At 45.3% G+C, this 108901-nt stretch overlaps 2 protein-coding genes across 2 annotated transcripts; both read right to left on the reverse strand.

The window, feature by feature from the left end:
* Window positions 1-12413: 12413 nt before the first annotated feature.
* LOC308651028 (kinesin-like protein KIF19) lies at window positions 12414-59486 on the reverse strand. The gene is made up of 20 exons (XM_081297679.1): window positions 59382-59486; window positions 58262-58342; window positions 53994-54104; window positions 51918-52005; window positions 50893-51029; window positions 50524-50649; window positions 49641-49835; window positions 46487-46639; window positions 45755-45877; window positions 42504-42651; window positions 37448-37625; window positions 35992-36172; window positions 33075-33345; window positions 30756-30877; window positions 27966-28090; window positions 24816-24924; window positions 22633-23025; window positions 21711-21858; window positions 16954-17061; window positions 12414-15166 (listed from the first exon to the last, which is right to left on the reverse strand). The coding sequence occupies exons 1-20, from the start codon at window positions 59466-59468 to the stop codon at window positions 15066-15068; spliced, it is 2985 nt and encodes a 994-aa protein (XP_081153805.1). The 5' UTR covers window positions 59469-59486; the 3' UTR covers window positions 12414-15065.
* A 2242-nt stretch (window positions 59487-61728) lies between these two features.
* Window positions 61729-86129, reverse strand: EIF3B (eukaryotic translation initiation factor 3 subunit B). The gene is made up of 19 exons (XM_081298410.1): window positions 85589-86129; window positions 80045-80237; window positions 77759-77878; window positions 77387-77444; window positions 76951-77079; window positions 76176-76333; window positions 73525-73656; window positions 73377-73443; window positions 72910-72956; window positions 71414-71624; window positions 69079-69151; window positions 67192-67314; window positions 66322-66400; window positions 65562-65700; window positions 64167-64292; window positions 63587-63664; window positions 63057-63165; window positions 62772-62890; window positions 61729-62225 (listed from the first exon to the last, which is right to left on the reverse strand). Exons 1-18 carry the CDS (start codon window positions 86049-86051, stop codon window positions 62787-62789), a joined length of 2409 nt encoding a protein of 802 aa, XP_081154536.1. The 5' UTR covers window positions 86052-86129; the 3' UTR covers window positions 61729-62225; window positions 62772-62786.
* Window positions 86130-108901: the final 22772 nt, after the last annotated feature.

The raw sequence follows: 108901 nt of genomic DNA on the forward strand, positions 1-108901 counted from the left end.
GATCCTCCAGCCCAAGTAGCGGAATTAATTACAGCAAGATCTGAAAAATATGTCCAATAAGTTCCTCCTGTCACCCTACATACTTGACAACCTACAATGGCCAACATTGCCATAAACACAGTAGCTGGTGTCATAGGGGTCCCTTGACTCTCAACCACATTTTGAGCTTCGATTGTCAACTTTTTTTTTTAAAGAATTTCTTTTTTGACTGGGGATGTGGCTCAAGCGGTAGCATGCTCGACTGGCATGCGTGCGGCCCGGGTTCGATCCTCAGCACCACATACAAAGAATTTCTTCGGAGAAGGAGAGACCACACGAGACTAGCTCCATGCAATGGCAAGGGGGATTTATTAGGGATCCGTTCCAGCGCGCTGGGGCTCCGTGCTCACTCAAAAAGGGAGAGCAGCCCAGAGCCCAGAGCAGAGGTCAAGTAGAGCTTAAGTACACTTTTTGGAGAGGGTGGGGGGCTTTGCATACATCAGAACAAATCATCATGAGGCGCGGGAAAATTGAACAACAACTCTGATACATGATTAGTCCATTCATTGGCGGGAACGGGCTGGGCAGGGGTGATTGGTCACTTCTAAACTGGGTACACATTCAAACTGATTGGTTCGGGCCCTGTGACAAACTGCACAGGGCCCTAGGCTGAATGGCCAGTAGGGCGTTGTCTTAACTATCTCAGGAATCTGGGTGTAACAGAGGAACTTAATAATACCTAATCTTTTACATTTTAATTCAAGCTTTCCAGCTTAGAAACTTTACCCTTTCAGACCCAATACCTTTATTTTGTTTATTTACTTTTTATTTTTTGCTGAGGATCCAACCCAGGGCCTCACACAAGCTAGGCGAGTGCTCCACCACGGAGCCACAACCCCAGCCCAATCATCAACTTCTCCATCTGATCCCAAGTTGGGGGATTTGCACTTAGAGTGCCTTTTGCTGGTTACTTATTTCTCTCGGTTTTTTCTTTTCTTCTGAGATTTTGGAGGCGGCTGTTGTTGTAGTACCACTGTTTCTGGCGCGATCCTCAATCTTTTGAACTGGGGGTCCAGTCTGGCTATTGGATCCATGTTGATGATGCACTGCTCTTTCAGGTATCCAAATCTGCTTCTCAGCACCTTCTGGAAAAATAAAAGCATAACCTCTTCCCTACATCATTACTGGATCTGGCTCATTCCATGATCCTGACTGTAAATCTATCTGCCATACCATTCCTGCTGAACAAACTAGAGACTTGATAGCTCTCAGCTGCACTGTGACCCTCCTCATCACAGTTTAAGAAATTTAAGCCAGCATACACTGCTGGTGGGACTGCAAATTGGTGCGACCACTATGGAAAGCAGTATGGAGATACCTCAGAAAACTTGGAATGGAACCACCATTTGACCTCGCTGTCTCACTCCTCAGTTTATACTCAAAGGACTTAAAATCAGCATACTACAGTGATGAAGCCACATCAATGTTTATAGCAGCTAATCACAATAACTATACTATAACCAACCTAGACGCCCTTCAACCCAATGAATGGATAAAGAAAATGTGGTACATATACACAATGGAATATTACTCAGCCTTAAAGAATAATGAAATTATGGCATTTGCAGGTAAATAGATGGAACAAGAAAATGGCATGCTAAGTTAAATAAGCCAATCCCCCAAAATCAAAAGCTAAATGTTTTCTCTGATGGGGGTGGCGGGGTAGGAAAGAATGAAGGAACTTTGTATAGAGGGGAGTGAGGGGAGGAGTGGGGATGTGGGGATGGGAAGGACAATAGAATGAGACAATCATTATTACCCTACGTACATGTATGATTACACAACTGGAGTGACTCTGTACCATGTTCAGCCAGAGGAATGAGAAATTGTGCTCCATTCATGTACAAGATGTCAAAATGCATTCTACTGTCAGGTACAACTAATTAAAACAAAATTTTAAAAGATTACAAAAAAGGGAAAGAAAACAAAATTTAAGCCAGGCGCAGTGGTACATGCTTGTAATCCCAGTGGCTCAGGAGGCTGAGGCAGGAGGATCATGAGTTCAAAGCAAGGCGCTAAGCAACTCAGTGAGACCCTGTCTATAAATAAAATACAAAATAGGGCTGGGGATGTGACTTAGTGGTCAAGTGCCCCTGAGTTCAATTCCCTGTATTCTCTCCCACACACACACACCCCAAAAAGAAATTTGAAGTAAAACAAGCATATGATATAATCGATTCTGCAGAGATGGATAATGCCTCTCTCCCACTTTTTGTTCTTAAAATTGAATTTTTAACATTTTACTAGCTCATTTTACTATTGCTCATTCTTGAGCACTGTATAGGATTCTTGTCTTACGAATAATTTGATAAGAAACATAAAAGTGTTGAAAAGAAGAACTGGTATAAGCTGGACCATTATCAGTTTTTAATTCCTGAGCTTTGGCCATGACAGCAAAAGTGGTCAGACGATCCCTCATAGCATGTTTACACTTTCTCCAGTTTGTGCTGTAGCAAAAATAAAATAAAAATAGGTGTCAATAGACACCTGTACCCATTGTTTTCTTCCAAACCCTTGTACCTGGGTAACATCCATCTGCCAAATATGATTTAGTTTTAGGCTCCGAGGATTTACTCTGGTTGATCAGACCAGGAGATGAATAACACATTGAGGGCATTGTTAAATATGGTCTGAGCCTGTTCCCTAGTGAGATGAAATTCTTTGTGCAAACTAGAAGCATTTTGGTGATAGAGGACACCCAATGCTTGAGCAAAGGAATAAAGTGACACACATTTTATTGATGTAACAAGATGATCTATAACATTGTTACCTTCTACTAAAGGTCCTAAAAGACCTGAATGAGCTTGAATATGACCAATTAAACATGGATAACATGGATGTGGTGGTGTATACCTGTAATCCCAGTAACTTGGGAGGCTGAGGCAGGAAGATCATGAGTTCAAAGCCAGCCTCAGCAACGGTGAGGTGCTAAGCAACTCAGTGAGACCCTGTCTCTAAATAAAATACAAAATAGGGCTGGGGATGTGGCTCAGTGGCTGAGTGTCCCCTGAGTTCAATCCCTGGTAACCTACCCCCCCCCAAAAAAAATGGATAACATCATTGTTGCATAGTATTTTGTAAAAAGCTGAAATAATTCCTCAGAGTTAGTATGCCCAATAGTGGCTGTTTCAATTTCTTGAGTTGCCCCTACTACATAAGCACTGTCACTGTAAATATCAATAGATTCTGATGAAAAGTGTTGTAGGGCAAAAATTATAGCTTGTATTTCAGCACATTGTGCAGAGGAGAAAATTGTCAGACTCTTTTTTGTTATAAAATCCAGCCATCCCTGAACTGGACCCATCAGTAAAAACCATTCAAGCCTGAGAAATTGGTTTAGTACAAACAATTTTAGGGAAAACCAAAGTAGTCATAGAAGCAAACTGTAAAACTTTATCAGCAGGGTAATGACTATCTACTTGGCCAGAAAAATTAGCAAGTGCAATCTGCCTGCTTGTGGAATTTTGCCAAAACCAATCTTGTTTTGCGCAGTAATAAAAGGAACGACAATAAAAGACGGCTCCGGCCCTAAGAGCTGCTACTGTACTTGATATGGAGCTTTTGCAATTAATTGAGCAACTAAATCATGAAATGGCATTAAGGATTTAGGAAAAAAAATGTGGAGATGAAGCCATTCTATAATTCCTGTTTCTTGCCAAAGAACTCCTATAGGGGTATGAGTAGTAGGAAAAAAATAGTACTCGATAAGATCTATTTACTTAAAAAAATTTTTTTAGTTGTAGATGATGCATACCTTTATTTATTTATTTAATGTGGTGCTGAGGATCAAACCCAGTGCCTCACACGTGCTAGGTGAGCAGTCTACCACTAAACCACAACCCCAGTCCTGAGTAGATCTATTTAGATCAACCCTAGTAAGTTGGGCTACTTGAAAAGCAGATTTACACAAGTCAACACAGCTTTAGCTTCTGGAGTAAATTGCCAAGGAGAAGACGGAGATGGAGCTCCTTTAAGGATATTGAAAAATCAGGCCTCCACTCTGATGTAGTCAATTTTAAAGACAGATGTCACCAATGAATGTCACCTGGAAGTTTTCGGAAGTCATTGAGAGTCCATAAGGTGTCTATTCTAATTTGAAGCTGCTGGGGTTGAACTGTGTGCCCTTCGGACTTCCAAGATATTGAAATGGATCAGTCTTTTGAAACTGTTCTGGAATGATCAAAGAAGTGTGCAAGTCCATAAAGATTTCTTGGAGCACAAGCAATTCTGCCTGAGCTATTAAGATATCATCTATGTAATGGATCATATATTCGTTAGGATATTTTATACAAATGAAGGAAACAGCTTGATCTATAAAATGTCAGCACAAGGTAGAGCTGTTAGACGATCCCTGTGGTAATACTTTTTAGCAATAACATTTGACTCTTTAAAATTGACTGTAGGGACACTAAAAGCAAAATGCGTATAATCCTCCGGGTGCAAAGGTACTGTGAAAAAACAATTTTTTCGATCCAGTATAAATAAATGACCAGATAAAGGAATGGCAGTAGGTGATGGTAGTCCAGTGGTAGAGGACCCATAATTTCCATGGTTCTGTTACCTTCTCTAAGGTCCTGTAGTAGCGTCCATCTTCCATATATATACATTTTTCAATCACAAAAACAAGAGTATTCCAAGGACTAAAAGTAAGTTCAATATGATCAGCCTGAAGCTGTTCTTGTATTAATAGATGAGCTGCTTGGGAGCTTCTCGCCCATTAGGGACCATTGATGGACCCAACAGGGTCATCAGAAAGCCAGGTGATCCTAGCTGCTGTTTTCTGGATGCCTTGCTGCATTTTACCTCATCCTTTAGTAGACTCAAAACCTTGATTTAACATTTGAGAGGTGACCACTGAGTTGGAACTGAACAATAGGACACTCATCTCAGCTAGTATCTCTCTCTCCCGAAGATTAACAGGAAGATGATCAAGAACATGAAGCTTCCGGTTTTACCTTCAGAGTCCTCCCATTTAAGATGTTGAGCACTTTGTTGGGGCAGGGAAACTTGTCAGCAAAGGCCATATCTAGAGGCCAAGCCTTTGGCCAATGTTGCAGGGCAATGACAGAGACACCAGCCGGAGTATCTACCACACTTTGAAAAGATTTTCCATTTTAATTTTTTTAATTTGTTCTAATTAGTTATACATGATAGCAGAATGCATTTCAACTCATTGTACACAAATGGAGCACAACTTCTCATTCCATTTCAATCTAAGTTCTGGACGCTCCTGTTTAATCAGTTGTGACCAGTACACCTGAACAGGGGAGCCAAAATTTCTTTCTTTTCTAGGTTCAGGGGAAATAATTTTACTGGTTAACTTGTAGGGTAAAAGAACAATTTGTGCTATCCTAGTCTCAGGAAGAATTTGAACAATAGTATTGTTTGAGCCTTGACCTTAATTTCCCCTTGACAGTCAGGATCTATGACTCCTGGTAATACTTGAAATCCTTTCATGGTTAAACTACTTCTTCCCAAAATAAGTCCCATAACACTTTGTGGCAAGAGACCATATACTCCTGTAGGAATAGCCTGAGGTCAATATGACCCATCTCTGAGGTCATTATGAATCTGGAGGTAGGACAGAGGTCCAATCCTGTGCTTCCAGGATGGCACAGTAGAGGCCTCTGACTGGTTGCCATGGTATCAGTGCCCCCAAGGTTTGTTGGGGGTGAGGCTGGCCCCCTCAACAGTTTCCCTGTGGAGGAACTAAAGGATGTACACGTATATCCGTATTTGATCCACCTTTTTTTGGTGGGGGGTGGGTACCAGGATTGAATTCAGGGGCACTCGACTACTGAGCCACACCCAGCCCTACTTTATATTTTATTTTGAGACAGAGTCTCACTGAGTTTCTTAGTGCCTTGCTTTTGCTGAGGCTGGCTTTGAACTCACAATCCTCCTTCCTCAGTCTACTGAACCACTGGGATTACAGGCTTGTGCCACCACACCAGGCTGATCTATCTTCTTTTATCCAGTGATAACCTCGCTGACACTGAGGGCATTTCTCCTGTAGCTGGGGAGAGCCCTGCCTTCCACTAACCCATTACAGGAAAGGAGCGCTGTTTGCAATCACTGGCATAATGCCCAGACTTGCCGAAATTGAAACACAAGTCCCTTGAACTTATCTGTTTTTGGGTTTTTTTTTTTTTTTTTTTTTTTTTTTTGGATGAAAAACCTCTTTTAAGGCTGTGGCAAAAGCTGCCTCTTGAATATATGATGGCCCAATGTTTGCACATAAACAAAATCACTCACTGTACCCTTATTTTGATAAGGGTGCAATGCATCTTGGCAAGTCTTATTTGCATTTTCAAATGCCAATTGTTTTACCAGAATATTTCCAGCATCAGGATCTGCAACAATTCTACTTGTAGCCTGAAATGAGTGAGCCACAGAATCAGCATAGAGCTCATCAGGCCCCTGTCTTATTTTACTGATATCTGTTGTTTTTTTTCTCCTTTAGTTGGTAAACTTCTCCATGCTTTTATTGCATATATGTTTATTTGCGAATAAGACTGTAATGTATAACTTAGGTGATTTTGTACATTTTGAAAAGCTCCAGTTCCTGTTAACATTTCCACAGTCATGTTTATAGCATGTGTTGGATTTCAAGTTACTTGGTCTCTATCGGCTTCCACCCTGACTTCCACATGAGATAATCTCCTGGATTCAAACATGCCTTAGCCAGAGCTTGCCAATCATTTAGAGTCAGAGCCTCATTAGAGATATTTTCAAGCAAGCTAATAACAAATGGAAAAAATGGCCCAAAATGAGCTAGAAGCTGTTTTTAAGTCCTTGAAGGTTTTAAAAGGGATAGGCTTGTATATGTGTAGTATTTGTCCAGGATTATTAGGATCATGCCTTTTATTTTTTATTTATTTATTTTTTTAAAGAAAGAGGAGAGGGAGAGGGAGGGAGAGAGAGAGAGAGAATTTTTTTTAATATTTATTTTTTAGTTTTAGGCAGACACAACATCTTTGTTGGTATGTGGTGCTGAGGATCAAACCCGGGCCGCACGCATGCCAGGCGAGTGCGCTACCGCTTGAGCCACATCCCCAGCCCAGGATCATGCCTTTTAATGACAGGGAAAATTTGAAAGCCTGGTGTCTTCCCCAGCCTGTCTAGACTCTGGTGGGCTCAACTAAAATGGAAACAAATGCAACAATGGGGAAAGAGTTGATATTTTGCAGTGGGTGGGGGGTACTGGGACTGAAATCAGGGGCACTTGACCACTGCACCACATCCCCAGCCTATTTTGTATTTTATTTAGAGACAGAGTCTCACTGAGTTGCTTAGGGCCTCACCATTGTTGAGGCTGGCTTTTGCTGAGGCTGGCTTTGAACTCACAATCCTCCTGCCTCTGCCTCCTGAGCCGCTGGCTTGAAATTTTTGATTAGGCACCCACAGTAGAGGACGCAGAAGATTCATTAAAAATCACAGTAGCAGTGTGGGGTCCTGGCTCAGTAGTAGAGCACTTGCCTAGCACATGTGAGGCCCTGGGTTCGATCCTCAACACCACTTAAAAATAAATAAAATAAAGGTATTGTGTCTGTAACTAAAAAAAAAGTTTTTTAAGAGTTACAGTAACAAAGTAAGTTGTAGATGGACACAATACCTTTATTTTATTTGTATGTTTTTATGTGGTGCTGAGGATCCAACCCAGTGCCTCACACAGGCTAGGCAAGTGCTCTACCACTGAGCCACAACCCCAGCCCTTAATTCTTGCTCATATTGTAAGGGTAATGGTTTAACTGAGCTTATCCCTGAAGCCTCTAGAGAGGGAGGCCAGGGTGGATAACTTTAGAATAACTTTAGATAACTTTAGATAACTTTAGGGTGGAAATCAGCTCCCCTTCCACAGGCTGAGAGTACCATGAGGGACAGAAAGCTTGGGGAAGTAGTACTCAAGAACCAAAGTACAGAGCTGGGGTTGTGGCTCAGTGGTAGAGTAATTGCCTAGCATGTGTGAGGCACTGGGTTCAATTCTCAGCGCCACACATACATAAATTAAATAAAGGTTCATTGACAACTAAAAAATATATTCAAAAAAAAGAACTGAAGTATTCACACAGAATAATTGCAATGGATGAAATGTGTCAGCTGACCTTATGTTGAAACCTAATCTCAAAGTGATGATATTAGGAAGGTTAGGGTTAGGGTTAAAATTAGGATGTGGACTTTGGGAGGTGACCAAGTCAGGAGGGTGAACTAGTGCCCTCATAAAAGGAACCCCTGAGAACCCTCCTTCCCTATGTGAGGACACAGCCAGTAGTTAACACTTTGCAAGTCAGCAGCAGACCCTCATTAGATCCCAGATCTTGGATTTCCCAGCTTCTGGAACTAAAGAAAATAGCTTCCTGTTTATAAGCCAGCCAGTCTCGCGTTTTCTTATAGAGGTTGGATGGATTGAAACATGAATCTGTGCAAAAACATCAAAAGGATAAGCCAGTGGGGGATGCGAGTCTCAGCCTCTCTGAGGGATGGCTGGCTCTGTAGAAGGAGACCGAGAAGTCCTCAAACTGCTTGTGACTTGATGCCCATGTCACCAATATGGGAAGCTCATTCCCCACCAGTGGCCTACTGGCCACCCAGACTTCCGACCTCTCCTCTCCAGGAAACCCCGTGAGTGCTGTCTACCTCTCCTGCATGACTTTCTTCCCATGCTTCTCTCTGGGTCACACTGTCCACTCTGCTCCCACACATCCCTCTCTTGCAACAACATCTGTGACCAGCCACAGTAGGAAACATCAGGGACATTTCCAGTGGAGTGGCCTGGTGTGAGCCCATGGGGATGATGTCAGCTTCTATCTGAGTAAGAGGCTGCAGTCCCAGTGAGATCCATGCTGCTAGTGGCAGGGCAGGACAGCAATGACCACACAAAGAACAACCTCCTATTTTCCTACTCTCGAGACTGTGTGTGGGGTGGTTGAGGCAATCTGATGCTACAGATTCGGCCAAAAGACAAAGGTACTCAGAACATGGGTGCTACTAGTCCAGTTTTTGTTTGTATTAGTAACATGGATGAAAGGAAGACATCAAAAATTTTTTATTTAGAGATAAGTTCTCACTAAATTGCCCAGGCTGGCCTTGAACTGTGATCCTCCTGCCTCTGCCTCCTGGGTTGCTAGGATTGCAGGTGTTTGCCACCATGCCCCACAAGTTTGCAACTTTTTTGGGGTGGGGGAGTGGGTACTGGGGATTGAGCTCAGGGGTGCTTAACCACTGAGCCACATCCCCAGCTCAATTTTGTATTTTATTTAGAGACAGGGTCTCACTGAGTTGCTTAGTGCCTCCCATTGCTGAGGCTGGCTTTGAACTAGAGATCCTCCTGCCACAGCCTCCTGAGCTGCTAGGATTACAAGCCTGCGCCACGGTGCCTGACAAGTTTGCAATTTTTAATTCAGCTTAACCTTTCAAACTCAGAAACATCATAAACATCATTTGCCACTTGGACCCAGCAGATCCATGTAACATATGTTTGAAATCACTTCACAAATAGCTTACAGAAGCATGAATAAAGGGATACTAGAAAACGACTTTATTAGACATTTTAATGAGAATTTAAATATGACAAATCTCTTTGTATACACTTATAAAAATGAAAAACAATACATTCCTGCAACTGATTAAGCATTCCCTCTGCAAAAACCCTGCCTCACACTGTATGCTATGAGCAAATGTATTTATGACGTGGCCTGGGGGGGCGGTTACTGGCTTTTCTGCCTCCCCAGGTGATATAGGCTGAGTTGTTTATCCCATTCCCAACCCTAAATTCAGTACTAAAGCCATAACCACCCATACTTTAGAACGGGAGCATGTTTGGAGACAGGACTGCTATAGGTGTAAAGATGATGTCATACCAGAGAAGGGTGGACCCTGCTCTAATATGACTGATGTCCATGTGGGCCGAGGGCACAGCTGAGTGGAGTGCTTGCCTAGCATGTGCAAGGTCCTGGGTTTAATTCCCAGCACTAAATGATGACAATAAATAAGTAAATAAATAAACAGCCATGTGATGAGTCAGACATGCTCACAGGAAGATGCTGCCACCAGCCAAAGAGCCACCAGAGGCTGGAGAGGACCTGAGCAGACCCTCTCTGCCACCTTCGGAGGGAGCCTGCCTGGCCAACACCTGGACCTCAGAATGTGAGAGAATCAATCTCTCTTCTAGGCCACCCAGACTGCAGTCATTTGTGAGGGCAGCCCCAGGACCCCAATGACCACACAAAGGACATCCTCCTATTTTCCTACTCTTGAGACTGGTGGGAAAGGACACTGGGGTAGAAGATGGGATTTCTTCCCTGGTCTGTCCGTCCCTGGGAGGTGTCTATCCATCTCAGTTGCATGAGGAATCCTGTTCAGTGGAGTTCCCCAGTTCCTGGAAATGGCTGGTGCGGATCTCTGCTGTGGGGCAGGATGTACCCACTGCTGTGTGTGAGTTCTTGGGGGGCAAGCAGAAGCTCTGGCCCTCTCACAGCTTTGGCTGCCCTCCCCAGACCTGTCACGGTACAGGAGCCTCCAGCTGTCTTTGCAGGAGGTCTTACAGTTTATTTGTTTTCAGTACCAGAGATTGAACCCAGGGTGCTCGACTACTGAGCTACACCCCCAGCCTTTTTTAATTTTTATTTTGAGGGTCTTGATAAATTGTCTACACTGGTCTCAAACATGTGACCCTCCTGTCTTAGCCTCCCAATGGCTGGGATTACAGACATCTACCACCCACCCTGGCTCATGTTCTTGTTTTTTAAAAATTATATTTGTATGCTTAAAAATTGCTCATCAGGGCTGGTTGTGTTTGGTGCTAAAGTGCTTGCTTAGCATGTGTGAGGCTCTGGGTTCCATCCCCAGCAGCACAAAGAAAGGAAGGAAAACAAATTAGGAAAAAAAAATTACTCATTAGAGTGGAAGGCCTGCTACTTCTTTTGCACAGAGGGAAATTGAGGTTGCCAATTGGAAATCCTGGATTCATGCCTCATTGCATGATGAGTACTCTAAGGAGAATCTCTCTTATGCTTTTTCTACTGGGATAACAGGCTCCATCTTGCAGATGGAGGCCCAGGAAGGAGATGTGAGCTGGTATATGTCTTAGGTTATTTGATTCTGAAGTTCATATCACACCTGAAGCTATTTGACTTTGAAGCCTCCATATCACACTGCTTCACTGGGGCACACACCACCTCACTCCCTCCATGCTGTGGCCATAATAGACATTCTTAGGTCAATGTTAGCTGCCACATTTGCAGAACGGAGTTCCTGAATCTGGCTGGAAGTGAGAAAGAGCCTAAGGTCTCAGCCCAGTGAGTAATCAGATCTGTGGAAGTTTCTCATCCCTCTGCCATGGCCAAGGGACACAAAGAAAGGGCAAGGGCTAGAGTCTCAGGGGTCAAGAGGTCATGGGAAAATGCCCTAAAGAGAGTTCCAGGGAGACTTCATAAAGGCCCCACTTGGGTCCTGGATATTAGGTGTTTTCCACAGCCTGCCAGGCCCTAGCAGGGTGAAGATCACATGGGGCCACTGCCCACTAAGAGCAGACACCCAGGTCCTGACCGGGGAAGGCCAGAGCAGTGTCCCACTCAGGGCTGCAAGGCAGCCATCCCACAGCATATAGTCCTAAGAGCAGACCAGCGATCATCTGGTCACCCAGCAACTCCACTCCTGGAGCTCCAACCCAATACACAGTGTGGAGAGGGTTCTCATGCGCCCAACTATGGGCCTCACAGCTGCTCCATGGCTTCGGCCTTTCTGGAAACAACCCAAAGGGCATCAGCAAGAGACCAGAGAAGCAGATCATGACATTTAACCAGCAGTGTCACATAGCTACGAAAGAGAACAGCCATGAACCCTCAGGATGTGAAGGCTCTTACAGGAGCAAAGAAGGGGGGCCTTTCCATGTGATGAGGAGGGGAGGAACCGGCACTGCCCTGCAGAGACGGAGTCAGAGCAGAGCTCCCGAGGGCACATGCTCTCCACCTCCATCCTGGTGGGGACACACGTGATGGGCACACGTGAACTTCACTGTGTTTTCACAGTTTTCCTAGAATCAGAAAAGCACAGACATTGCCTGCTGGCCCAGTGCCGACTAGTTCGCACTGCCCTGAGACACGCTGGGGCCATGTCTGGGTGACATCTGGGGTGTCTCCTGCCACAGTCTGCCGGGGGGGGGGGGGCTTGCACAGCAGCTCTCATGCTGCATTGTTTGGTGGCCTTAGGAGAGAGGGAAGGAGACAGGGACGGGAGAGCACGGGGTTCTGCTCTCAGAGGGGCGGAGGCATGGCTCATCCTCACTGGATCCTGCTTCCTTTGCCTTGAGCAAGTCTCAAACCCATCTGAGCCTTAGCTTCTCACTTGTAAAAGAAAATTTGCTCCTCCTTCCCCACAGGCCTGGGGGGCGGGCTGCTAAATGAGACTGGGATTAGCTGATGGATGAGAAAGTGCTTTATGAGCCAAATGGTACAATTACTGCTTTTAAATAAGAGCTGTCTTGGGCCTGCCACTCCATACCCTGTGCAGCCACCAGGAGCCTCAGGCCATCCTCTCCCTGGGCACACAGCCCGCAGTGTGCCAGTTTCTCGCAGTTCACCTGTCATGGGCATCTCCTGAGTGGCCACTGTGCACCTGCCTGAGAGGGGGCTGTCCCATCCCCCAGTCAAGGTCTGAGCTTCGAGAAAGCACAAGATTGACTACTCCGGAGACAGATGGGTGACGAGGCGATAAATGTGCAATGACAGTTGCCACAGCTGAGGCACAGCGAATGCCTGTGCCGTAGCCAACCCTGTTCTCGCACTGTGTACCCGCGCATCCCTTCAACCACCCTGGAACCCTCCCAGGAGACATGACTGCAACCCCCATCAGGCAAGGTCAGGCCCCTGCAGAAGCCCAGGCAGGGAGGGTCATCTGTGGCAGAACAGAGCCTGCAGGTCAACTGGGCCATGGAAGGAGGAGCACCGGAGGGGGTGGGAAGGAACCCCACCTGAGGGACAAGCAGCTGAGGGTGCCTGAGTGCTGGTGGCAGGTGCCCAGGGGCCGTGGAAGGTCCTGCAGTCACCCCCAGGCTCTGCTAGAGGCCATGCCTGAGGCTGGGCTGAGAATGGAAGGGCAAGGAGGCAGTGTGGGAGGGCCGCCCCCCCCCCCAAGCTGAGCCAAGGGCATCCTCCATTTTTAGTAGCATGAGCCAACAATCACTTCGGAATACTGGATCCCTCTTTGGGCCTCAACTTTGCTATCTGCACCCTGGGGAGGGTGTTATAGACTGTTGGGTGACAACCCAGTGTCCATTTTCCCCTCCTAATCATGGAAACCTGGTTATATTGGGACAATGAACCCAGCTACAATTCCCAGAAGGCCTTGAAGAAGGGAGGGCCATGAGGGCACTGTGTTGGCCAGCGAGGCAGAGGCAGAGGTTGGCAGGTGGCCTTTCCTCCTTGGCCTGGGATGTGGATGTGCTGGCTGTAGCTCTACAAGTGACCCTGAGCCCTGGGCTTCCTCCTCCGTGGTTCCAATGACCTCACAGAACAGCTTGACACGATGCCACCTCCCTGCTTTTCCCTGAAAATAAACCCCACCTTGTCTAAGTCACTGTTGGGGGTTTTCTGTTTGGCAGCCAAACTCAGCCTCTGAGACCCAGGGGAGGCCGTGTGTCCTGCTCCTCAGACACTGCAGACCACACTCATGATTGCCGATTTGCCCCAGTACCACCTGGTCAGTTAAAGGGTGGATCCTTTTTTTCCTTTGAAGCAACTCACTCTTTAAGTTTAGACCTGATTAATGGACTCAAATGTCTTATGAGCCAGTTACATATTTTTCTAATATACATTATGATAAATATCCTTAAGATAAAAATATTTGTCCTTGACTTTCTTGAAGTCATTTCACACCACATCTCAGGAGGTACTTAGTGTCAGTATCAGGGCCACCAGGCCAAAGGGCCATGAGACCCAGGCCAGCCTCAGCTCAGAGATCTGGGACCAGGTAGAAAAATTGAAATCCTATACTCCAGGCGTGGCGCCTCCCTCTGAGTGAAGGGGTGGGTGTTGATGTGCCCCAGAGGTTGCAGAGAATTCCAGAAGGGCAGCCTGGCTTTGTGCAAGTCCCAAGCCTGTCTTCATTGACAGAGGGTGTCATGACGGGGAGGCCAGCCTGCACCACCAGCTGGAGTCTACACAGCGATTATGGGTATCCTACTTGGGCTAAGAGGCCAAATGCCACCCGTACCTCCTGTCCCTGAGGTGCTGATGCCAAAGTCCACAGAGCTCATCTCTGCTCCCGTCTTGGTCCTGCTCACCTCCTGGCTTAAGGAAGCTGGCCAACAAGAAGTGGCTCCCACCAACAGGGAGGTGTCTCTGACCCCCACAGCCTCCACACAGGAGTCCCAGAGTGCGAGGGGTGAAGGTGTGGATTTGAGAAAGCAAGTGCCAAACATGATCAGAGGATGCCGCGACTGTGTATCCATAGGATGGCGCTCAAGCTTTCTGTGTGCTTTTTTGATGAAAAAAATTACTAAAACTCATAAACCCCTTAGGCCTTCACCTTAATATAGGTTCCCATTTATGAGGGTTTGGGGTACAGCTTTCCTCTAAGTTATCGTGCTTCTGATAGCCTGCACACCTGGGAGAGACCAGGTCCACTCTGCAGGTTGGCTGAAGTTTGTGGGGATGGGGACAGATTCTTCCCCATGACCTACCAGTGGCTGCTTGGGCATCCTCTTCATCCTGGGCTGAGTGGTGTGCAGTGACCAGAGTGCTCCGAGACACAGGTCCTCCCAGAGACAACAACAGGATGTGGCGTGGTCCCAGGAACAGCATCTGCAACTGTGGCCACCCAAGAAAGGCCAGGGACCTCTGGGAAGGGTCCACAGTCAGGGCCCTGGTACTCCACAGGCAGCCCTCATTTGGAAGGTGAGATGGCCCCTGAATCTAGAGTAAGGGCTATCCCCAAAGTGTTCAGTGAGGGCCCTCTTTTCTCCAATCCAATTTTATGTTAAGGCCAAGCTCCTCTGGCCTCCCTGTGTGAGGCTCTGGCTCCACCATCTATTTGGGTCTTCTTGGCCTCTTGGCACTGCCACCCCGGAGCTTCCGAGGGTTGCTGGGGGGCAGTGGGCTGTGGTGTGGCCCTCCACTCTCTGTAGACCCTAGGTGAATGGGGAGACTTCAGTTTGTAGTCCAGGTAAACTCAAGTAAAGCAAGCACCCCAAGTTGGGGGGCCCACTACATGGAATGGCCGCTCTTCTCTGCTTCTGTAAGAGCCTGGGCACCTGCTGGTGTGGTGCCTCACCATGACCTAAGCCACTTCCCCAGGCAGCTCAACCCACAGGGCCCTTCCCCACTCCCCAGGCAGATCCACCCCTGAGCCCTCTGGGACTTTCTCCCGAACCCTCTATGTCTGCTGTGGTCTTGGCTGCTCCAGTACTCTCAGGACCCTCCCAGAGCCACAGTCTCCACATGTGGATGCACTCAACAGCTCTGGCCAGATGCAATTAGGAAAGGTGATGTTTATGGACCCTTCTCCATCCCTCACATTTAGAGACACACTGTTAAAAATCAGCATGCTCTGGCTTAGGAGTTCTGGTCCCACTGCTAAACACCATTGAGAGCCAAGAATCCTTAAAAGAATGGCATAATAATGACAAGTTCTTAATCAGTGACATGAGGAATGGGTTAAAGGTACCGCAGCAGGTACTAAGATCAAACAGAAGAAAGAGCCTCCTGCATGGGCCCAGATGGTCCCAGGTGGTGGTCCGTAAGCCCACTGATAATTGAACCTATCCTTCCTGATGGTCTGGTTGCAAGGTGATTCAGGGGGTGTCTTCCAGAAGGGGCCCAAGAACCAGGTGGTGTGCTCTGGTAATGTTCTGGACTGTGCTCTTCAATATAGCAGCCACTGGCCACATGCAGCTACTTAGCACCCAAAATGCAAAATTGAGATGTGCTGTACGTGCAAAACTCACATGGACTTCAGAGGACTTAGTGCCAAAATAAAGAATGTGAACTTTCTCATTATTACTTTTACATTGATTCTACATTGAGGTAAATAAAACACATTATTGGTTTCACCTGTACCTATGAGAACATTTGCAATTATATATGTGGCTTACCTCATACTTCTACAGGAAAGGGCAGTTCTACATTAAAAATTAAGCAATTATTTGTACATGTCTGAAGTTACAAGAAATAATAAAAGTTCTTTAAAAGAATTGGATGGGTCTATACACAGTGCATAGGAAATAGGCTTAGCTAGACTCCCACCTATCAATCAGGTACCTACGTCCTTCCCAGGTATCTCTCCAACCTCCAGATGTCTAGCTCCACATCACCAGGACTCTGCCCTGAGAGTCCCATCTCTTTATGTCCTGAGTGCACACCCCAGCTTACTGCCACATGCTGATTCACCTGATGTGGCTCTCCAACTTCAGCCCCTGCGCCCCATCAGAGGTGCTGCCAAACCTTCCCCTTTTCAGCCCAACTGTAACCCTCCCCTGCCATCAGCCTTCCTCCAGCCTTCCTGGCTGACCTGGGGCTGTGGCCTACAGTTCATTTGAAGCTGGGCAAATGTGTGAGAGGCAAGTGAAGTACAGCATCAGGGATGGGAGAGCTGCTGGGGCCAAGCCAGATCCTGCTGTCTCTTCTCTACCAGCAGAACAAGCTGAGCAATTGCAGACAAAAAGCCCAAGTTCAAATGCTGGTTCTCCTCTCACTCCCTAGTGACCTTCAGTCAAGTCTCTATCTTCTGTGAACATCAGGGTCCTGCAAACAAGGGCAATTATAGGGCCTACACAGAGGCGGTATGGCAAGAGTGGACTGAGTTGTGCACAGTGACCCTCCTGTCCTTACTTCTCCCTGTGGAGAGGACAGGAGAAACCTGGTAGCCAGTGGGGTGGGAGCTACAGGACTGGATGGTGGGGAGGAAGCAGACACTGACCTCGGATGTCCCTGGGCAGGAGGGGTGGCCTGCTTGGGCCTGTGCTGCTCTGCCACATGGCACTGGGGAAGGTGAAGCTGACTTCAGGCACGTGGAGTGTGTTCTCATCTGAACAAAGACAGGACGATATCATTATTAGCACTACCCAGTGATTCCTGGAAACCAAACTGAAGAATGGACAACACATACCAAGAACTCACCCCACGTCAGGCTCTGTGCCTAACCCCTCCTTGGGACTCCCCCCAGGGTTTGTTTTTCTATGTGAACTCCTGCACTCTGTCCTTCAAGAAGTCTCCCCAGCCCAGCTTTTTGTTCTTGTCTCTTCCCATCAGCAACTGTGTTTCCTTCTCCATCCCCTCTTGCTCTTGGCTGGTGGTTACATGGCAATGAAGAGGACTCGCTGGGTTTATTGCACATACTCAAATAGAAAAGGAAGCCAGGGGGTGGGCTGTGGGGAGAGAAGGGCATCTCTCCCTTCCATCCAGTTGGGTTCCCACTTCCTCAGGTCTCTGCCCAACATCACCCTTCAGAGAAGCCCCCTGAGTGTCCAAGCCCAAGTCGCGTTGTTCTACACTCTTCCTCCTTGTCTCACTCAGCTCTCGAAACTCATTGGGCCAAGGTGCCATCTGGGAGCCCAGCCTTCTGCAAACACTGTACATCTGTGATCTTCCAGCTCCCCAGGGGACCTGTGTGCAGTGAAGAGCTGTCTGGCCCCTGCCAAGAAGGGATACCTGGTCTGCCCCACCTCCTGCCAGCCCTTTCTGTACACCTGGAAACACAAGTACATTATTTCTTGAAGCATGGCAGCCAGGTGGAGAGAGGGGCACTGGGCACCAATCTTAACCATGCCATCAATACCTGATGTGACCCTAGAGATGTCACTTCTACTCTCCGGGCCTCAGTTTACCCACCTGAACCAGCTGGGCTACAGATCTTGAAGGACCATCCAGCTCTAATATGCGTTAACTTTTTGATCACAGAACCCCACAGCTGTAGAGCTGAGAACCCTGGCCCCACAGAGACTGTGTTGGCACCACTGAGCAGGGCATCGAGCCACTTCCTGGGGAGGACAGCAGGAATTCGGCCTGATCCTGGAGAAGCAGCCCCTTCCTGCCCACTGAGAGGGCCAGTGCAGACTACTCTTGCTTATCTGCAAAGTTGGTCTTCTTTTGTATGCAGATAGCATGAGATGATCTTAGGGAATTGCTCTTTGTTCTTCTATCTACCACACAGAAAGCTCTATTGTCAGGGAGCTCTTGAAATGAAATAAAATGGCATGATCTTGGGTTTTCTTGAGACATCCCCAGGAAATCAAACAACAAACAAACAAAAGTATATAGAGAGAAGAAACAAGTTGGGTGGTGGGTACATGGAGATTATTGTAATTATTCTCTCAGCTTCTGTCTATGTTTAGAAATTTCACAATAGACTGTTGGGGAAAGAAAGTGTAATTTTTGATCACATACAAACACATCCCCACAGGCTCATTTCTAGAGGAGATATGAATACCCACTCACCTCCTGTGGGCAGAGTAGGGGACTCTTCTGGGTCAGCAGTGCTAGGGGGCATGTCTATGTGGTACTTACTGTGGCTGCACCAGGCTGAGCCGTTACACATAATTGCACAGGCATTTCTAAGTCCCTGATCCAGAAAGGGGCTATCATGGACACTCCCTGGCGTGACTGGAGCCTGGCACTGTGTACTGCCTGTCAGCTGGGAGTGCTGGGGAAGGCCAGCCCCATCCCTGACTCCCAGTTCCCACTCTAGGCCACTCTGTGTTCTCTGTGACTTTTCATTGTTTTAAGAGCACATAATGGGAAGGGGGCTACTCCTGAAAACAGAAAATCCCATAAAGAACATTTTGTTTTTAAAAGTGTTTCAAGTTTTGGGGGAAAAAATGGTACTACAAGCTGGGCATGGTGGCTCATGCCTGTAATCCCAGAGGCTCAGGAGGCAGAGGCAGGAGGATCTCAAGTTCAAGCCAACCTCAGCAACTTAATGAGACCCTAAGCAACTTAGCAAGACCTTGTCTCAAAATAAAAAATAAAAAGGTGAACTTGGTTCCTAAGTTGCATCCATGAGCCCAGGTATGCAAAAATATGTTAAGAAACATGAAAAACATCTAAACTCATCAGGGAAACAATTCTGTATAAATTTAATCTGCTTTCTTTGGTGGTTTGGTTATGGATTTAACAATCTGCATTTTGCTTGAATTGGGGGTCTGACATAGACATAGGGATACATGATGGGAGAGTTTGGGCTCATAGAAGGTGAGAATGAAGAGGACTTGGCTTCTCCCGGTCCTATTCTTCACTATGCATAGCTTATATAATGGAAACAGGAAAGCATCCTCTGAATATGCTCATTCTGCTCCTGTTCATGCCCAAAGTCACATGAGTATGTGACATGGTGGTTTCTATTAAAATCTTTGACTCACCTAAAGCTGGGGAAAAAAATAGCTTGATAGTTTTTTCCCCACAATTTGGTATCATTTTTATATATAATTCATTACCTGTTTTTTTAAATATTTATTTTTTAGGTGTAGATGGACACAACACAATGCCTTTATTTTTATGTGGTGCTGAGGATTGAACCTGGGTCCCACCTGTGCTAGATGAGTGCTCTACCGTTGAGCCACAATCCCAGCCCTCATTACCTGTTTTTTACAGAAACAATTAGTTGTATATAAAAATGTGTAGAGGAAGAATACAAGTTCAGTGTAGATAAAGGGGAATGACTGGAAGGAAGACTGGAAGGAAGAGGGATAGGAGTAGGAGAAACAGAGGAACAAATTGGACATAACTTTCTTATGTACCTATATGAATACACCACAGTGAATCTCACCATTATGTACATCCCTAAGAACTGGAATCCTAATTAGAATATCGATACATTTCATGCTTGTATAAACATATCAAAATAGATTCTACTGTGATACATGACTAAAAAGAATTTAAAAATCCCAAAGATATGTATATTCTAATATCAACTATGTATACTTTTTCCATGGATTAAGCTCATTGTGTCACTTATATTTTCTTTCCCTCCTCTTTTATTTTTTAAAAAAAATTTAATATTTATTTTTTAGCTTTCAGTGGACACAACATCTTTGTTTGTATGTGGTGCTGAGGATCAAACCCGGGCCGCACGCATGCCAGGCGAGCGCGATACCGCTTGAGCCACATCCCCAGCCCCTTTCCATCCTCTTTTAAAATAAATACTAAAAATATTTTTTAAAGGGAGGAACTGATGGTGTGGCTCATAGTTAAGTGCCTCTGAATTTAATCCCTGATACCCCCCCCAAAAAAATACACACACACACACACACACACACACACACACACACACACTGCTGATGACTTCATTCTGTCAATTTTGTCATCAGGATCAAACACTTCTGAAGTACCAAGCTGCATGTCTGTGGCAAGGTGGACAGTAAACCTGGCAATGTCTGTTTCTACTGTCCTTGAAATACCATCCATAACCCCCCAAATGTGCACACCCTCTGATCCAGAGACCACACCTTTATAAAGTAAAAACAAAAGGACATGGAACTGTGGTCATGAACTAGGAATCTGGAGCCAGTTCACCTGGTTTCAAGTCCCAACTCTGCCACTCCCAGCTGTGTGGACTTGAGCAAACTCCTCAACATCTCTGCTTCAGTTTACTCATCATATAACATGGAGGGGGCCATTCCTTACCCACAGGACTATTATGAGGATAAAGATGCACCCTGCATAGCATAGTGCCTGGTGCAGTGTGTGCTCAGTAAATGGGCACCATCATGTAATCCCCGGGTCAGCTGGTGCTCCCAGCCCCTTGGTGAGGAGGAGCTTGCTCTGCTTCCTTACAATCTTCTGTGGGTTGACACTTTGAACCACATCCTCAACCCTTCTTATTTTTTATTTTGAGACAGTCTCTTCTGTCTCAAACTTGCCATCTTCCTGCCTCAGGCATGCACCGCTGCCCCCAGCAAAATGTAGCATTTTTTAAAATACAGAACTAGCTGGGCACAGTAGGGCACACTTGTGGTTCCAGTGACTTGGGAAGCTGAGGTAGGAGGATCACAAGTTCAAGACCAGTCTCCATCCTTAGCAAGATCCTGTCTCAAAAATCAAAAAGGGCTGGGGATACACCTCGTGGTAGAGCCCCCTTGGGTTCAATCTCTAATGCTGCAAAAATAAATCAGTAAACAAAAATATAGAACTAGGCCATTGGTCATGAGTCATGGTACCCCCAAACTTGTACTGTATTCTCAAATACTTGGTCTTGACCTCTGCTGCAGGTCACCACTTTTGCGGTGGTGATGAATCACACACAGCCCTGACTTCCTGTAAGGGGAGGGGCTACTCACATCAATGGCAGAGACAGGATACTATTCTTGGTGACTACGACTGGGTGGTAGGGTTCATAAATGGTTCTTCTCATGTATAATTTTGATCTACGTAGCAAAATAAAGTTACTGTTTTTATCATAACACCCAAAGAACCACCCTCTGGCCTCACTAACTGGCCTTTAGGACAGGAGCACAGGCGCATATAGTTGGGGACTACACCCAATCTCAATCGCCATCTGGAGAGTCGGCAGGCTCAAGGAGAGCCCACGGCCCCATCTTCAGGAAGCCGGTGGCCCCAGCTCACTGGGACAGCTGATCCCAGGGCAGCCTATCATACTTTCTAAGGTGCTCATATGGAAGGAGGGACAGTGTCATAGGATAGAAAAAACTGACATGCTGTTTTCTGCCTTGGATGCCGTACCTGTGTGGAAACTGAGGCTGGGTTTTATCTTGGAGGCCACGGGGACAGCAGGGAGAAAGCTCTTTCCTGGCGACTTTGACTGCTGAAGGTGTGCTGGGGGCAGCTGGCTGTCCACCAGGTGCTCCACAGAGTGGGGCTGAAGTTTCTCCTGCAGGAAAGGTCACACAACAGGTGTGGTGTGGAGTGAGGAATGGGTGCTGAAGGGACAGCATGGCGAGGGGAGCACTGATTAAACAGCTACTGTGTGACAGACTGTTGTGAGCCTCTAGGTACAAAATGTGCAGAATTCCTACTAATCTCCTCAGTCCCCACTGAATGAATAAATGACCCTTTTCTAACAGTGAGTCCCCCTTTCCCCTTATAAAGTCCTCTAGCAGTGGGAATTTTCGTCTAAATCCAGGACAGTGGTCAGTTATGTGCGTCAACCTGTCTGGGCCATGGAGTGCTCAGATACTTGGCTAAACATTATTCTGGGGGTGTCTGGAAGAGTGCTTCTGGGTGAACATAACATCTGGATGAGAAAAGCAGATGGCCCTCCTAATGTGTTGGGCCACCTCTGATCACGTGAAGACCTCAGCAGAACACAAGGCAGGCCCTTCCCCAAATAAGAGATAGTTCCTCCAGCTGGGCCACTGACTTTTTCCCACCCTTAGCCTTGAATTGAGACTGACTCTCTGGGGCCTCCAGCTGCTGACTCAGCCTACAGATTTGGGGACTTTCCAGCCTCCATGATCACCTGAGCCAGTTCCTGGTAATAAGTCTCAATCTCTCTCTCAAATGGAACATGGACACATGTGGTTCAAGATCACATATGAGCTTGAAACTGGTGAGGGACAGGTGAGGAACTGGGGCCTCCCGTGTCCACCATGACTCAGTGTCCCTGACCTGCCCTCCTGTCCTCCTCCAGTGCCCTAGCACCTACCGAACGCACGCTCCAGGTAAGCGAGGGTGAGCGTTTCCTCCTGGACTTCCTGTCCATGGAATGGTCCCTGCATGGGCTGGCATGGGGCCAGCTCCTATCTGCCAGGGTGGGGTCAGGGGTGGTGCTGGGCTTCAGGTCTCTGGAATCCATGGTTGCCTCCTCTAGGAGGTGGCGGGAGGAGCGCCTGCTGTTGCCCTCCCAATCCTGTGCTTTGGAGCGTCGGCTGGCTGCAATGAGGGCAATGCTTTTGGTGCCCAGGGCCATCTCCTTGAGCACCTGGGTGCTCAGGGCTAGGCTGCCAGCCTCCCCTGCTGGCCACAGGGTGCCCAGCTCCAACCCAGCTGGGGGGTACACCTTGGACAGCAGGCTCTTCATATTCAGGGAGCTCGGCTTCTGTAGGAAGGCAATACCCACAGAGTGGTCAGAGGCCCAAGATGGGACTGTTGTCCCCAAGTGTCACTACTATCCCAGAGCAGACCCGGAGACAATGACTCCAGGTAGGTAGTTTATAAGGGGGAAAGATACTGGGGAGTAACATGGTTAAGGAGGGTGTGTGACCAGACAGTGCCACTCTGGTGATTGTGCTGAATGTGTGGGACATCCTGGAGTAAGACTGGCACTCAGGTGTGGGGTCCTGCCACCACAGGGAGGGGCTCCCAGGGTCACTGACCAAGAGTTCTCCAGGCAGGAGTTCCCCAGCACTTCTGCACTGCAGAGCAGCCCTGCAGCGCCCCATGGTGTCAGGGGATGGGGCGTCCTCACCATAGCGGGCAGCAGTGGGATGTGTTGGAGCCTGCTCATTCACTCTGTTCGTAGTCATAACGAACACTAATAGCTTTTACATAATTGCTCATGGGAAAAGACCAAAATCACTGACTTGCAGGGATTCTCCTTCACCAAGCCCACCCCCTGCAAGAGTCTCATATTTGCCATTCTGTCTCTCACTGTCTGCCCCTCCCCAACCCCTAGAGAAAGAGGAGACTTATTGCGTTCTGGGAGCAAAGTTAGGATGGTCTACACAATAAAGAGAAGCAGAGAAAATGGGAGAGAAGAAAGAAAATTCAAGCCATATAGCGAGAGGCTCAAAAATAGGAATCAGAAGGCAGTGAGAACGAGGAGGCACCAAGTATGTCAAGAGACATACAGGGAAAGGAGAGGCACTCACTGCTCCCTGAGTTGTTAGACTGCTTTTTCTTGAACTTGGCACCACAATAAGACCCTTACATTCACCATTTTACAGGTGAAGAAACAGCACAGAGTCGTGCAGTAACTTGTCTGAGGTCACAAAGCTAGCAAAGGATACAGTGCAATTTGAGCCCAGATCTGGCTGGTTCCTGAGCCCCAAAGTGCCCACACCCCAGGAAAGCTAAAAAGCAAGTTGGGAGGACACAGGAGCACATTGATGCTTTTAACTCCTTCATTCTTGTAATCCTTTCAAGCACCCCAGGGGGTAGGTGTGATCACCCCAACCTACTATGAGCAAAGGAAGATCCTGCAGAGCCACCACAGCCAGCCGCAGGGGGACAGAGCCAGTTACTTCCAGTACCTGTGTCTCATTTTCTTACTTTGTAAGCTGAGGAGAAAGATGGCCTCATTGCCAAGTGGGAGCAGCCAGCACTAGGGTGACAGGATGCCCCCAGTTCACATCTGCTCAGGACTTGGGGGGACTTTATGCAGAACTAGGATCTCTGCGGGTGTTCTTAGTTAAGGCTCTCTAGAGGAGGGCATCCTGGATTCAGGATGGGCTGTAATCTAGGGACTGCAGTCCTTACAGGAAGGGAAAGGCAGAGCCACAGGAAGATGTTGGGGAGATGGGGAGATGGGGCTATGTGGCTGCAGCCAGGAACCACCAGGAGCCACCAGGAAGGAAGGCTCCTCCGGGGCCTGGGCGGGAGCATGGCCTACCAGACACTTACCTTGGACTCTCAGCCTTCAGAACTCGAGAGGATGTAGCCCTGTGTTTGATGCTGGACATGAAGCAGCCTCAGGACACTGTCACAGGCTAACCTCTAGTGTTGCGCAGGCTACCATCCTGATGGTTGCAGGAGGATGGATGGCCCTCCATCTGGATGCCCCACCCATTGGCCCCTGGCCCTGTGCAGCTCTGGTTGAGGGTGTGAGGGTCTGCTGGGGAGTGGGGAGCCTCTGCACAGTCCAGGCCCCGCTGAGCACCGCACACCAACCTCGTGGATGGGAGGAGTCAGCAGCACTCGGAGGGACGGCGGAGGGAGGAGACAGTCTTGCTTTCCTGGCTTTTTCAATGGTGTGGCTTTTGATGACTTGTTACCATCACTGTGGATGAAGTGGAGGCACAAGTAGGACCATTGTGCCCTCTAATACATCCAGGGACCACCCTGAGCCTGAGCCTTGGCTTCTTCTCTGGCCGCAAGGCTGTGGCCCACACATGGGGGCAGAGTGGTGGTGTCATGCACCAGGGCACAGTGGTGGCTGTGGCCAGGTTTCTCTGGTAGAGGCCAAGCTGAGCTCATTCACCTGACATTATGCACTGGTCACCTACTGTAGCCATGCCTATCCCTAGGACCAGGCGCGCACCGTCCTTGGCAGACTAGGCCCTGTCCCACACACTGTCCAAGGACATACCACCCAATGGGCAAGCGGTTAGGATAATAAAAGAGTGAGCAGGTGAGCAGAAGACCCACCCACCTCAGGACAGGTGAGGCACAGTGAAGATATCTGCCTGCTGGGCCCCTCCTGATCCTGCACAGACCTTCATAGACCACTCCCTTGTCGTTAGTGACAGGGAGGTCTTGGTCACTCTGATAACCTGGCTCCTGGTAGGCCTGGCTACCAAACTTGTGGCCAGAAAGTTTGGGACTTTGGGCCAGTGGACTTCCAGTGAGGGAGAAGGTTAGAGATTGATTTTATTCACTTAGCCAAGGAGATATCGACCACACCCACAAATGAACCCCGGGGCTCTGAGGTTCCGGGTGGCTTCCTGGTGTGAAAGGTGAGGTTCAGGGCTGGCAGGGCCTGACTTCCAACACAGCTGGCATTCCGGCTGCACACTCACTCCTGCGCACATTGGACACTTAACTGTGCTCCTATGCACAGCTCAGAGGAAGCTCAGCCCAGACTCACCCCAGTCCTGGCTGCTCCCAGGTCTGGCTCTGGGGAAGGGAGGGGAAGCCCCTCCTCTCACTCACCAGATCTAGAGGAGCACTGCCTCTGAGCTGTTCTCAGAGCTTATTCAATGGGCCAAGGACCAAGTTCATGCCAGGTGTGGGCTAAGGACAGGAAGACAGCAGGACACAGGGGAGTAGACAGGTGTGTAGCCTGGACTGGGGCCCAGGGCACTGTGTTTGCATACACATACATACACTTGTGCACACGAACCCAATGCACCTTCATGACACAGATACAGGCACATGTGTGCACACGTGACACACATTGGGGATAAAAAAAATGACACTTTATGTGGAGGCCTCTGAGGCTTCCCGTCTTCTGCCACCATTCTTCCCTCAAGGCAAGCCATAGAAACCAGAATTCCTCTTCTCCAAGATGGGTCCCCAAAGCAGCCATGAAACATAAGAATGCTACTCTAACTCCCCTACCCCCACCAACACTCCCGCAATAAAGAAATTCTTCTGACCTTCCTGGCTTAACTGCAGATCATCAGGCCCTTATTACAGAAGGAATGCTGCAGAGTGGCCCGAAGAGCCTGCACAGACAGGCCTGGCTGGGCCACCCCTAAGTTCACTACCATCAACTCACACACTTCTTTTCCAAAAAAACTTCCAATTTTATGCTCAGACCTGAGCATAAAAATGGGGAGTTGGGGCTGGGGATGTGGCTCAAGCGGTAGCGCGCTCGCCTGGCATGCGTGCGGCCCGGGTTCGATCCTCAGCACCACATACCAACAAAGATGTTGTGTCTGCCGAGAACTAAAAAATAAATATTAAAAATTCTCTCTGTCTCTCTCCTCTCTCACTCTCTCTTTAAAAAAAAAAAAATTAAAAAAAAATGGGGAGTTCACCCTGGGTCTTTGGGTCTTCATTCTGAAGCCTCCAGTATTACATAAGACGATGATCAAGTAAATTTGTTATGCTGGCTGGGCACAGTGGCACACACCTATAATCCCAGTGACGTGGGAGGCTTAGGCAGGAGAATTGTAAGTTCAAGGCTAGTCTGGGTGACTTAAAATTTTGAAAGGGATGGGGAGGGGATTAAATTATGCTGTGTGCTTGTACAAATAAGTAAAAATGAATCCCATTATTATATATAATTATAATGTATCAATAAAAATTACCATTAAAAAATAAAAAATAAGGGGCTGGGGTTGTGGCTCAGTGGCAGAGTGCTTGCCTTGCATGTGTGAGGCACTGGGTTTGATCCTCAGCAACACATAAAAATGAATAAAGATATTGTGTCCATCTACAACTAAAAAAAAAAGAATAAAAAATTTAATTTAAAAAAAGGACTGAAAAGTATAGCTCAGTGGTAGAGCACTTGCTTGAGGCTTTAGGTTCAGTCTCCAATACCACTACATAAATAAATAAATAAATAAATTGGTTATGCGTGTCTCCTGTTAACCTGCTTTTGTTATAGAGTGTCAGCCATGATCATCAAGATGGAAAAGAGAGGGATTGTCCTCTTACTGTTCCCCCAAACATGCACACACCACTTACAGACACACATGTGCCCATGTACACAGGCACACTAACATTTGCACACAAACACATGTGTGTGCTCACATGGATGAATGTGTGTGTACACTTGTGAAGCTTGTGAACTCAAACAACTTCATGCACTCACAAATGCATAAACGTGCACATGCAGAGCGCACACTGCCACACCAACATGCTTGCATATGCCCATATACTGAAGGAACCAGGCCACCTCTGCCTGGAGCCCTGGGATTTTCATTGCCCAAAGGTGACAAAGGTAGACCTGGGCTTTCTATTGGAACTTCACAGCCTCCTGGTTTGAATAAACCAGCTGCAGAGGCGTTTGGGGTAAAATTTGGAGAAATCTGACAACAGGCAAGATATGAAATGACGTTCAAAAGCATCACTAATTTTGTTGAGAATAATTATTTACACTGTGGTTTTAGAGGGAACTGTACACTACTGTATCTAGTGGTAAAGTGTCCTGATATTTTTATTTATTTTATTTAAATGTTTAACCTAATAGCTATGCCATTCAGTGGTCATCTCCTAGGGCAATTTGTTATTCTTACAAGGATCTCTCAAGCAACAGAAGTTGGACACTCCAGGAAAGAGGAAGCACTGGCTCTGAAATCAGCCTCAGGCCACCTGCCAAACAAGAGCCTGGGATTCATAGCCTTGGTCTCCACCAGGCCAGATCTCACCTACCTGTCTCTCTCCAGTGGCATTGAGGGCAGCTCAACTTGGGGGCCCCTCGGAAAATCTTTCCTGTCCTCAGGCTGGTCTCGGCTGGGCTCCTCCGGCATGGGTGAGATATGCAGAATGGAGCCATCCTGGGACCAGACAGTTGCCGAGTGAGGCCGGCGGGGATGTGAGAAAGCCATGTTACCAAGCAGAGGGTTTCTGAGGGACATGGGAAGGTCCAGGTCTTCCCTGCCACTGCCATGCAGTGGGAGGCCAGTCATCTGCACAAAACCTGCACATGGGTATTTATAGCAACTCTTTTCATAATTGCCAAAATTTAAAAGCAACCAAGATGTCCCTCAGCAGGCAAATGGAAAAACAAACTTTGGAACAGCCAGATGATTGATGGATAGTTACTTAACACTTAATACAGTCAGTGGACTCCTTAACTCCTGCCCCCACCAAGGAGATCTCCCATATCAAATCCCCAGGGACCATCCCACCACTTCGACCCTGAGCAACAGTGGTATGCAAGGAGACACCTATGTGAGAAACCCTAAAAGTCTATAGGCCTGCAAAATGTTAAACAGATTTATTATGTGACCTGGAAATTCCAGTTTTGGGTCTATACCCAAAAGAATTGAAAGCAGGGACTCAAAAGAGACTTTGCTGCTGTGGCATTCTTGCCAAAATGCATCATCATGAGAATTAGCTCAATCAATCTACTCATGGAAAAACACCAGGCCAACACAGAACAGGGACATTCTGCAAAGTAATGGAGGAACAGTCTTCAAGTGTCAGACCTGGGAGAAGGAGAAAGACCAAGGAGCCATCCCAGACTGAGGGAGATTAGGGAGACATGACTGCTAAAGGAAAAGTGGATCCTGAGTTGGGTTACAGACCAGAAAAGGACATGAGTGTAGAAAAGCATTGCAGAAGATGCTCCTGTCACCCCACCACTTAAGAGACAACAGGGGCTTAGGCCAGGACACAAACAAGAGGAGCTCATGGTCCTTACTAAGGAATGCAAAATTCTATGGCCACTCTGGAGGACAGTTTATCACTTTCTTTTTTTGTTTTTGTAGTACTGAAAGTTAAACCCAGGGCATTCCACTTGCAAAGCAAGTCCTCTGCCACTGAGCTACATCCCCAGCCCAGTTTGTCAGCTTCTTACAGCTGTCTTCTCTTGCCACATGGTCCAGCAATCATGCTACTTGGGATTTACCCAAAGGCATTAGAAACTTACATCTGCACAAAACCTGCACATGGATATTTATAGCAACTCTTTTCATAATTGCCAAAATTTAAAAGCAACCAAGATGTCCCTCAGCAGGCAAATGGAAAAACAAACTTTGGAACAGCCAGATGATTGATGGATAGTTACTTAACACTTAAAAAAAAAGTGATCAAAGCATGAAAACACATGGAGGAAACATTAAATCCCTGTTACTAAGTAAAAGCAGCCACTCTGAAAAATCTGTTGTATGACTCCAACCATATAGTTTTGAAAAGGCAAAAAGTCAGAGGCAAACAACCAAAAGATTGGTGGTTGCCAGGATCTGGTGGGGAGGGAAGGATGAGCAAGGGAGCATAGACGATGCTCATGGCAGGGAGACTGCTGGACGATAATACCATGGCAGGCACTTGCCTTCTAAGTGTCCAAACCTACAGCATGACACTACAAATGGATTATACAGTAAACTGTGCCTCTGTTGATAATAATGTGTTGGCATGTCCACTGATTGTAGCGATGGACCACTGTGGTGCCGTGTGGGGTGTGGGTAACGGAGGTTCGTGTAGGGGTGAGGGAGATGGGAACTCTATGCTTTCTGTTCCACTTTGTTATAAACCCAAAACTTCTCTAAAAGAGAAAGTTTATTAAAAACAAAAGACAAAAACCAAAGTGAGACAGATGTCTGGAAAGGATGGGGAAGCAGGGCAGAGCAGAGGCTTTTCTCAAACAGGAAGCAGATATGCGAGGGGTAACTGAGCCCACAGACCCAGGAGAGCAGCCCAGCACCCTGACTCATCCTGCTCTCCATTGGAAAGCACAGACAGTGTACTGCCAGAGCCTGAGCAGGGGAAGGGGGTGGGGTGGGGAGTGCTTTGGCTGAGCCTTCCTCATGCCATGCATCGCCCACCCCAGCTAAGGTCTAGAAGTTTCTTCTTTCTTTCCTCTGGAGAGTTAAGTCCAGGGTCTATGGTCTGGGGACATCAGGCCTCCTTTATGGCATGTGAAGATCAGGTACGGCAGCATTCGTGCTCAATAGCCAATGCAGAGGCTACCTCGAAGCCCTCTCCCCTACAAGCTCACCAAGCCCATCCTGACAAGACACCCAGAGCAAAGAAAGACCTAACTCTTGAGATCTCACCACGGGCCCCAGAGGACACTTCTCTAGGTCATCAAGGCAATAAGGCCCTCTGCTCAAGGAAACTCAGGAGTCCCTGTTGGGCTTTGCCACTGGCAGAAATGCTGGTAATAGCCAAGGATTAGAGAGGTCCTAGGAGACAGAACAGAGTGGCCTGGTCCTGTGAGTGGACCTCCTCCACTATCTCTGGCCAAGCCATGTCCATCAGAGCCCAGGGAGGGCTGGCCTCATCCTGAAACCTGCCTGAATCCCCAGCCTGTGGCTCGGCCTGTCCTCCACCCTATTGCTCTGGCACTAGGCAGTTGGTCTACGGGTATTTCCAAATTTTCTCTTCTGTTTCATAGGGCCTGGCACAAACAGGCCCCAGTGCCACGGATGGGAGAGGCTGACTATGGCCTGAGCCTGGGGCGGGGGTGGTGGGGGATGACTGGCAAGCAGGACTCACGCGGAGGGGCCCAGACATCACTGAGTGCAGCAGCAGCAGGCGGTCCAGTGTGCCCTCGCTCTGCTCCTGGGAGTACAGCCGGTACTGCTTATCCAGAGACTCTGGAACCTGGATACCACTGTCTGAGGGAGCCAGGAAAGCAACATTAGAATGAGGAAGGACAACCCCTAGAACCAGGCAAAATGTCCACTACTTGTTACAAGACAGTATTGTGTACGGGAAATTTGAAGGCAAACACTCCAATCTGATAGAAGAGGCTTTTCTGTTACATTGTCTTTGCTTCTGTCTACTTTAAAAAAAATTGTTCTTGTCTTTGCAGTGCTGGATATTGAACCCAGGATCTTACATGCAGAGGAAGTGCTCCACCACTGAGCTACACCACCAATCCAAGTTTAAAATTTTTCTATTATGTTCATATATTGCCTTTCAGTCATAAAATATTGTTATTAACAATTCTTAAAAATACTTTTAGTTGTAGATGGACAGAGTACCTTTATTTTATGTATTAACTTTTATGTGATGCTGAGACTCGAACCCAGTACCACACACGTGCTAGGCAAGCGCTCTACCACTGAGCCACAATCGCAGCCCTATTATTAACAATTCTAAAGTACAAATAAAACTTAAGTTAAAAATTAAAGGACCTGGGGCTGGGGATGTGGCTCAGTGGTAGATTGCTTGCCTAGCCTGTGTGAGGCACCAGGTTCGATTCTCAGCACCACATAAAAATGAATAAATAAAAAAAAGTATTGTGTCCATCTACAACTAAAAAAAAAAAATTAAAAAAAAAAGAGTTAAAGGACCAGGGCTTGGAATTTAGTTCAGTTGGTAGAGTGCTTGCTTTGCAAGCACAAGGCCTTGGGTTCAATCCCCAGCACCACAAAAAAGAAAAAAAAAAAAAAGTTAAAAGACCACTCTTAGGGATCTACCCAAAAGAATTAAAAACATGTCTCAAAGAAAAACTCAAACACAAATTTTATTCACAATAGCCAAATGATAGACCCAACCCCCTTTCCCATAAACAGATGAATGGTGAACATAATGGTTAATTCACACATGGAATATGACTCAGTCATAAAAAGATTATGATGTTCAGGGTGCAGCAGTGCATGCCTGTGACCCCAGCTATGTAGGAGGCTAAAGCAGGAGGATCTCAAGTTCAAGGCCAGTCTGGGAAATTTTATGAGACCCTATCTCACAATTTAAAAGAGAAAATAAAAAGAGCAGGGGGTGCTGGAGTTATGTCTCGGTGGTAGAGCATTTGCCTAGAGTGTGTGAGGCACTGGGTTAGATTCTTAGCACTACATTAAGTAAATAAATGAATAAAATAAAAATATTGTGTCCAACTACAACTAAAAAAAAAAAGAGCAGGGGGTGTAGCTCAGTGGTAGAATGGCACTGTGTTCAGTCTCCAGTATCATGAAGAAAAACAAAGTTAAAGTAGGAAATTGCCAGGTGTGGTGTTGAACACCTGTAATTCCAGTGACACTGGAGGCTTGGGCAGGAAGATTGCAAGTTAAAGTCAGTCTGGGTAACTTAGCAAGACTGTGCCTCAAAAAAAATAAAAATAAAAATAAAAATAAAAAAGTGTTGGGGATATAACTCAGTGGCAGAGTGCTTGCCTAACAGGCATAAGGCCGTGGGTACCATCCCTAGCACTGCAAAAAAAAAAAAAAAAATACAGTTATTGCTCGACAAAATTAATTTCACTGCTTCTAGGCAAGGTGTTGAGTTATAGGGGACTTGCTATCTTTTTCAGAACATTCATTAATGCTGTTATAACTCATGCCTTTTTCTCATAATAAAGAAAATCATGTAATATCTCCCCAAAGGAAAACTATTATGCAATTTAGTGAGTGTTGACTGCAGGGACAAGATGACTATGGTATCTGCACACACTCAGGATGCTACACACTTGCACAAACATGTGAACAAGAGGAGACACAGGGGTGGGTATCAGAACACAAGATGTAGAAACATCTCAATTGGATGGTTAAGAAAGTGCAGGCATTTCTACAGATAAGGCGGTTCATTGTCCCCTTAAAGGGCAGTTTCAATAAAAAAAGAAGTCAATGAAAAAGAAGGTAAGGGCGTGTGGCATGCTCATGTGGGTGTCAAACCCCCATCCAAACGCTATCTCTTTGCACAGACCTCTAGAGAGCACACACAGGGAGTTGGCAGTGGCCAGGTTCCCAGAGGGGAAGGGAGGAGCTGCCTGCTGTCTCTGCTCTGCTGCCACTGGGGACTGCTGAGGTTTGGACCACAGGCATGGTTCCAGAAAACAACCATGATGAATAGCTCGTCCCAGAGGTGGCCTACCCTGCATCAACTGCCGCTGCTCCTGGATGACCTGCTCACAGAGCAGCCGGTGCTGGTGGTAGCGCTGGATCACAAAGTCCTTCTGGCACAGCAAGTTCTTCCAGTACAGGCTGTTGGCCTGCAGCTCCGTGTTCTCCACCTCTAGCTCGTGGGCCCTGCACAGCAGCCTCAGCACCTCCCGCTGGTCTTCACTGGTGACTTGCTCAGGCAGCAGCTTCTCCATCTGTGAGGCTTTCTGCTTGGCATGGGCCAGGCGTTGCTCCAGCCCGGCCTGAGGAAGACACTGAGGACTCAGGGAGGACATGGGACCCTGCCACCATGGCCGTTCATTCCTATGTGCCAAGGTCTACTGATCACGCTCAGGAGACACACAGTGGCAGGCTCTAGGATGTGCCACTGTCCCCTAGACTTTCTGTCCTCTACTTTCTGCATTCTGACACTTTGACACCTGGAGCCTCACTGATCCTGAAGTGGCAGCCCCTCTCAGCCTCGCCAACTTCTGAACAAGGCAAACGACTCATCCGCGAGTTCTCTCTATGGGACTCTCACACTCTGGGTTACATTCCACCTATCCTAATCTCCCCAGAGCTTGTACTAGACAACTAGGACAGCCCCTAGGCCCAAATTTTCTAGCCAGCCAATCCTAAACCTTACTAGCCTTCCTTGACTGTTTCTTCCTGCAGAAACCACAGTGAAGGCCTTGGCCATGTTGCTTTTCCTGCCTCTTAACCCACCCTGGTGCCCTCCATGTGGTCCTGCATGGCACAGCAAGCCCCTCTTCTTGGGAACCACGAGTAGCAAACTTTTTAATGGCAGTCGTCTCTTGATCCGTCATCCCCACTGAACCTCAAGTTTCCTATTGACACGTTGTGTTTTAGCTATAGCACCAGGGCTCACCACTCACCATGTGCCCACATGTTGCCTTGGGAAACAGAGATGCCCACTTTCACACTGTGGAGCAGCCCCTACATCTGTCGTATGATGGATGGTCCACAGCCAAGGTTCTGGGTCTCCCAAACCAAGCAGCACATGAGAGGAAGCAAGAAGGGCCGAGGCCCAGCTCCTCCACTATATGCCCACAGACTGCTGTCCCCCTTGTAGGAAATGGGCTGGAAGCCCTGTCAGAGTTCTCCAGAGAAACTGAACCCACAGAAGCCCCATACAGATATAGACGTATGTTGTGTACATGTCTATGCACATGTGTGTATATATACTAAAGTCAGCTGAGTGCATATGATAACCAGGCCTACAAAACACCTTCAGAGCAATGCCCAGTGTTTGATGGCATCACTGCATCCTATAGCCTGAGGGAATGCATCAAAGTAACCATCATACCTCACAATTCCATCCAGGCCCCCAGAGAGTAACAGTGGGCCAAGCCACCTGGTGAGCCCAGAATCAAGGTCCCCAGGAATGGGTCGGATGACAGTTTCCAAAGCACTGAGGAACTGCATCTGGCCACCTTCTTAATTGGGATCAACAGGGGACCACATTGGAGGAGTTGGCCCAGCTCCCCAGCTGCTCTCCTCCTACTGGGCATTACTCTTTCCCTGAAGACCTCCCTGACTCCCAGGCTACACTAACAGTCCCTCCCCTCCCTCACTTGCCCCTATTCCTGCATTGTTGCTGTGCTGCTGTACTGAACTGCCATGCCGTCTCCTCCCACTAGGTGTGAGCATAAATCATAGAATGTGTCTTGTTCATCTTTAGGTCCCTAGGGCCTGTCATTAACGGCACTTAAAACATTGATTTGAGTTTGATTAACTGTTAACTAAGTAGTCAAGTGACAGACTTATCATTTACAGACTCCATTGCATATCAATATTCATGCTTGTTCTTGAAGCCATGTTTTCTTATTGATGCATATTAGCAGCTCAGGCAGAAGCCATTTTTCTTATTTTTTAGAAGTTGGAAGAAATCCAACTTTGAATTTTGAAATGAAATTGCATGATCCCCATGCTGCAGTCAGATGTGGTAGTATCAAGTTCTTGGTTTGGTTCATAGCTTCTAAGTGAAATAAATCCTACCTGCTCGTAACAACATGATGTCATCAGACACTTTTTGCACTGTCTGAGAAGATACCTGCAAGCATTTACTAACGAGCTGCAACAGTACATGCTTCTGTGGAATCTCCAATATGCACCAGTTCAGCAATTTTCCTGAAGTGAGACTATTAGATAACCAGCTATTATATAAACAGCTCAAACGTGAAAAGACTTCCATCCCCGGAGAGGAACTTGAATGTGCCTTCCTTCTGATGGTGCCCCTGGTCCTTGCATGACATGCCCAAGACCAGAATCAGGGGAGGAATGAGCCAGATGCCCATGGAATCACTCTGCAAACTACAAAGTGTTCGCTCTGTATGGGGGTTATTGCAAAGGGAATGAGTGAGCTTTGCCATTCCAGGGTGTCCAGAGAAGGCGAGGCGGGCAGAGTCTCAGTGAAGCAGACACTGCCACTCCTGCCCCACTTTCACACACACAGGCTTCCTGCCCTGAGCTCCCCCTTCACTCCCTGGGGCAGCAAAACTCCTCAGGAGGGGGCAAAGGCATTGGGTCAGACCAGGTCAGATCCCAGCTCTGCTCCTTCAATTTACTCAATACATCTTTTTTTCTCCTGCTGTACCACTGAGCAACATCCCTAGTCACTTCTATTTTTATTTTGATATAGGGTTTCACTAAGTTGCTAAACTCAAACTTTCAATCCTCCTGCCTCAGCCTCCCAAATTGCTGAGAGTACAGGTGTGCGCCACCATGCCTGACTTAATTTATATCTGCACCTCAGTTTCTCATCTCAAAAATGATTGTGATTGACTTTATTCCATGGGATGAGCTGATGTTCACAAAGAGCCCACCCATCCATTGGTTCATAAGCACCATCCCAGTTACCATGAAAATGCTGCGTCTCTCTCCCTCACCTTGAGAGTCGCAGTTTTCCGCTGCTCAGCTAAAAGCAGGCTGACTTCCTCTCTGGCCAGAACCACTTCCTGCGGCTCCACAGACTCGCCCTCATCCCCATCAGCATCTGTAGGCTCCTCATCCTTCTCTGGGTCACCCTTGTCCCTGGTCACGTGGTGGTGGGTCTTCTCCCGTTCCCAGCTGTAGCATGGCAGAGGGGACAGAGTGCAAGCCACACCAGGGGCAGGGAGTCCTGTTGCCTCAGGTCCCAGAGCCTTTCTTGGCCCCAGCTGGCTACTTCACAGGTGTGGACATGAAAATGGAGCAGAATTGGATCTTCTGTATGATCTTTTCTCTACATATGATTTCCTCCCTGCTTGCCCAGGACTCCCTACAGCCACCTTGACCTTAAATGTGCCCCTGCTGAGCCTCAGTTTCCTCACTATAAAGCTGTATAATGGGGCTGGGGTTGTAGCTCAAAAGTAGAATTCTTGCCTAGCATGTGAGAGGCCCTGAATTCAATTCTCAGCACCACATATAAATGAATAAATAAAATAAAGATCCATCAGCAACTAAAAAAAATTTTTAAAAAGCTGGATGATGACAGCCTGCAGGTTCTGGGGCTCTGTGATGATAACTGTGACAACTCAGGGCTCTGTGCAAGGTGCCACATTAAATCTAAACAGGAGGATCCCATGGAAACTATGCAAGAAAGAAGGATAAAGGAAGTCAGGGCAGAAGATGTCTGGCCAGAGAAGGACAAGACTGTGAGCACATTTTTAAAATCTAGAATTCCTCTAATATAAGGCTTGTGCTGTTTGTGTCATTGAAAAAAAGAAAAGAAACAGAAAGGAAGGAGAATAAATATAGGTAGAACTGGAAGTAGAGGGTAAAGGAAAGAAATGAGTTTAAATCCCAGGGCTGTTTTAAATGACCCATAGTGGGTAGCTGTGTGTCCTAGTTTGTCCAGGGCAGTTGAGGGGATACCTCTTGTTCCAGTGTAATGGTAAATAGTGCCCCTTTTGCCCCCAAATGTGTCCTAGGGTAAATGATGGATGTCATGGTCAGTCTCTAATGTGGTCACTCTCCCCTCAGCAGGGATGGACAGGGAGCAAGTGTGCAATGGGAGAAAGAGCTGAGGCCCAGGAGAAGCGACACCATCTGCAAGCTGATAGCTCTCTAGGACTCTTCCAAAAATGGTGTTGATCCTTGCCAACCCTCAGGGATGACCCTGAATCACAGCTTATGAAAGAAAAAAGGGGTCTGGAAGTTTCTCTTACCTGGCTCTGCTTAGCCACTGGAGCAGAAGAGTAGGGGGTGAATGGGCAAAGGAGACTGACCTTGGCTGATATCCTTCTGGGGCAACACAGGCAGGAGAGGATGTATGGGGCTCCCACCAGTGGTCCCCACTACCTCAGGCGGGGACCCCTGCCCAGGAAAGACCGTGCAGGATACACAGCAGGCAGCCACACTCACTCTGCGATGGTCAGCAGGTGGCGAGACATGTCCATGTGCAGCTCGATGTTGGTGTTCTCCAGCTCCACCAGGCTGCGCCGCATCTCCATTTGCTCCTTGAAGGCCCCGATGAGTTGTGCCCGGATCTTATTCATCTGCAGGCGGCTGTCCTCCTCTGTAACGTGGGGGGTGATTGTGACTGCAGGCAGGAAGGGGGATGGCTGTAGAGGAGCAGTTTGGCTGAGCCAGGGTTGAACCCCATGCTCACCCACCATGGAGGGGAGTGATACATGTGTGGATGAATGGAAGATGGCTGGCTGGGTGGGTGGATGGATGGTTGCATGGATGAATACACATGTGTGTGGGTAGAAAGATGAGTAGGGCCTGGGCACAGTGGGCACCACCTGTAATCCCAGTAATTTGGGAGGCTGAGATAGGAGGATTACAGATTGGAAGTCAGCTTGGACACCTTAGTGAGGCCCTACGCAACTTAGCAAAATTCTGTCTCAAAATAAAAAAATAAAAAGGGCTGGGGATGTGACTCAGTGGTTAAATCCCCAGTATTCCTTGCAGGGAGTGGGCAGGGAGGAAGGAGGAGAGGAAGGAGGAGAAAAACGAGGAGAAGGAGGAGAAGGACTGGTAAGTAGGAGGGTGCATGGATGTGTAGATGGATAAATGGTTATTCTGATAGATAAATGGATAGATGACTTAGAAGGATTAAAACCCTCTCTCTATCTGGTTTCTGGTCAAGTGTTTGGCATTTGAGTCTCAGTAATTCAAAGAGGGGCAAGGTTGGGCTAGCCATTCTAGTCTAGACCTTATTTTCTCAGCAAAACCCTGCCAGATCCTCACTCTGCATCTGCCCCTTGCTCTGATAACACCCTGGCTTCTCCATCACAGTCCTCTACATGTCTGTAATTAGGTAGTATTTTGTAATAAATACTTCATAGCTATTTTCCTTCTAGACTGTGAGCTCCACAGAATAGGAGGAAACTTATGCTTTCTGTTTCAGAAATAGTTAACCAGTAATTAATCAATGGCTTTTTTTGGTTGTTGTTGCTTTTTGTTTTCTCACGTTGCTGGAGATTGAACCCAAGTCCTTATTCAGGCCCTGTGGTCTTCCCACAGGGTAGCTGTGCCCCAGTAGGTAGCTGCACTCTAATTTATGTAATTTGTTTCCTGTCCCCGTGACCTAAATATCAAGGAGTCTGAATTGATGAAATAAATCGTGATGTGTCCAGAGGAGTCACTACAACCATACCAGCAAGATTTGGGAGCACGGTACCCCAGATAACGCTCATGAAGTAATGTTCCAGAGTCAACACATCAGTGCCCCACAGCATAGCAGGACCTAAGGGGAACTTGTCATGACCTCAGGTCAGCAAGAGACCACCTTAGACCAACTCTAATAAATAAGAGCCAGCAGAGAAATTATCATGGTGTGACTCTCTGTTGACCACTGGCCCCAGAGCCCAAGCTTCTTGATAATTATCTAGCTTAGTGAATTCTCTGCAACATCACACTTCCTATTCTACTCACCCCCGAGTCCCTCTGGCCCTCAAAGTCTCACTGGCCCAGGGAATTTAGCCTGTCGTCAATTGCAGCATCCCTTCTTTGAGTTCCCTTCACCAGCTCTGCTGCTTCATCAGAATTCTCACCTTTCCAGAACAGATCTTCTGTTCTCAGGGTAGCTATGACCCACAAGCCCCAGAGTGCCCATCTCAGAGCTGGAATGAGCAAGCTGGGATGCCTCCTATGGAATGTGGTATTATGGAGGGTGGGATGGGATATCATGCAGACAGATGACCGCCAGATATGTGGCTGGGGAAGAAGCATGTAAAGAAAAGTAGCTATTAGCAGGACTTGGTGGCACACAACTGTAGTTCCAGCTACTTGGAGGCTGAGGCAGGAAGATAACTTGGGCCCTAGGGTTTAAGACTAGCCTGGACAACACAGCCAGATCCCATCTCAAAGGAAAAAACTTTAAAAATATACAGGAGGATTGTGTAGGTTGTATGCTAATATTATGTCATCTTACACAAAGGTCAGAACATCTGAGGACTTGTGTATTTAGGGGGACTGGAACCGATTCTCCTCAAATACAGAGCAATGATTGTATTCACATGAGCAATATGAGAACATATTTTTGTTGTTAAAATTTCAAATAACACATCAAGAGTCAAAAGACCCTCTTGATCATCTGATCACCTTCTCTTTCAGACCAGTCCCCTCCTCACCAATAACCATGGTTATCATGGTTCCACGTCTTTCCTCTGCACAGTTGTGACATGGGCGTGTCTATGAAGTTAAATGGTGTTTTGTGTTTGGCTTTGGGTGTTCATTTATAGCATCAGACGGTGGCCCTATTCCTTCCCATGCTTCTCCCCAGCTATGTGTCTGGGGGCCATCTGTCTGCACGATGCTCACCCTATCCTACGAAACAGGCACAGAGCATTCCATAGGAGGCCACCCCAGCATTCTCATTCTAGTCCTGAAAGATGGGTACTCTGGGGCTCGCTGGTCACAGCTTCCCTGAGCACAGAGGGCCTGTCCTCTCTGAAAGGCATGAAGGGGCTAACTGCTAGGTTTGTGCTCACCAGGGCTCCCAAAGACACACATTAACACACACTCTTGTGTTAATCCAATCTCATTTTACAATCCCAATAACAATGCTTAAGGCTATCTTTCCACACTTGATTTTACATTATTTTATATTATCTATTTAATAAATATTTCAGTTACCTGGCATTTTTTACAAAATATTTTTTGTTGTAAATGGGAAAAATCTTTTTATCTTATTTATTTATTTTTAGGTGGTGCTAAGGATTGAACCCAGTGCCTCACACATGGTAGGCAAGTGCTCTACCACTGAGCTATAGCTCCAGCCCATGTTACCTGACATGTTAATTTTAGCTGGTCTGAGAAGTGAAAAGTGAGAAGTGAAACTTATTTCCAACTTGCATCTCTGCTTTCTAGTGCATTTGAGAATCTTTCCATATGTTTACTGTCACTAAGAATTCTTCTATGAGCTAGGCATGGTGGTGCTTGCCTATAATCATAGTGGCTTAGGAGGCTAAAATAGGAGGATTGTGAGTTCAAAGCCAGCCTTAGCAGTGGTGAGGTGCTAAGCAACTCATTGAGACCTTGTCTCTCTAAATAAATTACAAAATAGGGCTGGGGATGTGGCTTAGTGGTCGAGTGCCCCTGAGTTCAATCCCTAGTATCAAAAAAAAACAAAACACCACCACCACCTACTTCTGGGGGGTGGGGCATGGGAGGATTAGATGAACTTTAGATAGGGCAAAGGGGAGGGGCGGGGAAGGGAGGGGTCATAGGGGTAGGAAAGATGTGAAATGAGATGGACATCATTACCCTAAGTACATATATAAAGACATGAATGGTGTGACTCTAATTTGTGTACAACCAGAGATATGAAAAACTGTGCTTTATATGTGTAACATGTAATACATTCTGCTGCCATACATAACAAATTAAAATAAAAAATAAAAAAATAAATTCTTATTATATAAATTGACAGTGCTTTGCTCCTTTTAAAAAATTGAGTCACTTATTCTTTTTTTAATATTTATTTATCAGCTTTTTAGGTGGACACAATATCTATATTTTATTTTTATGTGGTGCTGAGAATTGAACCCAGTGCCTAACGCATGCTAGGCGAGCACGCCACCACTTGAGCAACATCCCCAGCCCCCATTTACTCTTTTTTATTGATTTTAGAAGTTTTTTATACATTTTGGCAAGTCATACCTTCTTTTTTTAAAAAATACCTTTATTTTGTTTATTTATTTGTATGTGGTGCTGAGGATCGAACCCAGAGCCTCACATGTGCTAGGCAAGTGCTCTACAGCTGAGCCACAATCCCAGCCCTAAGACATACCTTCTTAACAGAGCAAAGAATATGTATGTACATACACATCTACTGAATTTGACTTTAATAGAAGTGTTTTTTTTTTTTTTTTTTTTTGTACTAGGGATTTAATCCAGGGGCACTCAATCACTGAGTTACATTCCCAGCCCTTTTTCTTTGAGACAGGGTCTCACTAATTTGGCCAGAGCCTCACTAAGTTGCTGAGTCTGGCCTGTAACTTGCAATCCTCCTGCTTCAACCTACTGAGTTGCTGGGATTACAGATGTATGCCACTGCACCCAGCTTTGATAAAAATATGCTTGAGTGTTCTTAACTTGCTGACAAGTTTTGTCATTTTTTAAAAATTTTTTAGGTGTAGATGGACATAATATCTTTATTTTATTTATTTATTTTTATGTGGTGCTGATTGAACCCAGTGTCTCACATGTGCTAGGCAAGTGCTCTACCACTGAGCCACAACCTCAGCCCCAAATTTTGTCATCTTAATGTCAAACTATGTTGTGCTTCCAGACTTAGGAGGAAACTAACTGAATGAAACTGACTTGTGGAGCACAGAGGACAGGGAAAACTGCCTTATAGGCATGGGGTGTCACTTTGGAATGATGGAAGTGCTTTGGAGGTGAGGCTGCATAAAATTGTGACTGGACTAAAAGCCAATGGATTGTTCACCTTAAAATGGTTGATTTTAAGTGATTCCACCTCAATAACATAATAGGCATCAGAAGCAACCATCAGGGAAGTTAGAAACTTAATGCCTTGACTTTGCATCTTTTTTGTAAATCTAAGAACTATTTCAAAATAAAATGATTATCTTTTAAAAAGCTGAATTAGAAGTTTAGAAAAATGAAAAGTTGAGAGAACAAAGAGAAAAGGAGAAGAAATGTTAAACAAAGAAAGAAAAACTGAAAAATTAGAGAAAAGCAGAAAATAATCCAATTCTATTTTACAGGAGCAGAAACTGAAGCTGGGGTTATGGGTTCCCAGTTAGGTAGCGTCTGAGTGGACAAAAGCCCACACCAGGGTCACTGAGTCACTCTTTGAATGAAGATGCTCATAGTGAACAAGGTACCACATGCTTAGGCTAGGAGAAGGAATGGGTCTGATGGTCAGGGATGCTGGCCACGGAACCATGGGTGGGGACAAAGCCACTGAGGCCAGCAGGAGGCATGAGGCCTACACTCATACTACCTTGTACATCTGGGACGCCAGATTCGCTTTTCTTCTTCTCTTGTTTCTCGATTTTTGATTTAAGGTGTTCGATCTCCCTGCGTAGGTCAGAGATGACATCTGTGTACTGTGCGATGCGGTAGGAGACATTCAATAGGTTGCGCTTGACCTAGTGGAAAGGACATGTGGCCTAGGTCAAAACTTCATGGGAGATGATGTATAAACATGCTTAATCTCACTCCAATAAGAATGGCAGCCATTATGAAGTCAAACAACAATAAATGCTGGTGAGGATGCTGGGAAAAAGGTACACTCATACATTGCTGGTGGGACTGCAAACTGGTGCAGCCAATTTGGAAAGCAGTATGGAGATTCCTTGGACAGCTGGGAATGGAACCACCATTTGACCCAGCTATTCCCCTTCTCAGACTATACCCAAAAGACCTAAGAAGAGCATACTATAGGGACACAGACACATCAATGTTTATAGCAGCACAATTCACAATAGCTAGAATGTGGAACCAACTTAGATGCCCTTCAATAGATGAATGGTTTCAAAAAATGTGGTATTTATACATAATGGAATATTACTCAGCACTAAAAAATAATAAAATAATGGCATTTGCAGGAAAATGGATGGCATTAGAGCAGATTATGCTAAATGAAGTTAGCCAATTCCTAAAAAACAAATGCCGAATGTCTTCTCTGATATAAGGGGGGTGACTCAAAATGGGATAGGGAGGAAGAGCATGAGAAGAAGACTACCACTAAATAGGGAAGAGAGGTGGGAGGGAAAAAGAGGGAGAAGGGGAGTTGCACAGAAGATGGAAGGAGAACCTCATTGTTATACAGAATACATATATGACATTGTAATGAGTAAAAGGAAAAAAAGTGTGTCACATTAGAGTGAATAGAGAGAAAGGATGGGAGAGGAGGGGAGGAGTAGGGAGGATAGGAAGGGCAGCAGAATAGAATAGACAATATGATTGATGTAAGTACATTCCATGTATGTATTATATATCAAAATGCATTCTACAGTCATGTATGACTAAAAACAAATAAATAAATAAATTTTTAAAAAAATGCTTAAGTTGTAATCTTTAAAGTAATATTCTCAGCCTTGAAAAGGAAGGAAATTCTGATCCGTGCTACCATATGGATGAGCCTTGAGGACGTTATGCTCAGCGAAATAAGCCAGTCACAAAAGGACAAATACTGTAGGATTCCACTTCTCTGAGGTCCCTAGAGCAGTCAAATCCACAGACAGAGAGCAGAATAGTGGGAGCCCAGCTGGGGAGGAGTGTCTAGTGGGCAGGGTTCCTGTTTCTGTGACAAAGTTCTTAGGTGCTTGTCTCTTGGGCTCAGCTTTCATGTCACCCCAAAAGACCTCACCTGAAAGCCCTCTTTGTTGAAGTTCCTTTAATTAAGTATTCTCTGTTACCTTTGCCATAGCAGCATGTGGGGAGCCACTCTGAATGATTCGTGCCTTCCATCCTGGAGCAGAGAAGCTTTGACTGGTCACTACATCTTGTAGTGACCTGGACATTCCCCTGGTCCAGGAAAGTTGAAGACGCGTCTTCAGATGTAGGTGTGTCGCCCCATGGATTGAGCTACACTCACCCATTCCTGTGTAATACTACCCCTTTGCCCTGTTTGGGACAGACTGTTTCATGGAAACACCCTTTGTGTGTCCCCTTCTCTTGCTCTGCCTTTGGTTGTGGCCTTCCTAGGTGATAGTTAACCTGCTGACAGCAGACATCTCAAAGCTAGACTCAACCCCCTGAAACTTGACCCCTTGCTTCATTTGCATGGCTTCTCCTCAATAAAAGGGTTCAGCATGAGCTTGCTTTCTCTCTTTTTGCAGACCCTTAAGATCAAAGGAGCCGTCACAAGACCCCAAAGAAAAAGGTATCTCTGTCTCCTGTGTGGTTATTTCATGCAGCTCAGTTCACCCGGAGTGACCCTGAGTTTTTGTCACGTTCCACGTTACATGTGCTTCAGTTGTCCAGTCTGTAAAATGGAGATAAAATAGGACACACCTCCTAGGGTTTCTGTGAGAATGGAGTAAATTAAACTACAGGGAGAGTTTACAGCCATGCCTGGCACATAGATAGAGGTGCCCATGGCCTAACCCAGAACATGTGAGTATGAACTTATTTGGGAAAATGGTCTTTTAGATATAATTGACCTCAAAATGAGAACATCCTCAATCAGGGTGGATCCTAAATCCAATGCCAATTGTCCTTTTAAAAGAAGCAGGTGTGGTGGTTCGTACCTATAATCCCAGCTACTCAGAGGCTGAGGCAGAACAATTGAAGTTTGAGGCCAGCCTGGGCAACTTAATGAGACTCTGTCTCAAAATGAAATAAAAAGGGCTTGAGGTGTAGCTCGATGGTAGAGCACTTTCCTGGCATGTGTAAGACCCTAGTTTTGATCCTCAGTACCACCAAGAAGAGAAAGAGAGGGAAGAGAGAAACAAAGAAAAGAGGGAAGGCCCCGTGAAAATGGAGAGAGATGGGGAGAGGCAGTCATAAGCCACAGGACTCCCAGAGCCTCTTGAAGCTGAAGGGGGAGGAGGATCCTCCCATAGAGCCTTCAGAGGCTCAGAAGGAACTGTCCACACCTTCATCTCTGACCTGTGAGAGACGAAGTCACCTAGTTTGTAGTAACTCATTGCTGCAGCCACAGGAAGCATGCAGATGTGGGTAGGTAAAGTCTCTACAAGGGTTGGCTGTTATTTCATCTCTCCACTGCAGAGACAATGGAAGTGGGCACAGAGGTCACTAGCCAGGGACAGCAGTGCAGAAAGAGACCCAAGCCATCTAGCTGCAGGGTCTGTGCATGACAGCCACCCCCAGCAGTGAGCATAAGTGTAAAATGTGGGAATGAATGAGCAAGTGAATGAATGAGTGAGTTAGCAAATGAGTGAGAAAATGGGTGGGGGAGCAAGTAATGAGTGAATGAGTAAATGAGTGAATGAATAAATGAACAAGAGAGTGAATGAATCAGTGAGTAAATGGACGAGTGAGTTCAAGAGTAAATGAATGTTCCTATGTACATATATGAACACACAACCAATGTGATTCCACATCATGTACAACCAGAAGAATGGGCATTTATACTCCATGTATGTATAATATGTCAAAATACATTCTACTGTCATACATAACTAATAAGAACAAATAAAACAACAACCACAAAAAAGGAGTAATGAATGAATGAGCAAGTGAGTGAGAGAGGGAGTGACTGAGTGAGCAAGCCAGGGACCTTACCCGTGTCTTGATGTTCTTTGCCCTGTAGGCATAAAGCAGTGTGGTCCGCGACTCCTCGAAGCTGGTGCTTGCTGGGCTGATGTGGGCAATCATTACTGTGCGGCTGTTCCCTCCCAGGGCATCCTGATTGGGTGGAAGCCACTGAGTTGGGGTGATGGGAGTCCCGTTCCCCTCTGGCCAGGGCAAAGCCTTCCCCTAGCCACCACCAGACCTGCCTGGACCAAATCCTGAAAAGGGCCAATGATGCTTGGGAATAAGGGGCTAGTGACTGCAGGATGAAGTGGGACCCATTCCAGGCCCACCTTGTCTTTTTTCCGCTCTGATGACAGCAGATTAGACCAAGAGATGAAATTTATAGGGACATTTATTTACTGCTTTGCCTATGTGTTTATTGGTACCCTGCCTTGCTGTAGAATAAAGTGACAGCATTCAGATCAGTAAAAAGAGGTATCTTCTCACATCATAGCCATCTGGGATGGGAGTAGCAGCCACAGGGAAGCAGTAGGCTCCTCATCACCAGGGGTTTGCAAATAAAGCTGGACTTTGCTGGGGGCAGGGAGTATATAGGGGACAAGTGACCAGGGTAGTTTCATGGTGTTCTCCTGCCTTCAGAGGTTCCTGGAAGGACCCTGATTATCAGGCCTGGGCATCACTCCTGACAGGTGACTTAATTCCTGAGAGACACGGTCACCCACTGAGGCCCACACAGCCTAGCCAGCCAGGAGCACTCACCTTCAACAGACGCGTGAGTTTGCTATCGCGGAAGTTCACGTACTGCACCCGGCTGCCGCCCTTCTCACTGAGCGCGTTAATGCAGTTACCCAGTGCTAGCAGTGAGCGGTTGATGTGTGCGCCCTCCTTCATCCTCTTGCCCCGGTTCTGGGTCTGTGCAAGAAGAGGCCAGGCTGAGCAGGTGGCTCTGGGCCCATTCATTCTTTCCACCTCCACTTCTCCATCCCCAGGGAGGGGACAAAGGCCTGGAGGCAAGGGAGTGAAACAGCCCCCATCCTGCCCTGGTCCTGGTGGGGTTGTTCTCTGAGAGCTCTTGGGGCTGGAAGACACCCTTGGCATCGTGCAGTGGAGTGGCACACAGCATTCCCAGTGATGCTGGGCTCTGACCCATGTGCAAAAGATGCTCATTGTTGGATGAGGTAAACACAGACAACAGAGACATCTGTCCAGAGAGACCCACTTTATATTAAAAATAGGTGTGTGGGGTTTTGCCTGGGAAGACCTGCTCCTACCCTGGCACTCTCTGGTCCTACAGGCCCCCTCCTTTGAGGGCTCCCACCCAGCTCTCTGAGAGGAGACCACAGCCCCAGCCTTCCATACTTTCCAATGCCATCTTCTTTGTTTTCTTCAAATCACTAGCTCTCTTGGAAACCATTCACTTTTCATGTGTTCAGTGTTTTTCACCTGATATTCCACAGAATACAAGTTCCACAAAGGCACCACCTGTCACTTGTTGGCCATGTGTCCCCAGAGCCCAGACATCTGCAGACCCCTAGACACAGCAGCATGCCAAATCAATGCATATGCAATAGCCCCGCACATACACTCTTAAGTCCAAGCTGCCTCAAGAAAGTGACTCCAAAACACAGTCACTGCAGGGAGGGATTTTTATTTTCCTCATTTTGCCTATCCATATTTTCCAAATTTCTTGCCCTTTATGTTTAAAATCAGAAAAAAAATTACTATTGCTTTCTTTTTAAGGGCAGGATTTTGGAGTCAACTGAAAGCATGGTTTGAGAATGACTGAAACTACTTATTGCTAACAAATCTCCCTGTCTGTGTTCCTATTCGCTCAAAGGGGCAGTGATGGTGATAATTTCACAGAATAGTGTATGGAAAGGCCTCCTGGAGCAGGTACCCAAGAGAGCAACAAATATAGCTGTTGTTCTCACTAAGCAGAAGCCAGTGCAGGGTAGGACTTGGGCTGCCAGCATGGCCTAGAGCCAGGGCAGCCACTTGTATCACATGTCTATGAAAGACCAGGGCATTTCTCAGACACCTTGTGCTGTCTTATGTGAGTGATTTTCTTTGTAAGAGCAGAGCAGACCCCAGAGACAGCACATCTAGGCCACCGAGTAAACACTAAAACACCAAAGCCAGAGAGGGACGGTGGCAAGCCCAAAGGCACACACTAATATAGAGCAAAGTGAGGGCAGGGATCCAGGACATGGACCCTTTAACTGGTACCTTCTCCCAGAGCCACATTCTGGGAAGGCCAGTCTGGTCCCCACTTTGCCTTCTAAGAACACAGCTGCCATCCTAGCTGCTGCCCAGAGCTCAGGGCTCTCCTCCACTGCATTCAGCATTGTATGTGATCTGTCTGTACTAACCATGCCTTCTATTTTCTGCATTCTGATGCTTCAACATCTGGGGCCTTGTTGACCCTGGGGGGACCATCCTCCCAGGGTTAATCAATTCCTAAAGCCAGTAAACTACTCACCTGAGAATTCATTTTTCACTTGCAAACTCACCAATCCATAGCTCATACCCCAACCACCACTGCTGTTGGCCCTCATTCTCTGGGCCACCATCCCCCTACCCTAGTCATCCAGGGCCAGGTACAGACAACTAGGGATGCCCCCACCCAGGTCCCAGAGCACCCTGGCATTGTTCAGACTGGCCAACCCTCTGTCTGCCTGTCCTGGTTCTGCTCACCTGTTCCTTCCTGGGGAACCACATCAAAGTCTCTGCTACAGTCCTGCTCCCACTTCCTCCTGAACCACCCAGTGCTTCCCTTTGTTCTCTGTCTGCTTCTCTTGGGAACTCTGACAAGCTTGGAATGGCAGTCATTCCTTGATTTGCTGGCCCCACTGTGCCTTACAATTTCTGTTAATACATTTTAAAAGAGTCTGACAGGGCCAGGCCCTGCTTTGCTTTAGCAACCTGGGGACCCAGGGAAGGGGTAGATATAGGGCAGTGATAGATCGCCATCCCAACATCCAGGGCATACAGTGCAAACCAAAGTGAGAAAAGAAGTGTCAAAGAAAGAATGGCACGGTTCGGGCCAGACTCTCCCAAGTTCAAAGCTTGGGTAACTTCTCATCACCTTTGTTCATGTCCAGGTCACATTGACTCCAGCCACAGCTCCACATTATGGCACAGGCACAATGTTGCCCACCTCAGTCCACATCAGGAGGGGCACATGGACTATGAACCTTAAGTGCCTGGTTAATTAGAGGGACATGGAGTGTCACTTGCTGATGACAATGATGCCCCACACAGCTCCATGAGCTCCTTCTCTGGCCTGGCCCTAGGCTAGAGCCTGCCCTTAAGCAATGCTCAGGCCACTGGACAAGAGCTAAGGAGCCTAGTGCCCTCACTTAGACAGGAAGAGCAAGGAAAAAGGAGCCTGGAACTTGGGGAGGGCACTGGGCTGGTGCCCTGCAGTGCCTGGAGCAGGACCTGTAGCCTCTTACACAAGTCACATACATTGTCCCCTCAGAGCCTCTCTGCCCCCACTGTTCCCTCTGCTGAAATGCTCTTCCTTGTACTTCACCCAGCTCCTCAGGACCTTTTTAGGCTCAGCCCTGAGACCCCATCACCTCTGGCTCCCACAGCCTCTTTGAGGACCCTGACTCTCAAAGACCTGCCTCCCTGGATGAAATTGCCCACAAGCAAATCCCAAGAGCTCCAAGTTCTCCAAGGGCAAGCACATGTATGGCTCATGCCCCCAAAGAGCCTGCAGCAAAGGAAGCCCCTGTATCTCTGGGCTCATTTCCCTCAACATTTAGCATGTGCTTCTTCTCCATCAGAAAGATGCACTAGGCACTGGAGACACAGCTAATCAGGGACAGACAAGGTTCCACCAGAAACTGGAAGGGGACAAGACACTAAGGAAGTGATCATAATGACATTTGAAAGGGTGGGCATGGACCTGGCATGCCCTTTCTGAGCCCGCCAGGTCCACCATAAAGAGCCTCCCAAGGCGCGATTCCTCTGCCAGGTCTGTGCTGCGGCTCTGCTGGTGCACAGTGACCTGCAACACAGCGTGGGAGCGGGATGACGTCTTGTTGGTGGCTGTGGGTTCCTGCGTGCGCTGCCGATTTCCTCTGGTGAGGAGCTGCATGATCTGAGGACAGAAGCAGGCAGGCGGTCAAGGACTGTCTGCATAGCCACACACCATTTCTAGAAACACCCAGAAAAGAGAAAAAGGATGGCCTCAGGGCTGGGATGCTTACAGCAGGAAGGCAGCACCTCACCCGTGGGAGCAATTCTGAACAACTAGTTAACAGGAGATGGCAGAATCCTGGCTCTGGCCACTGCCCATCCTGTCCTCTACCCCACCAGTGAACTACCTATCCCTTCTTCACACAGTCCAGAACAGCTCCACAACACTTTGTAGCATGGAACTCCAGGCAACAGTACAGATTTGCTGGAGTTGGCAGGTGTGCTAAAAACCCATCTGCTATGCTACGGAACTCAAGGCAGTAACCTCAGCTGAGCACCCTGATCATGATGCCCAGGGAGGATTAGCAGAGGCAGCAGATGGAGAGAGAGGATGGGGCTGAAGAAGTACTTGCAACCTGCCTTCATTAAGGGAGTCATCATTAGGGTCAGAATGGCAAATGGATTTGGACCTAAGCAAATTCTGATGCTGTGACTGCTGGGGCACCATGTTGAGAAGGACCCAGGTCAGCACCAGAGGCCAAGGAAAGCATGTGGGATCCATCAGTAATGTCTGCCCTGAGCACCTCAGCAGGTGGATGTTTGGCAGGAGAGGATGGTGGGCTCTGGTGTGTGGCTGCCGTCATCCTCACCTCTTGGGCATTGGAGGTGGAGACCTCTGTGATGCCTGCGATCTGGATGCTGCCCTTAGAATCTTCCCTCAAGTCCAGAAACCCTGAGGATGGGTTCAGAAGGTCCCGGATCACTTCATTATAAATCTGGGAGAAGAGAAACTTTGAAACAAAGTAGCTTTGGTGCAAAGAACTATAAAGACCTACACACCATGGAGGCTTGAACTGCCAGAAAACATCAACCCCAAGGACCAAGGCTTTTTATAGGCCAACCAGCATTTGGGGCAACACATAGAACTGGGGATTTCACACATACAGCTGTTTAATCTGGTGCCATCATGTCCATGGGGTAATGGAGATGGGGTAACGGGGACAGGTGGGCAGGCCCACCTCAAGATAAGATATAGACACGCTATAGTCCATGTTGTCCCGGGTCTTCTCGATGGCCTGGAAGAGGTCAGTGAGGGTCTGCAGGTAGATGCCAGGCTCCGCATCCATGCCCAGCATGGTATGGGTCTTCCCTGCACCTGAGGAGGGGTGGGAATTCCTGAGTGGGCTCAGACATGTTTTGTTTCTAATATTTATTTTAGTTGTTGATAGACCTTTATTTATTTTTAAATTTATATGCAGTGCTGAGAATCAAACCCATAACCTCACACATGCTAGTCAAGCACTCTGCCACTGAGCCACAACCCCAGGCCTAACATGTTGTTTTATTTTTTTAAACTATATTATTTATTTATTTATTATTTGTTTGTGGTGCTGAGGATCAAACCCAGGGCCTTGCACGTGCGAGGCAAGCACTCTATCATTGAGCCACAACCCCAGCCCCTGATACGTTGTTTTATAATAAAGAGAATTAACATTGCATTAGGTAAGGAGGTGCCTCCCTCTCAGGGATGCTTCAGTGTCTCCCTCATCTCTGCACATAAAGGTGAGGAAAAGATTGTTCTTTTCCTTCTAAAGCCTGGCACATGGTAGGGCTTGTTATGCATATTGAATGAATGAATGGAACAGATGCACACAGCATGACTTTGACCAAGGTGCTTCTTAGGACCTGTCTCCTTGTCTAAACAGTGGTAGGTCAGGGCCTGCCCAGCCCTAACCCTCTGTGGTTCTAGTTTCTAGGCATGAGAGGTAACTTAGCTTTGCAAATGCTTGTTGAACACAACTTGTAACTACAGAAAGTCTATGGGTTCTTGTGGGCAGCAAAGTGTAGGCTTGGGTGCAATTCCAGAATCCCCCCTGGTGACTGTATGACCTTGGGGAAGTTCCCCAAGCCCCCCTAAGCAGCATCTCATCTGTGGAAAAAGAATATTCTACCCACCCCTAGAGCTGCTGAAAGGCTGCAGGGTGCCCCCACACAGGGTCTGATGCTGTTAAGAGGGCCCACTGCCACCAGCCCTGCTTGGTACCTGAGGGGCCGTAGGCAAACACTGTTGCGTTGTATCCAGAGATAACGCCTTCCACTAAATGCTGGATGGTGGCACAGTACACGTCTTCCTGAAGACAGAAGATTAGTCAAAGGACAGTCCAGCCCAAGTCTGACCATCTGACTGCTTGGCGAGGACAGAACCTACAAATGTCTGCTCTCTCTGAATGTGCACAGTTAACACACAGGAGGGAGACTAGAGAGAAGCCTGGTGTTGGAAATGCCTGGGTACTAACCCCAGGCTGTCGCTGGGTAGTTTTTGGCCACTGCCTCCACCATGCCAAGCCTCATGGTGTGAGACAGTGCTGACCTCACAGGCTGGTTCTGAACGAGGATTAAATGAGAAGGTAGCAGGGACCTGCCACCAGAAGGCCTAATGCATGAAACTACCAAACACAGGTGAGTCTTTCCCAGGGCTTCTGAGAGAATTGAGAGGAGAAGAAAAGAAACAAAGGACTAGAAGGAGGGACAGACTTGGAAGTATGTGAAGAGTATTTGACCATCTTTACAAGCATAAACTGGGATGGTGGGCAGGTAGAACATGATACAAGGCAGCAGTGCCAAGCAACAAGATTGTATGGGTGGTGAACATACTGTCCACAGGGGAGTCCAAGGAGAGACACTCCAGGGCTGGTGTGTTTTGCAGGTGCCACTGGCCTGACAGAAACAGCAGACACCCCTTATATTGTACCTCCTGGGTGGCCACTCTGGACCTTGTTGTCCACTCATGATACGACCTGTAGCACTGACTGGTCACAGCTTCCCTGAGCCTGGGCTGGAAGACCCCAAAGTTGGCAGTGCCTCCCTCTAGCTTCAAGTGTACAATCAGAATCTGGGGTCTGCGGCCCTCTGTGTGACCTTAGGCAGGTGGCTGACTTCCAGAGATCTGTTTCCTCATCTGCAGAATGAGGGTGTGTTCCTGTATGTGTCACAGGGTTGCTGTGAGGTTTGTCAAATGAGGTTTACTGGGGCCTGGAGCACAGACATGGCACAGAGCAGCCACTTGATGCCTGTCAATGAGCAGTTCCTTCTACCCTCGAGGCCATGAAGACTCTGAGAATGAGGAAAGACAGCCTGCTCAGACAGCCATGGGGGCTCTGCTCTGCTTCCCAATTAAGTCCTGAACCTAGGGGGACATTCCTAGTACCAGCAGGTGGCCACTGTGTTTCCAGCAGGCCCTCTGGTGAGCTCTGCAATCCTTGCTGAGATGCCATCCATGGGAATTGGCCTCTGGGGTCCAATGGGCAGACAGTGTAGGTCAGAAAGAGTGGTAGGCTGAAGATGGCCAAACACTCCACCAGTTCTTCACTGAGGTGTGGAGTCCAATTCCTGTACCCCAGAAGGTGACCAGCCTTTAGGACTGGCTCTCTCTGTCATACTCTGAGCCCTGGCTCCCTCTATAATGTACAGTATCCAGGTCCCACTCAGAAGGGAGGGGCAGATGACACATTGGACAGTGTTTTGTCCCTTAACTGGTGGTAGTGATGTGAAGGTGAAGGAGTGGGTCTTCACACCAGACCCAAATGCCCAGCTCTGGGCCTCACTATGTGGCTTTACAAAGCCGCAGGCACCCCACCTGTGAAGTGGGCATGACAGAGCTTCCACCTGGACCCCCCTTCTGTTCCATGCTGGCTCATTCCTCCCTCAGGTCTCAGCATAAATGTCTCTCCTCAGAAAGGCCCTCACTGCCCACTCCTGCCTGGCCTAGTACAGCTGATGTCACAAATAAGCGTATTCTCCCCCTGCCTCTTCTGCTGGGATGTGTGCCACATGGGGCAGGGACTGTATTTTAACTGGGGGCAGGACAGAGCCCGCCTTGTGGAATGAAGTAGTGAGTGAATGAACTAAAGAGAAGCCTCCTGGCAGTGCCAGCACCTGGTGGCCCCTGTGTCCACGGAAGGGCCTCCTACTCTTGAACCCTGGGTGGGTATTTTGGCCACACCCTCCTTGTTCCTGAGGGAGACCTGGGGAGAAGACCGATGAGATGGCCTGGCCACCAGTTCCTCCCAAAAGGCACTGCAGCCCAATGTGGACAGGGGGAGGGCAGATGAGTGGGCACCTGTGATGCTTGCTGGTCGAAAACAGTGTCGAAAATGAAGGTGTGCTCCCTTGACCGGTGTGCACGCAGAGGGTCCTCAGGATCCTCATTGGGGTCCATAAGCACAACCACCTGGGAACGAGACAGGTGGAGGGCTGGTCAGAACACCAGAAGGGCTCCAGCTCAGGCACCCACCTGGATGAGGTCTGGATTCGAGAAGGGCTTACGTCTTTTGTGCTCAAGTTGATGGTGTGGTGAGAAACCACCCCCAACCTTAGCACCCCCCCACTCACTTTCTGAGGGGGTGATGTCTCTTGCTATTGAACCACCAAAGCATGACTGTCAGCAACCCCAGGTCTGCTGAGCTCTGCAGCCACATTCACATTCATCCTAAAGATGTCCCTCCAACCTCAGCCTGAGGAGGGCAACCCAGCCACGCTTGGTACAGCCCAGCTCAGCACAATAGGCCAGCATTCTCAGTGTGCACCCTGGGCCAAGGCCTATGTGACAAACCCTTCTATGAACTATGAGGACAAAAGAGAACAAGGGATTTTCTGTAAAAATAAACCATAGGGTGCTGGGCTGACCACCTCACAGGGTAGTCACCCCACGGTGACTGAGTATTTTCATTCCTTCTCATTTCTTGCCTCTGGTTGGGGCCAGGTATAGGAGGGGAAGCCAGAAAAAGGAAAGAGAACAAAAGGACCATCCAAACCCTCCATCCATAGCTTTGTTTCTGAGAGCCTGGTCTCTCCCAGCCTCCACCAGGTGTCTCCAACCTCACACACCTCACATAAAGACCTCACATAAATACGCAATTAAGAAGCAAAGTGTATTAGGCTCTCTGGGGACAGAGAGGTTCAAAGGAACCTTTCCCAGGGAATTGGGAGGTGAGGAAGACAGTGGCAATTAGAAGCCAAACACATCCTGGCTGGTGGGGACCTGAGAGGAACCATGGAGTTGGGGGACACTGCTGTGCAACACCAAGAGCCCCACCATCTGGCCACAGCCCGACCCTTCCATCTGTTCACAGCTTTGGAAATAGAGGTCCTGGGAGGCAAGGGCCTTCTAGAGGTTGTTGGGGATTTGGTGGCAGGGCTGGGTCCAGGTCTCCAGGCCTGCTCTTGGCTTCTGGCCAGCACTTGTTCCATAATAAGCCAACCCTCTTTCCTGTGTCTTACTTCTCCTTCCAAGGATTGCAGGAACAGACCTACTGCAGGCTCGGCTTGTGTTGCAGGAGAAATCAGACGGGATCTCTGTTAGGAGCTCCTAACCCAGCAGAGCCAGGAAGGGGGTAAATGCTCTGGAGGCCTGGAGTTGTGGCTCAGTGGTAGAGAACTTGCCTAGCACATGTGAAGTGCTGGGGTTGATCCTCAGCACCACATATAAGTAAATAAAATAAAGGTTCATCAACAACTACAAAAATAATAATAATAATAAAGTGTGCTCTGGAGCCCTGTAGCCTGGATTCCTATTTCTTACCAGCGGGGAGACCTCGGATCCTTTGCCTCAACTTTCCAGGCCTCAGTTTTTTCCTCTGTAACATGGCTGTGATCATAGAACCCACCTGTTAAGAGCTGTGAGGGGTGATGGTGGGAAATCACTGAGTCCTGGGTGTTCAAAAATATCAGCTAGGGGGCTGGGGATGTGGCTCAAGGGCTGGGGATGTGGCTCAAGCGGTAGCACGCTCGCCTGGCATGCGTGCGGCCTGGGTTCGATCCTCAGCACCACATACCAACAAAGATGTTGTGTCCGCCGAGAACTAAAAAATAAATATTAAAAATTCTCTCTCTCTCTCCTCTCTCACTCTCTCTTTAAAAAAAAAAAAATATCAGCTAGGGTTATGGCTCAATGGTAGAGCACTTGCCTGGCACATGTGAGGCATTAGGTATGATCCTCAGCACCATATAAAAACAAATAAATAAAATAAAGGTTAAAAAAAAGAGTAACTGAGAATCCTGTTAACTTTAAAATATTATATATATATCAGCTGCATGACTCTTGGACCAAAAAATATTTTCTTTTATCATAAAGAACATTATTGAGAAAAATCAGCAAAATATGAGTGTCTATAGATTAGATAATATTAGATCAACATGTACTTCCTGGTTTCGGTCACTGCCCTGAGGTCAGTTACAATTATGTTCTTGTTTTCAAGAGACATATGCCAAAATGTTTGAGTGGGGAGAGCCCTAATGCCCACCACTTACTCTAAGACTCCAGAAAAAAGGTCTGCACCACAGGGAAATAGGAGAGCAGGCAAACATGGATAGATGTTAACATTTGGAAAATCTAGACACAGGGAATGTGGGAGCCATGTAGGGCTCCTGCAACTTTTCAATGGTCTGAAGTTACTTCACCATAAAAAGTTAAAATAAGGGCTGGGGTTGTGGCTCAGTGGTAGAGCGCTCGCCTAGCATGTGCGAGGCCGAGTTTGATCCTGAGCACCACATAAAAATAAATAAATAAAATAAAGATTAAAATAAAAAGTTAAAATAAAACATGCCAGATGTGGGTGATGCACACCTGCAATCCCAGTGGCTCGGGAGGCTGAGGCAGGAAGATTGCCAAATTCAAGGCCAGCCTTAGCACCTTAGGGAAGCTCTAAGCAACTCTGGAGATCCTGTCTCAAAAAATACACAGGAGGGCTAGGGATATAGCTCAATTGGTAGAGTGCTTGCCTTGCATGCATAAGGCCCTGAGTTCAATCCCCAGCACCACAAAAAAATATAAAAATAAAAACGGATGTGGATGTTGCTCAGTGGTTAAGCACCCCTGGGTTCAATTCCTGATTTTTTATACACACACACACACACACACACACACACACACACACATACACACACACACACACACACACACACACACACACACACGTTGCAACATAGATGACCCTCATACACCTCAGGCTAGATGGAAGAAGCAATGGGCTGCATCTCCAAGATTGCATTTAAATAAAATAGAGGCAGAAAGTGGACTGGTGGCTTCCAGTGGCAGGAAGAGGGGGAAGAGGAATGGGGCCTTCTTTTGGGGTGAGGAAACCATTCTGTCACTGGATAGAGATGCTGGTAACACAGCCCTGAGGATGAATTAAACACCCTGGATGGCGTGCTTTGAATTGGTGAAATGTATGTGATGTGAACTCAGTTCTCAGAGTGAGTCATCTACAGTGCCCAGCGAGATGCTATGAGCCTGTGTGAAGCACAGGCCCTGCGCCTGACATGTCCACTGTTCTCACTGATCTTGGGTCTACACCACCACATCTGCCCATGAGCATGCTGGGGGTGGTATCTCTGTCAGTTCTCTACCACTTCCTGACTTACTGCTATCAGGTGACAGTTGCACCTCTGACTGCACTATGCTGTTACCTCATGAGTTTCAGTAGAGTAACACTCAGTGTTTCTACATCCTTTGTAACAAATCCACATCCTTTCCTGCAAAACTTTTGACTCCCTCAATGTAACAGCAGTCTTGTGTTTTTAGCTTAGTTTTCGGCAACTTCAGGGCTGACTCACCCCGATCTCTTTGCCAGCCATTCACCCCACAGATGTTCTGTCCAATTGTCTTCTTCCTGACCTGCCAAATCAGGATAGGTACCCCCACCCCAGGGGACAGCTGTCAACAGGGATTGCCCACCACCAAGATCTGGGTCCTTCGGGCTTCAGCATAAACCACCTCTCCAGAGCCACATTTCATTCTTCATGGAAGACACCTTCCTAATGACAAATGAAAAAACCCACCCACTTTCCAATAACATACCCCAAATTTGGCATTTGTTCTTGCAGGTGGAAATCAAGGGCAAAAGCTTTGCTAACCGTGTGGTTAGCTTGGCTCTGAGTCTGTCTCTAAGGAGAAATCCCTAGCAATGGCAGTGAGCCGGCTGTGAAGGAGAATCTCTTGGGAGTCTGACTGCAGATCTAGACCTGGGCCTACTAAAACTGCTCTCCCAGCCTCTTCTGCTCACTCCGGCTGCTTCTCAAATAGGCCACACCTGGCTGCTTCAGGGCTCCAGCCTGCTGCCCACTCTGCCTAGTTTCTCCTGCCTCCCAGCCCTGCTCCAGTGTCTCACCACACTGGAGGTCTTTACCACAGCCATTCGGATGAAATTCCCAACATTATACACAGTATTAATAAAAACAAACTTGGCGGGACCCTTGTCAGCCTCCACTTGACCCGTGGGTGGGAGCTACTATATAAGCATTTGTTAAAGAGAATGAGTTACACAGGTAAATGTGCATGGCTGGGTGAGCTTCACAGCTACCCTGTGCCTCTGTGCCTCCCAACCTCACCTGGTCCCCCACTTTGTGGGCAATGACGGTGGCTCCTTCCTCCAACTCTGCTGCATTGAGTGGACGGATTCGAAGCGCCACCTGTGGGTAGGACAGGAGCAGTGCATTCACGAATCAGTGCATTCAGATTGCTCCTTCTTCTTCCTCAAACAGCAAGTTGCCCAGCCCAAACTCCCTCCTGTCCTCCTTTGATGTCCCACACAAACTCAGTGAAGCAGGAGGAGCCCTCCGGAGTCATTTTTTTCCCTTCTATTTTTTTTTTTTGTGTGTGTGTGTGTTGCTGGTGATGGAACCCAGGCCTCATGCAAGCAAAGCAAGGGCTCCACTACTGAGCCTTACCCGAGCCCCTGCCTAACGTAACACTGACATGAAATTATTTATGTCTTGCAGCAACCCTTTGAGAAATACATGGTTATGTCACCCTTGTGGAACAGAAGAAGGTACTGAGGCACATAGAAGGGAAGTATTTGCCTAAGGTCACATAGCTATGGAGTGTGACCAGGCCCAAAGTGAGCACTCAGAAGAACCTACATAGCTGGGCTATGGCTGTGGCTCAGTGCTAATGCACTTGCCTGGCATGTGTGAGGCACTGGGTTCGATTCTCAGCACCACAAATAAATAAATTAAATAAAGGTCTATCAACAACTAAAAAAAAAAAAAAAAAAAAAAAAAAAAACCACCTACTTCCCAAATGGAAGATGGCTGGAATTAGACTATATATGAACTGGGGCCAATATCACTGGTCTCTCTTTTACCAGCCCACACTTGGGGCCAGTCCCTGGTTTTAGTTCCCCCAAAGTCAGAAAAGCTGAGGTCAAGTCACTTAACAGATGGGTCTGGATAGGGACTATGTAGGGGTTGAGAAGCACAGTCCTGTCCCCATCTGAGTCCTGGTCCAGGTCCCAAGTTCCCTGGGGAGGGAGGGTCACAGGGCAGGGGGTAAGGAGTCTGGAGACATGGTGAGGAGGGCATGGGGTCGCTAGGTCTCTGGCGGAGCAGAGGTGGGGCCCTGGACATGAGACAGCTGTTAAGCGATTGTCCCAGGGTGGTGGGTTCAGAGTGTAAGGGAAGTGAGAACTGGGAGGGTAGGGGACACAAAGGGTGAGAGAGGGGTGCTTACCATGAGCTGCTGGTCCTTGGGCTCCATCTCCCTCAAGGCTGGGCTACCCTGGGCTGGGGAAGGGCCAGCAACCTGGTGGGAAGGCATGCTGCAGAACAGGGTCTGGCCGTTATCCTGGCAGAAGCAAAGCCAGCTGCGGTCTAAGCTCAGCCCCGCCCTGCCCCATGACATCAGCTGGGTCCCAGGGGTGATGCTTAAGAAACTCTCCAAGACCAAGACAGGAGCACATGAGCCAGTAACTGGAAGTCAGCACAGGCTTCCTATCTGTGTACCACCTAATGCCATAGCAATCCCATGTCCATGGGTCTTACTGGTCTATGGCGAGCCTGCCCTGACAGGGAGGGCCTGCACCTGCTCTTTGTAGAGTTCCCCCTCTCCCCACCCTGAACACAGGAGCCGTAGCCCACTTCAGGGGCTGCCTCAGTGCAGCAGATCATGGTCATCTTGGGGCTTTCCCACCCAAGGGACAACCAGCAACAGCTAAAGGAAATAACCACACTTTAAATGCCCTTTTCCACGACTCTCTCTCCTCCCACATTGTTCATCTGCACATCCAGGGCCTGATTAGAGGCTGCTCAGCTTGTATTCGTTGCTTATATGCTGTGCTCAACTTTTCCACTGTAGTCCCTGGGGAAGGCACTGCCTATGAACCTACCCAGTGCAGCATACTGCACTTGTCAGGCCATGCAGGCAGCGGGGTTGCAGGAAGACCCAGCCCAAAGTCAGAGATGCGCTACAAACAGGACAGTGCCCTTGTGTGCTGATGAAGTCACACAAAGCCAGGGCCTGTGAAGCCCAAGTCTGAGCCCCCTCCAGGATCCCAACTAGAGGTGGGCAGTTGGCAGAGGTGAGCCCCAGCTAATCAATCCCTTAAGCTCACCAGGAGCTCTCAGGCCCTCCTGCTCCATAAACCACTGTGCTGCTTTTGGAAAACCACTGGATGGTTCATGCGAGGGCACAGTTCACACTTGGTCATTTTCCTCTCCTCTTCTTGGTATCCAGATACCCTCCCTTGAGGGAGGGAGAGCAACCCTTTAAAAGCTAAGTCTCCCAACCTCTGCCCTGGAAGTAAAAGCCCAGCCTGATCAACAGAACAAAGCACTCTTTTTGCTTCATAGAGACAGGACCAAGACAAGGTTTCAAAGAGCCCAGGCCCACCCAACAGCCCCCAAGCAATGGGGACACCCCCTCCTCTGGCTCTGGGATGATCAGTTAACTTCCCCTAAAAATTGTCATCCTGGGAATTCCATCTCTACTTCAGAAGAGGCAGCACCAGTGTTTCAGAAATCCTTTTATTTATAAATCATGTAAAACAATTACAAATTAAAACAGAGAAAAAACTTTTAAAAGTTGTTAAAAACCTGTTAATGATAGAACAGTGTGCCGCCTTCTCATTGCCATGAAATTAGAAAAGAGCATTCTAGAATTTGAAGCACTGAGAGTGAACAGGAATACTATAAAAATGGGTGCTGAGGGGCAAGGGGCGAGACATGGCAGGACTATAACAGTGACAGAATCTAGAGAAACCTGGAGAGGAAGTCTCACAAGAAAGGAAAGGTACAAAGCCCCTTCCATGCCCCAGGGAAACCCAGTCAGTCACCCTGGAGCCTCCATGACAGGCCAGATAAGCTTGGGGCACAGCCTCACTCCTGAGGACACTCAGCTAGGAGCTTGGGACCAGGCAGCAACCTCTCAGGGGCCAACTGAGTGTCTCAAGGGCAGTACTTGGCCTCTGTACCTGCCTGTAGATCAGCCTATCCTGCCATCTCAAGTATGCCTTAGATTTGCAGATGTTGCATGGCTGTGGATCCTAGAAAGCCCCTCCCGTGTGTCCTGCTATTTTAGCACAACTTCAGGCTCTGTGAGATGCAGGGAAGGAGGTGGGAGAGAATGCAATATCACAAGGCACAGACGGGTGGCAAGACACTACAGAGAAAATGACTGAAGCCACAGGGATCTGTTCACTCCCTTCTCAATAGTAAAAGTAAATATTGTGACATCACAGTGGCTGAACTGATGCACTCAATACAAACTTTCTAACTCCAGAAAGACTAAAGGGTTCTCAGAAATGACATGCACTTTTTTTTTTTTTTTTCCATAGAATGAAGAAACTATTTTGGACCCACTGGACCAACTCATGGCTGGAAAGGCAGCAGAGTGGGTAGGAGCCTGGGTTCTCCGAACTGCCATCAGGATCCCTGCAAGCCAAGTGTATGTGTGGAGTGACTGACTGCCAGCTCCCCTGCGGGCACCAGGCCTGGCTACAGACCCTTAGTCCTGGGAGAAGGGGAACAGAGGCACCAGAGTCAAGGCGCTTACCTACATGCAAAGAGGAGAAAAGACAGCGTTTTCATACAGGGTTGCTTTATTTCCACATTCAACCTGCTGAGAGAACCTGCCACACCTGCACCACGGAGTCCACGGCCATGGCACCTCTGAGCTAGGTGGGACACAGGCAGTATGCTGTCCCCCTGCCAGTCACCAGGACGCACCCAACACTGGCCCACATAGAGAATAGTGAGCCCTTGAACTAAAACCCAGCTCAGCAGCAGGTGGAACCCCTGGAACACCACCGCAGGAGGAAAGGAGACGACAGGAGCACTGCTGCGAGTCTTGCTCGGCAACCACTGGTGGTTGACAAATCCAGATGAGAAAAACCAAAGCAGTGCCTCGAAACCTCCCCACTGTGCACACCAGGGGTTTAAAGGCACAAAAAAGTGTCAGGATGGAAGAATCCCAGGTGCGTTCACAGCCCAGAGTGAGAGAGAGCACAGGTGCAGATTCAGAGTTGTGCAGGCTTTCTGCAAAAGGGTGGCCTCCGCTTCAGGGCACGATGTGGTGATGCTGCAACAAAGGGACAGGTGAACCACAGGAGGTGCCGCTGCCCTCCCGGCCGAGCAGGCCCCTTGGTAGCTCCCAGCGCAAACACCATCCTTTGAGTCCATGGCCCACTGCAGGTAGCCACAAAGCACCCAAGCACAAAGGAACTGTGTGGCTTAATACTCCTGCTCCTAGACAGCCATGAAGTGAGGACAACAGACAGTCACTGAGCAGTTCTGTCTCAGAACTGACAGTGACTGACATAGGGAGTCACAGCTGCTGTGCCCAACTCTTCTTCCTGTGGGCACCCTGAGGCTGTCCACTAGCAAAGCCCTCCAGAGATGGTCAGGCTGGACTTCTGTCTCTTCCCATCAACCTTATTCATAATCCAAGGTGTCTCATGACATCTTCTCCTAACTGACCAGGTGTTCTGTCAGGTCCGTAGAGCAGCTCTGAACTTGCTCTTCACATTCCACACACACAGTCTTGGCTGACCCTGAGGCCCACTCCACCCACCTTCAACACAACATTTTCTAACATGGGGCAACAAAACAGCAAGGACAGTCTTACCACACAGTGCTCAGGTCACTCCTGGTTCCCAAGAGGAATCACCTCCTCAGTGACAAAGAACTCAATGGTCTCCTCTTCCCAGTCATCCACGTTGCTGTCCAGCTCGTCAGTGTCCACCCCTGAGAGGACAAAGTGTGCTGACCCTTGGATCATAGATGCTCACCGGCAGCTGCGGAAGCTACAGCCACAGCCTGGCGTAGGAGAGAGGCACTGCACTAAGGAGTCACACCACCCATGGGCTGGGAAGCCCTCTCCACTGCTGGACACCCTCAGAACCTTTGTTACCTCCTCTCAGTTCTAGACGTTCATTTTTCTGCTTCATGTAGAGTTCTTGGGCCGTTTTTCGGTATTTCCGGAAATCTTCCATCATGGTTCTCCTCCTCTCCACCAATTCCTAAGTACAGGTAAGTGGAAAGTCACAGAATTAACAGAACTCATCTTCATGTGCTTTTGTTTAACCTAAGTGAAAGCTTTCTGCCACAAGCAGCCTGCATCCTACTGAGCGATGTACCCACCACTCCATTTACACAGAACTCTTCCCGCAAGGAATATGTCAGTTCCCAGTGTTCTTCCTGTCCCTCTCCCCGACCCTATATTTGAAAAAGCAGCCAGCAACAGGGTCAAGGTGGACACCAAACTCAATGTTGCTGGCCTACCCCCTTGCCTTGCCCCAGAACAGGTCAATGGTCCGGGGGAGGAGCAGCGCCCCCATCTGTCCCATGGAGACCAGTAGCACACCCTCCCCTACACCCACACTGGTTCTCCAGTGCCATGGCAGCTTTGGCATTCCCCTCAGTTTTCAGAGTGAGGCTTACCTTTGATGCTTTTGACTGGCTCAAACGGTCCTTCTGTTCAAAGATCTTGGAGTATTTTTTCAGATCCTTTTTTATTTGCTGAAACAAAAACAAGTCACTCAGGGTTTAACATTTAAAGCAAAAACCACAAACGCAGCCTTCAAATTTGCCAACATGAAACAACGCTCAGTGATTTTAGAGCGAGTCACCTGGGGCAACGAGGAACACCATGGTTTCCCTTTCACTTCATTCTGAGTGACTTTTTCCAGGGATTTCTATTCTCTTTAGTGTTGGTCTAATACCACTGACCTACTTAACAATTATGTAAATCCCAGATGTGTTTCTCCTAATCCCACAGATTGTTAACAGCTCCTAGCATTTCTGTTCACCCCTTCCAGTTAATGCGGAATTTCCTTAAACAACCTGGAAATTTATGTTGAGAATCCTGAAACTATTCTTTTCCATTTAGTCCCCACTGTTCTTGAATCTCTTCAAAGGCCTGTCCAGAAATATCCTGTTTCTACCCTCCACCACCACCTCCACAATCATGGGGAAAAAACAGGGCCACACTGCTTCCACTGAAGCTCAAGAGACCCCACACCTTTATCTGTTCCTGGCTGAGAAGTGTGGGGGGCCGTGGTCTCCACAGCAGCTGGCAGAAGCGATCTTTATTATTCTTCTGCAGAAGGCGTCCTTGGAATGTCCACAGCCAGTAAGCGTTGTCCACCTACAAGACAGTGTGTGCTGTGAGTCACTGCTCCAGCAGGGAGACAAAAGACCCTGGAACCTTCACTGCACATAATAGCAACCTTGGCAGCTGCACAATGACATTCTGGGTATCTGAGATCCAATAGGGAAAAAAACAAGGGCCCCTCAGCAGGGGTAAACAAGACAGTGAACAAACGAGACAGATGAACTGCAGAACACAGCTTATAGAGTACTTAGGAAAGCATAAGCCTGTTTATTCCTACTGCAATAAGGAACTTGCCCCAGAATGCAAGTCACCTACCACCAGCCACATTGTTTTTTCATTCCTTAATGCAGGATGCAGTGCCTTAGCTCATGTGTTGGTATGACTCCTCACTGCCTCATTACTCTTTAGCTAAGTGAGTTATCTAGAACAGTGGCCAGCAGTTTATAAGGATCTTAAGTAGGTGTGAAGGTAGGCCTTATTGTGGTGACAGCTGAACAGGTCTGGACATGGGCCTTGACCAGGCACTCTAATCTAAACACAGAGACTGTGACTCAAGACACTGTTCCCAGAGAGATCTGGGAAGTTGGTGTTCCTACCAGTTTGTTGCCTCACTAAACAGAATCACCCCATTTGATCACAAAGGTTCCATCTGTGACGATCAGGTCAGATGTTCATACACCAACAAGAGACTGATTAAATACAAAGAGAAGTTCTTGGAAGACCTGGCACAATGAACTTGAGGTGGGGAGATGTACTTGAACTCTTGCAGACTGGCCCTGCAGGGAGAAACACTCCCTTGAAAAGTCCTCAGGTTATGAATCTTTTGTGAGACTCCAGAGGAAACTGCTCAGCTCGGATGTACCTCCATACTACTCTCCCCCAAAAGGCGTGTGAGTAACACAATCTCACCCTTCTCCAGAATCCCAGGCCTAGGATATGACTCTCCCCAGATGTTGCTCCTGTGCCAGGCTCCACCTTTTCTACAATCCCTGAATCCTCCTTTCACTGACACCAACCTTAGCTCTTTTGTCAAAGACAGAACATAAGGGACTGGGGTTGTGGCTCAGTGGTAGAGTGCTTGCTCACACATCTGAGGCCCTGGGTTTGATCCTCAGCACCACATATAAATAAACAAAAAATAAAGGTATTGTGTCCGTATACAACTACAAAGAACATTAAAAAAAAAATTAAAAATAAGAATGCCAATGTTCTCTGATGGGACGGGAAAGGCACAACGCTCTTTTTTCTTAAGGTCCCCAAACAGTCAGTTTGGTTCTCCTGCTGAGGCTTCACAGCCCCTACCTTATGGCTCCACCAGGACACAGAAGTGACCACATAGCGCCCAGTTGGATCCCACTCAACGTCAGAGGCCATGTAGTGCTCTGCAATGTTCATGACAGTACAGTCCGAAGTGTCGACAAATGCTAAGGCACCATTCATACTGCAGAGACAACACACAGCAGTCAGGCTCCATATATTCATTCCCACTTTCTTGCTCTGAGGGGCATGAGGGCCAGGGCAATATGCAGAGACCAGAAGCCAACTGACCACTGCTGGTTGTGGGGCATTATGCTACTGTTTCTGAAAAAAAGTGCACCAAGGTTAACCACACCTCCCCAAGTTGAGTAACAACTCCTCTTTGCAATAGCAAGGGAATTAAGCAACAAACTGATGTTCTTTTAACTGAGGTGTAAAATGCTAAATATCTTTACTATTTCTAAATATTCAACTGGTATGGTAGGGAAGTGAGGGAAAAGAGACATTGAAAAGTTCTCATTGCTAAAAGATAATCTCACAGCTATCTAATTAAATAGCAGTCATGCTAGAAGATGTGGGACTTCACATGAGGGTAACTGGATTGCTGGGAAGGTCCCTTGCTCAATCACAGAAGGATGTTCATACCCATCCATAAAATCTGCCTGATCTCACCCAAGTTTGGGACAGTGACACAATTCAACGATAGCATTTCATCTCTTAAGCAAGAGACAAGGGACATAGAGCCTGCTACAACCCACAGACCTGGGTCAGGGTGCAGATACAAAACCAGGACTGCTGGACCCACCTCCTCAGACCAGCCAGCACAACGAACTGCCCCTGGGGGCTCCAGAAGATCGTGTTTGCCTGCTGTTTGTCGAACACTTCTGAAAGGAAAGGAGGTGCCTATGAGGAGCCTATGCATGGTTCTACAGCCCAGATACATCATTACTGCTCTAGGCTAGGTCTGATAAAAACGGACTCATACAGAATTCACACACACATCATACCATCTGGTCATCTCTGAAAAACAATTTTAGAAAATCCATCATTTAGGTGCATCTAAGATGCGATCTATACTTTAAAAAAAAAAAAGAAGAAAAAGAGCACAAGAGTTCTTTTTAGGTGTAGAACATTATACATAGGACATTATATACATATATAAAAATTATATATGTGTAAAATTTTTTTTTTAATTTCAGAAGGCAATCGACAAAAAATTGCCCTTATTGAAAATGTTCATCATTCCGGCTCATGGTACCCATCAGGTGATCAGAGACATGACAGGCCTTGGGTCAGAAGGACCCCGAAGGCCAAGTGACATGCACATGTATGCAATCAAGTGACCCCCCCTGAAACACCCAGCTATAAAAGGACAAAATATAACTTCACTCAGACCAATGAAAGAAGATGGGGTCTGAGAAAACCCAAGTTATAAAAAAAGCCAGGGTCACAGAAGCTTAGGCCCTGTGGTCATGAAGTTCCCTCCCACGAAGACTCTCAGCCTTACTAATAAATACACATCACCTGAACCATGGCTGCCTTATTTACATCAAACTCAGGCCTGCTCAGAAGTGTGCCCAGTTCAGTACACCACTCACTCTTGGCAAAAACCAAATCCTATCACCTACGCTCATCTGTCAAGGAAAGGAGGCCCAAGATGGGCCAGGCCACTTACTAATAAGCTCAATCTTCCCATTGCTCTTCACATGGTAGAAAGAGACAGATATCCGTGGAGCTTCTCCATGTAACACAGCAAACTTGCTGCCATTAGGTTCCCAGGCAAAGGCTATGATGGTTTCTATAATCAATAAAAAAGTTAGCATCCTTTGTGATCATTTACGAGAACATTCTAATCAGTTAAGATGTTAACTATTCAACCAGATTAAAAGCCCCCAAAGTTCTTAAAATTTACTAAAAGGCCCACAGAACAAGTGACAGCAAGAAAAGGCAACTATTACAGAAGCTGAAAGCAACAGACTTAGCTGAACCCAGTGGTGCATGCCTGGAGCCCAGCACTCTAAGGCTGAGGCAGAAAGGTCACTTGAGCCCAGGAGTTCCAGGCCACCCTGGGCAGCACAAGACTTCATCATAAGCGACACAAGAAGCTGATCTAATTTGCATGAGATGCTTTAGGTGAAACTCATCCTCCATCCCAGAAGCTCTTGCTTTCCTAAGACTCACACCCACAGTGGGTCTGGCCAATGTCTGGTGGGCCTGAGGGCACCCCCTTCCTATACTCAATGCTAGACCTGCAGCAGAATCATTTTTTTTTTAGTTGTAGATGGAAACAATATCTTTATTTATTAATTTTTATGTGGTGAGATTCAAACCCAGTGCCTCATGCATGCAAGGTAAGTGATCTACCACTGAACTACAACCCCAGTCCCCTGCAGCAGAATCTTATGACTTTTCTGCCCTGACACAATGGCCACATTTCACCATTTTCTCATTTCTGTATTTTCTCCTTTTGTTCATGGAAGAACAACAACAACAAAACAGAACACATAGTAATTTCCCAGCACTGTTTGTGACAGTAAGGAACCCTATTACAAGCCAGGTTTTCATTAACAGTGAAACATGGATAATTATTCACTGGGAACATACACAGTGGGAATTCATGTTAGATTCCTTATTTTGACTATTGCTGCTCGCAACCTCAGAGACCACAGTATACACACAAAGATACACACACGAGTCAAACGTCTACTCTTTTTTTTAAAATATCTTTTAGTTGTAGATGAACACAATATCTTTATTATTTATTTTTATGTGGTGCTGAGGATTGAACCCAGGGCCTTGCTCGTGCAACGCAAGCGCTTTATCACTGAGCCACAACTCAAGCCCTCAAACGTCAAATCTTAAGTAAGGGAAATAAAGTTAGCTTTGTAAATATCACAAGTTCAAGAACAGCCTCAGAAACTTAGTGAGACACTGTTTCAAAATTAAAAATAGGGCTGGGGATAAGCTCAATTGGTAGAGTGCTTGCCTCGCATAAACAAGGCCCTAGGTTTAATCCCCAGCACCACCACATAAAAAAAGTAAAAATAAAAACAGAAGACTGGAGGTATAACTCCATGGTAAAGTGACCCTTTATACACCAAAAAGTAAAAAGGAAACTCATTAAAGAAATCAGATACATATATATTCTTTAAGATTACAAAAAACAAAAACAAGGCTTGCCTCTTGTTAGATCAAGAACTACTTTTATTTTCTGAGACACCACTTGTGATTCGTCTTAAATGTGGAATGAAAACCCATTCTTCACACGTTCTCTTCTAACTATGAAAACAACTACACCTCCTGGCTCCTGTGCTACAGATCACAGAGGTGTGGGGGGAAAAAGTGGGGCAACTTTAACCAGCATTTATAAAACCTAAAGGCTGTTTTTTGTTGAAAAGGACAAAAGCCACTGCAATTCCACGTGCTCAGGTCTAGAGATTGCTGTTCACAGAGCAAGTACACCCTTTACAATTGCTTAGGGGGTCAGCTGAACGCTGCAGAAGTCAAGAACAAAACAGTACAGGAGGCCAATCCCACCACAAGACAATAAAATGAAGCTTACCCTTCATCTCAACCACATCCACTGGTACCTGTTTCTCTCTCATTCGGAAGATTTCAAAATTTGTGACAACACCCTGATTAAAAAAAAAAAAAAAAGGGAGGGGTGACATTCTGGAAATTGAAAGCAGGAAAAAAAGACTTAAAGAATTTAATAAAAGAATAAATTCTTACAACTAGTAAACCACTCCCAAACAACTGATGGGATTAAAATTCTCCCATGAAGAAGGGTGCCTGATGCTTATGAGTATAAATTGGCACAAATGCAGCAGAGAACAGTGGAGACCTGTGCTGACTCTAACTACCCTGAGGGTATACTCACTGTGGCTTGTTTAAAGAAGTTCCCAAGTGCCCTTTAAGGTCCACTAACAGAGACCAAATTACATTGATACAGTGGAACAATCTGCACCATGATCTTTAAGCAGCAGTATGTCCAAAAGCAGGGCACTACACTACTCACCACAGGCAATATCCAAAAGTGTACATGAATGAAGTATTATTCAGTCATAAACAAGAATGGATGCTTACATATTCTCATCTATGCCAAAATGGATGAACTGTGAAGATGTGAAATAAAAGATGTGACACAGAAGAACAGACTGTGGAAAGTATCCAAAATAGGAAAATCCATAGAGCCAGAAGGTAGATTACCAGATGTCCTGAGTGAGGAGGGATATGGAGAGTAACTGCTAATGGGTACAGAGTTTCTCTTCTGAGTGAAGAGAATGGTCTAGAATTAACAGTGGTGGCTATATGACCTTGTAAATATACTAAAAGCCACTGAACTGGCTTACCACTAAAAGGTGAGTTTTATCATGTATCGTGTTAACTGCACCTTTTCTTTTTTTTTTTTTTAAAGAGGGAGAGAGAGAGAGAGAGAGAGAGAGAGAGAGAGAGAGAGAGAGAGAGAGAATTTTTAATATTTATTTTTTAGTTCTCGGCAGACACAACATCTTTGTTGGTATGTGGTGCTGAGGATCGAACCCGGGCCGCACGCATGCCAGGCGAGCGCGCTACCACTTGAGCCACATCCCCAGCCCCTTAACTGCACCTTAAGAAAAAAAAAATTAATGACTTTGATGGTGACCTTTTGCTACTTCAAGGCTCAGAGATGAGGAGCACGCCCTGAACTTGGCCTTCATACCCAACCATGTCTGTCATTCATGGATTTATTCAAGCTTTTGTTGATCCTCTTTGTACACTCTCTCAGGCAAAGAAGTTCCAGATGTGTACTAAATATTTCCTAATTCTAACTAACTTACAACTACCCCCCCTTTATTATCATATGGGTAATAATGAATAAAAAAGCTACATTCAACTTTCCTGTAATCCAGATGGTTTTATCAAATTTGTTTCTTGTATATTAAAGAGATTATTTTTTCCTAATTCAAATCTCATATACAACCTTCTCCAAGACATTATCATTACTGACATTTTGTGAACTCTTTTCTAATTCCATTACTGTCCTTCCTAGAAATCTGATATTCTCCTGAATTACAGTTACTCAGGCATGCCTAGCCAATCTTATCTTATATGAGGATAAGATTCTATGTCTCAATAAAGGAGAACTACCTTGAATATTGATTACATGATTCATGAAAACAAATGTTGCCCTCAAAACAATAAAATAAGCAATACAATGTTTTAAATAGTTATTCAACTACTAATAAAATTAAAAGGGGGAAATTAATGGAAAGGGAAGGTGAATAATTCCACTAAAAGGAAAATTCAGGTAATTTATTTGATAAGGCAAATAATAAAATGGTACAAATAAAAAATCTGGGTATGGAACTATGTAAAGAAAATGTTTTCTGTATTTAAAAATAAAACAGAACAGGCTTAAAAGCATAAAGCCTCGCTGGGCACAGTGGCACATGCCAGTAATGTCAGCAACTTGAGAGGCTGAGGGCAGGTGAATCATGAGTTCAAAGCCAGTCTCAGCAATTTAGCAAGGCCCTAAGTAATTTAATGAGACCCTGTCTCAACATACAATTTAAAAAGGGTTGACAAGAGAGGTGGCTCAGTGGTTAAGTGGTTCAATCCCTGATACAAAAAACCAAAACACTAAAACCTCCATCTCCTCAGAGTTTCCATGTCAAAGATAATAAATACAGACTAGAAAGTTATTTCATGGAGAAAAGAAGTTATATTTCTCAGGTAGACTGTGTCAAAGAGTTCTTACTAAAGTATGTCAGCTAACTACTTTCAGTATGAAGTGGGGCTGAAAATAATCCCAAAATCTAAACAATAAAAAATCCTGCTAACATCCTCCAAAAAAAAGACCAACTAGTTCACAACCAAGTACAAGGAACAACCTATTCCCTCTGATGTCCACTTACCTGGGTTCCTTTTGGAGTTCTATCTACTTTAACACACAAATAATCTCCATTTTTTTGCCAATGCAGCTTGCAGTCCACAACATTAAACAAATTCCTAACTCGGATCTCTTGTCTGGTAGGAAGCTGCATCAGGGTTACCCTGGCTGGAATGTCTTTGTCTTCAGGGACCCAAAAGGCTATTATGTTACCACCAGGAGACCAAGAAAAGTCTCTACAGGACAAAGAAAATAAAATGTTATACAAAAACTAAATTATTATAAAACTGAAAAAGGAAAGAACACAACTCACTCTGTAAAAGCTACACTAGCATATGGACCAGCTAACACTAATCTGATACCTAGTTCACCACACACAGCACATTCCAGACTGTTGCAGGTACTCTGTGTGAAGTCTAGCTGTCCTTATAACCCTGAGGCTTTGTTACACTCATTTTGACTGTAAGAAAAACAGATGTTACTAATCCTACTCACTGTCACATAGGAGCTTGACTCCCACACTTTTAGCCACCAAGTACTGCTGCTACAAGGCAAGTAAAATTAATTTTAGGCTAATGGATCTAGCTACATGAAATTTACTTATTTATTTATTTTTAAAGAGAGAGAGAGCGAGAGAGCGAGAGAGAGAGGAGAGAGAATTTTAATATTTATTTTTTAGTTCTCGGCGGACACAACATCTTTGTTGGTATGTGGTGCTGAGGATCGAACCCCAGCCGCACGCATGCCAGGCGAGCGCGCTACGGCTTGAGCCACATCCCCAGCCCCATGAAATTTAAAGGTTAATTAAGGTGCAAAAGGGGAAAGCACCCAAGTCAAAACTTGAAGAATTGGCGTAAATCCCTCTACCCTATAAATTTCCCCATAAAGTGGCTATTTTTAACAAACAATCTGTGAGCTCCTCTATATTGAAGAACATCTTTTTATGTGCAAAATCCTGTTTTATATTTATTGGGAGCCAGGTCCTGATTTCATTATTAGTTATAAGCCCAAATTATACCAAAGAATGGAAACACAAAAGGAGTAAGATATATCAACATCCTTGGACTAGGGGTAGTTTACAGTGGCAAGAGCATTCGGATGAATAAAAACATAAATGCTTGTCCATGACGATGAGAACACGCTGTGGTTCACTGGTGCCTAACCACATCCACTTCCCAGATCACTGGACCAATAGGGAAGATCGTTCATCCAATGCTCATCTGTAAGAAGCTGAAGCCTCTGTACCTGAAGAGTCTCCAGTTCAAAAACAGGTACAGACCAAGACTATTTGGTCATGAGGCTGGGGCCCTAGTGAATTAGCTTAGTACCCTTTCACGATGCAAGGTTAGGGAGTAGACATTCACCTTTGAGGAAGTCCTCACCGACACCAAATCTGTAGGTCCCGTATCTCAGACTCCAGAACTGAGAAAAATACAGTTCTGTTGAAGTCACCTACTCTATGATGTTTTATTAGAGCAGCCAGAGCACATTTATACCAATCTAACAGAAATTTTTACTTACTTTATTCCAGAAATCTTCAAACTCTTCTTGTCCAAAAGACCCATTGACTGCCAAAAAAAAAAAAACCAATGAGGATTACAATTGAGTTAGATCATGCCAATGTCTCAATAGTACATGTAATTATTTAAAAAGGGAACAAGTACCCACTGAGTCTACCTGGGGAACAGTATAAGCACCAAGGGTAATAGGCAAAGAGGGCAAAACCACCTCCCCCCTACCCAAAAGCGAAACACACACTTCCAAAGCCACTGCCTAAAGCACACAATTCAAGGCAGAAAACATTCAAGAGTTCCATCCAGAACATGAGAAACTGGGAGAGTACAGCACCTGCACCCGGTGTGTGTCGAGCCCCACCTTCCCTTTACTACACCAGATTAGGGAAAAGCATTATATCCTTGAGCAAGAGTACTGACAACTATAAGCAACAGACACCTTAGTCTGTCTTTGAGATCCTTAAAATCACTCACAGGAGTTTCATAGATGCTAAGGGTATCGAGCGTCATTCTTGCAAAGAATTTACCATCATGGCTCCACCTAAGAAGAAAAAAGAAGTGCCAGGCTACCTTAATGAAAAAAGAAACAGCTACACACAGTTTACTGCTCTGATCTACTCACTTAAAAATAGGCCAATGGGCTGAGCTTTCACAGTGAAATCCTCTTTTTTTGTGCCCAGTAAGGATGTCCCAGATAATTATGGCCTGAGGGTCATCCTGAGTGTCCATCAGCGGGCTAAAAGTCACCAGGTATCTGAAAGAGAAGGAGACAGTGAAGTTGTGACTTGGTGTACAATGAGTGTGATTCCCCTTGGTGAGGGCTGAAGGCTGAGCTCCAGCACAGACAGCTATAGGAAGTCACAGGCATAGAACACCCAAAACAAGCAGTCAAGACTTGAGGGATCAGCACTGTTCCCACACACCATGTTCCCCTAGAATGCTCTCTGATCCCTCAAAAAGCATTCTCAAAGGAGGGAGAGAAGCCAGCCTGCAAAGGTGTGAGGCATTCATCCACTCTCAGTACCAGGGTGGTGCAAGAGTCCCCAAGAATGGAGTCTCCACCAAGATCAGCACAGGGTAGACTACACACACCCCAAATGAGAGTCTGCGTGAGTAGGTTGGCCCAGAGGAAGGAGCAGTGGGCGATTCTCACAGTATCTTTACCACTGTTAAGCAGAACAGATGGACACAGGATCCAAAAATCAAATATACCTATAAAGGAAATCAAGTATACCTCCAAAGGGAAACCTCAACTATTTACCTAACACCTGGTCCCTGTTCACACATAGTGCAGATTTCCTAACCAGACTGCCCCCTCTTCACAATGTGCAGCAGAAAAGCAGAAGCAAGCAGACTGAGAAAGACAGGGCAAACAGTTTCTTCAGGGCTTTCAATGACTGCATCTTTTCCTGGTGTGGCTCTGACACCAGATTAATCAGCCAAATTAAAAATGACAGCTTGAGGGTTGCGGTTGTAGCTCAGTGGTAGAGTGCTTGCCACACAAGAATGATGCACTGGGTTCGATCCTCAGCACCACATAAAAATAAATAAAATAAAGATACTGTGTCCATCTACAACTAAAAAAATTTAAAATAAATAAAAATTTTAAAAATCACAGCTTGTGTCACCTTTACCACCAGGTATGAAATTCCCTATTTGGATCTTTCAGACTGTCCTTAAACTACAGCAACTGATGAAGCCCTTAACTAAAAATAGACTTTTCCCACTGCAATTTATATAATCAAAGAATCCAACCATCCAAGCATTTCACCAATAATGAATGAGAAATCCCAGACTCTGTTCAAGCAGATCTACACAAATGTGTAAACAAATTAATTATAACTTAATGTGGCAAGTTACAGGAATATAGGTGGAACTAGCTGCCTGAAGGAACTGAGAAAGGCTTCACAGTAGATAAAGCCTGGTATGCCTCTATGTCTCAGGCTAAGTGTCTCTATGAGTTTTAACATACTGCTGCTGAAATGAGACACATCAATTACTTTGTACCAGACATAAATAAAATGGTTAGGAATTAATTGGGTGCTCCAAATACACTACATAAAAACTATTATATCAATTTTAAGAAATATCCACCAGAATTTAGCTTACAAAAACCATAAGACTGAATAAGTTAAATGATGCCTCAAGTAATCAGACTGATCCAGAACATAAAGAGTTTTTAGGGGGCTGGGGATGTGGCTCAAGCAGTAGCACACTCGCCTGGCATACGTGTGGCCCGGGTTCGATCCTCAGCACCACATACAAACAAAGATGTTGTGTCCACCAAAAACTAAAAAATAAATATTAAATTCTCTCTTAAAAAAAAAAAGTTTTTAGGATATCTGATTCTGTCTTAACAAGTCAATATGAAAATCAAAAGACAGGGAAAGATGTCTTCAGAGACACAACTACCATACACAATATTTACACCTTAACCAGGCCTAGGTACAGAGTTTGCAACTATGTCTAAAGCCTCATACCAAACCACATATACTTGTTTATCTTTTCTATGCCACATATCTATGATAAGTTTAATTTATAAATAAGACAGTAACAAGAAAATAAAACTGTAATAACGTGAAACTACATTTAAGGGGAAACTATATAATATTAAACTACACACACTGCTATGTTCCCAAAAAGCTCAAGTAAAAAAAGTTTTACACACACACACAGAGAAAATGACAAAGCAATAGTAACAGAACGCTAACTGAAGAATTTCAGTAGAAAAAGTTCATGGAAGTTCTTTGTATTCTTCCCACAATTTTCCTTTTAAGTTTGAAATTACCACAAGATAAAAAGGTTTTAAAAATTATCTCTAGAGCAGAGTGCGTTGGCACACACCTGTAATCCCAGCAGCTTGGGAGGCTGAGACAGGAGAATCTCGAGTTCAAAGCCAGCCTCAGCAACGGCAAGGCACTAAGCAACTCAGTGAGACCCTGACTCTAAATAAAATACAAAATAAGGCTAGGGATGGGGCTCAATGGTTGAGCGCCCCTGAGTTCAATCCCTGGTAAACCCCAGCCCCCTGCAAAAAAATTATCCCTAGAGATTGGCATGGTGGTTCATGCCTTTAATCCCAGCAACTCAGAAGGCTGAGGCAAGAGGATTACAAATTCAAGGCTAGCCACACAACTTAGCAAGCAACTTAGTGAGATCCTATCAAAATAAAAAGGAATAGGGATGTGGCTCAGTGGTTAAGCACCACTGGGTTCAATTCCAGGTACAAAAAAAATTAACCATAGAAGGCTGCTAACAAGGCTACCAGCTTACCTTTCACAAGGTGAGAAGTCAATGAGCTGAACCCCTGGGTGACTGAATCTCTGGATTTGCTTGAATTTCTCTCCACCCCAAAGAGCAATGCCTCTCTGATGAAAGGTTGCCAGGTAGGTGCCCTTTGGAGACCAACGCACATATGTCTCTGTCCATCTCTGTGGAAAAAGGTAGGGTCAGTGAATCTACCATATACTTCTCAGGACTCATTTCAAAGCTGGAAGAAAAATAAAAGAAGCTGTTCTCGGGCTGGGGATGTGGCTCAAGTGGTAGCGCGCTCGCCTGGCATGCGTGCGGCCCGGGTTCGATCCTCAGCACCACATACAAAGATGTTGTGCCCGCCAAAAACTAAAAAATAAAGATTAAAAAATTCTCTCTCTCTCTCTCTCTCTCAAAAAAAAAAAAAAAAAATTAAAAAAAAAAAGAAGCTGTTCTCAAAAGAGTTATCTCAAAGGAAAAAAAACACACTTGCTTTTCTGTTAATTTTTTTTTTTTTTTTTTTTTGGTACTGGGAATTGAACTCAGGGGAGCTCAACAACTGAGCCACATCCCTAGCTCTTTTTTTCATTTTTTTTTTTTTTAAAGAAAGTGTCTCCCTAGGTTGCTGAGGGTGGCTTTGAATTTGTGATCCTCCTGCTTTGGTCGCTTGAGCCTCCTGAGATTACCTATGTACTCCACTGCACCTAGCTCTTTTGTTACTTTCTAATGGAAACAAAGTTCTACTTTGTTAAGGAATTGCAAAATAACTACCAACCCATGGGCTGCAAATACACACCGCTCTTTCTTCAATTGAGACAGGGTCCTTCACATCATTCCAGAATATCGAAGTCCGGTCTCCACTCTCAAAAATCACACTGTATTGATCTCTACATTCTGCCTCTTCCAGCCAGTAACGTAAGTTTCCCTTAAAAAAAAAAAAAAAAAAAAAAAAAAGAGGGATTTAATAACAGTGCGTTACTTTTTTTTAATGTTTTATTAGTTATTGATGGACCTTTATTTATTTATTTGTTTATATGCAGTGCTGAGAATTGGGCCACAACCCCAACCCCTGGTGCATTACTTTTAATCAAAGAAAAAATATTATTTATAACTAACTCCTAGAGAGAGAACAAACTCTGTGAACATCTTTAACTGCCAAGGAATAACTAACTTCTAATCAAAATATCCAGCATTCCTTTTAACTATTTAGATATGGGTTTTATACAACTTACCAGGTCTTTGAAAGGCTGTTTCTCTGGAATATCCCATTCATCACTGATCGTCATATACCTGGAGAACAGACACTGCTGAGCAGCACACAACTGATGACTGGGTAGAGTTATAGAACATAGCGCAAGCCCAGGCAGTGCTGCATCCCTCCCAACCCACACCAGAGGTAGGGAAGGAATTAAGTGTCTGCTAGCATTAGGACTGGTTAGGGGAGCTGCTGAACAAGAGCATGGGGTCGAGACTCATGACTGTCATTTTGTTTGACCAACAAGACATCTATGGTCTGAAAGGCAGTAGCACCCACTGAGGAAGGGTAACCACTCACACACTAGCACATATCAATGTCCATGTCCCCCAGTCAAGTCTAAACTTACTTGTCAAAATCGGTGAAGAGGTTAACCCGGAATGTATGCTGCTTATCGAGCTTATAACCATCAGCGTTTTTTACAGCATCCACAGCATGGGCAGGAGACGCATATTCCAGGAAGATATACCTGAAGTGTGAAAGAGAACAATTTCAGCTTGTGTACTCTTTTATAGTCATACACTGTGGCACAAGCAACTAGGAAGACTAATGCAGGAAGATCACAAGTTTGAAGGCAGCAACTTAGTGAGGCCCTCAGTAACTTAGCAAGACCCTGTTTCAAACTGAAAAAACAAAAAGAGCTGGGATGTAGCTCAGTGGTAAAGCATCCCTGGATTCAACGCCCAGTACAAAAAAAATTAAAAAATAAAAAAAACACTAGGCAGTCAAACAAGAACCAAGTACAACTGACAGGCCAAGTAGTTTCCCAAAGAAGAATGAAAATCCTAACTAGAGGATTCAAAGTTTCTACTTTAGGGGTTATAAGCTATAGACAAGATAATAAGAATATAGGAAACATTTGGTGATGTCAAGATGTGTACAGCTATGTCAAAACTTACCAAATCTTATACTTTAAAATGATGTAGGTTTACTAGATATAAACTATCTCAGTAAAGCTGTTAAAAAAGTCTACTATTAGGCTGGGGCTGTAGCTCAGTGGCAGAGCACTTACCTAGCGTGCGTGAGGCACTGGGTTTGATCCTCAGCACCACGCACGCAAAAAAATAAAGGCAGTCTGTCCATCTACAACTACAATTTTTTTTAAAAGTCTACTATTATGCAAAGTTACAAAGTACCTCAGAGGATGTTCATTTTAAGAAAACTTGCAAAGTTACAAAGTACCTCAGAGGATGTCCATTTTAAGAAAACTTGTAGCACAGCAACTCCTGGTCAAAAAAGTCATCCTTCAACCTACTTCCCAAAATGTAAAACGTCAGCAGCACCACCTCTACTTGATATTTTTTCCAGAAACAAACTATCCTAGGTAGTTTTAAAAACTTCAGGGCTGGGGATGTGGCTCAAGCGGTAGCGCGCTCGCCTGGCATGCGTGCGGCCCGGGTTCGATCCTCAGCACCACATACCAACAAATATGTTGTGTCCGCCGAGAACTAAAAAAATAAATAAATATTAAAAATTCTCTCTCTCCTCTCTCTTTAAAAAAAAAAAAAAAAACTTCAAAACTTTACTTAAAAACAACTTTATCATCTTCTCATTCCCATGAGATGACTGTGCTCTCAAAAGCTGGCATTTACATGAAAGACTAACGGAGAAGCTCTGACAAGACTGGGAGGCAGTAAACAAACTACCCAAAACTGTTGGCAGCAGACACTGGACCATACACAGCACATCACCCAGTGCACCATGGGCAGGCACTCTGCACAGCTCAACAATCTTGACTCCTGGGTATAACAGAGAGGCACACACTTGCACAGATTACAGGTAGGGGACTTTTATAATGGTAAAACATTGTGTTAAAAAAAAAAAAAAAAACAGGAAAAGTCATAATAGAAAACAGTATCACAGTGTTTAAAATTTGCCAACATGGAGGACTAGGTCAGTTGCACAGGGTTAACCTAATGTGCTTTAAGGCTTGGGTTCTAGCCCCATCACCATAAAAAAGGAATCAGAATATAACTTATCAACATGAAAGATCTACTTCTGAACAGAAAAAGCAATTGCACTACCGTTATTTAAAAAAAAAAAAACACTCTTTTTGGTAACACTAATAAATGCTAATTAAGCAGAGACGCAACAATTTCACCTAGATTGCAAGAAGCACCCCATTTCAGAGATGTTAAATGTGGAATAAGAGGCTGGGGTTGTAGTTCAGTGCCAGAGCACTTGCCTGGCACATGAGGCACTGGGTTCAATCCTCAGCACCACATAAAAATAAACGAAGGTATTGTGTCCATCTAAAACTTTAAAAAAAAAATAAAATGTAGGATAAAAGGATATCAGCATAAAACTCCACATGTAAAATTTTCTTGACATTCTGCCAGCATCCAGATCAGCCAAACCCTTATCCCTGTTACTACTGTGGGGGACAATTTCAAGCTCATCAGACTCTGACTCTTCCCAAGTCAGCAGCCAACACAACAGACACCTTGTTCATTCTACCTCCATGATGACCCAAGGACCAAAATCCAGCTTCTGAGAGTTTCCAACTGGGGGTGGCCTAAATAAATGAATGCCCACTATTGCAGCATGCATTCACAGTGAGTTCCCACAACAGGTTATAATCATGTGGACACCAAAATACACACATGGCATTTCAATGATAGGAGTGCAGACTTACCCTTTTGTCTTTCCATCCTCTTCAGGATAATAATCATTTGTGATTTTCCCAAACTTGGAAAAGATCTTGTGGATGACATTTTTGAGCTTCTCAAGTCGGTCAGGCCCCACCTGAGGAACATTGTCCACTACAATCACCGAATCGATTCCATCTGCTTCCTGGGGACGATCTTTGAGTACATCGCCAAGTAATTCTGTGTGAGTAAAAGAATTGTCAAATGACTTTCTGAAACCAAAAAATACATTAGCTTACTAAAAAGACTGCCAAGTTTGGGAGGGAGATCAATGATCTAATTTAAATGCTTTTACTATGACACAAGAAATCATGACCCCGTTCACTTCAAGATTTAAACATGAGCCAGTCCTGGTGGCTCATGTCTATAATCCCAGCAGCTCAGAAGGCTGAGACAGGAGGATGGAGAGTTTAAAGCCAGCCTCAGCAAAAAGCGAGGCACTAAGCAACTCTTGAGACCCTGTCTCTAAATAAAATGCAAAATAGGGCTAGGAATGTGGCTCAGTGGTCGAGCACCCCTGTGTTGAATCTCTGGTACCAAAAAAAAAAAAAACTTAAACATGGAAGAATCAAGAAAACTGTACATACTATAAACAGTCAAGATCTATCCTCTGATTCTGGCAATAATGAAGACCTGAAAGTAATTTAAAATTTTTTTAATAATGCAAAATGCAAACAAGGCAGAAAACTTGAAGACCAAATACTAGATCCCTAGATTTCAAAAGGTTTCTAGCAATAACTGGGCAAAATTCCATGACAATGTCAACAACGCAGGACACTAAAGTAAGTTTTTCATGTTAGAGTTTAGCAAATATGCAAATATTGAGGTGCTAGAAATATTCACAATACTTTTGTTTTAGTGAATACAAATTACTAGAAAATTTAGGGAGGAAGAAATATCTTTTTAGTGAACTAAGAGAATAATTAAAAAGAGAAATAAATGTGTGGAGAACACCCACTTTCCTCCCACCCTCCAGTTCCAGACCAGCGCCTACTATCCTGTGCAGGTGAGCTATCCAGCCTTAGACCAGGGAATCCAACAAGGAGACAGGTCAGGGACTATTTCGATAAGCCTATCTTGCCTCTCCAGTCAGAGCCCACCACCAGGCACTATCTGCTAGAGCTGCTCATAGAATCCAAAAAACACTTTATGTTGCATGACTGGTTTAAGTCACTGGCCACTATTAATGGACTCAACCTTCAGCCCTTCTCCCTATGATTACATAGTTTGTTCCTCTAGCAACCAGCACCCTCACCTCAAAGTTACTCAGGAATCTCCAGCCAGTAGTCACCTAATAGCATACAAAAAATATATTGGCAATCCCAGGGTTAAGAGTTGTATGCCAGGAACCAAGGGCAGAGAGTAAAAGTAAATGCTACTTCCTATTATTTCAATATCTCAATAGGCTCTTGGAAGACAGTACTAAGGCAGACAGGCATTTAAATCCCAAAACTTCAGTCCTCAAACTTCTGCTGAAGAACTGATTCATTTCCATAAAAAGGCCAGCCAGAATAAAAGAAATGGAAGAGAAAATGAGTGTAAAAAGTATTAGGGCCAAAAGACAGAGAGAGAAATAAACAGGTCCCAGAAAGCAGCCTGGAGCCCACATACTGGTGGGTGACACAATGACCCTAGGGCACTGCCAACTGTTATTTTGTGTGATTCTTGTCTCTGGTCCTGAGCCCTTTGGACCATAAAGCTCCAGCATCAATAAAAATATCTGACCTCCAGCTGGAGATGGGCACAAGGGAAGTAAAACTGAGTACCAGATGGAATAAAGTAAATCCCATATTTTTTAAATTTATTTTTTGTGGTCCTAGGGATTGAACCGAAGGCAAGGGCTCTACCACTGAGCTATATCCCCAGCCCAAATTCTATATTTTTAATATGCATTCTATATAAGCACTAAACCTAGGTAGAGTGCCTAGAAAGCAGTAAATTACTAAGAGCTAGAAAATAAAGATACCTTTTAAAGCTGCTATCAAAGCATACTCATCACATGAAACCACATCAGCAAATACAGTCAAAATGAGATTACCAGGTAATTTTAAACATCATTGAAGAATGGCTTCTTATACATATTTCCAGTTGTTTGAACACTATACCCTAATTCATTATTATACTCAAGAATCTCAACATGCTAGTTAGGTGCAGTGGTGCATACCTATAATCCCAGCAGCTCAGGAGGCTGAGGTTCAAAAAGCAGCCTCAGCAAAAGTGAGGCACTAAGCAACTCAATGAGACCCTGTCTCTAAATTTAAAAAATATAAAATAGGGCTGGGGATGTGGTGTAGTGGTTGAATGCCCCTGAGTTCAATTCCTGGTAACCTCACAGAAAAAGAATTTCAACATGCTAAACGTGACAGATGTCATAAAATATTCCATTCCATTCTCAAAAGCTAAAGGTGAATTCTCTCAGCTTCTGTATATGTTTTAAATTTTCCACAAAAAAAGTTAAAGTAATTGATGGTGGGTGTGAAGCTCAGTGAGAACACACACAGGACCCAGGTTCAATTCCCAGTATCCTCCCACCAACCCCTGGCCCAAAAATAACCACCACCTGAATTTCAAAAATGAAGACTAGTCAAAAAGGAAAAAAGCTGAAAAGAGGCAGCTCAGAGAAACAGCAATCTCAGAAATCTTCACTGTAGAAACTGTAGTGGAACCAAGCACAATCATGGTTTCAAAACAGAATTAAAAAGACCACTGAGAATAATATAAAAATGGCAATAATTTTAAAAATATTTTTCAGTTGTCAATGGATCTTTTATCATTCATCTATTTATTTATTTAAATGCAGTGCTGAGGATTGAATCAAGGGCCTCACACATGCCAGGCAAGCACTCTACCAACTGAGCCACAGCTCCAGCCCTAAAATGGCATTTAAAAAAAAGGGTGGGGGGGGGGGCCTGGGGATGTGGCTCAAGCAGTAGCGCACTCGCCTGGCATGCGTGCAGCCCGGGTTCGATCCTCAGCACCACATACCAACAAAGATCAGTGTCCGCCAAGAACTAAAAAAATATATATATATATATATTAAAAATTCTCTCTCTCTCTCTCTCTCTCCTCTCTCACTCTCTCTTAAAAAAAAAAAAAAAAAAGACACTGTAGTAAAATCTCTGGGTTATTTTTAAAGCAATGCTCACCATACAATTAGGAGGCCTGTTAAGCCGGTTCTGAACTTACAAGGCTTATAATAAAAACCTCAGCTTTTACAAACTATGCCTCCTTTCCACAAGCTCAAAGCATCTACCTAGTCTATAAGAATCTGCCCGTATTTCGGAAGGGAATAAATGCAGTAACTACACATTGGGAGACCTATCTTGATCACTGTTGGGTTACTCCTGGCTCTTGGATTCCCCATCTGGCTCCAGAAAAAAAAGAAACAATTTTCAAAACTAAATAGCAAATATACAGGTAAATAATATTTCATGAACTAAAGAAGATGACATTAGAAGTTAAGAGATTTTGTTCACATTTTTGTATGGCCAAACTCTAGAGGCGGCTCAAATTTTAGCCAGAACAGAAGATGAAAATTAAAGAATGAGCCAGGTGTGATGGCACATGCCTATAATCCCAGTGGCTTGGAAGGACCCCAAGTTCAAAGCCAGCTTGGCAAGTGACTTAGTGAGACCCTGTCTCTATAGAGTGAAAAAGGGCTGGCGATATGACTCAGTGGTTGAGCACCCCTGGGTTTAATCCTCAACACCAAAACATAACTAAAAAAAAATTAATTTTTAAAAAAGATTAAAATGTGACTGTGGAACAGTGGTGCAGCTGAGGCACAGGCCTGTCATTCCAGCTATCCAGGAGGCAGAAGCAGGAGGATCCCAAATTCAAGGGCAGTCTGTGCAACTTAGGAGACCCTGTCTCAAAAAGAAAAAGATCAGGGCAAGGCAGACTCTGCACTACTCCTCCTAAAAACAGTCCATTTTGTTAAAGGGAGACGCTTCTATGGTCTTACCTTCCCAGTCTACGGCCTTAAGACTGGGGGAGGGGAGTGGCTCAGTGGTATAGCACCAACACCACACTATATATATATATATATGTGTGTGTGTGTGTATGTATATATATATATATATGTGTGTGTGTATATACATTTTTTTTTTAAAAGAACACATACACTAAAAAATACATAGCTCCTCAGGACCAAGCAGCCTCCCTTCCCTATGGACCACATTGCAACATCAGGATCATACAGGCTCCCAGAAACCCACTAGGATTTTACCCAGCCTGGTTGACCTTATGATGGTAGCGGGCGCGCGCGCGCGCACACACACACACACACCCCTCCAATCTGTGAGTGGTGGTCTTAAAGAATGATTTTTTTTTAACTCAACTGCAAAATAAATAACCAAGGGTTCAAAATGAGCCTATAAACAAAAGTTAGATTAAAAAACAAAACAGGGCTAGGACTGTGGCTCAGTGGCCTAGCATTTGCCTTGCCCATGTGAGGCACTGGGTTCAATCCTCAGCACTACATAAAAATAAACAAAATAAAGATATTGTTTCCATGTATAACTAAGAAATATTAGAAAACAAAACTGGTGTGTTAGAGGCTGGGGTTGTAGCTTAGAGGTGGAGCTCCCACGCTTGATGGCAATGGGTTTGATCCTCAACACCCCATAATAAATAAATAAGAATATTGGGGTGGGGGGGGGTTGGTGTGTTAAAGAAATCACAGGTCTGGACAAAGAGTCGGGTTATAATTAATCCTAGTAACCTAGTTTACCTGAAGGGACACACTTCCTCAGGGAAAAGTGGCAGAATAGATGCTCACAGTGTTTATATCATAGTATGTGGTGTTTACTCTGCTCCTCACACTAAAATATTTTTATATCAAAAAACTGTAAAACAGGGGCTGGGGATGTGGCTCAAGCGGTAGCGCGCTCGCCTAGCGTGCGTGCGGCCCGGGTTCGATCCTCAGCACCACATACAAACGAAGATGTTGTGTCCGCCGAGAACTAAGAAAAAATAAATAAATATTAAAATTCTCTCTCTCTCTGTCCCCCTCTCTCTCACACTCTCTCTTAAAAAAAAAAAACTGTAAAACAATGATGACAGTAACTGGGAGCCGCTTAAAAATATTTAAATGCCATTAAATCTGAAAAAGTAATGGTCTGCTCTGTAGACTTAAAAAAAGAAGATGAGAACTTGGCAGTTTTCTGCCTGGCACTATTCTATTAAGAAATTAGTAGAACAACACTGCACCAAGTTCTGCAGCACCTATCCCTTCGTTTCGGCCGGCTCAGATCTGGTTGGTCAGCTCCGGGGTACTGGGCCCGGAAATGGGTGCATGCTGCTAGGCTCTGCCCCCCAGTTGGTACTACTCATACACACCAAGCTCCTAAGAGCTCTCCGACCCCCGTCTGGAGAGGAGAGAGCAGGGTCCGGACACCCGCTGCACGCAGCGACAGCAGCTGCAGGCGGGCACCCCTCCCGGCCTGGCTGAATTTCGCGCACACCCTCACCGGATTTGTGCCCAGGCAGGGGAACCAGCCAGAAGGTTCCGCCATGCTCACGCGCCTCACCTTCTTCGCTCACGTCGTCCACGAAGTCCTCGGGGTCGCTGAAGGAGGGCTCATCCGCCTCGCCGTTCTCCACCACGCGCGGCTCGGCCTCGGCCGCGCTGCCCTCGGGTCCGCCAGTCTCTTCTGCCGACGCATGAGCCGGGCCTTCGGCAGGCGGGTCGCTGACCTGCTCCGCCAAGGCAGAGCCCAGCGCGGGGGCGGGAAGCTCGGCCTGCGGCGCGGACTCCTGGGAGGGCGGCGGAGACGCGGCCGGACCGGGGACCACCTCCTCCGCCTGGGCCTTCAGCTCGGGCTCTGGCCCGGCCGCCGCCTCCTCCTCGGCGTCCTCGACCCGCGCCGCCTCGGGCGCGCCGGGCCCCGCCGGCTCTTCCTCCGGCGGCGGCTCGGCGGCCGGCTGCTGCCGCGCGGGCTCGGCCCGCTCTTCGGCCGCCTCGGGCGCCGCCACGTTCTCCGCGTCCTGCATGGGCCCGCGCTGCTCCTCTCCCGGCTCCGCGCCGCGCTTCCGACTCCCAGGCCGCCCCGCGCGCCCGCTAGCGCCCAGCCACGTGCGTACGACAGGGGCCCAACCAAGCTACAGCGGAGGGGCTCCCGCGCTGTGGTTCCTCGTGTCAAGCCCAGAGGAACGCAGTTAGCCGAGAAAGTGTTCAGAAACGAGAGTAGCGCGGCGTCCGTGACGACAACGTGCTCGATCCCAAGCAACACGGCTGCATCCAGCAGTCCTCACACTCGCCGAAATCCACAACCATCCCATTCGTGAGAGCGGATGGTTTCGCCCAAAATGGCAGCCGCTCCCTTCCTTCTCCCATCCGGCGCTGCGGGGGGAAGATTGAACAATTTGAGGCGCCGAAGGCAGAATCGGGAAATCACTTTAATATGCAGAGTTGCATGAAAATATGTTGTAACTCGAAAATCAGTACCACAGAAAACTTTAGGCGTAACAAACGATTCTCCTTGTGCTAGTTTCGTCTTTGGACAGGCAAATTGTTAAGCTTACATGACTCAACCCCCCCCCCCCGTGTCTGTGTTTTAGACTCGTCCACTGACAGGGGCAAAAGAACGGACGATTCCAAAATACACGAAGAATTCGCGGGAAACCACAGAAGGCCACAACTACTAAGACGACTTCTGTCTGGCGCGATACAAAAACGTATGACAGTGGCGGTAGTCATTTACGCCCTCCCTGCCCCCGCGGCCGTAGCTGGACCTTCCCCGGGTTCTGACTAGCACTATGGTTCAGTCCGCGGGAGACCGCCGCCCTCGCACGCAAGCGAGCGCGGTCACGTGGTAGGCGTGGCCGGTCCCTTTGGCCGCGCACGGCCAAGCGATGGCTTGGAGTGTGGTTGGTACCTCCACAGGTTGTTAAGTGTTTGCATCTGTATCTTTTTAGCTAGGCTGGAGGGCACTTGCTTGTTGTGTAATGTGTTTATCCTTAAAAAGGACCAGGCGGCTGCCCAGGGCTGGTTGGGAATAGTTGGTGCTTATGGGCCACCGAGTTTCTGCCTAGGAAGATGTGAGTTTGGAGGAGGCCCAGGGGTTGATCCGCACCGCAGTGAACGTGCCTCACGGCTCCGCACGTTTGAAAGTGGTTAGAATGGAGGTGGACTGGATGTGGTTGTGCATGCCTGTCATACAAGCTGCTGGGGAGACTTAGGCTGGAACATAAATTCTAACTGAACCTCAGCCACTTAGGGAGACCTTGTCTCAAAAAAAAGAAGGCCTGGGGATGTAGCGCAGTGGTAGAGCGCCCCTAGGTTTATCCCCAGCACCAAAAATAATAAAAATGAATACTGATGAATCCATACCAAATTTTATTCTTCCGATTCGGCCAGTATTCATTGGGAAGGAAGCCTGTCTATGTGTCAAGTAAAGGGGAGGGAAGAGCTTCCCTTTGCCCTGTGAGGGCTCCATGATTGAATCTATGAAACCATTTGACTGGCAGGTACAGAGGAAGAAATGTAGATAGGCTTATGATGGGCATTACACGAAGAAGAGTGAATATGCAAACAAACAGTAAGGTCTAGGAGCATATGTGCTCTCTTCTAGGGAGGCAACTCAGGAGAGAGAATGATGTGGGGCAAAGACTAATGGACCTTAGAAAAATGAGGGATGTTTCATGACAAAGTTTGCATGGGTTTAGAGTTCTCTTCCTCCCCTTCTGTGATGCTTAATCTTCCCAGGGTTGATGAAACTCCCTGGAGGGCATTAGTGGCCATCCAATTCTTCTATTCTGAAACAGAAAGGAAGTTTTGGAACCAGAAGACCAGCATTTGTTGTCTTTAACTTGTCTTCATCTCAAAGTGACCAGCAGGCCAAAGAAGCATATTTGGGGTCACATTTCTTGGACTTCTCTGAGTTAGGGTGTTTGCGGGCCAGAGCTGCCACTCTGGTCCAGGAGACAGAGAGTAAACAGGTAAATGTGATAACTACTTCAGTAGGACAGTTGATGAGATACAAGACTGTTTCTGTAATACCTGAAAGTCATGGAGGTAGCACTGATGATTAGAGAGGCTTCTCTCAGAAGCACATTCCAGCTGAGAGTGAAATGCTAAGGAAGAACCAGAAAAGGGATGGTTGGCTTAAGAAGAGTGTCACAGAGCTGGAGCAGGCTTTCTACAAGGGGAATGGGAAGTGCAAAGGTCCTGAGGCCATAGGAGAGGAATATGATAAAGAAAAAAGGCCTTTCTTGGGGCACAAAGAGGGAAAGGGGTAATGGGGACTGACCTCTCAGAGGGGTGGGACCAGAAACCCTAGGTCCTTGCGAAGTGAGGTTTGCTTTCAGTGAAAGTATTAGGGAAGAGTTGTTTTTCTACAGTTTTTAATTTAAAAAAAAAAAATTTAGTTGTAGTCCGACACAATACCTTTATTTTATTTAATGTGGAGCTGCGGATCGAACCCAGGGTCTTGCACGTGTGAGGCGAGTGCTCTACCGCTGAGCCACAATCCCAGCCCAAGTTTTTGAATTTTTTTACAACAAGCATCAGTTCCTTTCAGAATCATCAAAAGCAAATTAAAAAATGGAAAATGAACACAAGTCAAGAGAAATGCTTTTCCATACCTTTCTAGCTACTATTTTATTTCCTGACCTCTGTCATGGGACCTCAGAATTTTTTTGAGAAGTCTGGCAGGTAGGCCATAGGGCTGCTGGAGCGGCCCCTTCTAGATCTGATTTCTGGAGCAGGATTCTCCCAAAAAAGTAGACTCAACAAGGGGATCTGTGGTTAGTCTCAGGCAGCTGCTGCTCTACACTTGGGTCCTTGCTCAAGTTGCCTTGTACTCCAGAGCAGCAGGGCCCTGGCAATGAAAGTCTGTGACATTAGCAGTCCTGGCAGAACTAGGGTGTGCAGTGTTTGAAATAGCTGAGCGCCACAAGGAATGAAACCCTTGCTCAGAAGTAGCTTGGCAAGGCAAACTTGACTTCTGCAGAAGGGGATGTGACCAAACAAAGTCTGGCAAGCAAGCACACTTCGGTGGGCAGTCTGCCTGTTTTATCAAGGGAAGGACTATAGCTTAAATGACTACAATTGGATCTTATATCCCAAGTAAAGCTAAATATTATATTTTGAAAATGGACTACCCTGGGACTGGGGCTGTAGTTCAATGGTAGAGCACTTGGCTTGCATGTGTGGGGCACTGGGTTTGATCCTCAGCACCATATAAAAAAAATTGAAGATATTGTGTCCATCTATAACTGAAAAAATATTTTTAAAAAAGAAAAAGGACTACCAGACGATGTCTCATAGTGTTGGGGCCCTCTGCAGTGTGATTAATTCTTATATTCATGTCCCTAGTTTCTTTTTTTTTTTTTTAAGAATTCTTTTTTTTTTAAAGGTAGGCTTTTTAAAATATTTTATTTTATTTTTTTAGTTTTCGGCAGACACAACATCTTTGTTTGTATGTGGTGCTGACGATCGAACCCGGGCCGCACGCATGCCAGGCGAGCGCACTACTGCTTGAGCCACATCCCCAGCCCCCTAGTTTCTTAAAACCAGTAAGAGTTGAGTGCAACTTTTGAATGAACTGTCCAAAGACACAGCTTGTGTCTCCCCTGCAGTGTGACAGTGACCTGCTGTCTTTGCAACATTGCCATAAACCTCAAAGTAACAAGTTTGTTTAAGACACTATTGAAGCCAAACAAGGTGGCACAAACCTGTAATCCCAGCAGCTCAGAAGGCTGAGGCAGGAGGATCTCAAGTTCAAATCCAGCTTTAGCAATTTAGGGAGGTCCTAAGCAACTTAGCAAGACCCTGTCTCAAAAAAAAAGGGGGGGGGCTGGGGATGTGGCTCTCAGAGGTTAAGTGCTCCTGGGTTCAATCCCCTATACAAAAAAAAAAAAAAATGTATTATTGATTTAGACATGATGCCTATAATCCCAGGGACTGGGGATGCTGAGGCAGAAGGATCATGAGTTCAAGGACATCCTGACCAGTTTAGTGAATCCCTGTATCAAAATAAAAAATGAAAGGAACTGGGGATGTAGCTCAGTGGTAAAACACCCCTGGGCTTAATTCCCACTGAACCCTCTTACCAAAAAGAAAAAAAAAAAAAAGATTTGTGCACCAATTTTCAGAGTTGCACTGTTCACGTAGTCAGAAAGGGGAGCAATGCAGGTATCCATGGAGAGATGAGTGACTACACAAAATGTGGAATTTGCATACAAGGTAATATTATTCAGCCTTAAAAGGGAAGGGAATTCTGCCTACATAGTGGTGCTTTATCCCAGTGAGTGGAGAGGTTGAGGTAGGATGATTGCATATTTGAGGCTAGCTTGGGCAATCAAGACCCCATCCCCCAAAATAAAAACAGCTGGGGATATAGGTCAGTGGAAGAGTGCTTGCCTAGCATATGTGAGGCCCTGGGTTCAACTATCAGTATCCTCCCCCCCCCCCCCGCACACACACACACACACAAACTGACACATGCCAAATACACACACGTATGTATATATATATATATGACCTTTGAAGATGCATACTCAAATAATCCAGTCACAAAAAGACAAGTACTGGGGCTGGGATTGTGGCTCAGCAGTAGAGCACTCGCCTAGCACAGGCGAGACCCGGGTTCGATTTTCAGCACCACATTAAAAAAAAAAAGACATTGTATTGTGTCCATCTACAAAAAAAAAAAAAAATTCTCTCTCAAAAAAATGTATATTTTTTTTAAAGAGAGAGAGAATTTTAATATTTTTTTTTTTAGTTTTCGGCGGATACAGCATCTTTTTTTGTATGTGGTGCTGAGGATCTAACCCCGGGCCGCACGCATGCCAGGTGAGCGCGCTACCGCTTAAGCCACATCCCCAGCCCCCCCAAAAAATGTATATATAATATATATTAAAAAAGACAAGTACTGTAGGTACTCCCCCCAAAAAAAAAGAGTAGTTAGGATGGCTTTTTTTGGGAGGGGGGTAGCAGGGATTGAATTTAGGGGCACTCAACCACTGAGCCACATTCCCTACCCTGTTTTATATTTTATTTAGAGACAGGGTCTCACTGAGTTGCTTTGCACCTCACCGTTGCTGAGGCTGGCTTTGAACTCCTGATCCTCCTGCCTCACCCTCCAGAGCCGCCGCTGGGAATATAGCCATGCCACCACACTGGGCCTAGGATGGCTTTTTATCTGTTTTTTTTTTTTTTTTTTTTTTTTTGCAGTGCTGAGGATAGAACCCAGGGTTTTATATATGCTAAGCGTGTGTTTTTCCACTGAGTTACAACCCCCTCCCCAGCTTGAGAATGGTTAATTTTATGTTGCATATCCATTATCCCAATAATTTTTTAGGAAAAAAAATATCAAAAGCAATCACTGAGATATCTCCCCAGCAATTCTGGTGTTAATTTTCTTGCTAACTCACTGGTAATCTTAAACAGGCCACTGCAGGTCTTTTCCTGGGTGCCCTGTGTGGGCTGAATGGGGTGTTCGAAACTGGGACGAGGGGAAGCAGCAGAAACAGCTCACCTACAGATGGCGATCTTGGCCCAGCTGAGGCTGCCTTCCCAGTGCAGAAGGCAGAGTGTTTTTCAACTCTTTCTTAATTTCTAACATCCTAGGACGTCCAGGAGCAGTTTGATTTCAGGGGAGTTTGTCAATGATTTCTCCAGGATTTTTTATGTGACTGGGTCTGTCTTTAAGCTCTCAGAGCAGGTAGAGGAGCAAAGAGAGGGATGGATGAATCTGAAGGGTCAACTGTATCTCACCAACTTCTCTCCCCACCTTTAACCAGACTGCCCTCCCTGCGCCGTCCTTCCTGCCCTCAGCTCCATCTCTGGGGTCCTTGGCTTTCTCTGTGTTGATGCTCACACCTTCAAACACGGGATGGGTCATGGTTCAGAATCAGACTGGCTTCCTTCAAATTCCAGTTGCTCCCTTCCACATCAAAGGCTTAGGTGAGTTATTGATCTTCTCTGAGCCTCAGGTTTCTCAATAATTGGGTCAACAAGTTTGGGGGGGGTCCCTTAGGGTAGGACCGTTTCTACCTTGGTCCTGGCCTTTTCCTTGTGTAGCTAGGCCACAGCCGCCAGCACCATCCGGGCACTTGGCATGTTTCTGCACACTTTATCTTCAGGGCAAGCCTTTGGAGTGGGGGCTTCCATTACTCCCTGTTCTGTGGGGGGCAGTATACCAGTCACCCACTTTAGACACTGATGCCCTTCTGCCCTTCACACATTCAGCCACTTCTCCTTTCCAAAGAGTGACTTCCGCATTGTCCCGAAGTCAGAGAGGTATCCCTGAGCAGGAGGGAAGAATTTGTGGGTGAGTTAAAGAAAAATATACTTCTGTGCCGAACACTCAAAGCACTATTGTCAGCCAGTGGTGTCAGTAAAGATCAAGATCACTGGGCTGGGGTTGTGGCTCAGTGGTAGAGCACTTGCCTGGCATGTGTGAGGCACTGGGTTCGATTCCCAGCATCACATATAAATAAATTAATAAAATAAAGGTCCATTGACATCTTTAAAAAAGTATTTTAAAAAATTTTTAAAAAGATCAAGATTACTAAGATTTATTGAGCACCTGTTATGAGCCAGGCACTACCTCATATATGTTATATACATTACCTCATGTATTTTTAACATGAAGAAAAATGCTGAATACATTCAGATTAAAAAAAAAAAACTGGCAATTGAACTCAAGTGCACTTAACAACTGAGCCACATCTCCGGCCCTTTCATTATTTTTTGTTTTGAATCAGGGTCTCACTAAATTGCTTAGGGCTTTACTAAGTTGCTAAAGATGGCTTTGAACTTTCGAGCCTCCTGAGTTGCTGGGATTAAGAGTATGTGCCACAACGCCAAGCTCATATTTTTTATTTATTTTTTTGGTGCTGGAGATTGAACCCAGAGCCTCATACATGTTTAAAATATGCTCTAGGGGCTGGGGATGTGGCTCAAGCGGTAGCACGCTTGCCTGGCATGCGTGCGGCCCGGGTTCGATCCTCAGCACCACATACCAACAAAGATGTTGTGTCCGCCGAAAACTAAAAAATAAATATTAAAATTCTCTCTCTGTCCCCTCACTCTCTCTTAAAAAAAAAAAGAATATTTAAAATAAAATAAAATAGGGCTGGGGATGTGGCTCAAGCGGTAGCGCACTCGCCTGGCATGCGTGCGGCCCGGGTTGGATCCTCAGCACCACACACCAACAAAGATGTTGTGTCCGCCGAGAACTAAAAAATAAATATTAAAAATTCTCTCTCTCTCTCTCTCTCTCTCTCTCTCTCTCTCTCTCTCTCTCTCTCTCTCACTCTCTCTAAAAAAAAAATAAAGTGTTTTAAAAAAATAAATAAATAAAATAAAATATGCTCTAGCCACTGAGCTACAACCCCAACCACAAGATTTTAAAATGTCAAAATTTAGTAATATTTGCTTCCAGAAGGGAAAAGTGGGAAGCCCCTTTATGTCTCTAAATTCCATTTTTTTCTCTCCTCCCAAGAGAAAGCCGTCAGGTATCTATAGATAATATGTCCCTTGTTTTGGGGGGTTATTTTGTTTGTTGTTGATATTGATTTTGGTACCAGGGATTGATTGAACCCACAGGCACTCAACCACTGAACTATATCCTTAGCCCTTTTTAATTTTTATTTTGGGACAGGGTCTCACTAAATTGCTTAGGGCCTTACTACGTTGCTGAGGCTGACTTTGAACTTGGGATCCTCCAGCCTCAGCCTTCCAAACTGCTGGGATTACAGGCGTGTGCCACCGCACCTGGTTGGTTTGTTTGTTTGTTTGTTTAATATTTATTTATTTTTTAATTTTCGGCAGATACAACATCTTTGTTTGTATGTGGTGCTGAGGATCGAACCCGGGCCGCACGCATGCCAGGCAAGCGCGCTACCGCTTGAGCCACATCCCCAGCCCTTGTTTGGTATTTTTAATTAAGATTTTTATTGCTTTATAGAAGTGCCACAGGAGAGTGAGGAACTGAAGCTCCAAATTTTAGTTCTTGTGTTCCAACAAAAAATAAGTAAATAAAGTCGGACACCAAAAGCTATGCAAGAGAACTTTATTATAAGTGAAAGTAAAGGAAAGCTCAATCAGAGAGCACTCTCAAGCGAGGCAGTGGGTCCTCTCTGAGCAAAGAACAGTGAAGGAAACTGTCCTGTCTCCAAATTTATTGCTGTCTTACAGTTTCCTTGGGAACTGGGTTCCCCTTCTGTACTCCTTGCTGATCAGGTATTTAACTCCTCCTTCACATGGGCACTGGAGTTTTTTACCTTAGTTAGTCCTCTCTGGAAATGTCATGGTGGCCACCTTATTCATGGGGGCTTAAGCTACAAGTCATTTCTGTTAATGTGGTTATTGGGGTCAGAATTTACCGTAGTACACCTGTGCTACTAAAGAAACCTCTTTTCTGAGATACATTGAGAAGCCTATGGGCATAAATCCTGGCTTTATGATGACCCCAGTATACCCTGTCTTTCTTTTTTTGAAAAAAATTTTTTTTAGTTGTAGGTAGACACAATACTTTTTTATTTTGTTTATTTTTTTTAACATGGTGCTGAGGATTAAGCTCAGTGCCTCGCACACAACAGGCAAGCGCTGTACTACTGAGCCACAACCACTGCCCGCCTTAATCTTTCCTGTCATAGTTCCTGAATGGTCCTTCTGATTGTATTAATTAATAAAATCGTCTATAATGTCCAGGAGAGCTGGAAAACTGGGCTCTCTGAGGTGTGTTCACTCTCAAGGTTTGTGTACTTGGTGGTTTTCTATAAATTATTTGCTACAAATTATTTACTGATTTGCCTTGAAAGTAATTTGAAGAAAACTTCAAAATTAACTTAAAGAAAACCTGTGGCCTTGCCATGTTATTTGTCTGCATTTCACTGCTCGTTACTAATTACTACCTAACAGAAGTTTCACATCCGGCACTAAGAAATAACACACTTTGTCCCATTTTGCCACCATGCAGGTCATTTCTGTGGTACATCACAACCAGCATGTTGACAAGGATATAATCCACTGTTTGGCTCAGGTTCCCTCAGTCTCCTTGTCCATTTGTATTGTGTGATGTCTTTAAATGAACACAGTGTGGTATACACATCCTTCTGCAGTTTTCTTTTTCACCTAAAATTCTATTTTCAAGATCTGTCCATCCAGAGTGGGGCAAGGTGGCCCATGCCTGTAATCACAGCTATTCAGGAGACCAAGGTAGGAGGATTGAAAGTTTGAGGCCAGTCTGGGCAAGTTAGCTTTGAGACTCTATCTCAAAATAAAAAGGACTGGGGGTATAGCAGTTGCCTAGCCCTAGGTCCTAGGTTCAATCCTCAGTTCGGCCAAAAAAGAAAAAGAAAAATGATCAGGAATGGGAGTGTAGCTTTGTGGTTGAATTCTTGCTCAGAATGTACCATGCCCAGCACTACAAAAACAGAAAGAAAGAAATCCATAAATCTTGGTACGTGCTGTTCTAGTTTATACATTGAATGAATAAACCACAATTTATTATTCATTTCACACTGCCATAAAAATCAGGGTTTTTTTTTTTTGTGTGTGTGTGTGTGTGTTTGTGTTATAAATAGTAGTACAGTGAAAAGCCTTGTGTTTGTCTCTATGAGCTATGGTTTAGAGAACATGACTAGAAATGGAATTTCTGGGTCATAAAATATCTTCATTCCAATTTATTAGACATTAATAAATTGTTCTACAAAGTGTCTCTACTGGTTTCCATTCCCTCCAGCAGTGTCAGAGCGTTCCTATTTCTCCTTATCTTGTGTGCCTGAAAGGGTGTCTAATAGTTGTTTGAATTTGCATCTCTCTGATGTAAGTAGATGTCCAATGTAAGCAATGAAATTACTAAAAGTATGTGTAATATCCAGGAAAGCTAGAAAGCCAGGCTCTCTGAGGTGTGCTGTCATGCCACTGAGTCAGCAGCAATGAGGACACTGTCCCGTTGTAGAGTGCCTAGTGTTTCTGGGACCAACCCTGGGTGCTGGTAAGACTCTGCCCCTTAGATGCTGAGCTTCAGCCACACCAGAGGCCCCTGTGCCTCCAGGTGACCGTGGGTGAGTGGGAAGAGAATCTCCCTCCAACTAAGGGGCCTCCTCAAATAGAACCAGCTGCCGAATGGCCAAAAAATGACAACAAATGTTTCTATTCCTAATCTTACTGTTAAGCTCATTGGCCACTCAGATTTCCTTTTCAGCTGGGCATGGCCGCTGGGGAGGCTGAGGAAGGAGGATCGCCAGTTCAAAGCCAGCCTCAGCAAGGGTGAGGTGCTTAGCAGCTCAATGAGACTCTGTCTGTTAAAAAAATACAAAATAGGGATGGGGATGTGGATCAGTGGTTGAGTGCCCCTGAGTTCAATCCCTGGTACCAAAAAAAGATTTCCCTTTCAGTGAATTACCCATACATACCCTTTACTTCTTTTGGATGGTTCACCTTTTTCATATTGAAATGTATGAATTCTTTATAAATCTAGCTTCTACCCTTCAAATCTGTCATATGTGTTAGAAATATATTCTTCCGGTGTGGGCTGATCTCACCTTATTCATGGCATCTGTCACCATTTTGTCATGATGTGTTAGCAAATTGTCAATACTTAAAAGTATCAGTATTTTAAAAAAATTTTAGTTGTTGATAGACCTTTATTTTCATTTATTTATGTGGTGCTGAGAATCAAACCCAGTGCCTCACACATGCCAGGCAAGTCGCTGATGCTGAGCCCCAGCCCAGGTATCAGTATTTTTCTTTATTATTTGCATGCTGCGTGCCTCCCTGTTTTGAGCCTAGGAGTAGATGGATTATTTGGACCACTTCTTCTGCAGAAAACAATCAAAATGCTGGATAAAATGTAGAAGACATTAAAATCAATGAAGAGCTGGGCATGGTGGCATATACTTGTAATCCCAGTGACTTGGGAGGCTGAGGCAGGAGGATCACAAATTCAAGGCAGTTTGGGCAACATAGGAAGACCCTGTGTCAAAGTAAAAAATAAAAAGGGCTGGACACAGTTCGGTGGTAGAGCACCCCAGGGCTCAATCTCCAAAGGAAGGAAGGAAGGAAGGAAGGAAGAGAAAACAAATCAGTGAACAGCTGACAAGATGATAAAATATTACTAGTATAAAATGTAAAAGATAGGGCTGGGAGTGAGCACTTGCCCGGCTTCTGTGATGCTTTGGGTTTGAACTTCAACCCCACAAAAATACAAACCTACATAAAACCTAAGGAAAATAAGCACTGAGGACATTAGCCAGCCTGAATTTAAATTTCAAAGTCAAGAAATGAAAATGACCTCATTTGCAAAAGTGTATGCCATATAAACGTTAGAGCCATTCACCTTCTCAATACTTAACACCAGTATTCCTAGGTGTCCCTATATTTGAAGCCAGAGGTGTTTGTACCTAATTTAGGTACTTGAGTAAGGACAGTCACTCCAGCAAGGTTTAGGAAAGTGAAAGTTATACCATTTAGCAAAGTTTGATAAGGGTAGGGAAAAAGGAGAACCTTTCCTATTACAAGTTTTAGAAATTTTTTCACCTATTAAATTCTCACCAATTTGAAGATTGCTACCAAAGCTCACACGTTGGCCCTGGAGATGTGCTCAGTAAACTTCACAGCAGCAGGAGTTAAAACAGCAGTGGAATAGGCCGGGGAATGTGTCTCAGGCGGTAGCGCGCTCGTCAGGCATGCGTGCGGCCTGGGTTCGATCCTCAGCACCACATACCAACGAAGATGTTGTGTCCGCCGAGAACTAAAAAATAAATATTAAAAATTCTCTCTCTCTCCTCTCTCACTCTCTCTTTAAAAAAAAAAAAAAAAAAAAAGAAAGAAAAGGAGAGAACACCCACATGTCCACCAGCAGGAGATTGGATGCATTAAACTGAGCTATAATGACAAAACATAAAACAGATGATACGGATGAATAAGAAAGAACATCTTGGGCTGGGGATGTGGCTCAAGCGGTAGCGCGCTCGCCTGGCATGCGTGTGGCCCGGGTTCGATCCTCAGCACCACATACAAACAAAGATGTTGTGTCCGCCGAGAACTAAAAAATAAATATTAAAAAAATTCTCTCTCTCTCTCTCCCCTTCTCCCTCTCTCACTCTCTCTTTAAAAAAAAAAAAAAGAAAGAAGAAAAAACATCTTGGGCTGGGGTTGGGGCTCAGCGGTAGAACTCTCGCCTAGCATGTGCAAGGCGCTGGGTTGGATCCTCAGCACCACATAAAAATAAATAAGTATTTTATTTTTAAAATTTTGTCCAACTACAACTTAAAATTATATATATGAAAAAAGAACATCTCGCGTATCTAACAGTTGCAGACAAAAGAAGAAGAATGAAGAAAAGGCAATATTTGAAGAACTTGGCTGAGAATTTTGCAGAACTGATAAAAAAGCCACAAATTCAATAAGATTAGTAATCCTCAATAGAATAAAGAAATGTAAATTGCTACTTAATAAATTGTCTTTCACCAGAAACAACCTGGTGAAATTGAAGAACAACAGTCAGAGAGTATCTTTTGTGTGTGTGTGGCACTGCTATAGAATCCATAGTACTGAAATTTGAGCTGCATCCCCAGAACTTCTTATTTTTTATTTTGAGATTGGGGCTTAGGAAGTTTCTGAGGCCATCCTTGAACTTGTGATCCTCCTGCCTCAGCCCCCTTAGTCGCTGGCTGGGATGTACAGGTGTGTACCACCACACCCAACCAGAGAGTACTTTGAAAGCCACCATAGGGGGCTGGGGATGTGGCTCAAGCGGTAGCGCGCTCGCCTGGCATGCGTGTGGCCCGGGTTCGATCCTCAGCACCACATACCAACAAAGATGTTGTGTCCGCGGAGAACTAAAAAATAAATATTAAAAGTTCTCTCTCTCTCTCTCTCTCTCTCTCTCTCTCTCTCTCTCTCTCTCTCTTTCCTCTCTCACTCTCTCTTTAAAAAAAAAAAAAACAAGGGTGAGATAAAAATATTTTCAGAAAATCAAAAAGGATCATGGTAGTTAGCCATTGGCAAAAACCTGACTAAAGGAGATTCTAAAAGATGAATAGATTTTATTTAGAAATAAAGCAATTCAGCCAAGCACAGTGGCACATGCTAATAATCCCAGAGGTTTGGGAGGCTGAGGCAGGAGGATTGTGAGTTCAAAGCCAACCTCAGCAAAAGCGAGCCACTAAGCAACTCAGTGAGACCCTGTCTGTAAATAAAATACAAAACAGGCTGGGGATGTGGCTAGTGGTTGAATGCCCTTGAGTTCAATTCCCAGAACCAAAAATAGAGAAAACAATTCTAGGTAGGTGGTCTTAAATGAAGAAAAAAAATTGGGGGGGGCGCTGGGGATGTGGCTCAAGCGGTAGCGCGCTCGCCTGGCATGCGTGCAGCCAGGGTTCGATCCTCAGCACCACATACAAACAAAGATGTTATGTCTGCCGAAAACTAAAAAATAAATATTGAAATTCTCAAAAAAAAAAAAAGAAAAAAAATTTTGAATGCAGAAAGTAGTAAATGGGTAGATAAGTCTGAAATCAAATTAATAAAATCTCTTGTGGATTTTTTCAATATATATTGGGCTGGGGCTGTAACTCAGTGGTAGAGAGCTTGCCTCCCATGTGTGAGGCACTGGGTTCGATCCTCAGCACCACATAAAAATAAATAAAGATATCAGGTCTATCTACAACTAAAAAAAATATTATATAAATAGCTGCAAATGGTGGCACAGTTCTGTAATCCCAGCAATTTGGAAAGTCGAAGCAGGAGAATCATAAATTTGAGGCCTGCCTTAGCAATTTAACAAAATCTTTAAAATTAAAAGTAAAAGTTAAAAAAAAAAAAGCTTAGGGTTATAGCTCAGTGGTAAGGTGCATTATGTAATATATTTTATTTTGTATATTATACATATTTTATACCTGTATAAAATAAAGATATAATTTAAATATATGATAAAATATCACAAGTAGAAATGAAAGAAGACAGAGTATATTTATGGTCCAGGACAGAAGTTGACATACTATAGCCCATGGGCCAAATATGGCTCCCTCCTATTGGAAATAAAACTTCATTGAAACACAGCTACAACTGTTCTCTTACAGACCATCTCTGGCTTTTTTCCCCTCTACAAGGGCAAGGGCTGAATGACTGACAGAGGCAGTGTTGCCTGGAAAGCCAAAAATACTATTTGGCCCTTTACAAAAAAGTTTGTTGAATTGTGGTTAAGAAGGGTCAAGAGTATTGATGAATTTTAGACCTTGACAAATAAAATTGCATGTAGTAGTTACTTGAGTAACCATAAAAGAAAGCATCTCCAGAGTAAATTCCAGAAGAATGGAGACAGAGGGGGAAGTAGAATAAAAGATAGCCCAGGGCTGGGGACGATAGAGCACATGCCTAGCATGTACAAGACTCTGGGTTCCATTCCCGGTGCCAGGTGATCTAAAAGAAGGCAAGAATGGAACAAAAACTGCTTTCCTGCTCTGTTGTCATAAAGCTATTTTCACTGAAAGTTCTATAGTGGAGCTTTTCACATTAGATACATAGCCCAACTGAAACTGTGTTGAGCATACAATATGGGTCTAATTTCTATATTTCTGGATAGCCAGTGTATCTACGTGTATCCAGTACTGTTTCCAATCTACCAGCCAATCTACGTGTATCCGGTACTATTTCCCAGTGAAACTGAAATGCCATCTGGTTATATACAAGTTACCCAAAATACATGGATCTGCTCTGGGATCACTATTCTGTTCTTGTTTTTTTTTTTTTTTTTTTTTTTTTTAAAGAGAGAGTGAGAGAGAGGGGGACAGAGAGATAGAGAGAGAGAGAGAGAATTTTTTAATATTTATTTATTTTTTCTTAGTTCTCGGCGGACACAACATCTTTGTTGGTATGTGGTGCTGAGGATCGAACCCGGGCCACGCGCATGCCAGGCGAGCACGCTACCGCTTGAGCCACATCACCAGCCCAACTATTCTGTTCTTTTAAAAACATATGTCTATGTATTCTTATTTATCTGTTCTTATATATCTCAGTTCTGCCTGTTTTAAATATTAAGCTTAATAATTTCTGATATCTGGTAGAGAAAATTCCGCTTATCTTTCTTTTTTCAAATTGCATTGAATAATCTTGATTCCTTACTCTTTGTTATGAATTTAGAATTAGCTTGGAAATTTCCTGATGAGATTTTTTTTTCTACTGAAATTGCATTAATTTTATACAATGGGGACAATTGACTTTTTTTTTTCTTGGTACCAGGGATTGAACCCAGAGCACTTAACTACTGAACCACATCTCTAGCTCTTTTATTTTTTATTTTTTAGTTGTTGATAGACCTTTATTTTGTTTATTTATATATGGTGCTGAGAATTGAACCCAGTTCCTCACACATGCTAGGCAAGTGCGCTACTGCTGAGCCCCAGCCCTTTTTTTATCTTTATTTTAAGACAGGGTCTCCCTAAGTTGCTTAAGGCTTTGATAAGTTGCTTAGGCTGGCTTTGAACTTGAGATCCACCTGCTTTAGCCTCCAACAATTGATATTTTTAATATATCGAAGCTTCCTATATATGGATAAATTCTACCTCATTTCTTTAGATCTTTATGTCTTGCCCTGAAGTTTTTGAGAAACCAGCCTCTACCTCAGAGCAAAGCCTGTCCAAGGAAGGGGGAGTGACCCTTGTCCTTGGAAAGACCCACAGAGCATTCCTAGGCACATACCCACCCTGATGAGTTGTTTATCTACAAATAACAGGAGAGATCTGCTGCACCAGGTGTCCTTGACTCAGTCAGGCTAGGTGAGGACCCATAGCAACCCCCTAGCAACCACCAATCAGCATGAGACAGGGAAAATACCTGGGATGCCAGATGACCTTCCCAGTAGTTTCTGGTGGTTGATAACATGTTGGGAAACCTTGTAGTTCAGCATGTACTCCCCTCATGGCTTAAACCAATCAGTTCAAACGAATCCCCCTCTTGTACTAACCAATCACCCTTACCCAACTTGTTCCCACCAGTGAATGTGCTAATCATGTTTTAGAGTTGTTTTATGATTTTCCCGCGGTGTGTGATGATTTGCTAAGAGATGCTATGATATATGTGAAGTCCCTGCCTTCCCCAAAGAGTGTATAAAACTGCTGCAAACCCTGGGCTCGGGGCCTCTCAGCGTCACCAGTTGCTGTGTGTGTGAGGAGGACCGAGCTAGCTCGCAATAAACACCTCTTTGCTGCTTACATCAATCTTGGTCTCTGGTGTTCTTTTGGGGGTCCCGAATTTGAGCATAACATTTTATAATTTCTTTCATAAAAATTTTATCTTGGACTTGGAGTGTAGCTTAGGGGTAGAGCACTTGTCTAGCATGCTTGAGGCCCTGGGCTTCATCCCCAGCAATGCAAAAACAAACAGAAAATTTAAAAATACACCTTAGATTCATTCCTGTATATGTAATATGTAATAGTTTATCATTATTGTGAATTATATATATATTTTTTACTAATTATTGCTGACATACGTGGAAACTATTGATTTTTTGAATGTTGCTCTTGAATCAAACAATCTTGGCAAATTTTCTTTTTGTTGGGGTGGGGTACTAGGGATTGAACTCGGGGGCACTTGGCCACTGAGCCACATTCCCAGCCTTATTTTGTAATTTATTTAGAGACAGGGTCTCACTGAGTTGCTTAGCACCTCGCCATTGCTGAGGCTGACTTTGGACTCATGATCCTCCTGCCTCAGCCTCCTGAACCTCTGGGATCATAGACATGAGCCACCATACCTGGCTCCTGGTGTTACCGAGAGATTGTAGTAAATCACTGAGTCAATCTTAAAGCAGGAGATGGAAACTTTACTCACCAATTGGCAATCTGGATCCACCAGATAGCGGGACAAGGGGCAGGTTGCAAGTCTATACCCTTCAACCCCCTCCTGGGGTTTGAGTACACCCTTTATGGTCCAAAACCATATTAATCATAAGTAGCTGTTGCTATGATTCAAAACCATAAACAAACGTCATGAGATCTAAAATGAGAAACAGAAGGGGAAGTGGGTCAAAATGACCCTAGCTGAGAACAAGTTAAAGAATGGTTACTGGTTGGGGATGTGGCTCAAGCGGTAGCGCACTTGCCTGGCATGCGAGCGGCCCGGGTTCGATCCTCAGCACCACATACCAACAAAGATGTTGTGTCCGCGGAGAACTGAAAATAAATATTAAAAATTCTCTCTCTCTCTCTCTCCTCTCTCACTCTCTCTTAAAGAAAAAAAAGATTGAAGGGCTCTTTTTGGAAGGGCTCTTAAAAAAAAAAAAGCATAAAGTGGACACTGTTACAGCTCCCCACTGTCAATTTCTACAGTCTATTTCTATGGAAAAATAGGTGATGGCATCTCCAAACTGCTTCCTGATGAAAGGGGTGGGAAAGCTGGGGATGTGGCTCAGGCGGTAGCGCGCTCGCCTGGCATGCGTGCGGCCTGGGTTCGATCCTCAGCACCACATACCAACAAAAATGTTGTGTCCGCCGAGAACTAAGAAATAAATATTAAAAATTCTCTCTCTCTCTCAAAAAAAAAAAAGGGGGGGGTGGGAAAGTTGGGGATAACAACCCAAAGTCCATATTCTCTATCAGGTAAGGGGTGGACAGTTAGGGGCATTCAGCATCAGAGCAATCCAGAGGTCACAGTGACAGATGGCAGGTGTCTGGACAAGGTATACATAGGGCAGGGATCCTGCAAATGGCCAAGGGTGTCACGATTTTACTGAGTTCAGTTTTCTTTTTCTCAAAGTGAACCATGGTGGAGCAACCTGCACCTCTCCTAACTCTCCTACAGTTGGCTCTCAACAATTTCACCAGCCACCTTGCATCCTCAGCATGGAAGTAGGGTTCCTTGGAGAGAGTCCCTGCTGAAGCAGGGACTGCTCTCAGGTCCCATCTAGGGTGCCAAATTCATTGCTGAAAGCTGGTTCCTTGTTCCCAATGCCAATCCAATAGTAAGAACACAGTTTTGAGAAAAAGGAAAAAGAAGGTTTATTGCTTTGCTAGCAAAGGAGAAACACAGGAGACTCCTGTCCCAAAGGCTGTAATTCTCAAGAGAACAATTTTTACATTGTCTAAGAATTGCCATTTTGTGTTGCCAAAAATGCTATGCTAAGAATTGTTGATGGGTACAGAGGGGGATGTTCCCATGGGAGAAGCATTTCTTATATGATATGGAGTCTCAGGGCAAAATGGAGTCTGTTTGGTAATTGCCCATACAGCCTGGCCCATAACACTCCCCCTTTTCTAGAAATAATCAAACCTTTGATAAATTAGGTAAGGGGTTGTAATGGCCATGCATATATATTAACTTGACTAAGGAAATACGTTGTTTTAGCACCTGGAGCCTTATAACATAATCTGAGCAAAAGGAAAAACAGGATTAACATTTTTGGACCCAAACTGTCCTCCATTTTGTGATTTGACCTGATTATCTATCTATACTGTCTGTCTTTAATTTCCCCTCTAATTTTGGGGACCTCCTACCACCATAAGGAAAAGGACAACCACTGCTCTTGCTGCTTTGAGCTGAGGGGGGCGGTGGGACAAGCAGTTTGGAATCTGTTTTTAGAAATCTGGTCAATCAAGGGGTCCATGGTAAGTTCTGACTCAGGAAGAACAGGTTGTAAAGTCACTTGGAGGTGGGTGCTTCTATGAGAGAAACAAAAAGACATGAGCACTAAAATGAGATTAAATGTTGCAGCATCTGAACATGTCAGTGAATATCATGAAGTTGATAGATACCAGTAATCTCTCACCAAGAGGCGTAAGAACTGAGAAGTTGTCCCCCATAGGAAGATCTATAGGACTTAACTGACTCAAAACTTGAGATTCTAGCAGTTTCTCTTGATAGTTATCAGGCACTTCTGCCTAAGAATCTCTCTTTTTTCTCCTACAGTCTTACTTATTCTTGGGGGCTAACACAAATGTACATCTTAAGTTACATTAAAATAACTATTGTTTCTTCTTTTAAATGCCCAGGAATGGTTATGTTTGGTTTTAACTGTTTTTTTTTTTTTTTTCTGGGTGTTTAAGACCAAGATGGTCAAATGGACCTTGTTTCTAGCTATTATTAAGAGTCAGCTGAGTTCCCTTGGGGGACACTCTTGGGGAACTTGTGAGCAGCCTTCTAGTTCCGCTAGTGCCATCTGTGCTAGGAGAGGTCGATGTCTCGCTGACCATGTGGTTTCCCTCAGAAGTATCAAAGATGTTTCCCCTTTCCAATGACCTTTCTCTTTTGTAGCATGCACACTGATTGGCTTTCTTTTCTCCAGTGGTCTCCCTGATTGGGAGGTTATATGGCCCAGAGTTGCAAAGCTCTTCCCCTTGTTCCCTGGATTCATGCTGAGTCAGAGGGCAAGAACCAATATTGGTTTCCTTGACCCCTTTATTTTATTTATTTATTTATTTTTTTTAATAAGTTATTTTTACCTCCTTTATTTACTATTTATCTTTATTTACTAATTATCTAAAGATGATGGCTTAATATCTCAAATTAGGTTATTATAAGGCATTAACAGTAGAAGTTTAAGTTTACAAGGAAAATTTAAGATGAAATTAACAAGACTAAAAACATATTTAGTTTGTGTAATAGCTATCTTGAATTTGGCTGAGTCATACATCATATCCCCTATTTGAGATCACAGTGATCTTTATAATAAAATCAATCTTTAGAATTCAACTTTAAATGAACTGGAGTCTGGCCTATTTTGGAGCCATTCCAACATGTAGTAGACAAAGGCCGGGGCCTTATTCCTCTTTGAAGGCAGCAAGGGAGCCTTCTTCTCCTTGGGAGAGCCCCCTCAGGTTGGGGTCCTGTTCTAAACCGATTTTTCTGGTCTCTTGGATGGTAGCCATCAAAATCTTAGCCTGGCATTTTGAAAAACGTTTATCAGCTGGACTGTCACAGTTAAAAAAATCTTTGGGTCACCTCCAATAGTTGGAAGTTATTCTCAAAACCCTTTAAGTTTTTGGAGTTTTCTGTGAATATCTAGGGCTAATTGAGAGACAAAAGCCAAATTTCCTAAACAAAATGATGCTCTTACTATCTTAGAAATAATAATCCTCTAAAACTCTAGTTCTAATCTGCACTCTATAGTAACTGATATGGTCTACTGTGCTGGACACTTGGCCCAGTTCCTAAATGAAGGCAATCTGTAGAAATCTTTTCTTTCTTTTTTTTTTTTATTTTTATTTTTTTAAGAGAGAGTGAGAGAGGGGAGAGAGAGAGAGAGAGAACTTTTAATATTTATTTTTTAGTTCTCGGCGGACACAACATCTTTGTTGGTATGTGGTGCTGAGGATCGAACCCTGGCCGCACGCATGCCAGGCGAGCGGGCTACCACTTGTGCCACATCCCCAGCCCGAAAGCTTTTCTTTTTTACCTTTTTTTTTTTTTTTTTTTTAAGAGAGAGAGAGAATTTTAATATTTATTTTTTTAGTTTTTTGGCAGACACAACATCTTTGTTTTTGTATATGGTGCTGAGGATGGAACCTGGGCCATACACATGCCAGGCAAGTGCACTACTGCTTGAGCCACATCCCAGCCCCTTCTTTTTTACCTTAACTGTTACTTTCTACACCTGATGGCAGCCATTTACATTTCAATGCAAGCTTTAGTGAGCACAATTAAAATCTTTCAGTTTTTTTCCAGGTTGGTTTGGATTAGGTTTCCCACCACAAGGCTAACAATTAAAACAATAGGCACAAATAAAAGGAAGGTGAAAGACAAGAATTTAACAAGGCACTGAGTGTGACTCAAATCCAAAGGTGCTGGGTCTGCTAGTCCCTGATGGGTCAGGTCAGTCAAAATAAAAAGAACATGTCTCACTAGGGCAAACAGTTAAAATAACATTAGAAACAAACTGAGGTAGAAATTAACACACACAAAAAAAGTGGACACAAACAATAACAAACAACAATCTAGACAAGACAAAAACCCAAGACAGACACTCTCTCCTTCCTCTACTGGACCCCAGTCTCCAGACCGCCATCACCATCTATTTAGTGGAGTTCTTTGGGCCTTGACCAAGAGGCCTAACCCTCAGGCTCAAGGTCACTTAATAGGCCTTGGGAATTACAATCAAGCACTTGATACTGTCAAGCGCTTGTTACACCCCCACAGGAGAGCCCCTGATAATCAAATGCTCCGAACCTCTAAGGCTTTACAATCAAGTCAAATGGAGAGAACAAATGAGGTACCTCCCAACACATGCAGTTCCATCCTTCTTCAAAGTCTCTGGATTTACAGATGTGAGACACACCAGAGCTTTCCCGGGCAGGCTCAAATTGGTCACCACAGGAGGGCCAGACCCTTGCAAACCAGAGAGCTCCTACAACTAGAGAGGAAGGGCGCCTCTCTTTGCTGCTTCAGAGGATCCAGGACTCCTGTGTGACACCAGCCACAGCCTTGACTGCAGTGATCATCTCACTGGGGCCTCCAAAATGTTATGGCGAGATTGTAATAAATCACCCAGTTGGTCTTAAAGCAGGAGATGGAAACTTTATTCACCAGTTGGCCATCCAGATCCACCAGATGGTGGGAGAAGGGGCAGGTTGCAAGTCTATACCCTTAAACCCCTCCTGGGGTTTGAGTACAACCTTTATGGTCCCAAACCATATTAATCATAAGCTGTTGCTATGATTCAAAACCACAAACAAATGTTATGAGATCTAAAATCATAAGCAGAGGGGGAGTGGATCAAAGCGACCCTAGTTGAGTACAAGTTAAAGAATGGTCACTAACACCTAGACAATCAATCTCTGATAGAGTACATTGTCCAAGAAAAATGGGAACCAAAGAGAGAACAATTTTTACAGTGTCTAAGAATTGCCATTTTGTGTTGACAAACATGCTATGCTAAGCAATTATTGATGGGTATAAAGGGGGGGTGTTCCCATTGGAGAAGTATTTCTTATGTGACATGGAGTCTCAGGGCAAAAGGGAGTCTGTTTGGTCATTCCCCATTTAGCCTGGCCCTTAACACTGTTGAATTTTCCTATTAGTGCTAACAGTTTATATATTTTATAGGGCTAATCCTGGGTTATCTGAGATCAGCAAGCTTTCTTTCTTTCTTTCTTTCTTTCTTTTTTTTTTTTTTTTGGTACAGGGGATTGAATCCAGAAGCACTTTACCACTGAGATACACCCCCAGTTCTTTTTTCTTTTTCTTTATTTCTTTTTTTTTTAATGTTTTTAGTTGTAGATGAAAACAATACCTTTATTTATTTATTTTTATGTGGTGCTGAGGATTGAACACAGTGCCCCACATGTGCTAGTCAAGCATTCTACCACTGAGCCACATCCCCAGCCCCCACCCAGTTCTTTTTATCTTTTTAAATTTTGAGACAGGATCTTGCTAATTTGCTTAAGGATTTGCTAAATTGTTTAGGCTTGCCTCAAACTTGTGGTCCTTCTGCTTCAGACTCAGGAGTTGATGGGATTATAGGCATGTGCTATCACGCCTGGCCCATTGTATTTTTTGCTTCCTGTTATTTATACAATTTTGTCCTTGTGTTTTTGCATTAGTTAGATCCTCAAACACAGATTAATAGCATTTATCATAACCAACATCCTTTTTTACTTTCTAAGTTTAAAGGGAGTAGTTTTGAAGTTTAAGCATTCAATATAATGTTTGCTAGGGTTAAAAAAAAATTTTTTAGGATAACTTTATATAACTGGCTAAGAGAGTTTTTTACATGCTTTTTTAAATGAAGTAATAAAGGAATTTAATGTTCTTTTTCAAATATCTACAAGTGACCCTTGAGCTAATTAATTTCCAGACTTTCATGTGCTCTTGTATGTGCACTTAAGATTAAACATTTCATTTTAAACAATACTTTGTCTGCTTTCCTTAAATTCTGATGAGTAGGGTGAGC

Source organism: Spermophilus citellus, assembly GCF_964194105.1.
Source record: "Spermophilus citellus genome assembly, chromosome: 6".
Taxonomy (NCBI): domain Eukaryota; kingdom Metazoa; phylum Chordata; class Mammalia; order Rodentia; family Sciuridae; genus Spermophilus; species Spermophilus citellus.

Bases quoted from the DNA above. Each gene is read 5' to 3' on its own strand.
- LOC308651028 (XM_081297679.1), bottom strand. From the start codon at position 59,468: ATGCCTTCCCACCAGGTTGCTGGCCCTTCCCCAGCCCAGGGTAGCCCA. The intron at 42,652-45,754 runs GTAAGGTCCCTG...CCTTTCCACTAG, and splicing joins CAAAGAACATCAAGACACGG to GTCAAGCGCAACCTATTGAA. The intron at 24,925-27,965 runs GTAGGTGAGATC...CTTCATCCACAG, and splicing joins ATGCCACTGGAGAGAGACAG to TGATGGTAACAAGTCATCAA.
- EIF3B (XM_081298410.1), bottom strand. From the start codon at position 86,051: ATGCAGGACGCGGAGAACGTGGCGGCGCCCGAGGCGGCCGAAGAGCGG. The intron at 76,334-76,950 runs GTGTGTATTTGC...CTTTTTCCACAG, and splicing joins TCTCAATTGAAGAAAGAGCG to AGATGGACAGAGACATATGT. The intron at 63,665-64,166 runs GTGTGGGGTCTC...TTTTTGTTTCAG, and splicing joins TCAGCCAGGAACAGATAAAG to CAAATAAAAAAGGATCTGAA.